Source organism: Python bivittatus, unplaced genomic scaffold (assembly GCF_059951505.1).
Source record: "Python bivittatus isolate LINGU-HERP-01145 unplaced genomic scaffold, Pbiv_v1 ctg000330_np1212, whole genome shotgun sequence".
Taxonomy (NCBI): Eukaryota; Metazoa; Chordata; class Lepidosauria; order Squamata; family Pythonidae; genus Python; species Python bivittatus.
The window spans coordinates 29,387,266-29,531,444 of record NW_028277058.1 but is presented as its reverse complement, the minus strand read 5'-3'; the positions used below and the strand labels follow the sequence as shown (position 1 = coordinate 29,531,444).

General features: G+C 37.7%; 2 protein-coding genes across 2 annotated transcripts; one reads left to right on the top strand and one right to left on the bottom strand.

The window, feature by feature from the left end:
- Positions 1-37,163: 37,163 nt before the first annotated feature.
- Positions 37,164-108,794, top strand: EEA1 (early endosome antigen 1). Its single transcript, XM_088141883.1, has 29 exons — positions 37,164-37,574; positions 41,965-42,057; positions 51,968-52,095; positions 52,748-52,802; positions 52,942-53,007; positions 53,900-53,939; positions 55,330-55,443; positions 55,531-55,652; positions 57,158-57,313; positions 62,901-63,017; positions 63,885-64,223; positions 67,087-67,236; positions 67,891-68,010; positions 69,209-69,412; positions 81,921-82,121; positions 83,775-83,888; positions 85,339-85,494; positions 88,595-88,734; positions 89,107-89,437; positions 89,870-89,971; positions 90,299-90,493; positions 91,115-91,297; positions 94,888-95,073; positions 96,223-96,354; positions 99,976-100,161; positions 100,974-101,212; positions 102,440-102,560; positions 102,849-102,947; positions 104,590-108,794. The coding sequence occupies exons 1-29, from the start codon at positions 37,551-37,553 to the stop codon at positions 104,710-104,712; spliced, it is 4,236 nt and encodes a 1,411-aa protein (XP_087998009.1). The 5' UTR covers positions 37,164-37,550; the 3' UTR covers positions 104,713-108,794.
- Positions 108,795-110,470: 1,676 nt separating this feature from the next.
- PLEKHG7 (pleckstrin homology and RhoGEF domain containing G7) lies at positions 110,471-135,512 on the bottom strand. The gene is made up of 16 exons (XM_025171673.2): positions 134,853-135,512; positions 133,355-133,380; positions 130,994-131,121; positions 127,529-127,572; positions 125,837-125,938; positions 125,428-125,577; positions 122,429-122,524; positions 121,265-121,360; positions 120,250-120,363; positions 119,312-119,483; positions 118,269-118,384; positions 117,445-117,538; positions 116,458-116,537; positions 114,538-114,688; positions 112,732-112,829; positions 110,471-111,146 (listed from the first exon to the last, which is right to left on the bottom strand). Exons 1-16 carry the CDS (start codon positions 135,510-135,512, stop codon positions 111,039-111,041), a joined length of 2,235 nt encoding a protein of 744 aa, XP_025027441.2. The 3' UTR covers positions 110,471-111,038.
- Between the last annotated feature and the right edge of the window lie 8,667 nt (positions 135,513-144,179).

The window sequence follows — 144,179 nt, the reverse complement described above, 5'->3', positions numbered from 1 at the left end:
AAAATGCTTAAGAAGAGGCTGTTTATACACTGGAGTGGTTGTGAGATCAAACCAAAGTTTACTCAAGCTGATTTAAAAAGAAGCCAAAGAGCGATTTGACAATTGTATATTTTCTAGTAATGAATAATGGTGGGAGACTGCATGATAATACGCAGGTGTCAGTGAGGTTTGTAGAGTAGGTATCCTTTTGTCAAGCTCAGTGACAAGGCCTCATCAGAATTTCCTGGAAATCTTGGCTTGGTTTGATTAGGTTTGATTAGCTCCTGGGCTTAGGCTTGGTTTAAGGTTCTTAGATACACAACATGGCATGGATAGATAATGATTTAATAGACTTTTTGCTATGTCCTTCTCGGTCTTTAAGCTAGGTGACACTTGGTTATTGGCATAACTACCATTCTGCATGGAGAAATTCTGGTTCTAAACTTATTTCCCACACTTTTTGTATATAGTATTATAGCATCTCTTCTAAAGAATTATCAGTTTTTGTTTGGGCACCTAACATCAAGAATGGAAGATAAAATTGTCCTCGCTATAATAGTGCTTTCCTTTTTAGACAAAAGTCAGTGGCATCCCATATGATCTTAATAAAGTCTCCTAAATGCAATAATGACCCCCCAGTAATTGTATTACATTGGCATATTTCCTGTATGTTCAGCTGTCCTAGATCATGTTTCAGTATGGTGGAATGTTGGGAATTGGTTCTCCATATCTAGATGATCATTTGCCTGGTCACAAAAGATTACAGTAGGTAGGTAACAACATTCTTCACATCATGACATCTGTCTTGGAGAGGTCACTATTGCATTCACTGTTCAGTTAAGGAATTTGGTGAACATGAACCCAGATTTTCCAGAACTGAGTCTCTCTTCATGTGGAACAGGATTTTCCTTCATTAATATTGATACGTGCTGGTTCTTTGAGGCATAGTGCTGACTAGCAGTGTTACTGAAGCCACTGTAATTATTAATAGACTGTTATTGTATATGACAAGCACAGGCATTTGTCATGAAATAAAAAAAGCCGCATAGCTTTCCCTATAAGAACACTATCAGCATTAGAAGCTGTCAGTGACGACAGCAGATGCCAGGGTAAAAGGGACCAGAATGCTAACATCTGCACATGTCTAAAAGTTAGCATGATCAGTTTATACCATCACTTTAGTAAGATAAAGCATGGTGGCCATTGAACATCATGTAAAAAAAAAAATCTCTCTTTTATTGTGATCCTTCTTGGTAACTGCTTCCTGAGCAAGAATAAGATGTAAATGGAACTGCCATATCATGTTAAGTTTGTACCTCCATTGAGTGGCTTAATACACTAATCTCAAAAGAGTGAAATAGGGGTGGTGACCACTAGCATTTTATCTTGCTCATGATTGACCACACTTCCCTTCCCTTTAATTGTCCATATCTTCTCTAGTATCAAGAGGAGAGAGATTGGGAAGTTGTGAAATGACAGGTCCCTGAATGTAAATGTACCAATTTCAAATGGCTGACTACAGCCTGCAGCTGAATTAGCTGTGCTGTAAATTCTATAAATACCTTTGGACATAAACCCAGTGGAATCTTTTGTGAGGTTAAAGATCTGTAAATGATCAACTTACTCTTTCAAGATTATCTGGAGGTTAAGTTCTTTAACATCCCCTTGGCTGAGATGCAGACAAAACTGTTAGGACTGTAACAGGATTTTGCTGGAATATACTAGTATGGGGCAGTTCTTGCAGAGGAAGGAAGCCTTTAACTGATGCAAGTTAGGAGTTAAAAATTTACTGGGAAGTATCCGTAGCTTTGCACCATTCAAAATATAGCTCTTGTGTTGTACTAACTATCTGAAGAACTTCATACAAGATAAGAACATTATCCTCCATGGAACCTTATCATGGTTTAAACACAGTCACTGCTTTCAGATGTATGTCTCTTGGCTCGGCCAATTCAGTGGTGCTCTGCATCTGTTCTGTTCAAGTCAGGTTCAATTTCTAACATGTCCAGGAAGGGCTGAAATAATCCTGCTTGAAAACCTGGACAATTGCTGCCAGCCAGTACTGTTAGCCTTGGTTTTAGATTGGTCTGACATGTTCATACCCATTATTGCACCAAACCATTATGTAGCTGGTTTGGTTTGTCTGAGTATCTGTTGTAATGTATAAACCATGATTTATGGTTTAGCATTATGTGTGAGTCATGACTATGTCTCACTCAAGAAATCAAGATTAAAACAAACCATGGCTTAGTACAATGAATGATATTTGTATAAGGCAGCATAGGGTGTGTTTGTAACCATCCTATGAGATATAGGAGAAAAACTGTTAAACAGTAATTTCATCATTTAATCTAAATTCAGACTTATTCTCAAGTTATAATGATTTAAAAGACTGAGTTAGTAGAGCCTACCAGAGAGTTTGCCATATACGAATAGGTAAATACAACATATACTAACAATACCTTGCGAGAAAGAGAAGATGCAGTAAAATCTAATTGGGAGGGGGAGCAGATATTAACTTTGGGGGCATGCATATTTAATTTCTAAGTGCCTCCATAGATTTGTACTTAAAAGAGACATTGGGCTTAATTCTCTGGGCCAAAGTAGGGCCCCTTTATGGGTTATGAATCACCTATTTCCTGAATGCTTTGAAGAAGCTCTTGCTGGAACCTAATAGCACTTCTGTGTCTGACGAGATGCAGTTTGTAGGTCTGGAGACTCTCACTTAGTGATCTATGAATGTACTTGCTGCAGACCTGTGCTATTGTCACATTATTTTCCCACTCATCCCCATGGCTGTTACAGCTATTATTGCCTTTAAAAAATCTTTATTAGGCCAACTGAAAGTTTACAAAATAGTTGCATGTTTTTTTATTTGTTTTAAAATCAGGCAAGATGCTTATAAGCCTGAAAAGACAAGTTGGAGAAAAATATGGTTGATCTTCCAGACATGTCAGTGCCCAGTTATAGTCTTACATGCAAACTGAGTCTTACTAAGTACAGTGCGGAGTAATGTTAGATTGCACTAATGCATCTTCCAAAGCTTTCTGTGAAGGGGAATGGGTACCCAGTTTTAGAAATAGAAATTTCCGTATTAAAATCAAATGTGTTTTCACCCTGTGAGAGATGCACAGATGCCTTTGTTTTAGTCTGTTTTTATTAGTGAAGCTCAATGAAAAATCAGCTTTCTCACTGCGTGTGTATGTGTCCATCCCTATTATTAATGGTTAAAAAGATGCTTTAAAATAAATGGAATGTTAGAAAGATATGGTTACATCAGATCGTGAAAAATTTTGTTTTTTGCTGAATCTCAGCTCCAAACTTAGGAAAAAGAAAATGGGTAAGCTTTAGAACAGAGGATGCAAGGAATTCTGAGACTTGAGTTTCCCAGCTTTATTTATTTTTCTATTTCAAGATCTTTTGTTTTGTAGATTTTGGACAGGTTCCAGAATGGAAATACTAGAATACCAATGCGTCATTATTTTGCATCGACTGTGTATTTGGCCAGCTACACAACAGGAAACAGAAGGCAGTGTGAACAGCATTTTGCACATTTCCCCAGGAATTCATTCAGAACCCTGACCAGGTTTGCCTATTAAATACACAACTTTCAGATCAAATAGTGTAAGAAAAATGAATGCTCAAAGATGTAGTGCAGTCCTGTACATATTTATACTCAGAAGCAAGTCTTGTTAATTCAGTAGGGCTTATTCCTGCATAAATAAAAAGTATATTTCAGTTGTTTTGGATTATAACTCCCATAATCCATTAACATGGATCATTCATGCTGAAACTGATATCCAAAATGATTGTAGAATACCTGGTGGCTATTCCTGCTATATCCTCTTACTTGGGAGTAAGATCCACAAACTCAATGGGATTTTCTCTTAAGTAGATATAAACTGTGCTGTAAAATGTAAATTTTGTTAAAGTCACTGGGAAACTCCCCTTCATTTAAAATATTCTCAATGATACTCTTGAGGAGAAAATATCACCTTGAATGACTGTTTTAGAAGGGAAATAATTACATATGAATAACTTTTTCTATAACTGTAGGCCTAAAAATAACTTCTAGCTAAGGGTGATCCACAAGGGATGTGCAAAAAAATCAAGATGGCAGCTGCAACCACATAACCCAAGCTTTGTTCCTTTTTTATCTATGTTACACATACAGTGCATGTGAAAAAGGCTTGGGGCCTTGACTGTGTGACTGTAGCCACCATCTTGAATTCCCTCCCCCCAAGAAAGCCCCTGGTTCTGGTACAGATCTTGAGGCACCTGATGCAAACTGAGGTTCAATAAAAGATGTCTAACACCTGTACACAACTGTGGGTGATAGTGTGTGTGCTGGAGGTAAGGAACATCCTGACTGACTTCCTGCTGAGACTGGGAGCCCCCTTAAGAGCATGACTTGCAATCTTAATGCTTTTCATCAGGGAAATTATCTGATACACACAAATATATACGTTCTTTCTCCACTCATTTTTCCTCTTACCTGTTCTTATTTATGGAGGAGAGAAAACCATTCAGAATAACTTTGCCAGTGAACATTTTGCCATATGTATTCCTCCACAAGGATCAACACTGGAAAACAGATATAATTTTCTGGATTTATATCTTACATCGATCTAGTGAGAAAATAATCCTTCATGACTTTAAATTGAATAAATGAGAACAGATGAGAGGAAAACATGGGGAGAAAGAAAATAAATCAGCTATCTATGCCAGGTAGTATATTTCTTAAATTTTTCATGGTAAGGAATTTATAATTGCCATGTCTTGTTGTTATATCCTGTAATCCAGACATGATTGTTGAAATTATAGTATTCTTGCAGTTTTGTACACTTCAGTAGGAAACAGCTAGCATTATCTTCTTGGAAACCTCAAACAATATAATTTTAGGAACTAGCAACTTTGCTGCAATGCCAGCTACTTTAAAACCACAAGGTCATCGAGGTCAAAATTAAAATTTATTTATGTAGTGTTTTTGAATATCCAACCCCATGTTTATCTCTTAAAACACTAGATAGATGTATCACTAGAATGATCATATAAATAATCTATGTCATCCCACCCTTGCTATCAAAAAAATCTGTATGTTCAAGCTCAAATCTGATGTGTATACACTATTCTGAACTGTATCTGCCACCTTGAGTTGCAAAAATAAAGGTGGAATATACATCTAATAGATAAATAAAAATATAATTTAATAAAACATTATTAAAATTAGGAATGCAGAATGATTTTCCTGTGAAATAAAAAATTAGAACCAACTTATTTAGAATGAATGAGATAAATATTCATACTTTTGCGGATAATTCAGATGCAAACAAGAATTTACCCTGATTTTAACTGGCTGAATTCATTAATTCATTCATTTTTTATTGCCTGAAAGAAATGTTTTGTTTTCTGTACGGTACACATTTGCCATGCATTATGTAGTCTTTTCCAGTGTGGTGCTCCAGTAAGTCCTGAGATACAATTCTCAGGTTTCCCAGCATTTGGTCGGTCGGTCGGTCGGTCGGTCTGTCTGTCTGTCTGTCTGTCTGTCTGTCTGTCTGTCTGTCTATCTATCTATCTATCTATCTATCTATCTATCTATCTATCTATCTATCTATCTATCTATCAATCACAACACTTCTGTTCCACTGTAACTTTTTATGATTCAAGGCAGTTGACATAATCACAAAATACCATAAACATTGTAACAACAACCCAGAGCCACCATAAAAGCACATCAGGTTACCATTGTGTTTATGGCTTTCATGGCTTTGTGAAGCACAAGTAAGGTGCCGGTTCCCCTTATTTTTAGGGGCAATATGTTTCATAAAATGCAGCATCAAGTGCTATTTCTAGCCTCTTCAGAAAGAGTCCATTATCTCTACCATGCTAGACTATGCCTTCTGCTCTCTCAAAGAAGGCATGAGTTCAACTTACAGGAGGCAGAGTTTATGCCACAGAACACCCTATCCTCAACATTTACAACTCAAAAGGAATCCCAGTGGATTTTGCAAGACTGCCTGAGTCAACCTGAGATCTTGTGAGTGATTTTGTCACCAAAGAACTATGTACAAATGTCACAGTGATCTGTGGGTAGATTTTCTTCCACCTCTTACCTGTTCAGTATTCCATATTCAGCCAAGCTGGTGAAGAAGACAATGCATTGTAGCTTCATGAACTCATGGATTAAACAGATTATCTTGTTTCTTTTCAGTCTGGGTTTAAATCTGGATTTAGCACAAAGATAACCTTTGGCAGCCTGATGGATAGCTATTACCAGGAAGAGACAAGGGGCGTACAATTCCTGATCTCTTGGTAGCTTTTAATATTGTTGATTCTGGTATCTATTGAAGTGTTTTGGAAAAACGTGGTTCAGCCACCTATCTGCAGTGTGGTTTACTCCTATCTCTGTGGACATTGTTAGACCATATACTTAGTCTCCATGGAATTATCTTGGGGGGTCTGAAAAAGCTCCAGCTTATGTCCCAAATCATATATATACATACTGATTTGAAGCTGCTTAGAAGGGTTATTTTCAGGGTCGGAGCTAGTTTTCATCAATAAGCTGATGACAGTTATAATTCTCCTTTTCTACAAACTTAGATTGGGCTGCTCTAGGGGCTGTCAGTGTTTTGAGACTGTAAAGGACTACATGTGGTAGAACAAGCTAAACATAAACTTGAACAAGATGAGTTGTTACTGATTTTGCAGCCTAGATTCAGGATTTAGATAATATTCCTGCTTTGGGTAAGCTTGTACTCCAGTGTAAGGATTAGGTTTCTATCTTGAAGTCATTAGTAAATTGATTATTAATACTGGACATCATAAGTATGGTGGCAAGGAGGGCTTTGATTGATAAAGCAGATCTATCCCTACGTGGAGGACAGAGACCTAATTTGATGACTCAGTGTATTGGTAACACAGGATGGATGATTGAACTTTGCTGTTTGTGGAGTAACCCTTGAAGATGGGTTAGAAATTACAGCTGGCTCAGAATGTGACAGCATGAATGGTGACTGGTGCATTTCAAAAGGTTTCATGTAACTCCAGTGTTGAGAGGGCTTGACTGTTTGATGGCTGCTTTCTAAGCCTAATTCAAAGTTTTCATAGTGATATATAAAACCTTACATGGTTAGGCCGAAATTACTTAGGCCTAAACTACTCATGTATAGTCTGCCCCACTCTGATGCATTTGCTATCAGGGATTGATCAGGCTTTTTGCATGGCATAAATAACTGGAATAATTGTCATTGGAGTTTAAGCAAGCCACTTACTACTGTTTAGCTGGAGGCCAAAAATATATTTATTCATCCAATTATTTTTTTTTTTTACTATTTTAATGTGAAGCACTTATAGTTTAGTTCTTAGTGTTTTTTTTTATATTTCTTGTTTTCAGTTTTGCTTTTATGATTTTTAATTGCATTTGATGAGCCATCCAGAGCCATTAAAGAAGTGGGTTTTCTGAAATGAATATTCCATTTTTGAAATACAATAAAATACTTGCAACTGCAATATTTTGTTAAAAACATGCTTATGATTTATTGACAAGGGGATGTATTAGCAAGGATAAGAGTAGGAATGTCAACAACCAGTAAAAGGTACTTAGTTCAGTCCTGGTCAGCAAAAGTCCATTAAGGGTTACCAGAAATAACAATGTATCTATTTTAACCTTGATCAGATAAAATCATTTATATTCTTTCCTTTTACTTTTAATCATCTTGATCTTTAATCCCTTCAAATAATGTCTTAGAGCTTGTTTTCTTTTCATTTTTTCTTTGTCCCTTCTCACAAAATCCTTCAGAACTTTAACAGGTCTCTTTTGTAAATCCAATATAAGAAAGTTATCTAAGTCACTCTTTCTGGTTTTCCATTTGCATATCCCTTTTACTTATTAAGACATTAGCTAATTTCATTTGTGTATTCAGTGTAACATCTTTTTCCATATCATTCTTGTAGCTTGTCATTTTTAAATCCACTTTCAGATCAGTTTCAGTCTTGTCTGGTAAAACTTGTTCCTTTTCCTTAACATCTGAACACAGTCTATCTATAATGGCAGACACTTTTAAGATTAACTTCTGGATCCATTGCTCACGAAAATCCTCCAATATGTCCAATGTTAAAATATTTTGCTCCATTCCATGTTGGTAAGTCAAATTTGAGTGTTCTTTAATTGTAATCTGTAGTTATTTCTGGTTCCCTCTAGTGTTCAAATTCCCATCATATCATGTTTTCTTTTAAGAATTCAAAACGACAGCATTTTTCCACAGGAAGGATTCTTTATAATTAATTTTAAAATCTTATTTCAAATCCATCTGGATCCTTAGTCCATTTATAACTTTCCAAAATCAACATTCTAATCATCCTTTTGCTGTTTATTCCCAAAAAAGAATTTTTTGTCCTTAAACTTATCTTTAAAACTTCTTTCCCTAAGGATTAAAGGAAACTCACCCGGTGCATATTATAAAACGTGTTGATCAAAAGGCTACTAATAGTTGAAAAGCAGTTAAGAAGCATTTTCCAAAAGCGATTAAGCGTTTAGGCTCAGCAGAACTTTGTGTCCATAAGATTACATTGCGGTTGTAAGCTTGCTGCAATTCCCTCGACTCCCAGCTGCTCAATTCACGAGCCGATTGGAGAAACCTCAGTTCCTGCAGTTTACTCATGAGGAGCAGCTGTCTGGAGTGCCAGTGGGTGATCTCACGATCTCTCCTTTATCTGGAGAGGTTTGGCCGGCCAGAAAATGCCATCTGGTTGCTGATCTTGCCACAATGCTGTCTCTGCTCCTTCGGAGATGTCTAGTTCACCATGAATTCTCACTGGAAGTTTTGCTGACAAGGACTGAATGATGAGTTTTAAGAATCTGTTTATAGATAAGAGTTGAGTTATGGGACGAAGAGATTGTTTGTTGTATTTTAAGAGAAGGTGATAAGTTTTTAAAATTGTTTTTACTTGTGATGAAGGGGGAAGTCTCTTCTTTATATATTTCTTTTCTTTTTCTTTACTATATTCTTATTTTCTCTTTCTTTTCTGTTTTTCTCTATATATTATTCTGTTTTTTCTGCACTTATTTTTTTCTTTTTACTCTTTTATTTTTTGTAGTATGTATTAGTTTTTATCTGTTTAATTGTAATATTTAATAAAATTATTACTAAAAAAAGGTGTTTATTACAACCTTAAAGTGTGTTCCCATTGCTATGACTTGCCCATAGGATGCTGTGGGAGAAGACTGTTTTACGCATGTTACATAACTCTCAACTTCTGAGTAGAATTCCTTTGGGGGTCCAGATGTCAAAGCTGATACCTAACTATGTGGTCCCATCATGTAACCTGCACTAAGTTGTCATGAGACCAATTTGTAAAAAATAGATCACTGGTGTTAGTTTACACTTCTGGGTGCTGCTGTGCTGAGCTAGCATGTCATGCTCTGAAGTCACCTATTATTTTCAGAACTTAGCTCTAGTTTGGCCTCAGTGAACTTTTGAAAATAAGTACACAGTACTTCAATCCCTGCCATTCTTTCTGGGCGAGTGATTACAGGAGGTGAAGGCCCATACATCTGGAGTCGAGGAAAGCTGTGTTACCTAGTGTAGCATGCTGTAAAATTTGGGAGTGGAGCAACAGGGCACGTGCCTGCTGGCAGCATATCCTTTGGTTTCATTCAGGGGCTGTGTCTCCCAGCTCTTTAGACAGTCCTAAAAGGACAAATTCCATTTCTACTGTTTTGCGTTTTCACCCCTGATGTGAAGGGGTTTTTGGATATCTGTTACTTGACTGCAGCCTACCTGCTTCCCTCTCCTCATGCAGTGTAGGATAGCTTAGAAATAGAAAAAAGAAATGTAAAGTTGGGTAGGATGATTCTGAAGCTTACTCTCTCAGTCAACTTCCGTATTTTGTGGAAGGCCTTAGTAAAGAAAAAGTCTTTGCTCTGATTTACTCATTGCATGATGCTATATCTGACCTTTTGGACTGTAACTAAGTAAATGATAACATGTTCACTTCACTTAGATCCTTGCCTACAGTATGTCCTTTTTTGCTAGTATAGAGTGAGAAGTGCAAGCCTCCCCACTGATCCATTATAGTAACTTTGTCTGCAAGTTTTGAAAACATTTTGCACAAAGTTTCAGACAGAGACATCTAGTGGCCTCATTGCACAAGATACATAAAAGTAGACCCCTGCTGCCTGAAAATAAAGTGGCAGAACAGTAACTCTTTGAGTTTAGGTTTAAAAAGGTGAGACCTCACCCCCTCCCTCCCATGTCATGCATGGTAAATTTTAGTCAATCTTATGAATATATCCAAAGAATCCAAAAGAAAGACAAATAACTTTGCTTCCCAATGCGAGCTGCATTCAGGTTTATGCTAGTCAGCCCCAAACCAGGGTTCTTTTGACATAATATTTCAAAATATTTGGAAGCATTTGTCCTTCCCATTATGGTGGTATTTAGTGAATCCTGGATAGCATTGACACTTTCTTTGCTGGAGTGTGTTTACTGGAGCCAAGTTGCTTATTTCTACCAAAGCCAACCATAAATCCTTAGCATTGAAAGCAATCTTTCTCTTGCTTTGTGCCATGTAGAAGCAATGAACAGCATGATGCAAAAATAAAGGCGCATACTTTCGGTAGCCCCAAACCTCAGCAGCTACCTAGATCTGTGCATGGTAGCCTATATTTCTGACCAACGTAAAAAGCTTCTCCCTTAGCATTTGAAAAGGCAAGCATGAAATTATCATCAATGGCACACACAAGACTTTTTTTAACTCTGACTCCTGACACCCTTGTACTCAAGAAATGTTTAATCTTAATTTAAACTCTCTATTAACACTGCCTAGTTGCTAAAATTCTTGTCCTGTCATTAATCAATTGACAGGAGCAAAATTTGGCCAGTCAGAAATGCCCAGGATCTCTGTAAGTGGCCAAGACCTAGTGACATACTTTGGAAAGTTTCTGTTTTCCCTCACACCCTCCAAAGTTAGAGTTGGCACTTTTTCCTATGGCGTGGTAGCCTTGATGTCACTGCCTTTCTTGTGCTGTCCTTACAAAGTCATAATGGTCAGGCAACCCTTAACACACTTCTGTCTTAAGAAACTTCTGTGGTTGTCATGGTCAAAGTTAGATATGCTTACAGGAAATGCAGTATTCTTGGGAATGGGGTGATTTTTGCTCATCCAAAGCCTTGTGTAAAAGTCACTACATGATGTGGTATGTTTTAAAGGCAAGACAGCTAATGAAAGAAAAACTGCATTGGCTCTGATGCCTTAATGGGAACAGCTGAAATATTGAGTTATTGAGATGATATAAGACATGCATAGACAAACCTTTTGGTTGCCAGAGCTGCATACAACTCAAATAATGGTTCAGCGTGCTCCACCCACATATGCAGTAAACACAAAGGCATCTATACAGGTTTATTATTTATTTTTTGAATGCATATACTGCCAGAATGTGGACTGATTCCTGGTTTACAAGCAATAGATTGTGCAATGAAATCAAGAAAACCAATAAGACAATATTAGAGTATAATAAATCATGAAAACAATGATGCTAGCTCCATTCACTAATAATCTTTAGGCTCCCTGTGGGAGAGTTCCAGCTTCAAGGCCTTCCTGATGATGCCAGGGTAGATCCTCTTTGAACCCGCGGGCGAAGCTGTTCTACAAGGTGGGGTCACCGTGGAAAACATTGCTTTTGAAACTGTACCCTTTTTATCTTATGGGGGGGGAATCCTAATTGTCCCCATTGGGACTAGTGTTCTGGATGGGGTAAGTTTCACCTGGAAGAGGTCATCCTAAAGATATCTATGATATAGACAATGACACATGAAACTTCTTCCTGACAGGCTGGGAAGCCTCTCCCTGTCTTCTGAAGCCACCTTCTTCCCCAGGATGACTGTTACAGTTACAGTAATATAGGCCTAAGGGGAGAAATTGGGTACATGCATGTGTGTGTGGGAAATGGACATTGGTGGCACGCTCATGAAGCTCACAGAGACTGCATGTGGGCTGCGAGCTGCAGTTTCTCATCTGTAATACAAAAGAGTGTGGACAATAGTCATGAATGATAAAGGGGCAGTAATGAAGGTGTGGTGATGGAGGGGAGAAAGAAGCAAAGGCTACAATCAGGTAGATAATTATGCTTATAAATAGAAACAGAATCTCCCTTTATGGGTGGGAATGATTGTGCTGCTGCCAGTTCAGATTGCAATTGTGATTCTTTCTGTTTCTTGTTGAACAAAAGAAAAGTTGATGCAGAAGCAATGCAGAGTAAGAGTGACAATTCTGTTTCCCCCTCTCTACTTTTATGGGTCTTTAAAGTAAGCTCTACAAGTTTATAGCTTATATGCACTATTTAGATTTGCAGCTTAGTTATTCTACATGAGGAAAGCTGCTATCCACTCTAGCTGGCAAAGGCAAACTGGAAAACTGTTTTTTTTTCCAGAACACATGGCCATAAATACTTCTATTATTATTTCAGTAATGCTCTGTTGTGCCTCATTTTCTTTGCTCCAAGAAAATCGAGATCATATACTCAGCGCAGATCATATACTCACTGTAGCATTATAACATTCTAATTCTAACATCTCTTTTATAACAGGACAGCCTATGTATTTGGAACATTATAAATCCTGGGGGATATCCAGACTGCATTTTAACTGTTTTCCATAGTCTCTTTTTCCCAATTTGCCCCTTTCCCTGACCCTATTCCCTCCATTCCTATTTTTTAGTTGGCATTTGCAACCGTACTTGCTTCCTGTTTAGAACAGAAAATACAGGAAGATGGGGTTAGCTGTCAAATGCATATCAGCCTTGTGACATGGACATTACATTTCTAACTTCAAAGGGATAGGAATACTTTTGGGAGGTAGAGTTGGGATTTACTTGGCTAGCAATGAGCAGGATCTAAAAATTCACTAAGTTGTCTGAAACTATGTCATACTTAAGCCCCAACTCCTTTACAGTACTGCAAAAATAGGACTGATAATATCTGCCTATTTTGCAATACAGTTGTAAGGCTGGTTGGGATATTGTTTATGACAGCACAGTCCTATATACATCTACTCAGAATGAAGATTCATTGAGCATCCAGATGAATGTGCAGCTAATTGCAGAGTTATGTATCACTTTAGTCATTGTGTGCTTGTGTGTATATAATCTGCGTATATAATTCTTGGACTGAATTTAATCTTGTTTCTGTGGTATTTGAACTACTTCATCCATACAGGTGAGAAAAGAAGCAATTAAGTCTTGAATCAAGTTAAATTTAGCTTTGTGTCTCCTCTTTTTGTACAGTATTCTGATTCAATACTAAACTAACATGCTATTTCCTAATTATACAGTGGGACATTAACTGCTAACAGCACAATTACCCATTTAGCACATCAGCAGTCATGATCTCTGTAAGAATAAAAGTGCGTCCCAATTTTGCTCAGAGAATAACAGAAACATTCCAGAATCATCAGGTTTTGGTCTTAAATAACTGCTAATCTGCTTTGGCAATGAGTTTGAGACAATAGCAAAACACTGGTTCTGCAGGGTATATAATTTTTAAGAATGGAGGGGAAAATAGGGCAAGCACATGGCAAAGACTTATTATAGTACAGGACAGTAAGGACAGATGACATAAGAAAGATACAACCCTGGCTAGGTAAGGGGAAGAGTTAGTACTACTTCTGTTTGTAAGACTTGGCAGGGAAAGTGTGTGATCTCTGCCAGTAAGCTCTAATGAAAGAGTTCAACTGGCACTTTTCCCCTGGCAATGGGAAGTTTTCAATCAAGTCCTTAGGTCTGAAGCTCAGGAAATGGGTTTGTTTTTATAAAATACATTTTTAGCATTTATTTCTGAGACTCAGAAATGAGAATGGGTGGTGTCTGCCTGTCTGTCTCAACAAAGACACCAATAAGGATGCATGTAGTTCATTAGCTAATACATATGTCTTTTGCAGGATCTTTTGGGGTGAGGGAAGACAATCGTTTGAGGTCCCATATATGGAGAAGGAGCCATTCAAAGGATAGTTCAGCATTTGCAATAATCAGATGGACCATTTACTTTCATTCAAGGCAGCAAAACTAATTAGTTAAAATAATTATTGCAGTATTTTGGATTTCTTCATATACTCTAATTTACTGGGCCATTAAGTCTAATGACCAAAAAAAAAAAAAAAAGAAAAAATTGGCACAGAATGCAATGAGAAGAAAAGGTAGTGGGCTTCAAATGAACAGTCTGCCCAAGCTTCTCAGAGTCTGAAAAAGCCCCAGTGACGTGCTTGTATTTTACCCATTGAATGTTTCTATCCTAGATGAATTTAGCTGGCTCTGTTCTGGTAGAAATTGCTTCCTTTCTGGTTTGTCCTTCATTTTTCATTCTTTGCTTTTCAGCAGTACTGAACTTTGAGCTAGGAATGAGTGTGCCATGTTGTTTGTAATAAGTAGGCAAGGTGGAAAAATATTCTTAGGAAGCTGATTGCTGGTATTAAATGGAGATCAAGCACTAAGATAATTTCTGCACTAGCAATTTATAGCATCTTCTGAGTCATCCAATCATCATTGTGCCAAAATGACAGTAACAGCAATGTATCACTTCAACATTGGCTGCTAAGAGTGACTAGTGTGGAAAGAGTTTACAACCTAAAGTCCTCTGCCCCACAGCTTTGAACTATTTAGCAATATGAAATTATCCTTTCCTTCTGACTGGGGGATTCTAAACCTCTCTATGTTAGATAGTTTTTTTCTGTAAACAATGTTTTGGTGGGTCACAACAACTTATACATTTCTGCTTTTACCTGCTGGATGAACCTTTATACCTTCCTTGCCTTTCAACAGAACTACTTTTTTAGGACTTGTCTCTCATCTGTGCTACTTTTATACATTGTGTGTGAATCATTAAACCTACCATTGGCCTGTTTCTAGACTATTATCTAAACTTTCATTTGTACTGCAAGAAGGGTGGTATAAAATAAGCAGCACTGATTTTAGGTCAGAGTTTTCCAAATGTGCTTCATCTTGTAATAATATATATCCTTCAGATATTTTATTTTAGTGTGATTTTAACTTGAAGTAATTTCTCATAGTCCTTTCTTTCTGTAACAATTGTGATGTTTTGGCAGAAATGGTGTTGACAAAAGGTGATTGATGATTATGTGCCATCAAGTCAATGTTGGCTTTTAATGACTATATAAATAGAAGTTATCCAGGATGATCTGTCCCTAACCAGGACCTCCAGATCTTCCAGTGGTGCTTCCATCACAACTGTAATTGAATCCCTCCACCTTCCTGCTGGTCATCTTTTTCTTTCCATCTTTCCCAGCATTATAGACTTGTCAAGAGAGCTAAAAAATATGCCTACAAGTCAGTTTTAACTCCTAGCCACTGTCTGGATAAGTCTCTGCAGTTTTTTGGCAACATTTTCAGAAATGGCTTGCTAGTGCTTTCTTCCTACGGCTGAGAGAGTGTGACTGGCTCAAGGCCCCCTAGCTGATTTCGTGCCACGGCAGGAGTAGAACTCATGGTTTTCCCAGTTTCTAGCTTGATGCCTTTAACTACTGTTGCACGCTACTGGCTCTCTAGGATAGTTAGGTCTTCACAGAATATGTCCAGGAGAGCTAGGTCTTCACATAGTGTGTCCAAAGTATGATAATTTGAGCCTGGTCATTTGCGCTTCAAGTGACAACTCTGGGTGGATTTGTTCAATGACCTATTTATTTGTTTTCTTGGCTATCCATGATATTCTCAAGAGTTGTCTCAACCTCAGTTCAAAAGCGTAATTATTCTATCTTATTTTTTCAAAGTCCCCACAAAAGCTGAGTGGAGCTGGTTACATTAAATGTAAATGCCTCATGCAGATTTTAGTATCATTTGCCTCTTGGCATGGTACTGCAATTTCTAGAAAAGCATATTTGCAATAGTTATTGGGGGGAAAGCTGGTATTTTACACATGTGGGAATTGTATGCTTTGTCACTCTATTTAAATTGTTTTAATTGTGTAGCTACCTAGAGTACCCTGAGAAGTGCTATTGTTGAAAAGTGATAAGAACATGTATAAAATGAACAGAATGGTCTGTTCATTAACCAAAGGGAAGCAGAAGCCCCAAGTAGGATATCCCTGAGAGAAGGTGGTGAGATATTGAAGGACAAAGTGATTAGTTTTTCATAGCCTGTCCCACATTGCCTAAGTTACTGTGTTATCCTCAGCTGTAGTAGGAGACATTATACAGCTGTTGTGTTGAAATAAGATTAACCTATTTCATGTTTTTGCCTCAGCCAGCAAGGTGTCTTTGGACAGTCTAGTAAATCGGGGTGGGCAATCTTCTTCACTATGACTTTCTACTGTGCCTGATGGTGACAGGGGGCATTGTTGGATATCACTATAGTACTGGTCCTAAAGTTTTTGGACCCATTTTCTTGGCATGCGGGTAGGAGGAGGTGAGGTTGCAAAGCTTAGCTATCAGTTTTGCTCCTTACCTTCCTACATCCATATTGTAACTCAAAAAATTAGGATACAATTTGCTGTGTTGGTGTTCCAAGGTAGATGTCTGCATGACCTGTGAACAAGGCATGGTGAAAGACACTGCACAGTACTATTCTCTTATGCTTGTTACACAAGAAGTCACAGAGGATCATTCATGTGTGTGTGTGTGTGTGTATTTCCTCCCTCCCTCCCTCCCTCCCTCCCTCGGGTTAATGGAAAGACCTTTAATTAAAGGTCTTTAATTAAAGACTATATAGATAATGTAGAATTAAGATATATTGGAAAGACTTCTTCTAATTACATTTGTCTATGTAATTGTTTTACCACGTGATCAATTACTAGTAGACTGATTGTGGTAGAGGCTTTTGATCTAAGCCAGCCTTTCAGCTCAGTTGAAAGCTTGAAAGTTGAAAGCTTCACATTCTGTATGCCCAAATTACAGAAGTTAAAATGGACTCAGAAGCTTGGGAGGCAATAGGGCTTTGTTGTGCTGCAGGTAATAGCATGATAACGTCTTTTCTTGTGATATCAGGAGTGCCTTTTGCATTTCTCTTCCTCACACATAGGCAAAATATGGCAAGACTGCCAGCCTCACTGGATTGACACTAAACTCCTGGATATCTGGTCTAACTCTTTTTTGCTAACTTGAATTTACCTTGAAAGTTATACCTGTTCTTAGTTACTGAATTCTCGGCAAAGGATTTATTCATCTCTCTCTCTCTCCCTCTCCCTCTCCCTCTCTCCTGCCCCCCTTTCTGGCAAGCTGTGAGGCTACTTTTTTACATTATGACTTTTGCTTGGCCTTTGCCAGATAGGTGCAGTATCAAGTTTTTTTCCTTGACACTTTATGCTATGGCATAATAAATACAGCCCTGCAGCTGATTTATTATCCTCGGTATAGTTTAAACATTAACCTGCATTTTTTGTTGGAGCCTGTTTGCAGTCTCCTGTGTCTAGATAAACATGAAATCAGCAAAGAGAAATAGTCTGTAGACATGACTTGTTCATCATCTTGATTTTTCTGCAAAAGGTTATATCCCTGACTTAAATTGTATGACACTGCATTTGTTTAAAAATTCCTTTTGTAAATGTGGTCTCTGACTCCCTTTCTCTCTCTTTGCCGTTTGTATTTCTTGATTATTTTTTTGCTTCACCATTTAAATTTAGACTAAAATTGCATAGGTAAAGATTTCTCTGTTTATATTAGCTGCTATAGATGGCCGAACAGAGGCAGCCTTGACAGGTCTCAAAAACCTAAGCAGGGCTCGACGTCGGTAGTATTTGGACGGGAGGCCACCAGAGAATGCCAGGGCTCACCAAATAGAAATAATAAATACAGTAGCTAGATTGGGACGTGTAGAAAAGAAAGGACTGAAAGAAATCAAGAAGAAACCACTTTTGTATTGCTGTTTGGAAAACGACATAGACCAGGAACTGAAATTATAGTAACTTGAAGGAGACCCAGAATGAATCATTTCATTGGAGATAAATGGTAGCCTGCATGTTGAGGTATGTGGCATGAACAATAATCAAGACAAGGTCAAAAAATATTCCAGAAGTAGAATTTCAGCCAAGCATGCTGAAAGATATATGACCATATATCGATCTCAAGGCTTTTCTGCTATCTGAAAATAACTTAGGGTCTGTCCTAAAGAGGATAAAACAACATATGATCTGAGAATTGTCTCTTGCATTGAGTGTGGCCATTTCTACTGTAAAACCTCTGTGTATTGCAAAGAATTTGGGGATAGCCAAATTGACTGCATATGCTTCTGATCAGGAACTGAGACTCAAGATAAAGTGACTTGTTTAAATAATATGAAGCTAATATGTGTCCCTTAGGATGAGATTGGAAATGAGCCTTATAATAATGGTTATTAAACTGGAGATCTATTAACATGCACCTTCCATTCTCATGAATACTAGAATAAAATGTATTTTCCAGAAGCGTGCACTTCCAGATTTATGCATTTTGCTTCAATCAAGTGGGCAAAATAGCTATTTCTAATGTGATGACTAATTAGTTCAAGTACTATTCAAGTCCCAAATTATGAAACTTATTTGTAATATACACACATAGCCTGGCAGACTGCCAGTCTTGATGTGAGAGGAGTGGAATGTGATGTAATGATAGTGTACCTGCTCCAGTGCTTAATGTGTATGACTGTAAATAAATATATTGCAAAAAAGGCTTTCTGGCCTTCTTTAAAGGAAACTACATAAGGGAATTGAACCAAAATAAACTATGTATCTCTGGAAATTCTCCCCATTTTGATGATTCGGATATGCACTCTGCAGAGCAATCAAAAAGATTACTGTCAACTGGCTGACTTTATAATTTATTTATTTTTTAATGAAATGTATATGGTCGCCCATCTCACATAAAAGTGATTCTGGGCAGCATACAATAAAACAATAACTGATAGCTGCCTGTTTGTAAGGACTGACGATGGTAAGTCGGATACCGTGATTCTCAGGCATGATAGAACTATTATATAAACAGAATAAATGTGTCCAACTCTCAAGGCCAGGAAAAGAACGGCCAAAAGTCTGTTCTTGAAGAGGTGGGAGGAAAGGTCATAGAATTTAAACTATAGAGCTCATATATCTGTATGTTTTGATTCCTGTGTTTTGTAGTTCTTGTCTACTAGGAAGCAAGGTAGCACAGTTTAGCCACTTTGTATTGGTGTTATTGAATGCTGGAATAACTGAACACAGTGTTCAGTTTCTTGAGACTCAGTATTTGTTGTCATGAAGTCGAATGTGGTTGAAGAAATCAGAAATGAAATCCCCAAAGGGTGATGATGAGAAGTATCCTCAGGCTGGAAAAATGAGGTGCATATTGAATAAATAAATAAGGACATTATTTATTAAGGGTTACAGGATATCCTTTGAATGGCAGGCTTATTAGGCAGTTTACAGGGTATTCAAAAACAAAAGCTTCACAAGAGGTATAAATACAAATACCCAAGAAGATAAAGCTATATATTTTATATGCCTTCATAATAATTCCTAATGACAGGCAAGTATTATTGCTATTTTTTTGGTACTGCCACATTTTTCAAAATGTGATCCAGCAGAAAATCCTGCCCTGGGAAAATGCCCAGGCTGCCACACACGGAAATTAATTTCTTACTTGAAGGGCTTACTTGAAGGGTTTCTCCAAGAAACTATATGCTTTTCCTTTTTTCTTCCCTTGAAGAGGCTTCTGGGTATACTCATTTGATGCCTATTTTATCATGAAGAATTTGTCTTCCTCCAGTTGCTGTTGGAAGCATAATCTTTCTGCAGTCCATAAAAGCCAAAGATTATCAATCTGATAATGATAAAAAGAGTAAATTAACAATCAGAGCCAATTGCCTATCTGCACTTTAGAATTGACATTAGGGCTGTGCATTGATCTAGATCTGAAGGGTAAAAATGTGATTCCGAACACATGTGGCACCTGTTGGCACCTTCTTAAATCAAATGTCTCTTTTCTTGGAATGAGCTGCAGGAGCCCAGGAAATGACACTGCTCTATTAAGGAGTTGTCAACAGGTATGACATGCATGCCCAAGTACACTCTGAATCAGGATTGGTGCACAGGTTCACTAACTATTCCCCTTTGCACCCATGACATCAGAAGTTCATTATTTCCTTGATTAAGCAGCATATTAGAAAGAGTTGTGAGTGACCTGTATATCCTTAGTGCAATACTGATCCATGCAGCTTGGGGCACAAATTATCAATGTGCTTTTCCTAATAATATTCTCTTATGAGCTACAAGCCAAAATTCAGATTTATGGGAAGAAGATGACAGATTTTTTTTGTCTTTTTCCTGCTGCTGAAAAGTTGCCAATCACAGCTGTCTTTTTCTACTTGTGTTACTTCTATTTAAGAAGGCTACAATCCTTCTACTCTCTTACCTGGGCTATTTTAACCTCATTTTGTACCTTAATAAAGATCTACCAATCTATCTGTCCATCCATCCATCCATTTCCTCACCCACCCTGGGAGTAAGCCTCACTGAACTCAGTGGGATTAACCTCTAAATAGGCATGAATATGATCACAACATGCAAATAATACAGAATTGTCTACAGGATCCAATGAATATGTCAACATGGTATAAAAAGTGTGGCACTGTCATGAAGCAAACCCCACCCTCTTGTACATGCAATGTGGAGGAGCCTATGACATGGTAGCGCAAAACTGTTTTTATTATTTATTCTCCTCATCATTTGGCCCCACCCCTTGATCCCCCCAAATAACTATGTAGTGAGATTTACTTTTGCGTCAATGTAATAAAAGAACAGCCTTTTCAGATGATGCCCTCACTGTCTTCTGAGTAGGCATGCAGCAGAAAGTGCGTCCTTTCTTACTTTTCGGAGCTGAAGGAAAACAGCCATGTTAGTCTATGGCAGCAAAAAATCAGGAGTCTGGTGGCACCTTTTCCAGCTTGCAAGTTTTATTAAAAGACATAAGCTTTCGTGACCTACAGCTCACTTCATCTAGAGTGGGTAGACCAGTGTTTCTCAACCTTAGCAATTTTAAGATGAGTGGACTTCAACTCCTAGAATTCTGGGCTAGACTGATGCAGGATTTAAATCCGGTGTCTCTCTTTTTAATATTTCTATGTCCATGGCTTAAGTATTATGAATTAAATGTTTTTAAAAAAAGACGTGGATTTTTTGTTTTCTTGGATTTACATGAAGACTATACGTTCAAGACCTGGGAGGCAGAAATGAGGAGTGAAACATTTCTACCTTCTGCGTGTGAGAGACATCTAACAATCATCTCTCTATTTTTGATTCTGAAATTCTGGCAAGCATGGCTTTTTATCTTTTGTATCGTGTGCTCACTGTTTCCAGAGGTTGCAAGCCAGAAGCACATTTTTTGAACGTCAGTGGAACTAGTCCATTTTCATTTGTTAAGGAAAATTATAAATTGACAATTAGTTTGTGATATGCAATACTGCATGTTTTCTTAGAAGTGAGTCCTATAGAACAGGGTTCCTCAACCATGCTGGCTGGGGAATTCTGGGAGTTGAAGTCCATACATCTTCAAGTCGCCAAGGTTGAGGAACCCTGCTATAAAACTTAGTGGGAGCATGCTCCCAGTTTACCCAATGTCCATTCAATAATAATTGCTAGATTAATTAAAATGTGCCATAAGGTAGAAGGTGCATAAAGGAAGCCTCTTGGCACTTGTTGGTACATAGTTTCATATTTCTTAATACTGTATGGTAAAAAGCAGGGAAGGCTTACAAAATTTCTGGCAACACTTTGGCGTCTCTTCAGGAAATGGTAGTGTTCAGTATAATAACATCCATAGTTGGAATGCACTAAAACTTTTCCAATAAAGTCTACCACAAGTGGTACAGCTATAGGAAGTGAAGAGAGAGAGGTTTCCTTTAGTCAAACAATACAAAAGTAACCATCTGGCTTCACAAACTTGCTGCCCTGAATAGCAGGGGAACAAGTATGGGAGTGAGTGACTGGAAGCTGGATTCTCAGAGTAAAGTCATCAATCCAGTGACAGTTGCAAACTGTCTTAACTGAATACTTTGCAGAAATTATTCCCAGCAAACAATGACTGGATGTGATGGGAGTTGTAGTCAGAGACATCTTCAGGAGAGAGGCAAGGAGAAAAAACTGACAAAGCAAGCCTTGCTCCGTCCCTTTGGGGCATGCAAAATTAAATATTTGAATAACTTTTAGCTGGATTAGTATTGTGACAGTTTCAATGCTTTTCTTGCATTTGTACATTTACATACTTACCTTGTACATTTTCAGGGTAGGATGTAGGAACTGATAAACATATCATCAATCCATCAATTAATGATATTTTACTTCTTGAGACTACATAGACTTCTATAATTTACTTGTCTAGACAGCCTTACAATAGTCTGCTGTCTCCTAAGAAATGCTCAACGTCCAATTGTCTGTCGTTTCCCCAGGCTTGCATTTCTCATTGTTTTGTTCATTCCATATTTTCAACATTATTTTCAAATGGATTCATTTGTATTGCTATCTGGGCCTTATGCCTGTCTGTCTACAATGGATTGCATTTTTTAAATTTTTCCTAATTTAATCTTAAACTTCTATTGTTTCACATCTTACATCTGGATGGGAAATTGCAATAAATAAATGAAGGATCTGCTGATGCAAGAGACCTCCTTGCTGAAAACACTTTGTCCCTACTTGTACCTTGTTACTCAACCAGCAATCAGGATTCTGCTTACTGAATCCTGCTGAGTTTCCTTTTCTACTTTAGTCTTTATGTAGCTGAGAATAATTTTACTGTTTTGTAAGAAAGGGCATCTTTAATATTGCACATTCCTTGTATGTTGTTCTGAGCTAGGACTCTGTCCCTTCTTCAACAAGTCAAAACTTGTTTGAAATCATTCACTCTGCATACCCTTCTTGGATTTTGCTACTGCATCTGCTTCTTTCCTGATTTTAATATTTGGAAAAAAAAAGTTCTTACTGAAGTTGGTCTACTTCAAAGCGAAGCTATGGCCTAGCCATGTGAATTTTACTTCCCAGTGGCAGCAATGCCATGTGAAGGTTTTTTGGGGGAAAGGAAACTATATGGCTACAAGCTATATATGGCTACAACTCCAAGGGGAAAAAAAAATACTGGTAAATTGGTATGTGGAGAATGCAGGCAAATCTGGGAAATTCTAGTAGAGGAGCTTGGAAAGACTTACATGGCCACTCAATTTGCTGAGTGCCTCTGCGTGTTCTACAATCTGTACAAACATGAAAACAAGGAATTAAAAGAGAATACAATATAATAAACATTTGGAACAGAAAAAAAAAAAGAACAGATAATGGAATAACTGAAATACCAATAAGAACAGGATTCACCAAGGCCAACCCACCCATATTTCAGTCAGGGTCTTTCCTTCAACATAGGTTCATTCCATGTTTTGGGCCCAGTGCCTGGGGAAGAACCAGGTTTTTGAAGTTTTACAGATGGACAAAAGAGTTGGGCCATCCAAACCTCAAGGGCAATGTTGTTTCACAGGTTAGGTGCTGTGACAGAAGGCACCTTCCTGAGTTCCCCTAAGCTACATAGTTTTGTAGAAGGAACCCAAAGCATGCCCTTTGAGATGAGCAGAGATAATTGGAGACAGGTAGTTCTGCAAACTCCTTCATGGATCACTGCCTTGTCGTGGTGAAGGGGCTTGCGTAACTCAGTGAAGCCATGAGCTATACCGTGCAGGGCCACCCAAGACGGACAGGTCATGACAGAGAGTTCTGACAAAATGTGGTCCACTGGAGAAGGAAATGGCAACCCACTCCAGTATCCTTGCCAAGAAAACCCCATGGACAATGTTAGAAGGCTAAAAGATATGACACCGGAATATGAGCCCCTCAGGTCAGAAGGTGTCCAATATGCTACTGGGGAAGAGCGGAGGGCATTTTCAAGTAGCTCCAGAAAGAGTGAAGCGGCTGGGCCAAAGCCGAAAGGACGTTCAGCTGTGGATGTATCTGGAAGCGAAAAGAAGGTCCGATGCTGTAAAGAACAATATTGTATAGGTACCTGGAATGTAAGATCTATGAACCAAGGCAACCTGGATGTGGTCAAACATGAGATGACAAGATTGAACGTCGACATCTTGGGAATCAGCGAATTGAAATGGACAGGAATGGGTGAATTTAATTCAGGTAACCATTATATCTACTACTGTGGCCAAGAAACCCTTAGAAGAAATGGAGTTGCACTCATAGTCAATAAGAGAGTGGGAAAGGCAGTAATGGGGTACAACCTCAAAAATGACAGAATGATCTCAGTGCGTATCCAAGGCAAACCATTCAACATCACAGTAATCCAAGTCTATGCCCCAGCCACTGATGCCGAAGAAGCTGAAGTTGACCGGTTCTATGAAGACCTACAACACCTTCTAGAATTAGCACCAAAAAAAGATGTCCTTTTCATCATAGGGGATTGGAATGCTAAAGTAGGAAGTCAAGGAGTAATTGGAATAACAGGCACGTTTGGCCTTGGAGCACAAAATGAAGCAGGGCAAAGGCTAATAGAATTCTGTCAAGAGAACAAGCTAGTGATAGCAAACACTCTTTTCCAACAACACAAGAGATGACTCTACACATGGACATCACCAGATGGTCAATACCGAAACCAGATTGATTACATACTTTGCAGCCAAAGATGGAGAAGCTCTATACAGACAGCAAAAACAAGACCAGGAGCTGACTGTGGCTCAGATCATGAGCTTCTTACTGCAAAATTTAGGCTTAAATTGAAGAATGTAGGGAAAACCACTAGACCACTCAGGTATGACTTAGATCATATTCCTTGTGAGTACACAGTGAAGGTGATGAATAGATTTAGAGGGTTAGATTTGGTAGACAGAGTGCCTGAAGAACTATGGACAGAGGTCTGTAACATTGTACAGGAGGCAGCAACTAAAACCATCCCAAGGAAAAAGAAATGCAAGAAAGCAAAATGGCTGTCTGATGAGGCATTACAAATAGCTGTGGAAAGAAGGAATGCGAAAAGCAAGGGTGAAAGGGAAAGATATAAGCAACTGAATGCAGATTTCCAGAGAATAGCAAGGAGAGATAAGAAGGCCTTCTTAAATGAACAGTGCAAAGAAATTGAGGAAAACAATAGAATGGGGAAGACTAGAGATCTCTTCAAGAAAATTGGAGATATGAAAGGAACGTTTAGTGCAAAGATGGGCATGATAAAGGACAAAAAAGGCAGGGACCTAACAGAAGCAGAAGAGATTAAGAAGAGGTGGCAAGAATACACAGAAGAACTATATAAGAAAGATCTTAATGTCCCTGATGTCCATGCTGGTGTGGTCACGGACCTTGAGCCAGACATCCTAGAGAGTGAAGTCAAGTGGGCCTTAGGAAGCATTGTTAACAACAAAGCTAGTGGAGATGACAGTATTCCAGCTGAGTTATTTAAAATACTAAAAGATGATGCTGTTAAAGTGCTGCACTCAATATGCCAGCAAGTTTGGAAAACGCAACAGTGGCCATGGGATTGGAAAAGGTCAGTTTACATTCCAATTCCAAAGAAGGGCAATGCCAAAGAATGCTCAAACTATTGCACAATTGCACTCATTTCACATGCTAGCAAGGTTATGCTCAAAATCCTACAAGCTAGGCTTCAGCAGTACGTGAACCGAGAACTACCGGATGTACAAGCTGGGTTTCGAAGAGGCAGAGGAACTAGAGATCAAATTGCCAACATTCGCTGGATCATGGAGAAAGCACGAGAGTTCCAGAAAAACATCTACTTCTGCTTCATTGACTATGCAAAAGCCTTCGATTGTGTGGATCACAACAAACTGTGGCAAATTCTTAAAGAGATGGGGGTACCAGACCATCTTACCTGTCTCCTGAGAAATCTGTATGTGGGCCAAGAAGCAACAGTTAGAACCAGTCACGGAACAACCGATTGGTTCAAAATAGGGAAAGGAGTATGACAAGGCTTATACTGTCACCCTGCTTATTTAACCTATATGCAGAGTACATCATGAGAAATGCCAGGTTGGAAGAATCACAAGCCGGAATTAAGATTGCAGGGAGAATCATCAATAACCTCAGATATGCAGACGATACCACCCTAATGGCAGAAAGTGAAGAAGAACTAAAGGGCCTCTTGATGAGGGTGAAGGAGGAGAGTGCAAAAGCTGGCTTGAAACTCAACATTAAAAAAACTAAGATCATGGCATCTGGACCCATCAATTCCTGGCATATAGAAGGGGTAGAAATGGAAGCAGTAACAGACTTCATTTATTTGGGCTCCAAGATCACCGCAGACGGAGACTGCAGCCATGAAATTAAAAGACGCTTGCTCCTTGGGAGGAAAGCTATGGCAAACCTAGATAGCATATTAAAAAGCAGAGATGTCACCTTGCCGACAAAGATCTGCATAGTCAAAGCTATGGTTTTTCCAGTAGTAATGTATGGCTGTGAGAGCTGGACCATAAAGAAGGCTGAGCGCCGAAGAATTGATGCCTTTGAACTGTGGTGCTGGAGAAGACTCTTAAGAGTCCCCTGGACTGCTAGGAGGTCAAACCAGTCAATCTTAAAGGAAATCAACCCTGATTGCTCATTGGAAGGACTGATAATGAAGCTCAAGCTCAAATACTTTGGTCACCTAATGCGAAGAGAGATCTCTTTGGAGAAGACCCTGATGCTGGGAAAGATTGAAGGCAAAAGGAGAAGAGGACGGCAGAGGATGAGATGGTTAGATAGCATCACTGAAGCAATGAGCATGAAACTGAGCAAACTCAGGGAGGCAGTGAAGGACAGGAAGGCCTGGCGCAGTATGGTTCATGGGGTCACGAAGAGCCGGACACAACTTAATGACTGAACAACAACAAGAAGTTCTGCAAGTAACCTGGCCTGTGCCATGTGTTACAGGCGATAACCAGCACTTTGAATTGCCTATTGGGAGCCAGTGCAGCTCACAAAATAATGGTGTTACATGGGCATAGTGAGGTACACCCGTAACCATTTATGCCTCTACATTCTGGACCAATTACAGCTTCTGGATGGTTTTCAAGGGCAACCCCACGTAGAGTGCATTGTGTAGTCCAAAGAGGAGGTGATCGGGAGATAAGTGACCGTGAGTAGAGCCTCCTGGTCCAGGAAAGGAAGTACAGTAATACATGTACAAGGTGGATTAGCACAAAGGCCATCTTGGCAACCACCTGCTTTTCTAGCAGGAGCTAAGAGTCCAAGAGCTGCACCAATTCTATTTGGGGGAGTATAAGCCTATCCAGACAAAAACTGGAGAGTTCTTAGAGTCAGAGGACCCCAAAACCATACCATTCAGTTTTGCTAGGGTTAGGTTGAAGCCTTTTTTTCCCCATCCAGACTCCTAGAGCCTCCAGATACTGGGAAAAGGCCTTGATAGCATCCCTTAGTTGGCCTAGAGTGGAAGTGTATAAGCGGGAATCATCAGCATACTGATATTACTGACCCTGTACTGATGGAGGACTTTACCCAGTGGTATCATGAAGATGTTAATAAGAGTGGAGAGAGAGAGAAGGACCCTGAAATGTCTAGAGGCTGAGAGAGATGGTTGGAAAATATATGGGGTCTGGGGAAGCAGTGAGAATCTTGGGAAGAGTAGAGAAAATGCAGAGAAGGTGGCTTGCCTACTTTTTTCAAGAGGGAATTATTGTACCCACTGAAAGAGTCAAAGTGAAAATGGGGTGAGTTTATCAGTGTGGATGTAGGGAAGCAAGGATTATAGATGTTATAGATTATAGATAGCCTACCAGGCTATACCAGGAAGCCATTGAGATTCACAAACACCAGCACAGTTTCAATAAAAAAGAGGAGAGTCTAAAAATCAACAAAACCTGGCTACCAATCCTGAAAAATACAGCCTGCAAAAGGTCAACGAACTCAGCTCAACCACCAGGACGTGTGAACAGTTCACACAATGAACTTGCTAATCACCCCCAGCAGCCCCTTGTTAGCAATTCAATAGAAGAAAAAACCCTGCCTAATCCCCAGGAAGATACACACAGATTCTGACACCAAAACAAGCAGCCAGTCAGTAACCCAAGCCCCCCCCAAGTCCCCCCTTCCCCCCCCCTCAGATCTCTATAAATACCCACAAAAGGGCCACATCACCCTGGGCACAGAGAGAACTGCTCCTGTCTATGCTCCTGGACTCTGAAGATGCCGGTCACAGGTGCTGGCGAAACGTTAGGAAACAAACTTCCAGAACACGGCCACACAGCCCGGAAGACCCACACCAGCCATCGTATGCCGGCCGTGAAAGCCTTCGACAATACATTATAGATGTTGCTTTCTCTCAACAAACAAGCTGAAGGGTTGTTTTTTTTTTTTTGCTCCACACATATTTCAATCAGGATCTTTCTTTCTGCTATATTCTTTCTTTGGCAAAGAATATAGCAATTTTGAGCAGAACATTATGTCTCTGTGTATGCAAAAATATTTTAAAAAATATTGGTGTCATGTTTTTTAACCTCTGCCCACAGAAAGAGGGTAGCTTCCTTCATTTTTCTAAACAAAAGGCTTACAAGAAAGGATTAAGCTGCCTTGGTGAAGAAACTTTGCATTTACATTAGGACACAATATTAACTGATGGACATCTGCATGATACATGTTTTATGCAGGGGAGGTTTATTTCTGAAACAGGAAGATATTTTATAGGATTATGCAAATATTTCATTTTGAACTGTTTTAAGCATGCATCTTCACAAACCATCCTATTTTGAGTATGAAACTACTGCTTTGACAAACGAAATGGGCTGTTTCGAGTATTCTAGAAATGTTTCAATGTTGAAACAGAACTATTCTGAAACATTCTGTTTCAATCTTGAAACACTTCTCAAATGCTCAAAATAGCTGTTCTGCATTCAAAAGGAGACACTCAAAAATTCTTGCTCAGAATGGTTCAAAATTGTACTTTTGACTCTAAATATTAGAGCCTTCCCTAAGCTTCTAACCAGCTCAAAAAACCCCTCATCATTTGCAAAGCTCTCTTTTAGAGGCTAGGATGATCTTAACGTGATATATTATATTAAATTAAATTAATAAAAATGATATTGATGGGCTAGAACTTTGGTCCAAATCCAACAGGATGATATTCAATTGTGATATGTGAAATATCCTACATCTGGGTAGGAAAAATCAAACAGAAGATAACTGTTTTGGCTGCATGTTTGAGAAAGAGTAGTAATGGACCACCAACTGATCATGAGCGAAGAGTGTGATGCAGCAGCTAAAAGAGCTGATACAGTCTAAGGCTGCACTAACAAATAACTGCATTCAGATCAAGGGAAGTAGTTCTTCCATTGCATTTGAAACTAATTAAACTTAATTTGGAGTATTGTGTCCAGTCCTGGGCACTATACTTTAAAGGGGATATGGAAAAACTGGAGAAGTTTCAGAAAAGAATGGCCAAAATGATAAAGTTCTGGAAACCAAGCCAGATGAGAAATCATGGCTATCTTAATCTATCATTTAACAAACTAACCAATCATGATTTACAAAGCACAAAGTCTGGGTCTGCACAACATATTAAAAAACAAACCACATTATGATTTATATGAACCCAATCAGTGACTAGGAAGAGAATAGGTGTTACCTTCTTAGAGCAGGTTATTTAGAAGTAAATTGCTTTAGGTACAGATTTATTTAGTCATCTATATCCTACCTATTTCCCTCCAGTTAGCCTGTAAGAGAACACAGGATTCCCATCTGCCATCTAGAAACTGACCAATTCAGAATTGCTCAACTTTGGCAAGGTAGTTCCATCAAATGAGTAATCCATCTTGTCTGATTATAAAATGAACCTTAAATCCCTTAAGTTGTTTGGGAGCACTCATGATCAGCAGGCATTGTGGGTGCACTTCTCTGGCTGGGTAAAGTACAGGCACCATTTGACTCTCTACCCTTCCTTAACTTAAAAGCATGTCTTTCTTCTACAACTGAAGCATGGGGAAGTGTGTAGAAATGTGCACTGGGGAGGGAAATGTGCTTGCCTTTGAAGGCACTTTATGCACCTTAGAATGGAAGCTATTTGAGCACGGCTGGGCCCTCAAGTGGCTGAGGAGAGATCATGCATTGTCTCCAGCTCTAGGCTCAGGAAGATAGTGATCTCCATAATGGATAGAGATAACACTATGAAGTGGAGTTTGGGTTTCCTGAGTTTGTGACTGTTACAGATAGGAACTGAGAAAATATTTTAGAGTCTTGTTATCCTTTGTACACAAATCTTTCTTTTTAATGCCCTGCAGTAGGCTCTAATAAATCTGTTTTGAAGGTGGTTATAGCACAATTTGTACCTTGGGAAAGTGAAACTAGCTCCCTGAGATGTGATGCAACAACCAGCACATGATATATGATACAAACAACTTTGAAGAAATTGATTGTTCAAAACTGTATTTTGATTTAATTTAATTCAAAATGAATGTTTACTTACATTTTCCAGTGTACTATTTTACCTTATATCTACATCTATATATCTCTGTTTGTATCTGTCTTTCATTGCCTTCTCAGTGTGTATATATGATTAAACCGTTTAGCTTTCTCCAAAGATTTCCTCTCCTCCATCCTTTTTCATATACACATCCATCAGCAACATCACCAGTTGAGGGATCATAAAGCCTTCTCTTTGATTCTTCCATTTCCTTTGCTTTTAATATTCAGGTATTGTGTTGCTTTTCCCTCTAGAAAATGTGTGCCACAATCTCTCCCTTTCAACTTTTTATTTAAATTGTAAACTTCATGGAAGTAAGGAAATCTGTACTGCCAATGCTACTTTGAATCTCTCTATGTACATGAATAATTTATAACTATTTTTAAATGAGATCCTGTATTTTCTTATCTGGTAGCTATCATAGAACTGCAGTTTGAGACAATTTTTTTTTTCCAAATCTCCCTGACTTCAACAGTATAGATCTTTTATAGTGTCAGCATGCTGAATGAGGTATCCAATAAGAATTCAATACCACACTGGAATAAGTTCAGAGAAGAGGAACAAGGATGATCAAGAGACTAGAAACTAGGGCCTGGGAATGTCTAGCCTTGAGAAGACTGAAGGAAGGTATGATAATGCTCTTCAGCCACCTGGAGAGATGTTACATAAAAGAAGACCCAAATCAGTTCTATATCAATCCAGAGGGCTATTTTAAATTGAAGTTACAAGAATATAGATTCTGGCTGAACATTAAAGAACACTTTCTCAACAGTAGGAACAGTTTGACAGTGTACCCAAAGCTTCCCTTTTGCTAGAGGTCAAGCAGAGGCTGGACAGGCACCTGTTACCGATGCTTTATTCTGGATTCTTGCAAGAGCAAGAGGTTGAACTTGATGACCTGAATGGCCTTCTAACTTTCTAATCCTATGACACTAGGTTTGTACAAACTTAAGATTTCACTCTGCAGTAATAACCTAAATGAAAAATGCCACCAAGAATTTTTCATACAGTTATTGTATCATATGACAACATTAATTCAGACTAGGCAGAATTAATTGCTCTGAAATTATGAAGTAAACAAACCAGCTTTTATGCTTAAAATTTTTAATCATGTAAACATTTCCTACTGAGGTGACTAAAATTATAGTGATCTCACCTTGTCTCTGTCCTTCACCTGAAAGTGACATTAAAAAAAAAAATCTAGGGTTTTCTGTATTTTTTTGAAATGTTTACAGCTGAGCCTTCAACACAATTATGAAGGGATAAGCACCTCTGGAACAGAGGTGGAGTCAGTTGCAAGAAAATCTGGTTAGTATTTCACTGTAGACCATAATTCTGTCTGAAGTGTTGAAAATGATTTTATAAAATAAATTCATCATTTATTTATTGCAAACAAATTAGCTCTATAAAATTGTCCTAGTTCTCCTGCTTCTGTAAAATTTAGATCAGCAAATTCATTATAATGTTTGAAACTGCATTCTTGCTTTTCTCCTTTCAGTTTTGGAACAAATATAAATATACATGTGGATTATTCAATGCTGTCATCCGCACATGTAATGTTATATGCTGACATTAAGAGTATACAGTAATGCCATCCAATGGAGTTTAGACATTTGTCACTTCAGTTCTAATTATCAAATGCCAGTTTATGAAAATAACACGGTAAAATGTTTTTCACAGACTAGCCAAGTTAGCTTGGTGCCATATAGTGCCCCCTTGTGGAACAAAATAAATAAAGCTAGACAACTGGCAAATTTGCTGATATTTCTAGGAATTTCAAAATCTCTTTTCTGAGGCCATACCAATAAGAAGATTTGCTTGGCATTTCATTCAATTGTCCAACAGTATAAGGAAAGCTATTATTATGGTTTGCAAATATGAAATGTCTTTGAAACAAAGAAGAAAACTAACATAGCTGGACTACTCGAAGCATAGTTTTTCCTTCTACCTTTTGTAACATCCTGGAGAACTCAAAAACTTTTTCACATTTTTGTGTTATTTTGGTTTTGTGATAAAGGTATGAGTCAACTAGATGGCAGCTCTAGCCAACCTTGGCTGATTTTGAGAAGCTGAATAGGTTCAGACCTGGGCAAGTCTTGGATGGGAGACCACCAGGAAATCCCAGGAGTGTCAGTGAGATTGTGAAGTTAAAATATGTATCCTGGAGAAAGGCAATGGCAAAACACAAGAATGGATATGCCCATATAGTAATAAGGAGTTGAGTTGAATTTTAATAAAAGCATCACCTAGCTATGGATTTTGAACTTTTCCCCATAGATGACAATTGCTCTTAGATAGAATGTATAACGTCAGACTTCAAAAGATGTGGAAACTGATGAAAAAGGGATTATCTTTCAAACGTAATCCAATGGCAAGGGGGGAAAACGGAGAATGGCAAGAAGTGGAGAATAAAGGGCTGACTGGCATTAATCTATACTCAGTGATAGAATGGGTGAGATGACATCATGGCATAGATTATTTAGTAGTGAAGACAAATATACTGAACAAGCATGTGAAAACTTGGCTGATGCAGGTGTTAGTCGATGTAGTGGTTTGTGGATAAGGACACTGTGTCTATTATTAAATACAGAGGCACTGGATGTCTTCAAAAGGAAGCCAGAAATCTGCCATGTGTGTCAATCGCAGGAATTGCTGCCAAGTGGTCAGCACAGGATGTCCAAGAGGGATTACTATATGACACTGGAGTGCAAAGTTGGTGCAAACACAATCAGTTTTTCCTTCTCTGAATAGGTAGTTTTGCTTTTTCTAGCAGGGAGCTGTAATGGCAACTTCCCTGAAGCAGGGATTGCAGTGTGATTTAGGATTTTCACACATAATCCTAAAACCGCAAAGAGAGAGACATATAGAGTACATCGTGATATGGTCAAAAACGAGGTGGTTTCCTTCTTACTTTCCAGTTGTAATGCAGTTTCAGGTGTGTGTGTATATGCGTACATGTGCATATATGTATGTGTGTATGAGGAGAAGACTGATGTACTGGATAATGTGACAGTACAATATTTTTCCATGGGTACTACAGAGTGGTAAAGAAAAGCAAGAGAAATCAAACTAGCAGCAACCTTGTACAAAAAAAGAATGGACAATTTTTATCATTTATGTTGTATTGGGCTGAAACCCTCTGCCTGCCATTGGCAATTATGACTTCACCCTTCAGGGGCATCCAGCTGCTGAACAAATATTCCCATAAATCTCTCTATCACTTCTAGATTCACATCCTCAGAAAGAGCAGTGCACCAAATGGCCCAAGACATAATGGCGATCAATCTGTTGCAATCTCTTGAGAATATTAAGAAAACATGGGACTAAATGTTAAGAAAACTTATGATAACCTTTATTTGGCCTCTATAGAAGATTTTAATTAAACACATTCCTGAAAAAGAAGCAACATATGGAAAACCAAAGCCTATAGTGACTGAACTACCAAAAAAGATTATTGGTAGGTTTGGAATATTCATACACAAGATTCAGATGCCGAACTGAGATTTTTCTAATTTCTAATTATATAGACATCTACGAAATAAAGATGAGATGGTGATGATGATTATATTGCAAAGTTTAAAAATCCAGGAAGTATTCAGGCTAAGGTAATATTAGCTTGGGAAACTGCAGGATGGCTAGTTCTTCCCAAATCAATAGTAAGAAATTCCTTGAATTAACCAAGGAATAACAATTTTAATTTTCACCAACAGATTCCTTATTTATGAAAGCCACCATCTACTACACCCATTATCGTACATTGTAACAAAAATTAAAAAACAACATAGGACTATTATTTCACTTAGTTTCTGGATTTTCCAAGATGGCTCTCAAGATGCAGTACTTAATACTAAGTATTACACATTTTTATTACTGTTTAGTTCTGTCACACTTCTTTTAATTTTTCTGATTTTTTTCAAAACATTGCTGCTTTATTCTGTTTCTATTTTATTTTCAAATTGTATTTTATGTCTTTAATTTTTTTACTTTTAAGTCATCCAATGAACATTTGTTATTGTGTGGTACATGCAATTAATTAATAACTAAACTTTTAATAACATTTGCAGTTGCCTTAATACTTGTGTACAATACACAGAATTGGCCTGTGTAGCAGCTTTAAGGAAATAGAGATTTACCACTCAGTTTCCTACAATCTTCCAGTTAGAAATAAAATGAATTTAAATATTAAATCTTAAAAAGATTTGTATAAAGTTGTCTATTCTAATATCATTTATTGAATGTATCATCAACCAAATTAATTGTGAAGCACTTGTCTTCTCTCTCTTTTCATATTTGTATGAAGTAGAGTATAATTGTTCTGAATCATCTTTGAAATATTCCAAGATTTTGAACTTAATTACACTGCATGGTATCTAATTATTGCTTTTGCAAATTGCAGTATCAGCTATTTAACAAGAGCTGGAGCAAATGAATTATGACCCACTGTGTATTTTTCTCCAGTTCTTTCATATTAACCTTTCACCTTTCAGTGGTGTCACTCTAACCCTTCATATATATGTCACCATGTGATTAAAGAGAAGTAAGGCTGTGTTCCCAATGGCCTATTCTAAATGAAGCATGAGTTTTCCTTGCAGTGGTATGTTGATCTCTTTAGGTGGAAGTAGTTCAGCTGGCATCATGCAGACATCAATTTATTATCAATGTATAAGCAACCGAGGGGACATCACATATCCTTGTCTTATTCTGTTATTGAATCTTTTGCTATGCATTCCATGCATTCTCATGTATGCTTACTTTAATAATATATTGCTTTTATAGCATTCGGTAATCATCTTTCACCTCCACATTAATGGAAAACATTCCATAATTCCAGCCAATTCATTTCATCATATGATTTCTTTAAGTTTGCAAATGTACAATTAAACTTTCTCATATTCATGTATTTCTCAATGACCTATTGAAGAACAAAAGTCTATTTTGCAGACTCTCTGCCTAGAATAAAGTTGCACTGTAGTTCTTCCATGTTGCTCATTATCACTTCTCATAGTGTTTCAATACTGCCAAACACCTTCCCAGGCATACTTAACAAACGAATGCTCTATAGTTTTGAAGGTACTCTTACTTCGTTTCTCCTTATAAGTGAATAATTAGCAACACCCATAGGAATTCACTGCTTTCGTCAGAATGATAAAAGCAGCATTGCAATATAGCGCTGCAAATTCCACCCCTTTGGGTGTGTGCGTGCAAAGTTAGTCTGCTCTGGACATCAGTCTGACTCCTACTGCGCCCCACCTGCAGATACCATTGGGAACAATGATGGCATTCTTCCAGCTGTCAACCGTAACTGCAGTCTTCACACACACACTAAACAAGTCACTCTACTGTATAGGCAAATCATATTCATAATGTAATGGCAGGGCTGAGCCCATAGAGGGAAAACTGGGAGGACTCAACTTCTCTACCACAAGTCCTCTGGGTAGACACACCTTGGTTTCACCTCCTTGATCATGTGTAGTGGTGTGGTAGTTCTCAGTGCCACCCCCAATCTTTCAAGGGATGCAAGAGGTGTAAACAAAGCTCAGTGTTATTTCAAATTGCACTGTCCTACGCAAGCTAGAATGTCTAATCTAAAGATTACCCTGCAAGCTATTATACTATTGACTGCATCCCACCAATTAGGAATAGCAGTATTGTACTGAGATATTCAGGATACAAATGTATAGACAGACAGACAAACAGACAGATAGACAGGAACTGATGCAGCCTGCTGGGAAGGCACAAAGAGAGACATATTTGTCTTTATATTGCTTACTGTCTTATTGTAAATAGTTTGGTTTCTGTGGAAAAAAAGGCTGAACCATACAGGCTTTTGTTATGGTCTAACAGGATTAACTGTTCTGGTTAGAAAATGAACTAAAACTATAGAAAAATAGTTACGAGAAAGCCCTAGTATCTATAGTTTGATCCAATCAAAAGAGAAAACAGCAATGAATCCAATGAGCAAAATTTCCAATTCTTTTGTTAGTAAAGTGTTAATTATGTTCCTTTCTTCTTTCCCACCGAAAGCATTTCCACTTGGACAGTAAAAGTTAATCCTTCAATTTGTAGGCATATTATATTCAGTGTGCTGCCCTTTTGGTGAAGCAGAATAAGAACAGAGTAGAGCTGAAAATTACTTGGTAAGATTTATTTTTACTTGAATTGACTCCTTATCTATTGCTTTTTGTAACCTTGGCTAATCAAGTACAGTTATCTTATTATCTGCCATAGACGTACAGTAATGCTATGGTTGCAATTCTACATTTTCGGAGGCGTATATCCCAATGGCTGTGTTTGTACTGTACATGGATCCATGGTTAACTGTAGCATAGAGAGCTTAATTGGAACGTAAGCTTCTAAATGTTGAACTAATATTTAGTTCTCTGAGACAACGGCATTCAATTTTGCGTGTGATCCCTTGTATTTTTGGGTTAAGAATTAGGATCATTCTGAGATGGGTGGGAGACAGTGAAAAAAATGTTCGGGTTGATTTCTGCAGGCTTATTTCAGCATCAATATCAGCGTGTGAGCTTGGAAAATCACGCGGACAGCTGAGTGGTTTTCTTCAGAGCGCCGTATTTTTAGAATCCATTTTCAAAGGACCCAGAAGAGCTAAGCGTCAAGATGACATTGAGTACAGTATGTGTGGACTGGGCGGCAGTCACGCCGCGAAAGATGCATTGAGCACGAGGCTAGAGCCGCTCGGGAAACTCTGGGATTGAAAAGCGATGAGAAGCTGAGACGAGAAATCTCTCCTTGCAGAAGGGGGGGGAGGGAGGGAGACGAGAAGACCCTCGCCGCCAGCACTGACCCGGGAGGGCCGCCACCACCCGCTCTCCAGCCCGGCCGGCCGCCCGGCCGCCTTCTCCCTGCTGGCTCCTCCGTCCAGACTCAAACGCGCTCCGACAGCCGGCTCCGCCTCTCGGCCAGACAGCGCGAAGCCCCGCCCCCGGCAGCCCACAGGGGAGGGAAGGAGCGCCGGGAGCGCGCCTCCCCCTCGCGGCCCGCGCCCGCCCCACTCCTGGCGGCGCCTTCGCCTGCTGTCAAGGAGCGGCGGAACGAGTTGGGCCGGAGCTAGCGGGAGGGCGGGGGCAGCCCGTGATTTGGAGATGGCTCTGGACAGCCCGCGGTGAGCCTGGATCCATCGCCGCTCCCTGGAGGGACGTGACCTCTGCCGCGATGCTGAGGAGGATTTTACAGAGGGTAAGGGGCAACGGGGGGGGGGGGGCGGCGGCGCTTCGGTCGCCCTGCTGCAGCGCCAGGGCGGGCTGGCTGGCGGAGGCCCCGCGGCGGCGTGCGGCGGCGGCGGCACTTCCTGGAGCCGGCTCAGCGCCCGAGTGGGCGCCTTGACACCCAGCTGCCTGCCCGTCTTCCCCCCGGCCTCGGGGGCTGGCCGCTCCCTCTTTCTTCCCAGCGAGCGGCCGCGCGCGGTGGGTGCCTGCCCTGTTAGGCCTCTTTTTCTGGCTCTCCGTGGCAGAAGATGGGAGGGAAGCCTGGGAGCAAAGGGTCCCTCAGGGACGGGAAGGCTAGAGTGGTCCCGAAGAAGAGGCGTGGAGGTGTGTGGAGGAGGGCTGGCGACATTAGGCTCTCATGGGATCGTTCATAAGCTTGGACTAGGGAGGCGGGGGTGTGGGAGAAGTTGTGGGACTCCATCTTGGATAGGGGAAAAAGGGGAGAGTGAAATGAAGGTTGGAGTGGACTTTGAGGGGCCTCTGGGCTCGGTGCTGTGAATGTTGGTGTAAGGCCTGCGGAGTTAGCCACGGTTGGCTTCTCCTTTCTGTTGAGGGTGTTAGCCGTGCCTGCGTTATATTCAGCACAGCGGGAGATTAGATCTCTGTAAAGTTGTAGGAGCTGTTGCACATTTGGTTCATGTGGCTTCTGGTATTGCACACTTCTCTCTGGGGAAGGTCCTGTTCAGATATAATTGATGGCAAAACAGAGGTACCTGTATTTTTGACAATAGATGGATTCTATACAAGACCATTTTGCTGCTGTAAATGGACTATGAAGCAGGGGAGGCATAAGAGTAAAAAAAAAAAAAATGAAGATAGGGAATGTTGGCAAATATTCATACAGAACAGACGATAGAGTGGATGGAATGTCCATCACTGTGGCTTGTGAGATTGTATATGTAAGTAACATGTAGATTGTATTGTTATAGTTGAGCTGCTGGGAAGATAGGACCCCAGATGTGTGGATACCCATCACGCTCTCTGTCTTGTCCCTTAAAATTTTACACAGCTAAATACAGAAACACTTCCTTACTATATAATCAAAAATCAATTTTTGAAATTCTATACATATGCACTCTGTCACAGAGGGAATTTGAACATTGATAGGCATCCTCAGAAAGCCATAATGATGGAATGCGAGTTGTAACTTCACAAGACAAACCCTAATCTACTTGAGTCCCAACGTCTGATGCAAGTGCCTTAGTTGCAAGGTTTGCTTGTTATGTCATAATAGAAGTTTTGTCAGTTAGCCCCCCCCAACCCTCTCCCCTTATGGACCCCTATGGGAAGATTCTTCTAGAATCAGGTGAGAAAGAAGTTACTTCTGCTGTGTGACTATTTGTGCCCCTCTCTTTTTGAGGGCTGCCAATGCAGATGGCATGATTCACGTTCCTGTGTAGTCCCAGAATATGAAACTGTATTGGTTTCTTTAACTCACATTATGTGCACTTTGTGTCTTATTATCATTTGTCACCTGTCTTACCACCATTGATGAACACTGAGATGCTAGAAGAAACATCATAAAAGTGATTTTTCTACTATATAAATTATGTGAAAGATATTCTAATTTCACTTTTTGGTTTTCTGTAGTTTCATAAATCCAAGCAGAAGAATAAATATTGTATTCCAGTGTTGTCAAATATCTGCCTGGTGGATCAAGTTTGCACCTGTCTTGTAACTGTTCTTGCTGCTTATATTTATCTTATTTTTTTCATATCTTGATAACTGTTTCATTTAATATATATCCTATTCCATATATGGCATCTGGTGAGATTGCTCACTCTCTTAATAGGTCTGGCAAACTTACAAACTACTAGTAAAAACACTCATACAATACAGGTAGTCCTTGGTTAACGACCATTCGTTCAGCAACTATTGGAGATTACGACAGTGCTGAATGAGGAGAATAATGGCCGCTCCTTCAAGTTGTAGCCATCGCAGCATCCCTGCAGTCTCGTGATCATGATTCAGGTGCTTGGCAAGTGGCTCACGATTACAACTGTTGCAGTATCCCGCAGCCATGTGATCGCCATTTGCAACCTTTGCTGCCAGCTTCCGACAAGCGAAGTCAGTGGGGAAGCTGGCAGGAGATCGCAAATGGTGATCACGTGACGTTGCGCCTAATGACTATGTGGGATTTGCCGAATGACTGCAACTGGAACTGCCATCGTAAGTTGGGATGGTCATGTGATGTGCTTAGCAACAGAATTTGTTTGTTTGTTTGTTTATTTATTTGTATGTCAAATTTATATCACCGCCCAACTCTCCCACAAGGAGTTCCTGGTCCCAATTACCATCGTTACCCAAAAACTACCTGTAACAAAAACGTTTCTAGCACAAAAATTAACTTACATTAAAATATCTAGGTAAGTACGTATTAATTTTCCTTGTTGACTGTAATAAAGATCTGGTTTGCTTAAACTCCAGTGGTAATTTCTTTCACATTGGCATTTTCAGTTAAGGAATCTTTGATAGAAGAGCTAGGAAAGATCTAGGTCTGTACTAGTGACCTTGAAGAGTTAGAAAATAATACTTAGCTTCATAGACATTCTGGGACTCAGTATAAATTCCCTTTGTGTATTCATCTCTATTTAGGTATTGAATTTAAGTTTAAGAAAGGATTACGATTGCCCTTCTGATAGTGTAAAAACAGGGTAGGGCCAACAAAGGAACTACATTACTTTCTGTAATTCAGAAAGTATTTCTGTTATTGCTGCCTAAAATTGTATTTCCTGCTTTTGCAGCCACATTGTGACTAATATTCAGTTGGCAGTAAATATATAGTATTCCCACAAGGACTAATAAAGTGAACTGATTAAAAAATGGGATGAAGTTTTTCTGACAAGGCTTGTTTATTCATTTATTTATTTATCAAATTAATTTATAAAGCTATCCTACTCCATAGCAACTCTGGGTGGCATACAATATTTAAAAACAGATTAGAACAATAAAAAACAGAAAATAAAGTGAACATCAGAAGGCTCAAAACAACATATTATGTTAAACAAAATATTTCCCTGAGCTGGGTGGCATGGGGAGGGAGGGGTTTAAAGAGTTTGTTTGAATAAGGTCAGATTAGGGGCCATACAGATCTTTGGGGATGCTATTCCATAGGTCAGGTAGGGTGATAGAAAAGGCCTGCTTCCTGGGTCCAATCAGATGACATTGTTTAATCAATGGGACCCAGAGTATGCCAACTGTCTGATTGTACAGGATGGGCAGAATCTACAAGAGACCTTCATATAGCAGTCTGAACACAAATTGTTCTTGACAAATCTCTGCTGATTTTTTAGTAATTACTGCATTGTTTTCAAGGTGCTTACAAATTGGTGGTGTGATCTGTTCTAAATTTTCCAGGCTGTGTTTTGACAGGTCTGTGGTTTCCAGAATCCTCCCTTCCCACTTTTTGAAGTTAGGGGCAACCTTTTTCTTTATTTAGTCATCTGGCATATCAGCTGTTCTCCAGGATTTCTCAAAGTTCAATCCATCAACAAGTTCATTTGAACCTGGAGATGTAAACGTTTTGAAAGTAAATAAGTATTCCTTTACCATGTTTCTATGACTCTCAAGCTTCAATCCTGTCCTTTCATCCTTCTCTTCATAATTACCTGGTGATTGATCTATCTATCTATCTATCTATCTATCTATCTATCTATCTATCTATCTATCTATCTATCTATCTTCTTGTTGGAAAAGTTTTGGTTTTCATATTTTCACAGAGATTTTTATATAGCCACATTGGCTCTTTCTGCTGTCCTCTATTTTCTTATTAGACTTGTTTATAATTATACTTTTAGTTTCTCCTTTTAAAACCCACCCATTTAGGGTTTCTTTCCCATTATTTCTTCTGCTATAATTGTTTTTTATTTATGAAAATCCATTTTCTTGAAGACCAAGATACACATTTTACCATAGTCAGCTGTACTATTCTTTTAAGAGATTGCTAAAATGTAGAATAGCTGCCAACCTAGAAACTGGTATCTGACAATATATATTAAATATAGAGGACAGGTGGAAGATCTGAATGTTGAGTAAGCTTTTGAAAAAAGTTCAGTTTTCAGTAAATGTGTTTAAAAATGCCACTTGGTGTATTTAGATTAGCAAGTAGTCAAAGGGTGTTGTCTTAATATCATAGCTATGATTCACCCTGTATGGTGAATCTGTACATGCACATTACTGTTATATAGAATTTTCCTATAGGAAAATACATGTGAAGAGAAGCAGTTATTGGCAATGGATATTTTTGTTGAATGACTTCTTTACATGAAAATTTGCAATACTGAATCAAGAAAGTTTATTTTATTTGCCTTTCTGCAAGGCATTCTGACAGGGATAATACACTATATTTTCTCTTTTTTCAGACTCCAGGCAGAGTTGGATCTCAGAGCTCTGACTCTGATTCATCTGCAGTCCCTGGAAATGCAGTGGATATCAACAATGAGAGTACTTCAGAGGTACTGTATTGCAACAATATATGAATTATATTCAAACCCTAATCATTTCAGGATATAATTCCAGTGGTTTTGTAACATCTTACAATATTGAATAAGTATTGGTTTGCGTGGCACTTAATCCTGCATTTGACAAATTTACTTTGTAATTAGTTATTGGCAGATTAAGCCTGAGAACTGGTAGTAGAAGAGAACCAAAATGAAATATCTTTTTTATATAAGAGATGTCAGAAAACTTTGCATATTTTCAGCATCAAATGTTCTATATTCTGGTCTGAATTAATGTAAAATGTCTGGAAACTATGTAGATTTGCTAGAGTAAATAAAATTAAACAGAACATCTGAGTATGATTGCCGAGGTCAGTGGCATATATAGCATTGTGATACATGGGGTGATGTTCTAGGAGAAAATGATTGCTCTTTAAAATAAATAATCTGACCACTGGTAGCAGTGTTGCCAAACACGTATGTCTGCTTCCCCTGTCTGCCATGTATATATCAGTAGTGAAAAAAATAATAATATTGGTTATTTTTAAGTATTAAGCTGCTTCACAAAGGCACTCGCCTTTGTGTATTAATGTAGCCATGATCTTTGAAAGACTCACAGCTTCTTAAGAAACTACCTCTGATGGCATATTTTTGTTTGACTGCATAGCCATTTCACTGGGAGCCCACATTTTTATGTTACCCGTTTATTATACTTACTATTTACTCTGGGTTCCAGACTTCATTGCCCATAGAAAGGAACGGTCTTTCTATCGCCTAAGAATTTTGTTTCAGAAGAGAAATCCTGAAATTGGAAAGGGGTTTTCTACTATTTCTTAGTTTGTAATCCTGTTATTATTATTTTTCATTCTAATTTACAAATGGGGATCGCTCAGCTCTCCAGAATAGTGTTTCAAAGGAGTGTAAAGACTAATGGGGGAACAGACAAATATCTTTTTTCATTTCCACTGTACTGGCAAAACTGAAGTTTGGATCTAAGTCTAAGTTGGATTGTCAAGCTATGGTAGTTTTTTTGAAGTTGAATATATACTTTTAGATCTATATTTACAGCACATTTTGTTATAGATTTCTCAAATCTAAAAGTAGAAAATAGCTTAAGCTGAAGAGATATTTATTTATTGCTTTAGGATATGATTAGGTGCAAGTTTGTGCTGGAATGATTATTTGGTTATCTGCACCGAACTCATCTTTTAATGCAATTTATGAGTTCAGACTAATGTGTACCAATGAGAAGTTTGAAACTATGATTTGTGCAAGTTATGTTCCTTCTCCTAACTGAAAGTAAAATTGATCTAACAATAATTTCTTGGAATGTATAGCTTTATATTAAAAGGTGAATTTAGAAAATATGGGTTGCTATCAAAACATTTAACTGCCAGAAAGAGAGTAAAGGTGGAAAGTGAAGTTAGTTTTCCATTGCTTTTTATAGCTGCTTTCTATAATAATGGTTTTAGTGAACATTTCTCATAAAATCAGAAAAAGAACTCCTGAAAGGATTATATCGCTGGGGCATTTAACAGGGGTTTTGACCTGACACTGCTATTTTTTGATATTGGCACCATATCTTTTCACCATAAACTGTAGGCTTCTTTAAGATGAACTGGTCTGACTAGTATAATTTAATTTAGACTTGTCTACTTTAATCATAATTATTTTTGAATAAATTACAAGGAAAAAGACAGAATCCTTGGATATAATATTTGATTGTAAGTTCACTGTATTTCAGCCAAAATACCTGCCACATTCAGTATCTAATTATTTAAGGATAACAAAATTAGTAGAGTTGTGGAGTCCTTGGGGTTCTTTGAGCTTGGTTGTTTTCTTACAAATGTTTTGTTACCTGGCTAGGTAACATCTTCAGTGCTAGAAGGGAGTGGGGTTTATACTTCCTTCTAAAATTAGTAGCTTTACAAAAATTACTTTCAAGAACAATCCCAAATCATGTTAACAATCTCCAGATTAAATGAACAGAACAAATTAAAGTGAACAGAACAATATAGTAACAAATAATTAATGTCTAATTATCAAATTGTTCAGACACACATTTTTTTAATAATTTGATGCAGAATAATGGACATCTTCTGGAATAGAGAAAATAAATATGGTTTTGATACAAGGAATTCACTAGTTTTGCAAATTTTTTCTTGTTATTGTAACTTTCAAGGGCTGCATGTCTTATGGCTTCTATCTTAACAGATTAAGAAATTTTAAAAGTGTATTTGAAAAACATTAGGAAACATTAATAATATTATTTTAAATGGTGGTACTCATTATAATATATATCTAATATATTTAGTTTACTTGCAGTGTTAAACTAATACCTAATACAACAGTTTCACAAGGCTTCTCCTGTCCAGTGTATATACTGCTTCTCTCTCATTTTTATAAATATATAGGCTAGTAGAGATGCTATATCGATCATTCCTTATTTTACAATGGAGTGTTAAGTTTGATTCTGTTTAGAAGATCTTCATTCCCTATAAGAGTATGTAGGATTGCAGCCTTAGTTGTGATTTTCAGTTGTCAAAGAGTTTAGGGCTTCACTTCTGTGGAACAGCTTAACCTCCAAGGAGAGAATGGCTCCATTTTTATGGCATTCCACAAACTTGTAAAGATAAGGCTTTTTTGGAAGGCCTTTCACAATTTATTCCAGAGCCAGTGATGTGAGGCTGAGTTTTTTTATTTTATTGATGTATTATTATTATATTTTATTAAGCATACTGTAAACAGCCTAGAGTCCTATTGGATTGAGGCAGTGCATATATTTCATTAATAAATAAAATGTTGGTACTTCCTTGGCAAGCTAATATTTCATTTGTACATTAAAAGTCCCAGTGTGTATGTGAAGTAATTCTTTTTCTAAAAGTAAATGGAAAACTAACAGGGTTCACAGTGAGTCAGCTTGTTGGCCTGAAAGTGCTTTCTATACAGAAAAAAATTGATCTGTGGGAGGAAAAGTTATGAAATATGTGTAATTAATCACCTGTGATAGTTGCACATCTAAAGTCACCTTATAACAGTTCAGACAATTGGTACTTTTAACTGCAGATTAATATTGAAGATTATCTCTCTCTCACTTTCCAGAATTCTGCACAGGATGTAATCTCCAGAGCTGCCTGGGGGTATTGCATGAACATCCTTGTGTGTCAGTAGAGTCAAGGCTAATCATAGTAACAGAGCACATACTTTGCATGTAGAAAATCTCAGTTTTGATACCCAGGTAGGCTTTGGAAAGACCTGTTCAGAATTCTGGTACCATCGTTATGTGATTAGGCAATATTGATTAATATTGATTCCAAATTCTGTACACAAAATATACACATTTCAGATTTTTGACCCCTTCTCCTCCTATTATTTATCCACTTATTTCTGGTAAGGAAAATGAATAATTAAATTTTACCCACAACTCCAACAGCATCAGAACATCCAAAGCAACTCATAGAATCAAAACAACCAACAAAAATCACAGTTTAAAAAATCATGTACACATAATAAGGATGACAAACAGTCACATCCTAATGTCCTCAAGAAGAGTTCAACCTTCCCTACTTTCTGGAAGGCATTACTGAGGGGAGGAGTCTAATTTCTGGAGAGAACCTGTTCTAATCCATAGATACCATGACTGAAAAACAATACTTTCTACCCTTAGCAGCCCTCACCTCATTAAAATGGGGCAGCACCAGCAGCTTCTCTTAGAAAATCTTTTCAGAGAGGTTGGCACTGGTTGGAGTTGGGGTTCTGCCAAGCCATATAGGGCTTGATAAATTACAACCAACACTTTGAATTGCACTGGGAAACCCATTGATAATCAGTGCAGGGCACATAAGATAGGTGTAATGTGCTTATAGCAAGTAGTGTTAGTCAACAAGTCTGCTGCATTTTGCACCAACTGCAACTTCTGAATAGTCTTCAAAGGCATTTCCATGTACAGCCCATTTCAAAATTCTAACTATATATCGATAAGCTCATGAGTCACTGTGGCAGATCTTCCTACTCCAGAAAGGGTTGCAGCTAGCACACCAGTCAAGTTGAGCAAAGCCTTCTTAGCCACTGCCTCCACCCTGCCCATCTAGTAGGAACCATAACTCTTCAGGAGCTGAGACTTGTGGTGAAGAAATCATAGTTCCATCTTGACTGGGTTTCAATTTTATCTTGTTTCTTCCCACTCAGTCCCTGACAACCTCTAGGCACCAGGACAAGCCCATGACAGCATTTCCAGCTGTGCTCTAAGTGGCAATATAAAGCTGAGTATTTTCAGCATATTGATGATATCATAACCTGTACTATTCTCCCAGCAGCTCCATGTAGACTTTAAATCTCAAGGAGAAGAGAAGTCACCCCATGGCACTCCATATTGGAATGGCCACAAGGCCAAGCTCTCCATCGCCACTGTCACTTACTGGAATTACCCACTGGAGTATGAATAAAACTGCTGTAAAACATTGCCACCAATCCACATCCCCCACAAGTGGTTTAGAAGGATCCCATGATCAGTGGTATCAAAAGCCACTGAAAGATATAGGCTCAAGAATAATTTTATAGAAAAGAAACAGCGGGCAAAGAAAAATGGTTAAGATATAAAGATTTGTTAGTACAAGGAAAATGGAGAACAAGATGAAATCAAGAGAACAATTTACTGCAGAAGGGTTTACTTTTCAGTGGTTTTCATATGCACAGTTACAGTAGGGGAGAGGTTTAATATGGATAGAAAGTCACCACGTATAGAATAATATGTAACAGAATTTGAAAGATAATTATGTACAAATGATGATCATGTAATTGCATGGTGGACTTGTGAAAATTAAAATGACATTTTACCATGCATGGTGGACTTGTGAAAAAGCAAAAAAATATTGAACACAAATATATATGATGATGCAGAGAGTTTCAAAACTTAACTTTCAGTTGAAGCAAGATTTTTTTTTTACTAGGACTTATGGATAGTCAGCTGGAAAAGACTCATGGACAATTGGTTTTATATGTGGTAACTGTGGCAAAGCTATTATATGCACAAAGATGGAACAATATAGAAATACCCACAATAGAGGAGTGGATTGTGAAGAGGGCAAAACTTGCTGAAATGGCCAAAGTGATTTGTTTGATTAGGGAAGGAACAACAAATACTTTTATAAAAGACTGGAAACCCTGTATGTACTTTTCGCTGAAAATGGACAAAAAGTTTGGATGATTTCGGGATTTACTGAGTAAAAAGGGATGCTTATGGGAAGAAGGGAACCATGATATATAATTTGGGAAATGGTAATAATTATGTTTATTACAAAATTACAAAAATCGGAAGTCACTTCTTTAGATATTTTTTCTTTCTTTTTTCTTCTCTTGTCTTTTACTGCTTTTCACTTTTTCTTTTATCTTGTCATATCTTTTTTCTAATTCTTCATGTATCTGTAGTTTTTAATCCTGTAACAATTTTTTTCTCAATAAAAATTATATTTAAAAAAGCTACTGAGAGATATATAACAAAGGGTGAAGTATCCCCATTAAGGTCCCGACAAAGGACTTCTGCTATCTGTCTCAGTTCCAGGCCTGAACCCTGACTGAAAACAGTGCAGATAATCTTTCTTCTAGGCTGCTCTGGAGCTGGATCTTTATCACATGCTCAAACCTTTCTCAGAAAAGGAAGAATGAAAACTTGGTGATAGTTATCAAACACCACTGGATCCAAGGATGGTCTCTTTAAGAAGGGGGTGCACCACAGTGCTCTTCAAAGTGTTATCCCCTCCTGTGGACAATTGTTAACCATCCTTTGATACAGCAAGTCATGCCCCCTCAACCCAATGCCAGAGAGACATGGGCCAAGCCTGCAAGTGCCAGTGTCATGCAGACAGTACTCTGTTCACTTCCTCAGAGTCTACAGGCCAAAAGGAGTCCCAGATGAAATGGTGACCAAAACATAGCAGCCAGATGGGCAGTCTTCCCATCTATCTGTCCCAAAGAGGGAATTCACTACCCTAAACAAGGCTACCATTTGACAGCCCATTGATGTAAAAGGGATGAAAAGTAACAATGCTTCACCTCCCTTATCATTATGGTGTTGACTTGAAACCTTGGTCTTCTGGTCATTCTCCGCCTGTGAAGGAATGTAGATCTGATTTTGATACAGAGGAAGGGATGAGTGAGCCATTAAGATGGTAATGCAGATCAGGTCCATCTGCTCATCCAGATTCAAGTCATAAGGATGAACTTCTATACATTATATTTCATATTCTTTTTTCATATAACTGCTTTTTATATGTAACAAGTACTGTATATGTAGCCCATTCAGTTCATTGAAACGTGCTACGCGGTTACACAGAGGAAGCTATGGCAGCTTAGGGTTGAAAAATAAACAACTAGTCTACCTGACATTGTTAATATTACCATACTGCACTAGATCTGCTTGAAAGTAATGTAGGTCCTGGGAATTTTATTTGTTTGTTTATTTATTTGATTTATATGGCTGCCCAGATACATGACTCTGGGTGGTGTACAATTTTAAACTAAGTAAAATATATACAATTACTAAAATAAACTTAAAAATAAAAGACAGGAAAATAAATCACATAGTAACCAAAGAATCATAAAAGGCCTTCAACATAGCCAGGAAACAGGCTCTGTCATATACCTGGAAACCCAGGCACAGAACTAGGTCTTCATGGTCTTCTGGAAGGCCAGCAGGATGGGGGCAAACTGAATCTCAGGAGGGATGATGTTCCAGAGGCAAGTATTGGCAAACCCAATATGAGTACATATAGATGTACTTGCATCCATGTTATGTATTCCCTTCTGGAATAAGCAAAGTTAGGGAGAGTGCATAAAAGGAGTAAGAAGTAGTAAGCCAAAGGAATTAGAGATGTGAAATAAGAAAACATAGGTAAAACTAATTTACACTAGCACCATTCACTATACCTTTCTATGCCTTTCTATCCTTGTAAATCATCCTTCCTTCTACCAAATTTATATACAGCTTTATATATTGCTCTTTTCCCCTTAAACTTCTCACCTTTATCTTTATGAGGATCTCATCAACTCCATCTAACCATGACTTGCTCACTTTTCCTCATAACCTGTTCACTCTTCCTTCATATATTTGTTTCACAGTTTGATCCTCATTTGCTGTCTCTACATAACCAAACCACTTCAGCATACTTCTTTCATATTTGTTACACATTCATTCAGCACTCATTCATTTGTGACTTTATTTCTTCTTGTTTTACTGCACATACCTCATTCCCACTGCATTCAGCTTACTTTTGTTTCTACTGTTATACCCAACTCTTTCTCACTAAGTGGGTAAAAGCACATATAACACATATAACCTGAAACAATTTTTGCTTTTCTCAACAAATATTTACTCCTTCCAACAGATAATGTACTGTTTATTAACATTTGCATGTCTTAAAATTTCTCCATCCATTTCTCCATCTTTAGTAAACAATTGTACAAATTCATCTACTTGCACTGGTTTTTTTTTATTATTTATGCTTAATTTGTATTTGTTCACTCAATTTTCCTTTTCAAACACAAATACTTTGGTCTCTAATATGTTAATTTTTAGATCCACATTCTTTGTTGTGTCATATAATCTTTCAAATATTTGCTGCAAATCGTTTGGGTTATCAGTCAAGAACATGGTATCATCTTCATTCAGAAATACATCCCCATTCAAATATTTGCTGCAAATCATTTGGGTTATCAGTCAAGAACATGGTATCATCTTCATTCAGAAATACATTCCCACCAGTCCCCTGTAATATGACAAGCATTCCTGATAGGCCTATCCATGCAGTGAACAGCAAAGGCAACTTCACATATCTTTGTCTTATTCCCTGTCCAATGTTGTACCATTAGCTAATCATTCCATTTATTCTCACATGTGCTTTACTTCCATCATATAATGCTATTACTGCATTCAGCAACTTTCACTTCTATATTCATGCAAAATATTCCATAATTTAAGCCTATTCACTGTATCATATGCTTCTCTAAATTAGCAGTAGTACAATACACTTTCTTTCTCACATTCATACATGTTTTAATGACTTGAGGAACAAAATCTGATATGTACATCCCCTACTTGGCTCAGAACCACACTGCACTTCTCAAATTTTGCTTGTTATTACTTGGTTATTACTACTATTATTATTACTTTCAGTCAGAATTCACCTTCTCAGGCACGCTTAATGAACTAGTCTCTCTGAACCCTTTGCATTTATTGTTGCTAATTTTCCCTTTGTACATGGGAATGGTAATGGCATTCAAGTCACCAAGCACAGAAACAGTCTTTACATACAATACGATACAAGTTGCACAGCCACATGATACGCAAATGTTAACATTTTTTCAATTACACACCTACATTTGCAGCCCTACAATTTTAAAACATTCTCACATTTTTTGACTTCCTTTTCATAAAAAATAAAAAATGGGGGGTCGCTAATTTTACAGCATTTGTTTCAATTTCACTCTTCAACATATCACTGTCATTCCCATACAGACCTCTAATATACTCCTTCAAGCATTGCTTCATTTCAACTTTGTCCCAGATAATTTCATAACTTTTAATTCCATTCATTCTGTTGAGGGCTCTTTGTGTAACATTTCCCACCAACTTCTGCAATGTATATATATATAATTTCCAAAAAATTGCTGGACATTTTTAACTTCAATCTTCCTTTGCTCTCTCGGACTACATTTTTGCAGCTATCTTCTCTCTATTGTATATATTTTGTACAATGCCTTTCTCTAATGTTTTTTTTTTACAGCTGTTGTTGGCATTTTTTTCCTCATTGATAGCATTTTTCATTTCATTGTTCACCAAGCATCTTTTTTCATCCCATTAGTGTAACACCAGACATATCATTTATTAATTAATGCCCTTTACCATTTATTCCTTTTACATGCTAAGTTGTAATCTTCTGCATGCCATAGTAATACCAAATAGTAATACCCTAGATATTGACATTTTCCATCCATTCATAGTTTTGGTCAAGGCTTTCATATAAGGCTTGTTAGCAAGATGGGGAATGTGTACACTAGGTTACTAGCCCTTGCTGTACCCGCTTTACCTGCAGAATCCTCTGGTAATAAGGACAGTATTGATCAGTTTTGACACATTTTGGCCAGTATGCAACAATAGCTCAGTTGTATCCCAAGTATGCTGACGTTATTCTATCCAAGTTAGGATCTCTAATCAACACATTATCTTGCAAGCTGATATACTGTTGCCTGCATACCACCAAATAACTATATATATTGTAGTGACACACACTACAGGACATAAATGTTCCAAAAATTGGAGTATTTGCCACTGAGTTGAATTGTAACAATTGAATGAGTTGATGTACATTGCCCACTCACTGTTGCTTGTCAGTAGCAATGACAAAGTATCCCAGGAGACTTTCATCTCTGGATTGTCTAATATTATGTCTGGTATAATAATACTTTATATACTTTTTCTCCAAACTAGAGTCATAAATGAAATCCAAAATCTAAATTCTAATTCTGGTTTAAGAGAGCAAAAGGCCAAGAATCCCAGTTGTATGTACTATTAACTAAATGATCAGGCCATGTATACTAGCAGGTTTGTCCATTTTGACGGAATTGGTTAGAATTCTTTTTTATTGTACATGTAGAATAAGTCATTTTGTTAGTAACTTTACTTAGTAGTTCAAACCCAATACTTGCATTTGTTCTTGCAATTAATTATATTAGAAACCTTAGCATTTAAGGTTTCTCTAAAGAAAACTTAGTCACAGTTCCTTCTATACAATTAGCATGGTAGTATTCATTTTCATGCCACTAAATTAGATAGTTATGTAGTTTTCTATTTACCTATTGATATATAAAAATGACAAGTAAATGTGAACATCATTATTATTTATTTTATTTTTTTTGCTTTATGTTTCAGGGATTTATTTGTCCTCTTTGCATGAAATCACATGGATCAGCTGAAGAACTTTTTAAACACTATGAAGCAGTTCATGATTCTGGTATTGATACAAGTCATGGAGGAGAATCTAACATGACCCCCAAAAGGTGCTTATATAGTGAATGATAATTTATTGTAACTGCATTTAAATCACAGGTTAATTTGAGTATTGGATGATACTCAATATGAAATATATTAATTTGTAGTAGAAAAATACATTCAACAAAAGGAAGGTTGCTAATACTAAAAGCTTTCATTTTTTTAACAATATGGTGGATTGGGTAGTATCTTGGTTTGGATTTGCCTTAGACTTTCCTTATGTTTATGAAGACAGATCCTTTTTGCTTTGCTTGGTCTCCGAATTATGCTTTAATTTATAAAAATGAAAATTATTGATTAAATGTTTTGATGCCACTGAAATATTATTTTCATTAGATTAATTAAATTGAAATTAAAAGAAGACAATATAAAAGGAAAGAATAAATCCATACATCTAAGGCCAAACCTTATTTAACTAGGAAGTAAGTTTCATTACTCTCATAGTGATTTACCTTTGAGGGAATGTGCTAAAGACTCTGCTACATATTAACCTAACACGTATGTCTTAATTGTTTTAATGCTGTTTTGTTTGTTTGGTGACTAATATGAGGATTTTTTTTTTAAATTATTCAAAACTATGTTTAAGTATATTATTTTACAGAAATAAACTGAATTTAATTAAATATATATTTCCTTCTCTTTAACATGGATTATACTCAGTGATGACATAACTTTACTGAGACAAGAAGTTCAAGACTTGCAAGCTTCACTTAAGGTTGGGAGAGTGCATTATTTATGTAAATAATTAGAATGCATTATTTATGTATTCGGTTTTTTTATTTCAATTTGAAAAGTACACCAGAATATTATTAAAGTCCCAGGTTCATATGATTCTTTTAACTCTGTTTCTTCAGGAAGAAAGATGGTACTCTGAAGAGCTGAAGAAAGAATTGGAAAAAGTTCAAGGGCAGAGGCAGCAAGTAATTATTTTAAAATATTTGAAGCAAGCTTTCCGCAAGCAATTTGTTATCAACCTTGAAATGAAGATTATTACCTGTTTTGTAAGGCACGTGGCCTGATTCAGTTAGTTCTAATTCTCCTATTCTACTATGGTGATATAATGTAAGAATATCACATGTGCATTGTATCCCCTATGGATGCCATTAAATATTTTGGTCAACAAAAATTCTTTAACTTACACAGTATTATATTTATCATAAGAATAAAGATTTCATGTTCTGAGTTTGCTGCTTCATGTTTGTCTATGTGCAAAGACTGAACTGTGGTCTGTGAGCCTTCTGCAAGCTTCCCTCATCCAGTTTTCTCTTTTCTTGTCATCTTTCCACTTCTATCATACATCTTTCTATTCCCCATTCCCCAGTTTCTTTTTCTGTGGCTTTTTCTTTGCAAATCTCCTTTGTATTCATCACTAATACAGTGAAAGAAGGATTTTTAAAAGTATTAATTCTAAAAATAAATTAGTTGACTTAAGCTCATTGGGTTGTCAAAATGAAAATTATTTAGTGGGAAAAATGGTTGTGGTTCATTCCTAGGTAAACCAGTTTGCAGTACATGAGTGCGGTTTACTGCACATCTTTTTATTCATTTTAGTGGATTCAGTCTGAAACAGCAGCATAGTGGATTATAGCCTCCAACACATGGTAGGTTCTTGTAGTAGTTCTACAAGATAGTTGGTAGTTAATAGAGGATCTATCGGTCTTAGTGATATGCTCAAGTGCAGGAATTCTCAGTCATAAAACTTGGTTTAAGATCTTTACATTTTTATTTTCTGCTGTGATTATGTAAATGGTTACAAACTTATAACAAAAAGTACAGACTCATAACTTTCTATTTCTTTTTTTTTTTTTACAGGAATCCAAACCTGATGGACTAGCAACTGCTGCCTCTACAGGTGACAAACATTTTAAAAATAGTCTCATTATTATGAGAGAAACAAAGTTAATGAAACATAGTTGTCCAGAAAAATGATTTCCTGATCCATATCTCTCATTAAGGAAGCATTTCTCCATAAAATAATTTATTGACTGATTGTAAATACTTCAATTTAAAATGTACTCTTTAAATAATTTAAGATTTTTAAGATTATTTTTGCTTATTTGTGTAGTAGTTCTGTGTTTTATAGAAGAAAGAATGACCTTTTTTGTTAAACAAATTTGTTCTTAAAGCTTATCTGCTGTAGAACTTGTTATTTCCATTTTAATTTCCATTATTGTTAAAAATGATGATAAATGATCTTTTTACTGAGAACTTGAACCAAAATTGCTCTTTTTGTCTGATCAAATAATTATAAAGCAGTTGAAGCATCATAATTAATAAATAGTTGTTTTTCTTAGTGTTTATCCCATTGGGTTGCAGGGCCTAGGTTTTTGGTGCTGTGCTTGCTTAGTTCATACAGCAAAGCTATCAATGCGTGATGTGACAGGGCTTTTCTTTCTCAGTTGGCTTGCTGCAGAGCCTGACACTGATTATGGCTGAGAAAGAGTGATTGACCTAAGGTCACCCAGCTCTGGTCATTCCCTTTAAAGCCCTACACAAAGATATATCAGCTTATACCTTGCCAGAATTCAATCAGCGTGGCTGGCCTAGAGAAGGCCTATTGAGAGTCCCCCATCCTCATGAGGGATATGAGGTGAGGATGAGATGATAGGCCTTCTCTGTATTCCCCATTTTGTGGAATAATCTCTCCTCAGAAGTATGTGCAATCTTCACTTTGCTGTCATTCTGGAAACCGGTTAAATCTGTTTTATTTCAGCAAGGCTTTGACCTCACTTGACTGATGAAAGGCATCTCTCTTTGATTTTTATTATTGTCATTTGCTTCTATTTTGTTAATTTGTTTTCTTTTCCTTACTATACACCTTCCATATTGGGGCAGGCTATTTTTTTTTTTTAATCTGCGCTCAGTCGTTACTGACTCTGCAGTGACTGCTTGGACGAGTCCTTGCAGTTTTCAAGGCAGTTGTTTTTCGGAAGTGGTTTGCCAGTGCCTCCTTCCTAGAGCAGAGCCCAGCTGGCGAGCGCAGGAGGCAGGGTTTCCGAGGCTTCGCGCCCTTTTCGGGTGAGTGCGGTTTTTCGCGCTTACCGGCAACTGCTCCCGACTCCTTTTGCAAGGCGCCGCCAGCATTTTTCCTCCCACGACAAATAGAGTAGGCAGGACAGAATTCAGGCATACTTTTACTAGCATGGCAGCATTCTTCTTGGTTAAAAAAGAAAAACTTTATCAATATGAGTTTCTATAAAATATTATCTTACGTTTCACCTAGTAATTATACTTTTTTTTAGAATTGGAATCTTTAGAACAGCAGTTAGAAGACAGTCAAGTAGAAAAATTTAATATTAAGCAAATGAAAGACTTATTTGAACAGAAAGCAGCACAACTGGCCACTGAGATTGTGGGTAAGTTGTCCATACTTATTACATAATAAAGTGTCATTCTTGTTTAAATTGAAGGAACAACTTTTTAAAAATCTTTCTCTACAACAGAACTTAAAGCCAAATATGATGAAGAAACAAGCCTTCGAGAACTTGCAGAACAGAAAGTGACTAATTTAACACAAGAGCTACAGGAGCAAAAAGGTGTATGTGAAGATTTAAACACAGAGCTGGTAATTCATGTGGTCATGTTTTATCATGCATTGTCTAATTGGAAGGGGATGATTCCAACAGCTTGATTATTTTCATTACAGATGTTTAAAAAACAAATTGATGTTTATATTTACAGTGATCTATTTATGGTGCAAAATAAAGAGTCTACTTCTATGGTAGAATAAAAAATCTGTTACTTTCCCATGCTCAAAATAATGTTTTAATTTGAAATACCTTTTATTTTCCATACATTGTCATATTTTTCCTATTTATCATGGCAGTAGTAGTTGGTTGTCACTAGACATTTATTCATTCATTCATTCATTTGTTCGTTCGTTCGTTCATTTATTCATTCTCCCCTCTCTATTTATTGCTGTTCTTAGAGTTAATTTGTAGTGTATTGTTGAAGGCAATTTGTAGTATTTTTATAAATTAGGCTATTTATGTATTTGTGCATGTTTTATAAATTACAAAGTGCATTACTACAGAGGAAACTACTTTTGAGTACAGAAATTAGATATCAGGTCTGTATAGAGATCCACATTCAAAGATTCTTGGCTGATTACAAATATGTATATCAAATACCCACAATAAAAGATAACATGTCCACAGTACGTAAAATATTCCTAGAGAAAATGTACTTATGTGGTTGCTAGGAGTCACCACCAACTAAATGGCACATAATCAGTCAAACATGGAATATATAGGAAAAAATCAATCAAAATCATAGCAACATAAAATCTAAAAATGGAGCAACCTGGGGAAGAAATCACAAGATAGCATTATCTTAATTAAGTTAAAAATGAAGTTTAAAAAGCCTCCAGAAGAGGTCTATCTTCAGTTGCTTCCACTGAAGGCAAACCTCAGTGTGGGGGCAAGTCAAACATACAGGAGAGGTCTATTCTATAACATAGATGCTATACAGTTATGGAAAAATATCTCCTCCTGGCTTCATTGCCCCTAACTTCACAAGAATAAGTGATTAAACATAACTTTTCCTGGGATGTATATTTTGGACAGGTTAATTCTAACTGCAGGAAATCCTAAGCCACATAGGAGTTTCTAGGTCAAAGCAGCACTTTAAACTGAACCTGGAAACTTGTTAGTAACCAGTTCAGGTCCTGCAGTGCAACTGTAAAGTGGACTGATACCTTTTTGCATCAACTGCAGCTTTTGAGTAGTCCTTAAAGGAAGGTCCATGTGAAGCAGATGTAAAGTAAAATAGGCATGAAAGCTGGCTGGGTGACTGGGCCAGTCATTCCCTTTCAGCCTGTAGATGTATTTTAGCTATATTTGAATATATTGTAACAGCTTTCATGAAACTTAGCAGCTCTAAGGCTGGACATTAGAATACGGAATGTATATACATATATGCGTACACACACACACACACACACACACACGCATACACACAGAGAGAGAGAGTCTGTTTTGCACAGACTCTTATAACTTTATAAACCATATTGAAAATATACTTTCATTCTGATTTTTGTAATACTGATTTTTATATTGCTGTTTTCTGAAGCTTCAAAGACCAGGGATAGAAGATGTCGCAGTTCTAAAGAAGGAATTAGTCCAAGTTCAAACCTTGATGGATAAGATGACTTTGGAGTGTGAGAAAAAATCTGAGAAATTGAAAGATGAGTGCAGTCATTTGAAAGCAGAATATACAAATGCAGAGGTAATGAATCTAGTTAAAACATTTGAATATGAACCATAATTTTATATAAAAATAATGTTAATCTGGTTGCTTTAGTAGAAAGCTATATGATAAAAATTTGATGGTCTTTTAATGGTGGTGCAATAAACTTTTTGCTGCAAGATAATAGTTTCCCCTTTGGAAATTTTCTAGTTATAACACTGATATACCATCATTATAAATTTGTATTATTTTGGATGTCTGCAAGGTAGTTCCAGTTCAGTTCTAGTTCACGTCTCTATTGGATGATGAAGCCTCTGCCAGTTAGAAGGTGGAATAATGTCATGCTTATAAACAAATCTGATATCTCTTGGAGCTGACTTATTATCTTGCTCAATTTATGTTTTGAAGTTCTGAAGCCATCCATGTTAATGCTTTGACAAGACCATCAACATGTCAGAATCAACTTGAGATAGCATTTTATGTATCAAAGTGACTGTATTTTTGTGTTGTATCAGACAGAACTGTAATGACAAAATAATTATAAGGTGATGTTTTACAGCTCTGCAATGTTTAATGCATATTTTTAATATTAAATTAAGTAAAATTAGATAATTTAAGATATTTTTAGCTGCTTCTGCCAAACATTCAAATGCTTTTTAAAAAAAAATTGCAGTTGTTACCTGGAAACATTGCATATAAGCTCTATATTACATTGCACTGTTACACCCTAATGCTAAATATAAGTTGATTTGATTAAGTAATAATATACCTGATTGTGTTGTTAGGCTATATAAAATCCTTAGATAAGTCAACTTTCAAGATTTTGAGTTCTGCATTCATTGTCTTATTATTTATTCAATATTTGTTACATGTTATTTTGTTTTTGATGGATGCTTCATTAGATTGTGCCTGATTGGTTGCTTCCTTCAATCTTGCTTAATTTTTTCTTGAGGTCCTTCCTAAATTCTGAACCTAAAATTCTGCTTAAACTGAAAGATTTTATTTTATAACTCCAAGTTCAGAAACCTATGTACTGGACTAAGAAAATATTATAAAATATTCTGTACATTTCTATAATGAAGGTGATAATATATTGTAAAATATATAAAGGTTACATAAAGATTACTAATATAATATTAATAGTATTATGCATGTTTATTTTGGTCCCCTAGTTCTTATTTCAGAGTACATATGTTTTGAATCTGCTTATAAGAACCTTTACATAGCTAGTCAAACTAGGCCTTTAGGGGTACAATGCGTCTTGCTCCCAGATTTAGCTGAAAGTGTACTTATCTAGACAAAATTGCAAAATAATGTTTATCAACAGATGCTGGAAAAAAATTAATTGGTGGAAAGAAGTTTAAACAAGTATCCATTCTTGTTTAATCAGGAAATACACATATTGTGCAAGCTGTCATTGATTAGGCAGTGGCTGTTTGACTGTACAAAACAGTTGTTTTTGCCAAATAAGCCACAGTAGTTGCATTCCCTTACTATGCAGTGTGTGAGCCCAGTCAGTGCAATATTAATATCTTGATTTGGGTTAGTGGTTCTTAACTGCTTCTCAACTGTATTTTAAGACACATTGAACACTTCCAAACACCTGAGAAAATAGAGACATAGAAGTGGCAAACTCTAGAAGTTCTTGATGAAAGAATTAAAGGATTGGAACAGTGATAGCCAATCCTCAGCTCCTAAGAAAGAACAAAGATTCACCAGAAGAAAGTAAGGGGGCACTACAGTAAAAACTGACAAAAGAAGCAACTCTCCAGAAGGAAGACCATCAAACAAAGGAACAAGTCCAATGGATGAGAATGTCTGCAGGAAGCAAGAGAAATCAGACATATTCTGCATCATTGGAACCATTAAGGATCAGTCTGAGTGCTCAGATTCAGAAACTGAAGAACTTGACCAGACTGAGCCTTAGCCTTCATCACATGAACAGAGTGCACCTGAGGAGAGACAGCTGCAGGCTGAGTCAGCTGACCTATAGAGTCTGTGTTAACCAATGTTCTGACCCCAGCCATACGAAGAGAAGATCAACAGAAGTCACGTGATTTATTTGACTGAAAGAAGTGTGCTTCTGCCAGTTAGTCAAGCTAATAATCAAGGACCTAGTCCAATGAATGAGAAACTAAGTTCTGTGAAGAGAGATGGGCATGTTTAGCTTTGAAAAGTCTGAAGGTGGGGAATGTAATAGTGGTCTTCACACAGAAGAATGCCAAGATCTATTCGCCATTATTGCAGAGTACAGTGCATGAAATAATGGATTCAAGTTGACAGGCAGGATAATTCTGATGTCAGAAAAAAACATATTGACAATAACAGCAGTTAGGCAATTGAACCAGTTACCTAGATAAGGTTGGGATCTCCTCTGTAGGAGATTTATTTTATTTTATTTAATTTAATTTATAAGATTTTTATCCCACCTTTATTATTTTTATAAATAATTCAAGGCAGCGAACATATCTAATACTCCTTCCTCCTCCTATTTTCCCCACAACAACAACCTTGTGAGGTGAGTTGGGCTGAGAGAAAGTGACTGGCCCAAAGTCTCCCAGCCGGCTTTTATGCCTAAGGTGTCATAAGAACTCACAGTCTCCTGGTTTCTAGCCTGGTGCCTTAACCACTAGACCAAATGCTATAATTTGAATTCCTGTGGTAAGCACAGAATTGGAGGGCCCCTTCTAGCTCTGATTTTAGGTTTAGTCACTCACAAAGACAAACATTTTCTGATTGAACATGCAAAGCAACACTTATATATTTGTCTGTTTTGATCATACAGTTTTCATATGGAATTGCTGAGAATATTCTTGTGATTTTGTCTAGATCAGCTTTGAAAATCACTGAAGTTGTCTGTCCTACTAATTAAATGTGCATGGGATTTCACCGTCAGGCTGCTGATTTAGGAGATCCATGAACATTCTGTCTAATGTTGCAATAACATTTATCATTGTTTTCTTTTCCATTCACCCATCATTTTTTTTGCTGCTTTCTGTGGAGGTCTTTAAATTCGAGGTAATACCCTAACCTTTACACCTCTTTCCAAAGGTAATTACAAACTAATATTAAACCAGATAGGAACTAATTTGTGTACATATTTGCAAGCCACCCCCCCCCTTTTTTTTGCTGTTATTTTACAAACTATTCTCACAATTAAGGTAGCCAGATTTCCAGTGATTTTATGTGATTGGTATAAGCATCTGCATTTTGTCTCTTTTTAATGAATTTGAAATAAAACATACTGTTCTATCCTTTTTGGATTTAATTCTTTTATTATTTGTTTGGCGTTTTCATGAATCACATTGAGGCTCTTTCTAGGGCTGAAAGGAACAGAAGCACCTTAAGTAAATTCTACAAAATTTCTGGATAAATATAGTTCCAGAAAATCAAGGAAAAAAAAGACTGATCCAAAAGCGTATATCAGTTTTCTCCAACATGGTGCCTTCAGGGCATTAGATTATATTTCCCAACTAGCATTATAGAACTTGCAGATGAACATGCCCGAAGGACAGTTGTTTGGGGAAAGTAGCTGCTGAGAGCAGTTGTAGCAGTCTAGCACTTACATGTCCATTTAGATTCATTCTCCCTTAATAAAAGAAGAAATTGCATTTTCTACATTAGTGTTGCAGCCCTACTTTTTGGTAAGCTCATTGCATATGAATTCAAGTTAAAAAGAACACGGATCACAAAGATGCTTTGTAGTCTCTTATATTTTATTGAATCTTTAATGTTTGAAGTTGGGTCAAACTCAGGAATGAATTTCTTGTAGAGTGGAGGAAATCACTTTGTGAGCATGCTGTAATATGGACTTTGTCAGAATCAGAGAAAACTCTTTTATCTGTGTTTTGTTACTGGTTTTTTGTTACTAGTGGTAACTCCCCACTACAGCAATTCATGGGAGAACTGTCAGGTGAATTACATAAATCATGATCTACATGCTGATAAGGTTTATTTTTCCCCTCTTTTTCTTCCTCTACCATACATCATTCACCCTGAAATCTGTCCTGCATCCAAATTCCAAGTAGAACATTCACTTTTAAAGAAAGCTATGTTCATTATGTTCCAACATACTAGTTTTTAACTCCAATATATTTATTTTATTTAATATATTTAAAGTATTTCTATCCTGCTGTTCTTAAAAAGCACTCAGAACAGCTACATGTTGTTGACTGGTTACCATTAGATTTTTAAAGGGTTTAGTTGTTTTTTTCTGTTTTCAATCACATCTTAAAACTGTATTTTTAATAAATGCTATATAAGTGCATACACATTGCACTGTGCACACCGTGCAGCTTTAAGTGCACCTACTTGCCACCTTGTTTCTCCAATCCTCATTTTCAGAACTCATGATTAGTAACTAGAAATCCTTATTCCACTGACTATTACCGTTATAGAACATTTATATTATATGCTTGTCAATGCACATTGGACTGCCTGAAAAAAGCAATTATAAGACCCTCAGTTTGGCTATGTTTTCATGAATAAGGTAAATGGGAATTTATTTCTGGTGCATTCTCCTTCTGCCCAAGCGCCCCCCCCCCGCCAAAGCAGAAGGGTGGAGATTTTTAAAAAATGGACTGAAACACTCTTAGAAAGCAAAGTTTTCAAGACAGACTTGGTATGCTGATTCCTGCCAGTAGGTGTAGCATCATCTTCATTTGCAGATGGGGGATGCTGATATTGCATAGATTTGGTAAAAAATCTGTAAGGAACATTTAAAGATAAGGGTGGATGGAAAGGAACAGTAGAGGGATACAGGTCGTAGTGCTAGTGTACTAGTGAATTTACTTTGGTATTCACTTGACAGCGAAGACCTAGAGTAACTAGATGTACAAAATAGCAGGAATAGCTTATACCTATATACAAGGAAAGCCCCTATTATCATTAAGAGGTACAATATAATAGTTTTTCATGTGTTTGAAAACACAAATATGTATACACATCTCTGTTTATGTGTTTATATAAACATAGTGCTTATATACCTAAACATCTCTGTTTATGTGTTTATTGTAACATTTCACTCTTCTTTTTGTTGAACAAAACTAGAATTTTAGCTTTCAAATTTAAAACAGGAGACTTTTTTCTGTCTATTGGAGAACAGGAGGCTTGTTTTTTATAAAGAAAAAACTATATCAAGAGTCATGAAATGTTTTATACTCATAATTTTTCAGGATTATGACTTATCAGAATCAGGCAAGTTGCTGGTACATATTGTCTGATGGCATCCACTATATTTCTCCTGCCAATGTAAGTTGAAATAAAGAAAAGGGAATCCTTCACTTCAGATCTGGATTTGGCAAGAATACAACAATCAACTGATCCTTAGCTATAATGTTAAAATTACCTTATTTGTATAGTTTTTCTTGCTGATGGCAGAAACCAAGCAGGAATCACGCTTTCATGATCCAATTGTGGCATGGTTTCCTCTTTTTACTAGTGATGTTTGAACAACTAATGTAAAGCAATATTTCTGTATACAATTGTTATAGTATATATTTAAATTTTTAAGTTTTTTTGAAAGCACATTAACTTTTATTATGGATTTTCATAATTTCATTATAGAATATACTTCTGCTGAATTAAAGGTATAAATTGAATTTTCTCATCCCCCTCTCCCCCCCAGGCTACCATTAATCAGTTAAGAGCTGAACTTGCCAAAGGACCACAGGAAGTTGCTATATATGTACAAGACATCCAAAAACTTCAAACTTCAATTAATGAACTGGCACAGAAAAATCAGGTAAGAATTATTGTTATTTAACTCTGTTTTGAAAGCTATACCTTGATATTCTTGTTCAACCCTAAAGGTAAATTTGAATTAAATACACAATGATTTGAGTTAAATACACAGTGGTTTGAGTTCATTACACAATACTACTTATACAGTATTATACGATAATACTATTCTGGCTTACTTACAAATTTGACTTAAGGACAAACTTTGGGAACAAAACTCATTCTTAAACTGGGGACTACTTGAACTCACATATTCTTGCAAACATGTTATCTTTGTAATCAAGCTCACATGATTGGTTTAGATGTGGCTGCAACTGAGCTTAGGAGCAAAAGGGAAGTGGGACTGTATCTTCTCAGATTAGGGTCCTTCTTGATATTATAGTGAAGTAATAAAAATCCAGACTGAGAAGGTTGTCTTCTTATAAGAAAAATGTGATGGAAGACATGAGCGGGGAAGATTCTGCAATGGAGCTTCAAGGTTGCCGGGAAGGGGAAGAGAGGTTCAAGGGAAAGCACCTCGTCAGCTCCCAGTCAGAGAGTGGGAAAGTCAAGAGAAGGAGACTGGCCCCTCCCTAAGGGCATCATGGTTATAGCTGCTGTTGTTGGGGATTAGAATGAGTCTGGCAAGATTCTGTCTATTAGCTGTAAGCTAATAAAGGAGCTGAACCGATTCTGGACTGTCTTGCTGTTGTTCTTGGGCTGAACCTGACAAAAAATAACTGAAAACTACATTTTGGGGCCCTCAGTGGTACATGCTACTATCGGTCATGCATGCTTTTATATTAAAATATTAATTTTGCACTTGTAATCCAGCTGCCTATTATTTTATATAAAATTAATTAAATACAATCTCAATCCATTGTTATTTTAGAGTCTAGTGGAAAAATTAAAAAAGAAAGAATTGGATTATACTCAGTTAGAAGAAAGAAAACATGAAGAATCACTAGGTAAAAAGAATCTGCAAGCGACTCTTAATCAAAAGGACTTGGACTGTCAACAGCTTCAGGCAAGATTATCTGCATCTGAGGACTCATTACAGAGATTGCAGAAAGAATTGTGTGAAAGGGGAGAAACAAGTCAAAAACTTAAGGAAGAATTGTCAGAAACTGAAGCCAAATACCAACATCTTAAGGCAGAATACAAGCAGCTACAACAACAAAGGGAAGAAAAAGAACAACGGAGCCTGCTGCTTCAAAATGAACTCAATCAGGTAAAGTTAAGTTTATATGTTTTTAAGCAAAGAAATTATAAAGACTGATTTCACTGTTGGGCAAGAATTCCTATATTGTTTCTCGTAGTTTAAACAGAAGCAAAGCTTTTTTAAAAAACAAATAAACAGCTGTACATGCTAATCAGGTCATAAATGCAAAAGCATTGTTTCTAAATGGTAATGATCTTTTTTCATTGTTATCTGAACAATAGCATATAAAACTTCTTTTTAAGGACTACACTGTATGTACATATTAGGGAAATGAACCTATCATTTCCGTAATAAAGCATGTACCTATAACGTTTTCACATAGAAATGATACCCATGTCTCCCTCAGAATTGCCTTGTTTCCTTAGTTGAAAAACAATTATTTCTATTGGGGTCTCATATTAGTGCATATGGAGATAACAATAAACAGCAGTGCGGTTTAAAACTCACCCAATAAATACCAACAACCGCAGAGGATCCAAACCATTATTTTATTTTCCAAGACTAGCAAGTTACCATGATTCATGGTATCTTGCACCTGGATGAGCTAAGAGCAAGAGCCCCAAAGTTACATAGCTCTTATATAGGATGCTGATCAAGAAAATTGGGCAAGCATATGCACTAATATGAGACCCCAATAGAAATAATTGTTTTTCAACTGATAAGGAAACAAGGCAATTCTGAGGGAGACATGGGTATCATTTCTATGTGAAAACGTTATAGGTACATGCTTTAGGATGCAGCATAGCAGTTTTCTATCCTAGAAGTGTCAAGGTTTTCATTGTTGTTCTAACAAGCTGGCCCTGTATTTTACTGCAGAAGGAGAGAGAGATAAGGAAGCACATCTTGTTCACCCGTGAACCTACTGCCTCTGCTCAAAATGTAAATTCTGTAGGCATTTAATCATCAAAAGGCAACAAATGGGCATAGTAACAAGAATGTCATACTTAGCTAAAAATATAACTAAAATGATTATTAAATAGTATAATTAATTCAAGCTAAATTATTATTCCAAATCACCCAAAACAAAACAAAACACCTGTAAAGACTCTTGATGTGTGCTCGACTCATAGTAACTATGTGGGCATGTCTGTGTAGTTTTCATGGGAACAATACAGTAGTGGTTTGCCATTACCTTTGTCTGAAATACTTTGACTTACAGGTCTAGCCTTTAATCTTAAGCTTTCCTGGTGGTTTTCCTTCCAAGATAAAGCTTACATATAGTCTATCTGTTCAGACCAGGCAAATGATAAATTTCTACTCTACTGCTGTGATAAGTTCTTCTAGTATACTTTTACAATGACAGTCTTCGGCCAAATGCCTAAGTAGGATTATGTTTGTACTGTTCTTGTTTTTAGTTTTCTACTTTGGTATATTAATGGAGATATTTTGGTCACATATGTGTCATAGGGGATTGGGTTCTCAGCATCCAACCAGACAAACTACAGCATGCAAATACCTTCTTTGAACCATTTTTTTCAAAAAATCATGACATAACTCAGATACAAAACTATTAGAATCTTAGTATCATGCAAGGCTAATCCTGGAAGTGGCATTTAGCTTAAGCAGATTAAGAAATAGTGTTCCTGCCTCCTGCCTCTGCATTTGATTTCAAAGAAGCTTTACCTGCAGTAAAATAGAACATTATTTTATAACTAAAATTATTCTGCTGATTAGCAATCAACTGTTTCCCTGCCTGCAAAGTAAGGCTTCTGCTGCTATGTTAGTTTGTGCCTAACTTAAGCTATATTTAAGTGTGTATAGCTATTACTAAATTCCCCTTAGAGTTAACTAAGAACATGAATCACTATTAGCTGGCAGTATCTTGTGGTTAGCAGAATGTTGATCATCTTGGGTCTTTCCTGGATCCGCTTCTCCCTTGGTAAGTTAGATAAGATCCCTTGAACCCTGGTCCTTTTTCATCTTTAATGATCTTCCCATCACTTCAGAACTCATGGTGGTCTTCACTCCATCTTGGAACCTGCAGCTCTTCAGCAGCCAAAACTATAAATCCAACAATTAGTTTGCCAGCCAGCTGCTTTTTGCTCTCTCCAAAACCCCAGATCTTTTCCTGCCAGTTTTTCAGACAATTTTCATCTCTTTTCCCTTTCACTCCCTATGAGAGCTTTGCATGAGAAAAACCCTTTATCTACTCCAGGTCACTGCTTTCCCAGCTGAATTGATCAGCCTCCACATACAGTTTCTGTGTTTGGGAGATCACATGATAGAATGACAGACTGTGTTTACTTGCTCCCTTCTGTTTCAGTGCAGTTCATATACATATATAACTTGCTTGTCTGAAAAAAAACAACTATAGATTATTCTGTGGTTTGAAGTCAGTTGAGACAATCTAGTTGTATAAATCTATTATCCTAAATATACATACTTATATTGGTTTATGCAAGTAACAGAGCCAATGTATAGTGGTTAAGGTACCGGACTATCCAGGTTTAAGTCCACCGTTGGGCATGAAAGCTAGCTGTGTGACTTTGGACCAGTCATTCTCTCTCACCCTAGACTGGGAAGTGGAAAAACCTGTATCTACCTATCTGGACTAGACCAGTGTGGTAGATAAAGGTCCATAACTATCAGAGAAGAGGCCTTCATCCTGCAGTGGATTGATTTGGGCTGATCATTATCTTCATGAAAACAAAATATGAGACTGCTCCCATTCTTCTAGCTGCAGCCTACTTGTTATTAGAAGGGAAGCTTGAACTGAGTTGTCCCACCTGCCAGACTTTTTGATTGGATTGTGTGTGGAAACTATCCACAACTTACTAGGACTGAATGTGTTGGTACCATTTGTATGCAAGTACAGTACATTTAAAAGAAAAGCATGGCATGTGATCAAAATGAGACCACTTTTCACTTCCAGTTGCACAATAAACTTTTGGAAACAGAACATCAACTTGGGGAAGCACATGGCCGACTAAAAGAGCAGAGACAGCTATCTAGTGAAAAGCTGATGGACAAGGAACAGCAAGTAGCTGACATTCAGTTAAAACTTTCACGTGCTGAAGAGCAGGTAAGAATATAATTCCTGGTTGAGTTGAATTTGTATTTTATAGTTAGCGACCAGAAAACCCCATCTTCTTGATCTGAGATTGGGAGGCTACCTTGCATTTTGCTAGTTTTAATTAAGGAAATGTATCTTCCTAAATTCCTTAATCCTTTAGTAAGCCTAATGGATCAGGGTATTTGATCCTTCATCATTAGGCTAGGAGCGTTTAATGTCTGCTTCTCAAGATTTTTTCCAGGGTTGGGTCCAACCTTTGCCTGGCTTTAACTAAATGTGTGCAAGAATTATAAAGATTATTGTCATAGCTGCCTAATTAATGATTGGCATCTAAACATTCTAGTTATCTCAAAATAGCTGATAATAAGACACAGCAGAACTTTTATTTTTCTATGCAAGTTTCCTAATGTAAAATAGGAAACAATAACCTATTGTTATAATGTTATTATAGTTTAACCTTTGATTTTTGTGGAAAAGTTCTTGATTTGATTGTAGATTTTTTTTAAAAAACCACTTCTAGGACGAATATAACACATGACTTCTAATTTAATACAAAAGGCATCTGATGTAAAATACTTCACTATTAGAGTAAATTATAAACTATTAAACTACTAAATTGTGCTTGTCAGTTTTCAGTCAACAGTCTGTGACTATTTTTCTAAGCTAAAGGAAAAAGCAGCAAATACAACTGAATTGCAACATCAGTTAGACAAAATGAAGCAGCAGCATCAGGAGCAACAGAATCTTCAGCAAAGTACTACAGCAAAACTTCGAGAAGCCCAGGTAAGAAAAGTTTTGCTGCTGGGAAAAAAACGCAACATATTCCTAGTGTGCTTCAAGAAGGAATATTTCTGTTGACACACTGGTTATAGTTACTACTTGGAGAAAGGAACTGGCTATAATCATTATATTTTGATGATTTCTAAATTAACTGTTGTGCTATATTTTTAATGGAACTGTCATTAGGCATGACATATGAAGTGGCCCAGAATTTGACAAACATATACAGTAATACCTCGATTCACGAACACTTGTTTGCGAACAATTCAGTTTGTGAACAGCAGCGTTCGCAAAATTTTGCTTCTGTTCGCGAACTCCGCATCGGGTGATGAACACGACCCGTTGCCATCTTCCCTGCTCTGACACGTGGTCGTGGCTTCCTCTAGGCAAGATCGTGGTTGCAGACAGACACTTGCTGTGAAGCTTTTTGGTGTCACCTCAAGCAAGGTTAGTGTTCTCTCTCTTCATACTGTACTGTACTGTACTTTGTTTCATATTTTTGTGGTTAAAAAATAATACATATGGCTCAGAACGGATTAACCTTATTTACATTGAACCTTATGTGAAAATTTGATTTGGTTGGCGACCAATTCGGTTGGTGACCACATTCATAGGGGCCAGAACGGATTAACCTTATTTACATTGAACCTTATGGGGAAATTTGATTCAATTCGCGACCAATTTGGCTCGCGACCAGAATCGTGGAACGAATTAAGTTCGTGAACCGAGGTACTGCTGTACTTGTTTTGAAGTGTTGTTATCGGCAACTTGGTTTCTGAAGCTCAGTTCACAGTAGGAATTGACCTTCAAATCTATATATTTCATAATATGTCCACTATCATTGATATTTGATAGTAAGAGCTTGTGGCAGATACTATTAATTCATTAGTATATGCTTTGGAGATTATCATGTCTTTTTCTATCTCTTTCTTCTCCCCATTTTTTTTCTGAAAAATGAATAAAAACTTGTCTTTATATTTTAAACAAACCCATCTTCTCTTTTTTATGTTCCTCATTGCAAACATTTAATTTTGATTGTACTTTTTAACTTTTAATGTTAGACTTTCTGTTTAATTATATGAAAAACTAGAATGGTTTTAAGTTGTTCTTATTAAAAAAGGTGTCAGGAGCTCTCTGTAAATATAGTATGCAGAAATTATGTTTCAAGATTAATTTAGCTATTGTATTCCCCATTTCCAAGAATGATTTAGAGCAAGTTCTACGCCAGATTGGTGATAAGGATCAAAAAATCCAAAACCTTGAAGCCCTGCTACAAAAGAGTAAGGAGAATATTTCTTTGCTAGAAAAAGAAAGGGAAGACTTGTATGCCAAAATTCAAGCTGGTGAAGGAGAAACAGCAGTTCTAAATCAGTTACAGGAGAAGAATCATGCTTTGCAGGAACAGGTAAGAAGTTCAAATTTATTAGAGGATAGTATTTTAAAAGTGACAGATCTTTTTACTTGCTGGTTCACTTCTTGTTTCCTTTTGTTGCCAGTAGTCCCTATTGTTGCAGTAGGGACTAACTACATTAGGGTTAGATGTGGGGGAATGGAGGATAGCAAGGCACAATATTAGGGTATTATTTGTTACGAGTAACAAATCTATAAGATGTTTTGGAAAGGAGCTAAATAAAAATGAAGCTCACTTTTGCCATTATTTTTCCTTGTATCATGGGATGTTGCCTTCTTCTGGAGCTAATAGACAGGTCCGATTTTGAATTACCGCTCTGGAGAAAGGATTCAGGGCTGCCCTGCGTAGTGAGCAGAGCTGTTAGGTCCAGCTGAAGTATCTAAGAGTCTAGCTTTGTTATTTAAAATAGAATCGCCCTTTCTTTTCCTTCATCCCTTCCTTCTTTAATCTGTCTTTCTTTACCACAGGGATAGGATAGAAGGTAGGGAAGAGGCCTCCGCCAGAGCTTCACAATTACAGGCTACACAACATGAAAACTGTGTCTCAACATTCTTTGCCATCTTGAAGGTATTGAATAACTGGTTGGCACAGTAGCAGTACCACGCTGGAAGAGTCATAGAGCCAGCTAATTAAAAAGCCATAATGAGGCCAGAAAGACTGTGTTTACTGAAACGGTGTATTTTAGATTCAGTGTCTCATATGGAATGGGTTAGGAATTATATTATTTATTTTATTAAACTTAGAGGTTGCCTGACTCCAGAAAACTCTGGATAGCTTACAATTTAAAAGTAAGAAGAGACCATAAACCCGAGGAAAAAGAATCATGCATGTATGGGAAGAACATATAGTATAACAAAAAACAACCAATGAGTTCAACATCTACCCTACCCTTAGGCCAATCTTCAAATATTTTGAATATCATCAGATGGGAGCCATATGGATCTCTGGGGAGATGGTGTTCCAAAGGGAAGGCACTGTGCAACAGAGAAGGAATGTTTCCTAAGTCTCGAAAGATAACACTGTTTAATCCAAAAGACCTGGAGCACATCTACTCTGCTTTGATTTCACTGGACGGGCAGAATTACTAAGATAGGCAGTCCCTCAGGTAGCCAGGCCCTATGCTATGAACGGCTTTATAGATGATGCCATGTTAAATTGCACCTGGAAGCAAACTGGCAACCACCGCAGCTCACAAAGCAATGGTGACACATGGGCATACTGTGGCATGACAATCACTGCCTGCACTACTCCGTCCTGGACCAGATGTAACTTTTGAATGATTTTCAAGGACAGCCCCATGTGGAGCAAATTGCAGTAGTCCATTTGTGAGGGGATCAGGGCTGACTGACTGACTGGAGAACCTCCCAATCTAGAAATGGGCACAGCTGGTGCACCAGATGGACCTGTGCAGAGGCCCTCCTGGCCACAGCTGCCACTTGCTCCTCAAGTCCAAGACAACCCCAGATCGCACACCAGTTTCAAATGGAGAAGTGTCACCCCTTCCACAACAAATGACGATAAGTCCCCAGATTTAAGGGGAATATCCACAGGCACTCAGTCTTTTCGGGATTGAGCCTGAGCCTGTTCCTCCCCATCCAGATCTGAATAGCCTCCAAACGCTGGGCTAGAACATTGGCAGCAGCATTTGGATGACCCAGGATCTGAACCAATGATTGACCTCACCCTGCATTTTCATGTAGATGCTGAAAAGAAGGGGGGGGAAGTGTTTAGCCTTGAGGCACCCTGCAAATAAGGAGCCACTGTTGTGACCTCAACACCAACTGGAACCAACCACAGAGAAGGAGGAGAACCATCATATACAGTGGGGCAAAAAAGTATTTAGTCAGCCACCAATTGTGCAAGTTCTCCCACTTAAAAAGATGAGAGAGGCCTGTAATTTTCATCATAGGTATACCTCAACTATAAGAGACAAAATGGGGGAAAAAATCCAGAAAATCACACTGTCTGATTTTTAAAGAATTTATTTGCAAATCATGGTGGAAAAGAAGTATTTGGTCAATATCAAAAGTTCATCTCAATACTTTGTTATATATCCTTTGTTGGCAATGACAGAGGTCAAACGTTTTCTGTAAGTCTTCACAAGGTTTTCACACACTGTTGCTGGTATTTTGGCCCATTCCTCCATGCAGATCTCCTCTAGAGCAGTGATGTTTTGGGGCTGTCGCTGGGCAACACGGACTTTCAACTCCCTCCAAAGGTTTTCCATGGGGTTGAGATCTGGAGACTGGCTAGGCCACTCCAGGACCTTGAAATGCTTCTTACGAAGCCACTCCTTCGTTGCCCAGGCAGTGTGTTTGGGATCATTGTCATGCTGAAAGACCCGGCCACGTTTCATCTTCAATGCCCTTGCTGATGGAAGGAGGTGTTCACTCAAAATCGCACAATACATGGCCCCATTCATTCTTTCCTTTACACGGATCAGTCATCCTGGTCCCTTTGCAGAAAAACAGCCCCAAAGCATGATGTTTCCACCCCCATGCTTCACAGTAGGTATGGTGTTCTTTGGATGCAACTCAGCATTCTCTCTCCTCCAAACACGACGAGTTGAGTTGAGACCAAAACGTTCTACTTTGGTTTCATCTGACCATATGACATTCTCCCAATCCTCTTCTGGATCATCCAAATGCTCTCTAGCAAACTTCAGACAGGCCCGGACATGTACTGGCTTAAGCAGGGGGACACGCCTGGCACAGCAGGATTTGAGTCCCAGGCGGCATAGTGTGTTACTGATGGTAGCCTTTGTTACTTTGGTCCCAGCTCTCTGCAGGTCATTCACTAGGTCCCCCCCATGTTGTTCTGGGATTTTTGCTCACCATTCTTGTGATCATTTTGACCCCACAGGGTGAGATCTTGCATGGAGCCCCAGATCGAGGGAGATTATCAGTGGTCTTGTATGTCTTCCATTTTCTAATTATTGCTCCCACAGTTGATTTCTTCACACCAAGCTGCTTGCCTATCGCAGATTCAGTCTTCCCAGCCTGGTGCAGGTCTACAATTTTGTTTCTGGTGTCCTTTGACAGCTCTTTGGTCTTGGCCATAGTGGAATTTGGAGTGTGACTGTTTGAGGTTGTGGACAGGTGTCTTTTATACTGATAACAAGGTCAAACAGGTGCCATTTCTACAGGTAACAAGTGGAGGACAGAGGAGCCTCTTAAAGAAGTAGTTACAGGTCTGTGAGAGCCAGACATCTTGCTTGTTTGTAGGTGACCAAATACTTATTTTCCACCATGATTTGCAAATAAATTCTTTAAAAATCAGACAATGTGATTTTCTGGATTTTTTTTCTCATTTTGTCTCTCATAGTTGAGGTATACCTATGATGAAAATTACAGGCCTCTCTCATCTTTTTAAGTGGGAGAACTTGCACAATTGGTGGCTGACTAAAAACTTTTTTGCCCCACTGTAGTGCCTCCTGTCCAAATCCCACAGCCAGGCCAGAAAGATACCATGTTCAATAGTATTGAAAGATGCTGAGAGATCAAAGAGCATGAGGATGGACACACCATTCCCATCCTAACTCCACCAAAGGTCCTCAGCAGAGATGGTGGTACAACAACCACATTCCCCTAACTGTTCCCTAAGGTCCAACATCAACCAGAGAGTTTCACATCTTGTTTTCTGTGGAGTAGTCTTGCAGATGACAGTAGCCACACCATCTTTCTTCTCTGGGTTCTCAGCTGGTCCAAACCTGAAACCTGGGTGGGTACATTTATGAGAAGGGGACAACCCTCTCTGGGCCCAACTAGGTCTTGGTAAGACATACCAGGCCATTGCTCTCATCCACACATTCACAGTGTGAATGAGGGCAGATTTATTACAAATCAACATGGCATTCAGAAGCAGCAGCCAGAGCCAATGCCCACAGAACACCTGATAACCTAGTATAGAAGGTGAATACTTAAAGCTAGACATTTGGGCCACTCTCAGGTGGTGTCACCAATGTCTCTGAGAGTGGCCTACCACCAGATTCATGCCATATCTACCTTGCCTGTCATGACGTTGCTATTTCTTTCTGCAATCTTGGTTCCCCCCACGTCCCTCCCTCACCTCCCACCCCCTCTCAGGCCAAGGCTTCCTTCCTTTTAGCCTTCTAGGAAGCCATAAAGGGTTAGCTTTCCCCCCAGGCACTGGGACAGGGTGAGTTTGGAGCATGAGAATTGTATGGTTTGATGGACTGGAGATTGTGGGTAGGGAACCTTCCCCCCCCCCCTTTGGTTTAATTATTCTGAGCTACCCAGAATTGAATTTTACAAGATGGGTGGCCATATAAGTCAGATAGATAGATAGAAAAGGACAAAGAAACCTACAACCCCATAAACACCAACCCAATACAGAAATTGAACAACCAAATCAAGAAAACCCTCAATGGCCTAACCAAAAAAGTACAAATCATGAAAAAGAACAGTAACAAATGAAAACAAACACCTGCTTCTCCCATGCTTCTATGGATGCCCTAAAATACACAAATTCACTTGTCTCACTGCCAGGGATGCCAACATTCAATCTGACTAAAGAACTCACCAAAAAAATCTGGAAACCAATAGATGGGAGTGAGCACTCAATAAATTTATCACTATAGTGCCTCCATAATATCAAAGCCTAACAATTGATATGATGAAATTATGGTTTCATTTGATGTTACAAGGCTCTTCACCATAGATCCAGAACTAGCAGAATAATCTATTGCAACACTTCTACCCAATACACCAAACCTAACAGAATATACAAGAATTGAAGTACTCAGTCTTGTGGAACTTATTGACTCTTGCCTTACCATTTACTTCCAGTTCAGTGGACAAATATATAGATAAATCAGCGGATTCATCTCAGGATTCAAAATTGAGACTATGATGCAATACCTAGAAGCAATAGCCCTCCCACACAAACAACCCACAATATGGACCCTTATGTAGATGATACCTCATCATAATAAAACAGGAACAGCTAGAGACAACACATGACACAATCAACAATTTATTTTAATGAATAAAATTTACAAGAGAAGAAAGTAACAAACTACTCTTACTAGATATTCTCATCAACAGAGGAAACAATGGTACACTACATTTATTTATTTATTTATCATATTTATATAGCCGTCCATCTCACACAAGGTGACTCTGGGTGGCGTACAACAATTAAAATATAAATACATAAAAACAATTACACATAAAAACTGTAAAAACACACAAAACAGGAGGGGATAAATTTAATAAGGGAGCCATCGTAAAATTTCCCTGATCCCCTGGGAACCCCAGGCCTGATCACATAACTAGGTCTTGAGGGACTTACGGAATGTTAAGAGGGATGGAGCTAATCTAACTTCCGGGAGAAGAAGATTCCACAAGGTGAGCACCACAGCAGAGAAGGCCCGCTTCCCGGGAACTGCCAAATGTAATTCTCTAGATGACGGGATCCGTAGCATGCCTTCTCTGCCAGATCTGATGGGACTGGCAGATGTAATTGGGGAGAGGCGGTCCCTCAGGTAACTTGGCCCCATGCCATGAAGGGCTTTAAAGGTCAAAACCAGCACCTTAAATTGGACCCGGAAGCAAACTCGCAACCAGCGCAGCTTGCAAAGCAGAGGTGTAATGTGTTTAGGTGTAACCCTAGGAGCACACACAACTGCCTGCGCCACTGCATTTTGCACCAGTTGAAGCTTCTGAATACTCTTCAAGGGCAGCCCCATGTAAACCACATTACAGAAATCCAAATGGGAGGTGACCAGGGCATGAGTGACAGTGATTAGGTCCCTCTGATCTAGGAATGGGCGCAACTGGCACACAACATGAAGCTGTGCAAAGGCCCTCCTAGCCACAACTGCCATCTGCTCTTCGAGCAGGAGTCATGAGTCCAGGAGGACCCCCAGATTGCGCACAGGGTCTGTCTGGGGCAGTGCAACCTTATTCAGTACCAAAGATGGTATAACTCTAGCACCAGAAGGCCCCAGATCCCACAGCCACTCAGTCTTGCCAGGGTTCAGTTGAAGCCTGTTGTTCCCCATCCAGACCCTCACAGCCTCCAGGCACTGGGATAAGACATTCACAGCAGCGCTTAATTTGCCAGGGCAGAGAGATGTATAACTGGGTATCATCAGCATACTGATGATACCTCACCCCATGGCGACGGATGAGCTCACCCAGCAGCCTCATGTAGATGTTAAATAGGAGGGGGGAGAGCATCGAACCCTGTGGTACCCCACATAACGGGCCGAGGGCAGGATCTCTCCTCCCCAACCACCACCGACTAAAATTGGCCCTGGAGGAAGGAGGTGAACCAGCACAACATAGTGCTGCCCACCCCCAATCCTCTGAGCTGATCCAGAAGGATACCATGGTCGATGGTATTGAAAGCTGCTGAGAGGTCAAGTAGGGCAACGATGAATGCACAACCCCCATCCTGCCCTTGCCAGAGATCATCCAAAAGCATGACCAGTGCTGTTTCCATCCCATACCCAGGCCTGAATCCCGACTGAAAAGGATCCAGATAATCCGCTTCATCCAAGGTCCTCTGAAGCTGTTGTGCAACCACCTTCTCAACCACCTTCCCCAAAAAGGGGGAGGTTAGATACTGGCCGAAAATTGTCCAGTATAGTGGGGTCTAGCAATGGCCTCTTGAGGGGGCGAACCAAGCCCTCCTTAAGAGGTGAGGGAACAACCCCCTCACTCAAAGATGTATTAACCATCACTAGAATCCACTTGCACAACAGCCCCTGGGCTGCTTTCACAAGCCAGGAGGGGTATGGATCTAAAGAGCAGGTGGCTGAGCTCATAGCCCCAAGGACCCTGTCCACTTCCTCAGGTCCAACAAGTTCAAACCGTTCCCAGATAACGGTGAGACTCCTCCCTAGGCACTTCCACTGGGCCTGCAGTAAAGCCAGCGTCCAACTGAGAACGAATCCAACTGATTTTATCCGACAGATGCCGAAAAAATTCCCCTGTGCATCCCTACAGAAGGTTCTCCACTACATAGCCGTTTATTAAATAACACACTATTTCAGTAGCAAAGCAACAACCTAACTGCCCACAAGAGGAGCTGCATAAGAATATTATTCAGAGAGTGAAAGCAGATTATAGTAACCCAGAACTTTTTGGAGGAGGAAACAGACTGCCTATACATCTTCCAATACAATGGATACTCATGCAACTTTATTGAAAAGTATCTAGCTACAAAATGCATTGCAGCATATGAAACGGTAACTCTGCCATAGATCAAAGACATTCCTGAGAAACCAATGGACTACTACAACCTTTTGGCATAACCATAGCACATAAACCAACAAAATTCCTCCAAAACATCTTATGTGAACCCAAAGATCCAGTAGCCAAAGAAAACAAGCAGGAATGACTACAACATACAATATAAGGACTGTAATAGTCATATGTAGGACAGACAGAAGACTGGCAGAATGCATCCATGAACATCAACTGGTGGTCAGAAGACTTGATGAAAATTCCTTAATCTCTCAGTAATTAGACAAATTCATCCACAATTTAAGCTGGGAAACTCTCGATATTTTAGAACAAAGCCAAAAATGCTGGGGAATTCTTGGAATTGGCCATCAATAGACATATGAGCCTTATCTATATACAATTTAAAAGATGCAGCCCAAAGTCAAAGAATTAAACAGCCCAGAATATACCCTCCCTAGCACCAAACTGAAATAAGCAGGAAACAGCACCAGATAAACTATCAAGGAAGAAACAATACCGTAATCAAGAAATCATCAAGGAAGAATCCACATTCTAGCCAAGACTGGCATGGCAAGCTACTATATATAAATAACCAGCAAATTGCACACTCCAATACATTTACATTTACATTTCGGTTTTATCTCCGCCCATCTCTCCCAATGGGGAACTCTGGGCGGCTCACAAAGTACACCTTAACCATAACAATTACAATTACACCTATTCTAATACAACTACAGTGCAACCCTATTCTGTTGTGGCCAGCAGCGGTCGCAAGGGAGTCAGCTCATCTGGGCTTTCTTCCACCGATGATCTTTCGCCCGTCGCATTAGTCGCGTCCAGCAACTAATACACTAATAATATTACCTAGCCTGGCAATGAAATGTCTGTAGCAAAGCAACTGACCTCAGACAACACTACAAATTCAAAAGCTAAAATAATATTAATCTTTTGGAACTCCAGGCAACTTTTTGGCGGTAAAAAATTTCCAGACCATGTTTAAGAGGATGCACATTCTAATGAAATTTCTGCCAGAAAGTACCTGAACAAATAGAAGTTCTTTAGGTCTCTCAACATAAAGGCAAGCAAGTTATTTCTGAAAGCAAACGCAGTTACTCTCAGTAAAGATGTAATATCTAGCAGGAGTCTAATGTTGCAGCCAAATGGTTATCAGAGCTTCTATCAAGGAATCAGAATGGTGTCTCAATTCATTGGTTTTCCATTTGATAATACTTCAGTTTGGCCATTAGGTTGTAGGCTTTTTAACAATCTGGAACAATGTCCAGATTCAGGCTTCTCAAGAATTCCACATTGAGAGACAAATGGAATAGAGGCTATAGTGGCACAATGGCTACTTTTCTTATTCTCCAACCTGTCATAAAACAGATCAGAACTATGGGGTGCAGGTGATTTTGATAGCTCAATATTTCCCTTGGCAAAGCTGGCTTCTCTCCCTGCTGGATTTAGTGGAGCCACATTATTGCAGAATTCTTTTGCAAGGTCTCATCATGCATCTTCAGCCAAATCTCAAGAAGAAATCAGTGTTATTTGGGAGTTTCCAGCATGGTTTAAACAAGATGTTAGTACCAATATTAAGTGCCAGGCTGCAGCTCTCAGTAGTGTGTTGTCCTACTGGGGGGGTGGAGGGGGCGTAATCCTTCTCTTTTTGCTTCTGCCTTAAAAGGTTATGAAAAAAAATGGGTTTGACTAACTCTCATGGTGCGGGGGACGCGGTGGCGCAGCGGCTTAATGACGCTGAAAGTTGCCGGCCAGAAATGGTCGACACTTCAGCGGTTCGAGTCCAGCCTTAGCGTTAAACAGGGTGAGCTCCTGTTTCCTCCCCAGTTCCTGTCAACCCAACAGGTCGAAAACTCACGTGAGTAGATAAATGGGGACTCTCACTCCGCTGGGAGGAAAAATGCTGGCGGTGCCTTGCAAAAAGGAGTTGGGAGCAGTTGCCAGTAAGCGCGAAAAACCGTGCGCGCCCAAAAAGGGCGCAAAGCAACGGAAACCCCGCCTCCTGTGCTTGCCAGCTGGGCTCTGCTCTAGGAAGGAGGCTCTGGCAAAACCACTTCCGAAAAACAATTGCCTTGAAAACTGCAAGGACTCGTCCAAGTAGTCACTGCAGGGTCAGCAATGACTGAGCGCAGACAAAAAAAAAAAAACTCTCGTGAATAATTTTTGTTTGACCTAGAATCGTGATTTGAGGTTTGGTGTCTTTCATTGACCCATTACTTGAAGAGCTTATTGTTTTCTTAGCTGCTCATACATTAACCAAAAGGGTATTAAAACTGTGAGTGCTTTCTTTGGATCTCAAGTTAGACATTTTCCATTCCATTTTCCATGCTGCACTCTGATCTGCCTTCATTCTGAAGGTTAATTCTGTTTTCTACATAGTATAGGGGATCTGTTTGTGTTTGCTGTTACTAAATCTCACCAGTAGGAGTAGGAAAAGAATGGATATAAGCTAGATGTTATGTAGGTCCTTTGAATTTAGGAAATCCAAATATTTGTTTCTTTTAGAAAAATCTAAAGGAGAAAGTGTGACTAAGGCTTCAGTTTCACACTGGGTAAAATAATATATTATTGAGGCCTATCCAGGTTTGAGAGAGGCTTCACAGCATTTTTCTTAAGAGAGGTAACAATCTATGTGGTTTTCCAGGGACATTCCCCAATAGAAGAAATTTGTAAATTCATCACATAGGTGCTAATGCTCATGTTTATTAACTAATAAAAGTTAAATATATTTTTGTGTTAATGGCTTTTGATAGATATGTTTTCCAGAAAAGTAATGCTAATGTAGTCTGCCAGTTCTGGGAACTTACACTATCCCGATATTGCTTTGGGAATGCACTCCAGGAGACTTGAGAAAATAAACATTTTAATATGATTTTCTAGGAGGGCGTTCAGCCTGTCCCACTCTTTTCCCTAGAATTGTCCCATCAGTATTTTCCATAATAGAAAAACAGACAAAACCTTTGTTTTACATTAAACAAAGTAAAGCCAAAGTAATAGTACAGATATCTTATGGCTTTCAAATATATGCCTTTCAAACATAGAGCAGTTAGATGCTATTCAGTTTGGATTTCTAGGGGACATATTTCTTGTTCTGCAGTGCAGCCTAAACTTAGTTCTTTGGGCTGAAGCTGGAATTAAATCAATTAAAACTTGAATGCAGATAGATTATATTAGCTATTGGCTTAAATTAATTTTCAATCTAAGGAGTCTGGCTGGTCTGATTCATCAAGATAAATTCCAATCATCTTGGTTGAAATCACTTAGTTGCATCCCATGGTATTGTGGACTTTGACCTAATGCACTGATGTCAATGAATTTTGAATAGGCAAAATCATTCTTTAAGCAACATGCCAGAGTTATGGATCTCCAGAATGATTTCAGCCAGTCTCCACTTTATTTTCTCTCAGCAGGACCAGAAAAAAAGCATTGTATTTGCCCATTAGTTGTTTAATATTAATCCAAAAATACCTGAAGAGCTTTTACATTGGTCCATTTTAATTTTCTTCTATCTGTTCTTTTAGTGGACAGGTTATGTAGTATTCCTAAAGAACAGCATCTCTGCTGTAACATTTTTTAATGCATAATTGTATGTTGATTTGTTGTATACTGCAGGTAGTCCTTGCTTAATGACCATTTGTTCAGCAACTGTTCAGAGTTGTGGCAGCTCTGAACAAATGGTAGTTATGCCGGTCCCTGAAGTTACGGCCATTGCGATGCCCTTGCGGTCACATGATCAAAATTCAGGTGCTTGGCAGCCCATCCGCACTTATAACTGCAGGGGTACTTCAACTCCCCCCACCCTTCTGTCTCTCCCTCATCTCTGCTCTTTTGGGTGCACTCTGCCATCTCTACTGGCTCTGCTGCCCTGTGCTTGCTGGCCCTGTGCTTTGCTGCTCCTAGCTGACTTTTGCTATCTTTTTGCTCCCTCTGCTGATGAAGCACACCTGGCCTGGCCCTTCATGAGGCGGCTGCTGGCTGTGTGAGGACTTTTTCCTCATGAGACCTCAGGAAGTAACCCTCATGTGGCCAGCAGCTGCCTTGTGAAGGGCCAGGTTGGGTGCACCTCATCACCAGAGGAGCAAAAAGACAGGAAAGGTGGCAGAGCCCAGGGCAGCAAGGGTGGCTGCAGCTGAGACTTCACATTGCATTGCTGGGCTGGGCTCGGTTGGGGCTTTGTACTGCATTGCTGGGTGGTGGCGGCTGTGGCTTTGTGCCACACTGCTGGGAAGGGCTCCTGGACAACTGGTCTGCTGCTTTGTTGTGTTGGAAGCTGCTGGCCCTTTCCGAGGTTTTACAGGAGGAAGGAGGCAGCAAGCTGCGTCTGATGTGTGGAGTCCCGGCAGACAGACTGGGCATGCATGTGGGAATGTGCGGCAGGCTGAGACTGCTGAAGTGGGGCAGGCCCGCCAGGAGCCTGGCGGCCAAGGAAGAGGAAGAAGATGGCGAAGGTCAGCTGTGGGCAGCAGGGATAGCCAGCAGAATGCAGGGCGACCAAAAGGGCAGAGATGGGGGAGAGAGAGACGGGTGGGGGAATTGAAGCGGAGGTGAACACACTAGGGCAGGAGAAGCATGAGGTCCTTGCCTAATAACAGCATGGTCATGCCCTAACAACCGCAACTGGGACTACTGGAACTGCCATAGCTAAGTGATGCAGTTGTGATGTTTCACCTAATGACTGCTTTGCTTAATAGTGGAAATTCTGGTCCCAATTAGGAGCATTAAGCGAGGACTACCTGTACATAGCACTTACACTCTATTATTTTATTTATTTATTATTTACTGGACCTATATTCCACTCCAGTCTAGCTGAGCAGTATACTTACCCAATACAGTAGTCTGATAACAAACGAAGTACATAAGAAATATATAAAATATATGTCAAAATACTCCCGGTATGGTGAAAATCTAATCTCAAACACTCCTCCTGCAGGAAATGATCAAAAAATACCTCAGGCTCCAAAGGCGTTTTGGAACAGCTAGGTCTAGATTGCTTTTCAAAAACTCAGTGGTGGAGGAGCCACACTGATCTCTTAGGATTCTGTTGGGGTGGGGGCAGTGACAGAAAGCCTGACTCTATGATCCCTGCAGATAATATTCCTTTGGTATGGACCCAGAGGGAATCTTCTGTACCAGATCTTAACAGACATGCAGAAAGCACTGGAAGTTGGCGTTGCCAAGGATACCCAGATCCTGAGCCATGAAAGATCAGGACTGGTCCACAGCCAGTTTTAATTTCTGTGTTTTATAATTGTTTTCCTTTATTTTGCATGTAGGTAACTCAGCTGACAGAAAAACTGAAGAATCAGTCAGAAAGCCATAAACAGGCCCTGGAAAATTTGCATGAGCAGGTGCAGGAGCAGAAGGCCCACTTAAGAGCCTCTCAAGACAGTGTTCTCTCCTTGGAAGCAACTATCAGTGAGCTAAGTAATCAGCTAAGTGAAAGTAAAGAAAAAGTAATGCAACTTGATTTGCAGGTGATCTAACTTTATATTTTTATTTATGTAAAGTATAAGGGGTAGGAGTATTAGTAGCACCTATCTATTAAGTTAAGTAAAGTTTTTAATCTGTAAGCGTTATATACACTGGCTACATTCAGATGTTATATCACTGATTTATTGTGATGAAACTGCTCTGAGTGAACCTTGGGCTTGCATGTTTTCCCCTTGCCTCTTTGGTGCAGTTGTGAGAAGATGATTGAAACCTTTGCTTCCATAGATTTAGACCTAATAGTTCATTGTGATGGGGAATAACCTATAGTAAGTCTTGGTCTTCATTCTGAATGTTCAGTTTTTCCTCTCAACGAGGATATTGAGAAGATAGTATATTAAAGATGTTACTTTGTTTTATAGTCTTTAAAAGACACAGAGATACTAGGTTAGAAAGAAATCAGATGGTATTCCAGTGGTCTTGTGGAAGGCCACCAGACAAATACATGAAAAGCCACCCTGGCTTAGGCTCTGGACAGCTGTTCCATGGGGTGTTGTAGGAGGAGTACCTGTGCAGGCAACACCCCTGCAGGAAAGTGGACCTTAAGTGTGGGGGATCAGGCTATTTTATTACTGGGATAACCGGTACCAAAAACATATACTTCTGCTCCTTCATTGCCCATACTGCTTCTGCCATCCATGGGGGAGAGAAGCAGGGAACAGTGGTTCCTCTCGTACTGGTTCTTTGATCCACAAAGATTGCAGAACTAACAGTACAAGACCCACTTTTTCCCATTTTCCTTTCTGTGAAGTGGGTGTTTTTGGCTCTGGGAGAATTGGCACCCCAAAGACCTGCTTTCCCTCCTTCTCTCCTTGCTTTTATTGACAGGGGTTAGCAAGAGAAGTGGTAGAGATGGTTGTGCACCCAGGAGACTTTTTGACTCTCCTGCTGCCAAAAGGCAAATAGCCCTTAAAATCAGTGGCCAAGGACCTGGGAAAGGAAGGGATGTGCAGTAGTTTCAGGTGGCCAGGTCACCCCATTAAACTGTCAGAATGATCTATGCAAGCAGAAGTGGACAAACACCACTTTCAGACACAAGGATCAAAGGAAGACAGACAGTGGGCCAGGATAGGTTGAAGACTACATTGTCCTTATCCTCAATAAATAGTTAATAGGTCTTCTTCATGCCAGGGCAAGCAGGATATAGAGATGTCCTGTTCAAAAAATTTCCATAGCTTGGGTAAAGTATTGGATTATATAATCTCTTGTTTCCTTAAAAGTTTCTACTGTCATTTTAGTTATTCACTTAGACTTTGGTGCCTTATAAATACATCTTTGTAGATGTCATTTTAACTCTGAGGTGCATTTAGAATCAAGAATCTGGATGAAATTTTAAAGCAATTTAATGTAACATGACTAAACAGTAAAGTCAATTTAGAGCGATCATTTGTTAAAAATATTCATAATTAGTTACACATTTTGGAATAGAAATGAATTGCAATTTTTTAGTAACTTGATAGATGGTTTAATTTTTCTGGTTGATTTTGGTTCAGTCATATCATTTATATAAATAAAAGCATTGATAATGCTGTGGTGCACTTACTAAATAGTTCACCCTAAGAAAACCTGAGGTTTTACAAAATAACAACTGTGTAGCATTTATAATCAACATTATAGAACATATTTTAATTCTCTGTCAGGTAAAAGCAAAGACTGAATTGCTTCTGTCAGCAGAAGCAGCAAAAGCTGCTCAGAGAGCGGACCTTCAGAATCATTTGGATACTGCCCAGAATGCGTTGCAAGATAAGCAGCAGGTGAGAGAAACAATAAGGCCCTATAGTATGGCATCATGATTAAGAAAGATAATCTGATTTATTTAAAACAAGGTGAATTTTATGTATTATCATCTAGAATACGTAACTCTGTGATGGTATTTTTGTATTTAGCTCAAATAGCCCAAACTGTACATTTAAAATATATAATTTTTAAATAAATATAAAATGATGGGGGGGAAAGTGTCATGCTCTTGGGGACTCTCATTTGATTGTTGAAAGATGATGTGTAAATCTTTTTTTTTTAAGGTAACCAAATGGTTCCTTTTGAGAATCAGTGTGGCATAGGTATTAAGATGCTGGACTGAGAGACTGACATTCTAGTCCTCTCCTAGGTACAGAAGCCAGCTGGGTGACTTGAGCAAGTCACTCCCTCTCAGCCCAAATCAGCATCAGGATCTGTGACAAGGTGGCTGGTAAATAAACCCCCTCATTGATAGCTTCACTGTAAAGAACTAGACTAGTTCAGTGCAAAAACAAGTGGACCCTGCAAACATGTGGGACAAACACTAAGAAAAACAACACCACCAGATTTTTTAATACTGAGAATTAATTTTCCTGTGTTCATGTTGGCAAGAAACAGACATTTATTATTTATTGCCTTTCTTTTTATTGTATAATTGGTTTTGATCTGAATTGTACAGGTAACTAGAATATGTACAAGGATCTCTTACATTAAAAGGGGGATCTGAACATCTTTGTGTGATCTTTCGGTAATTATTCTGTAATACATAATTCCATTTAGCCTTATCCAATATGTGTCCTCTCCAGATATGTGAATTTCAACCCCAGAATTCTCAGCTATGTATGTTCTTACCGTCTGAGAATTCTATGACTATATGTTTAGAAGACAGGTTAGTGCAGACTTTTAGTGTATATAGTGACACAGCACTTGTCTAAATTATATCTATCACATTTTTTTTCCCCAGTGCAATGGCATTCATAAAAAATGATCTTGCCTTTATCAGGGATGTTGTTATCTGCATTGATGGAGATTATTACTTCTTAAATTTATATAGCCACCCATTTCATGTATGTGACTGGGTGGTATGCAATAAATCAGTCAAGTAAACAATTATAAAACAATATAATTCAACAATTAAAAATATAAAACAATTTAAAATAGTTTAAAGCATAGATATGCATATGATCACATAGGCTATTATAGTCTATATTGAATTATTAATCATAAATTTTGTTTGTAATATTAAGTGAGAATATGGGAAATGCACAGTTTTGCAGCATGAACTTCCAGTATGCCAACTCTACATTTTCTTTCTAGTAGTAGTAGTAGTAGTAGTAGTAGTAATAATAATAATAATATTTTACTTTATATACTGGATGTTTTCAGATATAAAAAGTGTTTCATTTTTAAACAAATATCACTGTACTAGGTTCTCTGAAAATGATTTTTTTCAATTATTGCTAATAGGAACTAACAAAGGTCAGTATGCAGTTGGATCAAGTTGCTTCTAAGCTGCACGACAAAGAAGAATATTGTATACAGCTAGAATCCAGTCTTAAAGAGTACAAAGAAAAGCAACTTCATTTAGAACAAAAAACTGAAGAACTAGAAGGTCAGCATAAGGTTTGTATTTAGTTTCTTCTTTTAATTCATATTACCAATTGTGGCCATATGGAGTGGTGATGAAGAAGGCAGAACAGCTGATGTGAAGCATAATCATTATTAAATATGAAATGAAAGGCTTAAACAGAAACTGATTTCACGTAGAAGCAAAAAGGAAAGTCATAATGTATCTGATCAGTCAAAAAAGGTCAAGTTGCATTTAACTGTGGAAAGTGTCAAAGAGAAGGTTAAGATTTGTGTTTTTCTTATCCCTGCTGTAACATAAAAGCACCAATTACATTTTCTGATCACAGCAGCAGTCTTGGGCTCATGGAAGTTACACAGAATTCTTGCTACCCTTTGCTGGTTTCTGTTTATACACATTTTATTCATTTTGCTAACTAACACAAAGTTTTGGAATTATAAAGATGTTCTATGTTTCTCTGCCTAACTCTCTCCATAGAAACAATTCTGATCACTTAATTCCTCACAGATTGACTAGATGTGAACTTTGCACAACTTTGAAAGATTTTCACCTCTCTATTTCAGCCACATTGCAGAAACAACAGAATGACAAGACTGCCTTTAGAAATAGAAGTTAGCAGGAAATGGCAAACCTGAGACTGTATGGGAGAAGAAAGATGACAAGTATTGGGAGGATAAAGAGTTTAGAAAAGAGACAATAATTATACTGATTTATTGCCCAATTGGGAGGATCAGGCTCATCAAATTACAAGCTACTAGAGAAAATAGTTTCCCCAAGTTATTCTTTTCTTTTCTTACTTATGCTAATTCTGCCTAGAGTATTGTTTCCTTCTAATGAATGTTGCAGTGCTGAATTTATTCTTCATTTATTTTCTTCAGGCCTGTAACAAACTTAACAAGGTATGGTACTTGTGTACTATCTGAGCTCTACAGGCAGTCAGTTCAGAAAGGACAAAAGTTAAGAGCTAAGGCATATTATGTTCTGGCAGTTCATGGAGCCTGGGGTAAATGGCGTATTTCTGCCTGTTCTTCTCTATTTTCTGTTTTCTTTGCTTCCTTCTATACTCAGGTTGGTTTGTTCATCAGGGCAAGTCTGTCAACAAGATTGGTGGAGGGCATATTCTAACAGTCCGCTGACCAACAAAAGACTATATTTGATTTTCTCTGCCTGAATAATCAAAATCAAAACAGCAGGAACAAAAAGGGGAATACTTGCTTCTGATCCCTTTACCAAAGCAGTTTAAATAGTTCTTTAATAGTTCAAAGTTTTAAAAATTCCTGGTGCTGATGATAGGGAAAATACATGTAATTTGCAACAACAACAACAACAACAACAATAATAGCAGCCTTATGTGTAATCCCAAAACATCTGGAGTACCACTTGAACACCATTGGCATTGACAAAATCACCATCTGTCAATTGCAAAAGGCAGCTTTACTTGGAACAGCTTATATCTGTGACAATACCTCTAACATCATCAAACAACATCTGTCTATCCCAGGTCCTTGGGAAGGACTCGATAGGTGGATAAAATGCCAAATCCAGTCTAAACATCTGGCTGATTGTGCGACCAACAACAACAATAACAATAATAACAACAATCACTACTACTATTACTGTTACTGCTACTGAAAACTAGAAAACAAATTTCCATACTGAATCAGCCATTGATCAACAACCATACTGGATCAGTCAGTCAACATGAGATTCTTCTAAAGTTATGGCTCCTAGGCATAGATGACAAATGGGATATAGGTCTTGCTTCCCTCTTATAGGCAGTCAGTGCAAGAAACTACAAAACTACTGGAAGGAAATTACCAAAAAATAAATAAATAAATAAACAATCAGTGAAAATCAAGACAGAAAATGTTATTATGAGTCAAATCCATTGGCTCATGGTTTCCAGAGATAAGTGTATGAAATTTGCAAAATTTCCAGAATCAAATATCCCCGGACAGTGACTTATGGATCAGAGATGCTTCATACTCAGGAGCAGGATCTTTACAGACATTGAACTTAATAAATTGGAACAACAATAAAAAATAATGAGATTTGAAATTGCAAAAGAATAACAGCAACAACTTTGACAAAAAGGTTTGGAATGCAAGAAAGAAATTGTAAGACAAAGATTATTTCATTTGAAATCTATACAAACATTTAAATGATTTTGTGTGGTGCAAACATGATTGCCCAATTAATAATGACAAAAACAATAAAAAAGACTAATGAATTCATGTACAAACTTGCAAAAAGAATAGCAATAGAACTAGGTTATAAATTGAAAGCAAGTTGCCAAATTAAATCTAAAGATTAAATTTAGGCTGAAAATTAGCCTCTGGAAGTATCTACTGCAAATGAAATCAGTCTCAGAAAGATGGTTAATGTGATGGAATGTGATGTTAGCACATTCAGTTTTGAAGTTCTCCAGCAGGTTACTGAAGATAACCATATAATTAATTGTGCTCAGCCTTGACCTGACCAGTAAGGAAATTCTCCTGGACGTTCTCCATTTGGATTATGTTTAAAATTCAGAGATCAAACTTGCAGAGGGTTAATGCCTAGCAAAATATGTTGTACTATATTAAACAAATAAGTAGGCTGGATCAGCAGTCAAAGCTATGTTTCTGTAATTACAGTTAGCTGCAGAAATTAGTTGGTGAAATGACTGATTTTTTTTTTTTTTACTTCTTACTGATTGTTATATAAATGTGGTTTCCTTTGGAGTACTGTGTGGCTGCAATCTGACCATTTGGTCATGTTCTTCATTCATTGCCAACTGGATATTCCTCCTTTGACACACACTATTTTAAATGGAAGGTTCTGTAGAAAGTGTGCTAGACCCAAACTGAAGGTTACCCAGAAGAGATTGATGGATATACTGGATATAAGGATTCCTCTCTAAAAACCTGGAGGAGGATAGGGTAGGAAAGATTGGAATATTGTAAATTCCTATTTTTTTTAGACTCCAGGTGTACAGAGGGCAGTTGACCCATGCAGAACTAAATGTTTTAACAGTCCATGCTCATATTTGTTGAGAGAAGATAAATAAAGCCATGGAGGGTTAAGGTAATCTCCTTTCCATTATAGGAATTTATTTTGTTATAATTATTGTCTTTCTAAAAACTATCATTACAGAAACTTGAAGCTGATCTTTTTGAAGTTTCGGGACATAAAGAAAAGGCTCTTCAAGAACTACAGCAGCAAAAAAAACACTGCACAGACTTGAGCCTCAAAGCTGCAGATCTGAGCAAACAATTAGATGCAGAAAGAGAAATGTATGTTAAATTACTTGAATATGCTACTTTTCTATTAGCTGTATCCACATTTTAAAAGTTCTTAGAGACACTGTTTTTATAGCGTCTTTTTTCTTTTGCACCCTATCTCCTGGTTAGAGTTCAAATTATCAGCTGTTATTTTGAATTATACATTTTATTTAAATCTGCATTGAATTAGAACTTTTTTTTTTGCTTTGTTAGTATATGATCAGGAAAAGACTAATGCTGCTAAGATAAGGCATTCGTTTTTACAGAGAAAAGTACAGGAAGTACTGTATATTGAATACTTGAAATGTGTTATATAAAAGTTAATGCTCAATCATGTAATTTTGTACTGAAATATATTCATTTTTATATTTTGTGTCTGTATAGGATATCTAGAGCCAAATTAGACTTACAGAAAAAAAATGATACACTAGAAGAAGTAAGCCAACAGAGATTAAAGCAAGAAGAAGAAAGTGCAAAACTGAAGTTAGAAATTGAGAAATTAAATCAAGATAAATTCAAGTATCACAAGGAATTAGATGGAAAGCTACAAATGTTAACAGATGATTTGAAGAAAATGAAGTTGGAAAAGGATACTCTATTAAAGGAACTTGAAATCATCAAAGGCAAACTGTCAAACAGCAGTGAATCTTTGGAAGAAGCAAAGGATGCATTAGAAAAAGAGAAACAGAGAGGAAAGGCAGCAGTGGCAGAAATTGTGAGTCTTGAATTTTAAACAAAAGTATTTTCTGTGTAACCACTATGAACCAGTTTGCATGCTACCCATGAAAATTCAGAGCAATATGTTAGTGGTCATGGCTTTGACTATGGAAAATACTGAAAAATACTTAATTGACCATTTCACTAATTAAATGTGTATCTTGGCCCCTAAATGCATGGCCTATTTTGAAAAGAAAAATGTTGTTATTGCTTAATAGCTTGGTAAAACATTATGTTCTTTGCATAACCAATTTTGCTCAACTCTTATTCTTTAGTTTTGCTTTAAAAACATAGTGATTAGATTTGGTATTTATTAGACCCATTTGCTTTGAACTGTATTGTGTGTCCTTGAAATTAATTTAAAAGGATGTATTTGTAATGTATTTTAGTAATTTAACAAAAGTTCTCATTAAATATTCCTTTTATACAGGAAAAATCTTGTCAAGAAGCTAGGCATCAGCTTCAGTTACAATCTGAATCTATAGCTAAAGAACAGAATGAACTGAAAAACCTGCTGGAAAAACAAGAAGGGGTAATGTTAATTGTTGACCACAAGCATGAATCCTGTGGAATGGTTGTTTTCTCAGATTGTGTTGCTAGACTCAGAACTCTGTGGGAAGGAAGAATTAATTTTCTCTTGACTCTACACAGAAAACAGATTTTGCTCAAATGAATTAGTGCTGTGAGATTAAATTATTTAGTATGCATATATGAAATGTGTGGTGTTTTATTACATATTGGATTTTTAAAAAGTGTTTAGTATTAAAAAAAGATGAAGTAGTAACATGAGATGAGATTTTCTATCAAAGCATAATAGAAAAGCAGTGGTGTTGAAGTAATACTACATTTCAATATTTAGATATCCAAGCAGCTAGTAACAGAGCTTGATTCAGCGCGTGACCAAGTCCTGCAGCTTCAGGGTATTCTCAAAGACAAAGAAAAAAATGAACAGCAGCTCCAACTGAAGGTAAAAGAACTGAAGGAATCTTTTGACCAGAAAAAAAAACAAAATGAGATACAGCAAGCTGAATTAAAAACAGCCTTGTTAGAAAAGGTAAGTTCATATATATCCCTTAAGAATGTTATGTTATATGCTATGCTATGTTAATGTTATGACTGATGCAAGACATTCTGTTGCTTTATAATAATAAATAATTTTTTGCTGATAACTGTGGCATCACTGTAACAGTGTAATCTGTGGAGGCATCTTTCCCTCCATGTATCATTTCTGGAGTGTGGAATAATTCTTCAGGGCAAGATGGCCTAAGGGAGACCTGTTAAAATTTTTACTGTGTTGTTGTTAAACTTGAAAAATACTTTGCTGCTCAGGGGCAAATACGAGTGAAATTATGGAAACTTAAGCATTCTCCAAGCCAGCTTTTTACTATTATCCTACACTGGAATGATAACAGAATAGATTTTGACTTTCCTCTACAATAACTCTATATAAATAGTAAGTATCCATTCTAATTTGCAGACAAATATCATGTTTAGCTTCGTACCATGTAGGGTTTGTGTCTGCTTTTGTTCACCTAGAGATTAATTGGAATATACAATTTGGTCAGGGCTTCCCAAACCATTAGATGCAATGGTATTTATATGTTGACTTATTATCCCTTTTCTCGATTATTTTCCTGTGTATAAGAGAAATATATCTTGTGCATGTATGTATTAGGCAGAACTGGAAAATAAATTGCAGCAGCAAATAACATTGTCAGAACAAGACCTTGCTACCCAGAGAATAAAAATAACAGAGCTGCAGAAATCCCATAAAAAAATTCAAGAAAACACAGAAAAACTTCAACTGGATATTTATGGTAAAGAATCTGAAATCTTGGCTACACGGCAAGACCTTAAGGTATGTGACAGTGTTTTGAGATTGTATGTGTTTCTCTCAGTGTATGCAGTATGTAAGTTAAAAGATTCTTTCTTTTGGTTAGGACTTACAGTAAACAGCTGAAACTAACAGTGACATATTTCAATGAAGAATTCTTTAGTTCATTTTTTTCAAGTCAGCCATAGCTATTACTCCATGTAGTCTATTTTATTTCTCCTCCTCCCAAGTTTTCTATTTTTTTTTTCTCTAATCAAAACGTTCAGTCCTAATTAAGATATTTTGGATTCTGCCCGTCCCCATCCCATTAAATCTTGTAAAATGCTTTATAAGGCTTAAAGTTACTAAAGCTTGTTGATACCTCACTTTTATGCATAGTTGGTGCTCTTTGGCTATACGTAAATTTACATTGGAGAGCCCATTTGGTGTAGTAGTTTAGGGCAACAGGCTAGAAACTGAGAGACCATGAAATCTAGTTCCACCCTAGGGATGAAGCCAGCTGGGTAACCTTGGGCCAGTCACTCTCTCAACCCTAAGAAGGCAATGTCAAACCATTTCCTAAATCTTGTTTAAAAAAATTGCCCAGATTTGTCCAGGCAGTTGCTGGACAAGACAGAGTCAAAGACAGACAGACATAAATCAAAAGAGAACAAAACTATATTAACCTCTGAAATTTAGAAACAGGAAAGGTTTTATTTAATACACTTACTTTCCATTCTCACATCTTTTCTCAACATTTTTTTTGTAAGCTGGCTTATAAAACTATTATATAAAAACACCCTAGTTAACAGCATTACTTTGTGCCTTTTAGTCAGTACTGACTCCTGGCAACTGACTGAACTAGTCCTTACAGGTTTTTTGGCAACATTTTTGGAAGTGGTTAGTTTCTCAACTATTAAAATTAGTTTTTCAACAATTTTCAATGATTGCTTAAAGGTCTGTGATAAAGGAGTCTTTATTGGATTTATCAAATCCAAATACAGGTAGTCCTCAGGTTATGACCACTCGTTCAGTGACTGTTCAAAGTTATGACGGCACTGAACAAGGGGGACTTAACAACCGGTCCTTGGAGTTCCAGCCATCGCATTGTGCTAGTAGTCACATGATTGCAATCCAAGAACTTGGGTGTTTGGCTTGTGATCACATCACAGTAAGCCACGGTCACATGATCACCATTTGTGACCTTCTCTGCCAGCTTTCCACAAGCAAAGTCAATGGGGAAGCTGGCAGAGAAGGTTGCAAGTTGCTCCTATAAGTCGCTCCCACTGCTTTTCCTCCCAAGGAACCCTGCTACAGAGTATGAGATCTCGTACTCCTTAATACCCCACTGCCCGCCCATGCTCTGTATCAGCCCCTACTGGCCTGACCACGCTCTGTGGGACCTGACCATGGCCCATGGCCCCCACCAGTCAGCTCACGCTCAGTAGCACCCACCTGAGGCATTCACCCACCTGCCCACAGCTCTTGCCTGCCCACCTGCTTGCCTAGGATTCTGGTCATGTGAGGTCCTCTTTTAACACCTGTGCGGTTTCTGGGTTAAAATGGCAATCGGGACTGCTGGGATTGCCCTCTCTAAGCGATGTGGTCATGTGACATTGAACTTTACGAATGCATTGCTTAGCAATGGAAATTCTGGTCCCAATTCTCGTCGTAACTTGAGGACTGCCTGTAGTTACTGCATTGAGTGTTCAGACATTCCATTTTATTCTAGTCTTTCCAGCCAGTTCCCATTAGATTGTTTTGCCCTCTGAGATTCCTATACCCCTTTCTGACTGGGATAATTCTTTGAACTGTGAAATTTATATAAAAATGCAGTTATGGTCATGCTTATCTAGAAAAAACAGTACATGGGGGAATATAACTTTAAAATAAACAGTTAAAATGAAATATATCTTGGAGGGTGGCAATGATTGACTATATGAAGTTGTTTGAAGATATTTTTGAAAAAGAATGCTAGTGATGAGGCTTTAATTGATCCAAGACATGGACATAGTGAAGTGCTTTTTGGTAAACACACACACATATGTGTACCCACCCACAGTCAAGAAATATTATGATCAAGTATCTGTTGACTTGAAGTAATGATGTAAGGATAACAAGTGATAAGATCAACAATATTGGTTAAGTTAATGGCACCATCTGCTGGAAGATTAGGTGCAAATAATAATTTTGATGTGTGTTTTTGCATTTCTTTCCTAGTAAAACTATAATAGCCATATAGTTAAGAAGATTATTGAAGATAGCTTTGAATTTGGAGTATAAGGCAATATACATTTCATCTTTAAAGGAACTAATTAAGAAGTCCAGCAAGTAGCAATAGGGTATCATTCATTTATAGCTCCTTTCTTCTGAATAGTATGTATAAAGTGTTTGGAATAGTAGTTAAATGTAATTTAAAACCTTTATTAAAATGTTATATAAAATAAGGACCTGATAGGAGTTGAATTGTTGGGACAAAGAGTATAATGTATTCTGGTCCTCACATCTCTTGGCATTTTTTTCCTTATCTCACTTATTGTGATCTTTCTCATCCTGCACCAATTTACCCATCGCTCTTTTACTATGTAGGAGAAAAGTATGTTGGGAAAATATACTTGCTGTTTGCTGTGCATGATAGATAAATACAAGAATAAATAATTTATTGTGCAACCCACAGCTCAGTTTCATTGATCAGAATGAGAGAATTGATATTCTTTGATACAATATCACAGGGAATCGATTTGGTGTCATGAAATAGAAAGATCCAGCCAGTAGGCAAGGTTAAGAAATTCTTTAATTGTTCCATTTTGTTATATTTTATGACAACATTATAAAAAATAAAAATAGAAAAGGTATGATGAATGAAATACCAAAAACAACTAATAAACAAGAAAAAAATAAAAGCCCCCCCCCTCCATTTACAGTGGTACCTCGGGTTACGAACTTAATCTGTTCCGTGACTCTGGTCGCAACCCGAATTGGTCGCAACCCGAAGCAAATTATTCTTGCCAAGCCTGCTCTGCATTTTCTTTGGAGCCATGCTGACAAGCACACCAAAAACCTTCCAAAACGCCACAAAACACACCACAAGCCTCACCGAACGTCTCCTTGCTACCGCGATCTCGCCCACAGGAAGCTGCGACCGCGTGGCAGCAGGGAAAATGGCTGCGGATCTGGTTCGTAACCCGAGGCGGAATTTGCAAACCGAGGTAAATTTTTGCGGCCGGAGCTGGTCGTAACCCGAAAAGTTTGTTAACAGAGGCGTTCGTAACCCGAGGTACCACTGTATATCCTATTTACTGACCTGTCAGAATTGCTTCATTTTCAAGAACTTCATTGTCTTTTATTATTGTTGGCAGATGCTCTAGGGACCTGTGTCTATAGGGAGGGCTTTCAAAAGTCTCAAATGATTAAATGAGAAAGAATAACATCATTGCAGTTTTTTTTTCTTTCATTACCTGTTTTGTGTGTTCATGGATAAATTTTGTCAGCTGAACTGACATATTCTTGTGATGTTCTGCTAACAGCTTTGCTGTAAGTCATATAGATGATTCATTCATCTTTCACCTAAAAGAGTATTGTCAATTGTGACTCATGAACTAGCTCTGGAGCATTATTCTTTGCTTTCAATTTAGGTTGCAGAAGAGAAGCTGGCTTTGGCTCAAGAAGAATTGATTTCAAATAGAAATCAAATTAGTAATCATAACCAGTTGATCAAAGAACTTAAGACTATAAGATCTACACTGGAACAGGATGTGTCCAAAAAAGAACAGCAGCTGAAAGAGCAAGAGAAGTTGTTACAGGAAATACAGAAAGACAAAGTAATGTGTTTTTTAATCGTTTGAATTAGGTTTCTGGTTGCAATTGCTTCTTTTGTTGATTTTTTTTTAAAAAAAGGCATGCTACTTTACATTTTTGCTCCCTTATACATAAGATAGTCCTTGCTTAATGACCATTCATTTAACAACTGTTCATTTAACAACAGTTCAAAGTTACGATGGCCTTGGAAAAAGTGCTTTATGACCTGTCCTCGCATTTATGACTGTTGCAAACTGTTGCAACACCCCCTGAGGTTACATGATCGTGATTAGTGACTTTTTTTATAATGGTCATAAAGCTAATCACCATGGTTGTTAAGCGAATCACATGGTTGTTAAGTGAATCACGTATCATTAAGCAAATTCTGGCAAAAAAACATCCAGTGGGGAAGCTGGATTTGCTTAACAACCTTGTGATTTGCTCAACGACCACATTATTTGCTTTACAACCATTGTAAAAATGGTCATAAAATCAGATCCAGTCATATGACTCGCTTAAAAGACTGCCCCGCTTAATGACCAATTTTCTGGTCCCTAGTATTGTTAAACGAGGACTACCCATACAAATATGATGTGAACAATACAGTATATGTATATCTGTAAGAAGAAAATTTATCTTTTCTTTGTTGAAGTTGGAAAGAGTGGTCATATTACAACACTAACTGTATTACTATTCATCTAATATAGAGTGCTTAGGTATTAATTGTATCTTGAAAGATGATTGTCTTGGCTGTTAAGAAAACTGAAGCATCAATTCAGCAAGTCCTTCTATAGCCCCCCAGCCCCAATTGTATCAATTGCATAATTATCTTTCTTTGAGTCAAGAGATTCAGCTCTCTAGTCTCAAAGCAACAAATAGTAACATAGTATCTAGAAAATTCAATTCAGTAAATTATACAACATAAATAGCTAGGTTTATCCATGGTACATGAAATGATCATATTGACCTCCTGGAAGAGGAAGTATAGTCTGCATTAAAGGAATAAATTAAGAGATAGCATTGGGATTGGTGGAAAATATAGGCTCAGTTTTCCATTGGCTTTATTTTAATGAATACTGTTAATTGAAGTAGTAGCTTCTTTCTGAGTAAATATGCATATTTATTTAGGAAGGGGTATTTTAAATAGAATTGTTGACTTTTTTTGTCTAAAGGATTTAAAAGAAAAAGATTTGGTTAATGAAAAATCGAAAACTTCAGAGCTGTATAACATAAATTGCAAACAAGAAAAAGAAAATGTCAAACTAAGAGATGAAATTAGACTCTGCAAACAAGAGTTTGAGAAGGTATGTAGAGTCATAAACATTCCAAGTTGATATTGTTTAAGGCTTTGGAAAATGTGCATTAACATTACTCCAGAATTGTGCTGTAAGGTAGGTGAAATGCACTGAGGTGGAATCCTAGCTTTGAGATCTGCCTTTTTATCAGCTAGCTTTGATACCTACTTTTTCAACTCCATTGTATATTTTCTTCCCAAGCTTACAAGTTCCTTAGTTGTTTGTTCAATTGTTTATTTATTTAACGCATTTATATGGCTGTCTAACTCAAACAATGTGACTCTGGACAGCGTACAATAAACCAGTAAACAAAGATAACAAAAACAAAATAATACCAACTAAAAGTAAATATGAACAATTAATTGGCATTTGGGAATGATGTTCATTGCACTTTTCCAAACAGGAGCTCTAACCATCCTAATCCAAAAACCTAAGGAAAGAGCCAGGTTGTCACTCCCTCTCTAAAGGTCTGCAGGGTTGGGGCCAATTGTATGCTATGGGAAAGAGAGGGGAGATCATTCCAGAAAGTAGGCACCATCACAGAAAAAGCACACCCCTGGGTCTTATAAAATAACATTGTTTTTAGAGAGGGGACGAACAGCATGCCCACCCTTGCAAAAGGTGTTTCTGCCAATAACTCAGTCCTGTGCCATGTAGGACTTTATAGGTGATAACCAGCTCCTTGTACCTGAAGACTACTATAAGAAGCCAGTGTAGCTCACAATGTAGTGGTGACTACTCTGTACCATCTGAACCAGTTGTAGCTTCCAGTTGGTTTTTAATTGATCTTCAAAGGCAGTCCTGTATATTGTATTCGCAACTGGGAAATGACTAAGATATTAATAACTCTGAGCAGGGCCTCACAATTTAGGAATAGCTACAATTGGTGCAAAGATGAAATTCTGCAAATGTTGCCACTTGCTCTTTGAGGAGAAACTGTAAATCCATGCAGATCTCCAAATTGCATATCAAGTTTGACGGGTAGCGCAACCCCATCCAGAGCCATGGATGGACACTCTCCAATTCCTGGAACCAGGCGACCCAAAACCCATAGCCACTTGGTCCTGGTAGGGTTGAGTCAAAGCCTCTTCTTTTCCATATATAAGTCTACAGTCTCCAGATACTCAGACAGAATCTTGGCAGCCTCACTTGGTTAGCCAGGAGTAGAGATTTACAATTGAGTATCATCAGCATTTTAATGATACTGCACCACATGCTGCACCCCAGTAGCTTCTTGTAGATGTGAAAATGAAATGGGGAGAGGGTAGAGCCCTACAGCTTCCTGCACAGTGGGGGTCTAAGGCTAGATCACTCAACCCTCAGCACTGACTGGAACTGGTGCCAAAGGAAGGAGAAGAACCCCAGTAGCACTCTGCCTCCCACTCCCAACCCCCTGAGCTGGTCCAGAAGGATATCATAGCTAATGATATAAAGGCCACAAGTGGTCTGGGAAAGCCTGGATGGATGCACTACCCCCATCCTGAAAACTGAGCAACAAGCATGACCAAAGTTGTCTCAGTTCTATATCTTGATCTGAAACCCATCTGGAAGGGGTCCAAATAATCAGGATTTCTTCAGAACCTTGTGGAGCTGAAGGCTGACCACCTTCTTAACAATCTCTCCTATAAAGGGAACGTTAAAGACTGGAAAAAGTAGTTTAGATGAGCTACTGTCTCATTTTCAGGATATTTCATAGAATCTTGCCTTATTTGTAGTTAGTTAGTTAGTTAGTTAGTTAGTTATACTTTCAATTTCTGAGATTGCCCACTTGCCATTGATTCAATTTTTAATCCCAGGAAGAAGATAAAATATTGTGTGGGCCATACAAGGTTTATAAATTGATTGCACTTGAAAATAAACTTAGCTGTGCCATAAGGCCTTTTTTCCTCCACTTTTCTCTGGAGCAGCTTCAAGGAGATTTTAAAGCTTGGTTTCTGTTTTAAATTAAGCATAATGTAGTGTTAGGTTTGATCCCAAAACTGTTTAATTTTAATCATAGCTGACTAAAAGAAGATGGTTTCAGAAATAGAAAAACTCTGGAACTTCTTTGTATCAATGAATCACAATTAAGACTAAAAAAGATAAACTTTAACATGCAGGCCTAATCTAATATTATTTCAAAATTTTAATTTTTTATATAGCTTTTAAATCTCTATTTTTGTCTATTTTCCTATTTTTTTCCTCATTTTCTCTTAGGAGTGTTTTAAAATATCCAAATAAATAAATAAAATTAACTGTACTTTATTTAAAAGTGTAATATGTAGTTCTAAGGGATTGGGACCAGGAAGATGCAGATTCAAATCCCCAGTTTATGGAAATTTGAGATGATCTGGGGACAGTAACTCTCTTAGTTCAACCTAATGCACAAGTTTGCTGTTTGAGAAATAAAATGATGGTAGACTCCCATATAACATACCTTGGATTCCCAGAAGAAAGAAGGATATAGATTAAATCAATCAGTCAATCAATCAATAACCCACCCACCCACTCTAGTTAATTAAAAAAAAATTTTTCCTTTGAATTTCATTATTCTAACAATAAAAATATTTTAAAAGAAGCAAACAAAAACTCTGTGGCTGCCAAAGTCTGTTTAACCTAATCGTGATTGGAATATCTGAACCTTCACCAGGCAACAATCTCATTTTTTTGTGTGTGGTAAACATTGAAGTCATGGTTTTAAGTCAGTTTACAGAACATGATACTCTTTAACTCTTTAATAATCTTTCATAATATCTGATTCTTGCTTTCTGTGGAAGTTGTTGGCAAATCTACAGAAGAGATAAACAAGAACACCTACAACAGGAAGGTTTAATTGTTTTTTTCGAGTTTTTCCCCAAAGCTATTTTTCTTTGCAATTGTTGCCCAAATTTGCCCAACCCTCCTACATCTTTCTTCCAGTACAGGAAGTTAAGGAAAAGTGTAGAATTTACACCATATTTTCTCTACAGTTTGGCATAATTAAAAGAAGGGAGAGAGAGACCGCCCATGTGGGATGTCCAGGTTGAAGTGTAGCTTGAGTCATGGAAGCACACTGGGAGACTTTGGGCCAGACACTTTCTCTCTGTTATTGTTACTGTTTGGGGAAAAACTGGAAAATGAAGTGCTATGTGTGCTACCTTGAGGTCCTCAGGAAAAGGTAACAAAATAAAATTGTCCTATGCTTTTATTTTCTTCAAAGTAAGAATTTTCAGATTTAAACATACTACTCAAGAATGATACAATTGGTAGTTTAGACATCTGTCTTGCTGACTTTTCTCCTTCCTTCAGTTTCCATGCCCTGGTACTTTGCTTTCCTTATTTAACTTGGTTTAATTTTCATTTTCTGTTCCTCCTGCCTGTGTAACTTTTTTTCTCCAGGTCTTTTTAGGCTTTTCTCAATTTTGATATATTCTTCTTTATTTTGGAGTTGACTATGTACTAGTAAACATCAAAGCATTGAGAAATGCAAGAGGCCAGAACAGCATTAACAACAAAACAAGATATAAACCTTTTAAAATAAAGTATTTAGTTCTACCTCTCTTACTTGAAAATATAAGGGAAAGCCCTTATATTTTCAAATATTGTTTATTAATATAGTATAACTCTTGTTCATATATTAGTTTAACTGAATAATTTTTATTTTTTTAACAGGAGATATCAAATCTAAAAGATGCCAAACAGCTGTTGATTAAACAGAAACTAGAATTACAGGAGAAGGTTGATAATTTTAGTACAGCTCTTGAACAAGAGAAAAAAACCCAGGAAGTCATCAAAGATCAGTGGAAAAAGAGAGAAGGAGAATTGAAGAAGAAATATGCTGAGATAGAAGCAAAACTGGTTAGTATGTTTGAGCAACAGATCCAGAGGTGTATATGATAATGAGTAAAGTAATTCATTGAATATTTGCACAGCCATAATGCTTAAGCCTTAATTATAAATGAAGGGATTCACATATTCCTTTTTCTTCCTACCTTTTATATTACAGCCAATGAATACAAGTAAAATTGCTTATGGAACACACTATTATGTTTTATTCACAACTGCATTTCAAATCAAGCAGTTTACAATCAGTATTATATGTATTTATAGATAGACAAAATTTAATTTAAGTATTTGAAACTCTTGATGTGTTGTGGATTCAGAAATAAATTCTGGTAGGTTCTTCTAAGAAGCATTTGGTTTTACTGAAAACAGTACTTCTGCTTTCACATTTGAATTAATTGTGCATGAATTGAAGCATAATGCATTCCAAGAAATAACTAAGGTTCTCCTGTAATTTCCCTGATTGCTTATTCTTACCACAGTGCCCTGTGATTTAAAAAAAAATCTGCTTTCCAGAATTGGGAAACCCTCTGAAACATTGTGGGAAGTGTTAGTTAGGGGTGTAGAGGAAAATGAATAAAAACAAGCTCTTTATCTTCAGCTAATGAGAAATTTTGTTGGATGAAATCCCTTCTGCTTGGCAACTGAGGTTTCAAGCCAGTATTTCCCCATTTACTAATTCATTTTTTTCCAGAAAGGAACATGCATTTTTGAAGCTTGTTTTATTTTTCTTCAAAAATGTCACTTTCCTCCTGGAATAATACCTGAACAGACATACGAGGTGTTAGAAAGAGGATTGTTATGTTGAAATGTTTCTTTTATTTTAGCAAGCTTTGGGCAAGGAAAAAGATGAACAGTGTAAAAGTCATGAAGAGGCTGAGTGTAAGCTCAATATGCAGATAACAGCACTGAATGAAAATCTGGGGACAGTGAAGAAAGAGTGGCAGAGTAGCCAAAGAAGGGTTAGTGAACTGGAAAAACAAATAGATGATCTGCGTGGAGAAATTGCAGTTCTCGAAGCCACTGTACAAAACAATCAGGATGAGAGAAGAGTATTGCTAGAAAGGTAAGTTATTAAATATGTTTTTAAGTGGTTTATGTTAAACTAGGGAAGACATTCTTTCCAATCTTTGTTATAAGTTGAACTTTGTGTAATTTGGACTAAAAATCAGCTTTTTTGCCACAGAATTTTTTTTTAAAAACCCTGTGGATTCGCAATAAGCTACGCAAAACGGTAACAGCTAAAATTCATAATCTTAGGGTGAGCTTGATGATTATGTGAAATTCCAAACTTTCTATACTGCATATGGTGATTTTTCTTTATTGGTATAACTAGGTTTGTTGTGAAATTCTACTTGACTTTAAATAACAAAATACCAGCGTACTCTCTGAAAATCTTAATGGCCTCTCTTGTTAACCAGAAATGTGCATTGTTATTTTTGTGTCATGGTTGGAGCCAAGTTGAAACAGCTTTCCACAGAATAGTGATAATAAAAGGATATTATGAATATCAAGATTGATAGTACAGAAATGTTTACAAACTGGGTGATTTACATTGACAGGATGCTATTATATACAGCTTCATCTTACAAAATCTTTAGAGTACAGGTAGTCCTTGCTTAACAACCATTTGTTTATCGACCATTCAAAGTTACAACAGTGCTAAAAAGTGACTTATGACCGGTGCCTGAAGTTACAACCATCACAGCTCCCCTGCAGTCAGGTGATTGCGATCCAGGCACTTGGCAACCAACTTGCACTTACAACAGTTGCAGCATCTTGGGATCATGTGATCACCATTTGTGACCTTCCCAGCTGGCTTCCAGCAAGCAAAATAAATGGGGAACCATGTGATTCACTTAACGACTGTGGTGATTTGCTTAATGACCACTGCAAAAAAGGTCATAAAATCAGGTCTGGCCACAGTTGTGGTTGTTAAGCAAGGACTACCTGTAAATATTTCTTACTAATAGAAAAGAAATCAAATGATTTGTTTTCTTTACTGCCTCCACCTCCACATCTGTTTCATTATAAAGAGATAAATTAGATACCCCTGAGACTGCTGAAATATTTCTTCTCTATGTAAATTTTATGCATTCTTTGCTGCAGTTAGCCATTTTTGTATAATAACGTAATTGACAAAAGGGATAGTGGTCTTAGAACAGGTTAATACTGTTCATTTATTCAAGTGATAATTATCAGGAGGACCTTTTTTTCCCCTAGTTACAGTATATTAATTTTTTTTCTTTTAGTATTTAAAATATTATTTACTTATTTACTGTCTTCCCTGTAGGTGCCTTAAAAGTGAAGGAGAAATTGAAAAGCTTCAAAGCAAACTCATGGATGCACGAAGAAAACTGGATGATACTACTGCAGCCATGCAGGAGCTAGGGAGAGAGAACCAGTCACTGCAGGTATTTCATTTTTATGCTAAAAGACAGTCATTGGCAATTTAATATTAGCACTGTTGTTCATATGGCATAGATAAATGAGTAAGTAGAATAGGTGAACAAGATATGGGAATCCAGCTTATACTGGTCAAACAGTGACTGGTCTTTGGGTTTGGAGTACTCTGTATACATAGGGTTGCAGTGGGAGAGAGGGAATAATTTTCAAGTACTAACAGTCTTACTGAATTTTGGTTATAATTTGAAGTTTTGATTTAATATTTACATGATATCTGTTTCTTATATTTTATATAGATCAAGCATACACAAGCATTAAATAGGAAATGGGCTGAAGACAACGAAGTTCAGAATTGCATGGCTTGTGGGAAAAGTTTTTCTGTAACAATAAGAAGGGTATGTATGTCTGGGAATTTATTATGAGATTTATTTTCATAAAGTGAAGTAATATGTATGAATAAAGTTAATTTAAGGAATAATCTCATAAATCCTATTTCTTTGAAGTATGGGGCAAATTGATTCAAAATATATTTTTTCTTTTGGACACAGTGAAGCAAGAAGCTTGTTGCTAATGCCAAGTTCTCACTTGCTTTCATTTAAACTTGATGACAGAACCTGCTTAGCCTGGATAGTGATATATTTCTCTCTTGATAATCTCATACATATATTCTGATTGGAAATAGTTGATTGTGACCTTGGAAATGTGAACATTTCAAGAAAATGCAAACATTTTACATGCATTTTATACCGTATTCTAGCAAAATTAGCATTAGATTTTTTTCAGTAACCTGTTCTAGTTCCAGAGCTATATAGGAAAGAGAAATTGTTTCTTATCATTGTCTGGTTAAACTTTCAATATAGGCTTCTTGCTTGGTTATTTTTGAACTATACCTGTTCACTGAAGTAGGCACTGATATGCATGTATATAAATGCACACTCTCACACAGTCCAGTCTCAGCTAAGAAATATATTTTTGGCAGAAAACTCAGAATATAGTGACTATTATGTTTTAATCTCATCTCATGCAATGCAGCCACTCCTCGTTTAGTGACTACCTAGGTTAGTGACCATTCACAAATATGACTGTCATGAACGGTAATAAAAAATTAATTTTTTGACCAGTGCTCACATTTATGACCAAATTTTGTGTGCCTGCCAACAAAAGCCTTTGGTGTGAAACTGATTAAGGTCTGGTCAGTTTCAGGCAATAGTGGGGCTGGTGGGAGGGTTCTTATGAACTAATTAAGATCACATAGCTCAACTTTTTAGGGCTGTGCTGCACTGCTGAAAAAAGCAGCTCAGGAAGAGAGAGTTTGTTGAAGCAATCTCTCCGTCCTGGAAGGAGGAAAAAAAAAAAGGGGGGGGGAGGTCTGAATAAGACAGCAGCAACCAGTCGTCTCTCTCTCTCTCTCTGTCACATGTTCACTTAGTGACTGTATTGTTTAATGACCAAGTTGTTGGAATGGAATGTGGTCGCTAAACGAGGAGCGGGTGTACTTCTAAAAATTATGTATATACTTGTTCTTTTTTTAATTTAGTCCACTGGTAATTCACTGTTTTAAAATATCATAGATTGGGTTGTGCAGTATAAAACCATGGTGAGCACATTTAGACTTGTGTGCTCACCTTTACTTCCTCCGCAAGCTGTATTTATCACAAGCCGTAGCTATCTACTGCATCAGAAATATCCATCTGTGATTTTATGTTTGATGTTTAGTCCAGATTTGAAAAGCAAGCATAAAATAGTCTAGGATTACACATCACACTAAAGCCTTATTGTGATGTGATTTAACTAATTTTGGCTTAATGTATTGTTTGAATATAGTCATTGAGGTTTAACAAAGCATGGTTCATATCTAGTTTGGAACTAGGCTACCACGGCTTGTTCAATAACCAAATATTACCCTATAGTTTAGCAGTGATGTATAAGCTGAGTCTAAGCAGTTAATCAGTTGAAAAGGGAGTAATATTTATGTAATTCCAAGAGTTTGAGGTTATATCCGCCATGTGTTCATAACTTTTCTTTTTCGTTTTATAGCACCACTGCAGACAGTGTGGAAATATCTTCTGTGCTGAGTGTTCCTCAAAGAATGCCTTAACTCCTTCTTCTAAGAAACCTGTTCGTGTCTGTGATACTTGTTTCAATGATCTACAAGGATAATTACTCACAATTCTTACATGTTATGCTAGAGTAACGTTTCTGTTATGCACTTCGTACAATACAATACTACTATTTTGGGTGGGCACCAATTGTAACAGTTGGCAAAATTATAGTATGTGTTTAACTGATAAAGTCAAACAATTGTACTTCTTGTGAGGCTGAAGTTATCTGTGGCTTATTTGGTTTTGGTCCAAGAGAGCTTCTGTGTCAAGTTTATAAGTCTCCAGTGACTTGTAAATAAAATTTAAATAGAGGTTACAATGTATTTTTTTTAATTCTAATTTGTTTGTTCAGAAATAACCCCCTTTAAAAATTATTGCAGGGATTTTGTGTTTCAAATATTGCTGCGTAAATATAACTTAATGATTGCTTGGAAATGTGTAAGATATTAGTAGCTCAAACAAGCAGCTTTCTGTGCCTGTTTTTTCTTTCTTTTCCCTCTCACTTTCACTGTGAGTTCCTTTTTATGATTGTGTCTAGTTAGTGGAAAACTGCCTTGAACTCTTAAGATTGTCAAGCTGTTTTACTGTAGTATCATTGTACAGTATACGTCACAGAAAATGAAAAGCAATCTCGATACTATAGCATAGATCTGATATTTCTTCTCTAAGAATATGCTGCATCCTATTGAAAATAGGTGGGCTACATAGTCTTTGATATGCAAATTCCTGTTTGTAAACTTTTGAGTTAGAGATGTATTTTTGCCTCTTGCCCTCTTAAAAGCTTGTATGCTCCTTTACATTTCTTTGTACTATTCAAATATGTTTGCACTGTTCTATCTTTTTTATTCACAGGAAATATTGCCTGGAAGATCCAGGCATAGAAAATTCTGGTACTTAAAGATAATGTAGTTATGATAATTATTAATTATTTTACAGTTCCACTATTTTCAGTGTGCATTTTCCCCTTTTTAATTGTAATTAGAACTCTATGGGTTTGTCCTCCTTAAAATTTGGAGTGAAACTCAGCACTGCTAAAGATTGAAGGGAAACTTAAACTCTCAGTAGTTTGTCTTGGTTTGTCTTGGTTAATTCATTTTATGAGAATCCTCTAATCGAGGAGTTCATTAAAAAGTGATGCCATATTTTGTCCATCTGAAAGTTAGCTAAAATTACTGTTTTTAAGCTAGTAGGCAGAATATGATATTTTCCCTTTCAACTGAGATTGGGATAATACACACACACACACACACACACACACACGTCTATGCACACTGTGGTAATACAAAATAATGCATTGGTAAAATCTAGATTTACTAAAATGTAAGGTGATATTTAAAATCAACTTTTTTTTATTTGTAACCTGTTTGCATGGAAGATGAGTGCAACTGTAGACATAGAAATGAATGTGGAACTAGAAAGAAAAGGAATACAAATAGTTTAACCAAGATAGATTGACAGAGGGGGCTTTCCATGTAGAAGATTCTAATCCTAGTATTTATGCCTCCAAATAAAGAGTTCACAGGTCCTAGGCTTACACACCATTTTTTTTCCTTATCTGAAATCCTGGAGAATCATTAGTTGTGGATTATACAATTTTGAATCAATAGATTAAAAGTCTTACAGGTTATGAATCAGCTTTATGCGGTAAAAATGTCCAAATGGTCAGATATAAATATAATGTATGTAGGTCAAATCTCTTAAGTCAGCTATTCATAGAGTGTACAACAGATGTACAATTCAGCTGTTATCCAGCTGTTTTATTCACTGTTGTCTCTTTGGAATATAATGGAAAAAGGTAATGTACGAAGTATTCATGATAAGAACTAAAATTTATTGGAGCTGTCTTCTGATTTATCTTAGTTGATTAATTAAGGGTACATAAATTAGCATTTAAAGAAACTGGTTCAGAAGAGGAAAGTAATTTTTTTAAGGTGATGTTTGTGTGTGTTGTAGTAGGCATCATTTTGGAAATTGTATATAAGATAAGGGGGAATTATTTTCCAAGGTTGTATCTGCCGCCTGCATTTTTTCTAAGTAATTTTTAAAAAGGATATTAAAAGCAAGCAAATTATCTGCTCCTCATTTAAGTGGGGATTTGATTTCATTGCAGTCCCTAGAAATTTTACTGACACACACACGCACACACACAACAGATAGAGAAAAGTTCACCTTGTCCAGAGAAAGAAAATGAGGTTGATCTGATAGTTTAAAAATTTGGATTATTTGATTGAAAACTCAGGAAGAGTAAGGTATAAGCATTGTCACTTGCACTGTGCACTTTTTAGTGTAACCAACACTATATGCAAGAAAAGAACTGTTTGCAAGAAATGATGTAGTAATTGGTCCACAAAGTTGTACATTCTTAATTCAGTGCTAATTCGCTTCCCTAGTAATTTTATATGGTGTTTAGGAATATTATGTCCATAATTCTTATGTACTCCAGAGGGTACATGTATACTAAAGAGGTTGCATGTTCTTTAGAAGCACTGCTTGATTTTAAGAATAGAAAAAGTGGACTTGGCAATTTTGCACATTTCATGTTCAGAATGGTTTTCATTGTTCATGTATAAGCATTTGTTTTCTTATTAAATTACACAAAAATTTATTTAGGTGGTCTGTTTTCCAGATCATAGCAATAAACAGAAAAGGAAATTCCCTACTTAAGAGCAGAAATGTTAATATTTGTATCATTTCTTTAAAACTTAGAAGTGATATATATTTTAAAAAATACTTAATAGTTTCCATTTAAGAGTGTAAAAATGAGTAAAGCTATCCATATTTAACATTGACTGTTTTGCCTCAGTATGTAATTGATTGATAGCAGGCACGGAAGAAAAGAGTCGTGAGAAAACTACTACTTTGTTTTGTGCCAGCAAAAGGGGCAACATATTTAGCAGAGGTTTGTTTTTCAGTTGTGATCTTCTCCTTACAGCCCATATGAATAAGGTTTACTATTGGCTTTCTGAATTACAAATTTCAAATACAGTGTACATTGTTGATTAGTGTGGCAGATTTGAATAGCTTTCATGCCACCTACATTGTACTATGTGGTTAAATTCAAACTCTTTGCACCAAAGAGAAAGAAAAAACATTGTTACATCAGGTTAATAAACAAACATTTTGTAATAGAAATCTGTCCAAAATGCTGCTTGTATAGGATTTATCACTTTTGTAATAAAATTATTTTAAAAACACACACAAAAAGCCCAATCTGAGAATGCCACTATGTAAGATTTCATTTAACTACCTCTTGATATGAAACTCAACTTGAGCCCATTTTAAAATGGTTTCCTCACTATGATGTTAGGTTTGATTTGTGATGACTGCCAAATTTTAAAGTATTTTGAAATTACCAAAAATGTAATATTTCAGTATGTGTGCTTATATAGCTTATAGTTATTATAGATCTATGCTCTTTTGTTTCCTTTAGTTTAGTTCTACAAACCTATAGGTGTTGGAGAAAAATTAAATTACACAAGTGTTCCTAATTATAATCTTTGATCTATATCAGCTATATGTGTCACATTGGCTGCTGTTAATATTTACATGTCATTAAGTTAGCCTCTGTTTCCAGTGCTCATGACAAGAAGTTGACAAATGCTATTATGCTATAATGGAGGTGTGCCACAAATTGTATTGTCCTATTGGCCTCTTTTTAACTATTGGTTTATTATAGCTGCAGATGTGAATATTGTGCATAATGTTTATTGGGGTGGGGTGGGGTCTGTACAATTGTATAAATTAGACTTGGAAAGTTTCTGTGCTTATCTTATATTTACAGATGTATTAAGGTAGCTTTACCTACATAAGATTGCACTTCTTTTCCAACTGGATCCTTACATTCACATTATCTTTAGATAGTCTTGCATGGCAATTTTTATCAGGTGGATTCTCTTAAGTCCTTTCAGTGGTGTGTTTATGACTTGTAGTCATGTAGTCGTGCCTTACAGTGTGAAAGAGTTTAGTTCAGTATGCACTGTAAATCCTAAACTCTGCATCTGGAAAGTAATGGAAGCTGAAGAGTGAGAAAAATGACACCATGCAACCACTAATTCTGTATGAAACCCATGGGTGGATACTTGTGGAAATGTTACTTTTGTATTCTATTATTGGGCTGAAAATAAAATTAGAAATTTCTAATATACCATTTGCAATGACTGTTTTGGTTCACCTTTGCTGGTATGGAAAGCGATCTGCTGTATATGTCAAACATATTCATCTCCAATTCACATATTAGCAGAATGCTTCAGCTGTTTCATATCTTGACTGTGGCAAGATTGAATTTATTCCATATAATGAAATTGGCTGTTTTAAGTGATTATCATTAAATAGTTTCACTAAACAATTCTTTGGGTTTAATAATTTCTACTAAAATTTTCTTCAATATTGCTATAAAAGTCTGTAGAGCCAATTTTCCTTGCGTGTGGTGCCAAGTACCCATGGCAGAGTAGAAAGGCTTCTAGAGATACAACATCATGGGATGTTTTTTATGAAATAGGGAGCCTATATGGGAAGCTGTGATTAGGTCAGAGTCATGGAGTCCTAGTCATATGAAAGTATTTTTAGTGGCAGTTTCACCAAAACATTTCAATCAACTTTTCTACTGCAGCATCCCATAGCATCCCTTATTAATTGCCAAGGGAGATGAATGGGCATAATGAGTGATCCATCCTATTTTTAAAAAAACAAAAAGACCTTTTATAATGGAAGATTTATAATGAGCTTTTGTATGTATAAGTCATAGTACTTGTGCTGTATTGCAAATCAGCCTGAGGGCAAAGCCAAGCTCATCTCCTGGCAACTTCTTGGACATGTCTGTGTAGCTTTTCCTGCTGCCCCAAATGCTTCAAGATGGGTGTGTTACAAACAGTGTTGAATAAATAAACAATACAGAAGTGATTTGCCATTGTCTTCAGCCAAGATTTTTTCCTCCAACTTTTCAGTCTCCCTTAAATCTTGGTATTTCCCAGTGTTCTTCCATCCAAAACATCAGCTAGGTTGGATCTTGCTTAGCTTTTCAAAATCAGCCAAAGTTACCTAGGTGCCACCAAGTACATAACTTATTCATAAATAATATTTTGTGGACTCCTTAATAAAAACATTTTTAATTTATAAATCAAAAACCATATTGTCTAATAACTTGGCACAACATATAAGGTTATTGCTAGCTGTGGCTTTGGAGTAGTTTTCAGCTCCAGAAATTCCAGTTAACCTGGTTGTCAAATGTCAGGTTCTCAACATTTTCTCACTGATGGCAGTGAATTTGTTACTAAACTCATAAATCATATTCTGTGGCATCCTGTTCCATTTTCCATTAGCATAGTTGCAAACATTGTGGTTATAAAGCCATGCTGCTGTTAATTCTTTACAACGTAACAGTTATGTTTTACAGTCATCAATGTGGCAAATGAATTCTAGCAATTGAGCTTTTTTTCCAATATCTAATGACTTAACCAAGGTTCAAACATTTCAAAGCCTGTGGACTTACATGAATCCATCTGCTAATGGTGCTGTCCAAAAAAGGAACCATGTAAAAAACCCTTCTGTTTCTCCTTCACTCCTAAGAATCTCTTTAGCTCAAAAAGGAAGAATCAGTGCCTCTAGAACTCTGTGAGGTTTCATAGTTTTAGGTCTCAGTTCTGCTATTAAATAGCTTCCTTCTTGAGTTTTACTTGACACTCTGCTGTAGCTAATTTCAAACTTGTTTTTCTGAATTTAAAAGTCTCTCAAAGTAGAACCAAGGTTTTTCAGCTAGATGAGTGTTCTGTTGAGAAATCTCTCTTCAGTTTGCTGGTACCATTGCTTCATTAGCCAGTTTACTGTAACAAATGACAAATTCTGATTAAATTCATCACTACACGATGTGAATTCCAGTGATTTTCTTTGTTTTTGTAGTCACATTAGTCTTGCATATTGCAGGATTTTCTCCTTTCTCACTGTTCCTTCATCTCTGCTTTGTCCTCACCACCAACATCTTCATATTTTCTCTTCCTACTGACATTGATTTTTAGGCAGGTCATAGTATGCACTTGAGGATGACTTCTCTTTTCTGGCTTCTGTTATTTTTTTGACCAGCATTATGATGCTGTCCTAGCTCGATACAGAATTAAGCATGAAGATAAGTTAAAAAATATTAGTTTAATGGCACTTAGTATTCTGAATTTTTTTCCTTTTATATTTATTAGGAAATGCAAATGAACTAAAGGTCATAGTAGCACTGCTGTTTGCATATGTTCATACAAGTTATCCTCTGAACTCTCTTCTAGCTAAAGTATGCTCCCAAATTTTCACCTTTTCTGAATTTCAGAAAAGTTTGCAAATATTTTAATAGCTTTCTTTAAAAAGTAAAAGTATTTTAAAAAGTAAAAGTATTACAAGTCACAGCTAAATTTCAGATGATTCAGCAAGTGTATTGAAAAATGAAGTTTTTGAAGGATTATTTCTTCTTGCATAGTTGGTGATTGTTGTTTCCATCTGGGACATCCATGTTTTCTGGGAAAAAAGCAACTGTTTTTAATTAATTAACTAATTGTTTAAATTTACTTACTAAATTTGTATCCCACCTGACTCCCAATGACTCTGGGTAGCTCACAAATAAAAACATTAAAAACAAGAAAAAAAATAAAATAAGAGAACAAAATAATAAAAGGTGGCAAGAGTGACAGAAACCAGACAGGAATGAAAGAGAGACACAATCCAAAGGGGGCTTCACTCTCCCTTGCTAAAGGTTGGGGCAAAGAGCCAGGTCTTTAAGACTCTTTGAAACATAAGCAGAGTGGAGGCCATCTGGATCTTAGGGGGCAAACTCATTCCATAGGGCAGGTGCTGCTACAGAAAAGGCAGATCCCAATAGATAGCATTATTTAATCGAAGGCACTTGTAGTGCGCCAACTCTGCCAGATTGAATTGGCTGGGCAGATACTATAAGAGATCAGCAGTCCCTCAAGTAATTAGACCCTATGCCATAAAGGGCTTTATAGGTAATACTGGCACCTTGAATCTCACCAGGAAGCAAACAGGCAACCGCCACAGCTCATAAAGCAGAGGTGTTACATGAGCATACTGAGGCATGCTCATCACTGCCTGCGCCACTGCTTTCTGGATCAGTTGAAGCTTCTGGATGGTCTTCAAGGCCAACCCCATGTAAAGCACAATGCAGTAATCAAGCCATGAGCTGATCAGGGTGTGACTGACCGATGGACCTCCCAATCTAGGAGAGGGCACAACTGGTGCACCAGATGAAGCTGTGCAAAGATCTTCTTGGCCACAGCTGCCACCTGCTCATTGAGACCCCCATGGGGAAGTATAACCACATCCAAGGTAAAAAAGGGAATCCAGATCTGGGTGGCCCAAACCTTCACAACAAGCCAGTCTTGGTAGGACTGAATTGGAGATGATTCTTTCCCATCCAAACCCTCACAGACTCCAGGCACCAGGACAGAACCTTGACAGCTTTACTTGGCTGGCCTGGGGTCAAAAGATGCAATTAAGTATTATCAGTATATATATGATACTGAACCTAGGAGTTTCATGTGGATGTTGAAAAGGAGGGGAGAACTCTATGGTACCCCACAAAAGGAAGGGCCTAGAGGGCAATCTTTCTCCCTCAACCAAACACTGATTGGAACTGGCCCTGGCGAAAGGAAGAAAATCACCATAAAGCAGTGCCCCCAATCCCCAGCCCACGGAGGCAGCTCAGAAGAATACCATGGTCAATAGTATCAAAAGCTACTGAAAGATCAAAAAGCACATGGATGGATGCACCACCTCCATCCCAATTTCACCACAGGTCATCTACAAGGACGACCAAAGCTGCCTCAATACTAAATCATGGCTGAAACCTGACTGAAATGGGTCTAGATAATCCATTTCCTCTACAGTTCTCATCAACTGCAGACTGACCATCTTCTCAACAACCTTCCTTAGAAAGGGAAGGTTGGAGACTGGATGATAGTTATTGAAAACTGTTGGGTCCAAGGATGGTCTGTCTCTTGTGGAAGGGCGCACCTCCACCACTTTCAAGGCAGGATGTACTACCTTCTCCATCAAAGAGGCCAATAACAGCATGTATACCTACCTTGTCTACCTCTGTCTGTGCTTGAAGTAAGTAGGCTCCTATGCACTGTTGATATCTATTTTCATGCTGTATTAGAAAAGCATTTCGTAGTCCCAAAGCTAAGAAAATATAGACACATTATAAAAAAAAACCCCACAGCTTTCACTCCAGATCTCTATAAACAATGAATAACTGCCTTTCAGTTTGTAATTTAATTGATAACTGCCCATGTACACACAAATGATGACTCAGTAAACCAACAGCTTCAATGGAATGTACAGCTAGCTTTCTTTTATAGAAGTAGGTAACAATGACCTCTGGGCTAATTTCATGGAGTCCTTGGTATACTTTCAGAATTATATTTATTAAACCAGTTGAGATCTCTGTCAACCACTTTCTTTTTCCTACAGTCTGCTACCTGGGGGAAAGTGATGAGGATGCCAGGAAGCAATACATCCATAAAAAAATGGGTGTCATCAAAGAGAATGGGGTGTTTCCACTCTCTGTTTAATGTTGGTTTCTCCCACTGCTTGTTTTGGCTTTGTCTCATTCCCTATCATGTGAGTTCCTAAACAAAGATGACTCAGGTTTAGAAGTAAATACAGTCTAAAAAATGGTCTCAAGTGGTAAGAAAACAACCTTTCCAAAAATATCTGTAAAATACATATAGATGTTAACTACTAAGTGTAATGATCTCCAAGGAAATTAAAGTGCAGTATCACACACACTTTGGATGTCCCATTTTCTTGTCTCCTCCAGATGTCTTGTCACTTCTGTTGCTGCTACTACCTTTGTTTCATCATCAGGCAATTGAATGCCTTTCAGTTGCTATGAAGAGGATGGTAAAAGAATGGGCTAGCATTTTCATCAATACTAAGAAAAGAGTTCTTAGTAAGTGATGATATTTAATCTTGGAGCTGTCTGAGTTACTGCTTCAAAATATAATACACTGTATTTATAGAATAGATTGTATTAAAACTAAATTTCAGTGTGAAAACCAGCTTTTCCATTTCCATTTTACTTTTAATTATCTGCATACCTATATATTTTTTCTTGAATTGCTATTCTAAGGAAAGGGCATAATGGTGCCTCCTCATTTTTTCTCTGCCAGTCATATATTTTGTCTCTGTCTATACACACCAGGCAGAAATAAACTACAGTTTTAAGAGTTGAAGCTAGTTTTATAGATATATGATTTCTTGTGATGTAAGTATCATTGTCATCTCCATAGTAGTATTTAATCAGTCAAATATTGAAGAGGTATAGTAATCCTATCACAGTCATGTCACAGTATATAACCAGGTGCATCAAACCTCCATCAGCTGTGAACAATATCTTCATACAAATACACTGGGGACAAAGAAAATGGAGAACCCAACTATCACAGTAGATTTATTTGAAAGTGGATAAAATAAGAATTATTTTGCAAAAAGTTCATTTTTACATGTACAGGAAGAATGGGTAGTTTAGATTTAATGATGAATACCAATGTCAGTGCTAAATTGTGGGTCTGTCTCATCAGTTTGGCTTCTTTCCCCAGCACCCTTTTTAAAAGAAATCCATAATAAATGCCATCTGCAATTCAGTATTGTATGATTTCTATTTGTTACTTACAAGCTGCTGCATGCATACAATGGCTGTTTAGAGGCTTTGAAATGAAAGTAGGCATTTTTGGAAATGCTTCACTCCCCTGTGCCTTCTTTAAGTTTTCTAAATATTTTAAGGAGGGCTGACTTCGATGATCATGCACTAAAAAAAACCATTGTATATATGACATGTACAATTTTTAAAAACTCTGACTAAGTAGTTGTAAAGCATTTAACGTACCTGCTATATGGAATGAATCAATATTTTTTACCATCATTCTATCTAATGGAATAGGCTGGTCAAGTACTGTGCAGTTACCACCTTCTTCAAGCAAAGATTGCAACTCCAGAGTGAAGAAAGAACAGACAGGTGTTAAACTCAGGTCAGATTTCTGAAATGAAACCAAAAAACATATTTGCAACCCGTGGTTGCAGGAAAGGCTGGAAAGATTCAAATTAAATCAACTAGCTAAATTGCAGGATGCAGGAATAGGAAATAGGATCCTCTGAGATGAATAAATAGGAATAGAGCAGCAGTATGGGGGTGGGGTGGGGTGTCAAAATTGGCAAGTTGGCAGATACAGTGTTATGATGCAAGACCTGGCCTTTCTGTAATGCAGTGATAGTGCACACACATTCAAAAGGGGCAGGGCTTGCATAGTGACACTCCTGCCAATTTTGACACCCCAACCCATAGTCGTTACTGAAATAGAGATTTTTGGAAGAGTTAGCAAGTTCACCTCAAATCTTCTGGTTTATGTTATAGTTTAACTAACCCATACAGGTCAAGTAGTGGGAGGGAGATGTAATGGAGGAAAAGGAAACTAGTTGTGGGAAGGAGACAGTAAACTAGCTCAGAACCCCAACTGTGGGTGTATTCAAAGAGAAGAGGGAGGGAAGAAAGGAGAAAGATGGTTTGAAACCAGCAGGGTGAAGTTGATGCATATATCAAGCTACTTATATGAATAATTAGGGCCATTTCCTGCTTATATCAAAGGCTCTGCATAGAGTGGCTAGCTTCGCATAACATGCTAAACCATAATGTGATTTCTTTATTTTCAGCTTAATAACATATGTGAATCATCATGCTCAGTAAACCATGTTTGCATTATGTTTGAACAGGCCAATACACCTTGTTCAATAAACCATTTACAGCTAACCCTACCTTAGTGGTTGTGAAGCTAGTCACTCTTTACACAGCTTTTGACATAAGTCAGAAACATTCTCTAGTTATTAATATTAACTTTATTTACTACCTATTGTGAAGAGAGTCAAGGGGAGTCCCCACCCAATATCCTTCAGCCAAACTGTAATAACTACCATGCACAATAAAATAGAAGATATTGAAAGATATGGAACCAAATCTTTAAAACAAACAACGTTGTTGATATAAGCAGGTATTACAGGTCCTCCAAAGACTTGGCTTGTATCACAGCAACCCTTAAAGCCTCTTTGTTCTGGGAGACTAACTCACTCCAAAGAATAAACCAATGGCTTTAGTGTGTGCTTTACAAGAGTGTTTTTTATATCTTTAAAGATGATCTTCAGAGATAATCTTTCTCCCTCCCTATATATTTAGTAAGCGCAGCTAATCTTAGCCCTTGCATTTCAATAGGTCTGTTATTTCCCCCCTGATTTCTAGGGATTTCTTTATACCAAGACATGTTTAGACTGTTGCAAAATCCTTATTTCTGTCTGCCATGTGCTCTTTGATCTATGTTATTTTTCCATCTTCTTAAGTTTGGTTACCACTGATTCGAAAGCTGTTGATCAGGATAGCACTGAAGCTGAACAACAGAAGTTGGAGGTAATTCCAAAAAATGATTTCTCCATATAAGCAAATGATGGGCTTGTTTGGTAAGGTATGTCTTTGTAAATGTTAGCAACATGTGCTCTCTATCAGAAACTGCCTCAGCAAGCAAAACAAAGGGAGACAATTCCAAGTGCTGAATGAAACAGTTCTGAAGATGAGTCACGTAGCTTTCTGCAAGAGGACATAGTTTAATTGCATAGCCCTCTTCTGAATTCTTTGATAATTAAATAGTTGCTATGGCAGTAATCCACAACTCTTCCTGCTCCCAGCAGGTCAAAATGTATATAAATACAACACCAGCTGATTATTATTTTTCTCTTTCTTTCTTTCCTTCCTTCATTTTGTTACCTTTTTATATCGGTTAGGTTTTGTAATCAATAGCAAATCATCAAACAGGAACAGATAGACGTCAGTAAATCTCATAGATTCTGGGGAGCAAATAAAAGATGAACTGTCATGCAGATATTTTAAAAACAAAACTAACATTTTATTTTCTGAGCGGCTCACTGCATCTTGATTTTGGCTGATCTGATAGAAAGAATTTGGAAGATGTCCAAAAGTATGTTACCTTTTCCCACCAACAGATCTTTGATTTTACAATATCCTTTTGTCCATGAGGAAATTGGGAGAAAACAGTTCCCCCCTATTAACACCTGCATCTTCTTTGTAGTATAGTATGGACTACAATGTATAGGTAGACCCTCATGTAAATATACTTACAATTGTATCTACAAGGCTGAGTTAAGTAAATGAAAAGCACTGGTGGTAGCAGGAGTAGCATTAGGACAGAGTATAGATTTGTCCCACAGTACCTCCCCCCATTCATTAGAAAAAAGCCCAATCCCATGATGGAAGAGAACTGACTAAGAGAAAGCTGCATAAGAGGCTGAACAAAATAATTCCTCAAGAGTTAATACGGCAGTAGACCTCTGAACCAACCCTGGGAATATGCAGGCAAAGAAAACACCCCTTGGAGATCCACTTGGTCATGACTAATTATAAACTTGGCACTTGGCAAACCATGGCGAGGGGTGCTGACTTGACTTTGTGAAGTGTCTCTTTGGATACTTAACACAGTCCTCCTGCATTTACGGAGGCCCTCGTTTTCTATGACTTGATGCTCTGATTTGGAACTGTGGTCACTTTTACTTATTCAACAGTGTGTCAGTTAAACATCCAGAACTGGACACAAAAATGAGCTAGAAGCTCTGTCTGGATAAGATTAATTCTGTGGCTCATTTTGCCAGGATTTTGTTTCTGTTCTTTCATGAGGTTTAGAAACTATTTCATTCTGTGTATTGTCTGATATGCCTGCCAAATGTTACAAATGTTTACCTGCAAGTATTAATCGCCCTTCAAGAAGAAGTGATCTCTTTGTAGGAGACAAGATGTTTTCACATGGGTTATTTCTTAGCATGTACTTGAGACACTTAAGATGGGGAAAAAGGGATCCAGAAAAGGTCATTTAATAGATGAGAAGTGAATTTTTATTTGAAAGTATACAGAAGATTAATAGCAAGCTACATGTCTAGAGAAAACAGTTACACCATCACACTGTTAAAGGCTACAGTGATCAAATCTCATTTATACAAACTTCACAATACAAAGTTATTAAGCACCAATCTATAACCTCTGCTTTGTTAGCATGGAGCAGACCAAAAGGATCAGGGCCTCTGATTTCAGCATTACACGCATATATTTCTTTGCTTTTTTAAAAAAGAATCAGCATGGGACTGGTCATGCCTTCTTCTTTTAGAGGCCAGCCAAAGAAATGAAAATGCTGGGCATAACTATGGTACACCACATTCAAACATTTTAAAAAATGTTATGAAGGAGCAACTGGGGGTGGGGGAGAGACTGAAAGGGTGAAAATACAAGATTTTTATTTTAGGGGCTCCAAGGCCACCTTGCCTGAGGACCCCTCAAGCTTTATAGTTCTTACTGTGATCAATCCTTTCAAACAAACAAACAATAGATAATAACCATTTCCATTCAATATTGTGATTGAATATTGTGATCTACCTGCCATGAAGGTAGAATATTTCACAAAATGTGATAATGGTTAGAATCATTTACTCCATTTGTGTGGTAACTCTTAGGTGAGAAAGATTTAAAGACTATAGTATAACATTTTCTATACTATTCAAGAAATTGCATACCTCAGGAACAAAAAATCTTTTGTCTTGATCCCAAAGTGAAGGCCAAATTATAATTTCCTGAAGCTGTTTAAATTTCTGAAAATTGTCCAGCCATTTCACTTTACCTTCCAAATCCCCTGAAAAATATGCCACAGAAAGTCAAGAATGGATGACTGATTATGATATCTCTATAAACATTTTGGATTGCAAATTATGATGAGTATTAGCAGTCTTCACACAAAGAAGTGAATGTCCACATTGGTAAATTCTAGTGCAAGTGGATAATCAATGGATATCATAATATTAAAAAATCAGTTTTGTGTATATATCAAAACTGAGTGGTGAGATTTTTAGTTTCTTGTGCTTTGTTCTAGTTCGAATTGGTTGATTTTTCAGTTAGTTTGTATGATAGTACTACTGATACTGGTACTAAATAGTTTGTACATTAATTTTTAGAACAAAAAGCGGCTTACAATATGTATCAGAAATATTTAAAAACCAATATCTAATGTTAAGAACAGTAAACATAAAATATATAAGAACTGTAGCATAAAATAAAAAATATCCAGATAGAATGATAGAATACTTAAAATAACCACTAGACAGTAGGAACAAAACAATAGAAACCAAATTGATTAAGAGACTACATGGCAAAAACCACAGGGAATGAAAAGGGAAAGGGCCAAAAGGAACAAGAAAACTTTCCAAAACCAAAATAGTAAAATAAGGGCGGGGGCCTAGAGCATATTCCAATGTTGTGGGATGAACATGGAGAAGGCCTGGCCACATCTCAGCCTGCAAATTCCCCTGGCCCTTCAGAGGTGATCCAAAGCTTGGGTAGAGAAGAAACATTCACAAAGATACCATAGTCCAAAACTGAAAGGCATTATAGCCTTCAAAATGAGGCAGCTGAGATATAATAATGAAGTAATATCAACCTTACATTGCTAGTTATTTGCCCTAGTTACAGTCACAGAAGAACAATTTTTGCAAATTTCTTTGAGAAACTCAGAACAGAACAAATCCCAAAGCAGGGTTATAATGTTTTGACTTTCTTTACTCACGTATTGATGTTTCCACCTTTTCCTTAAGTGAACCAATGATAACTTTCTCTGCTGCCTCTGTATTTTTCCAGATGTTCTTTAACAGGAGGGGATAACGGGTCAATTTGTGTAAAGGTGCAACTAACATTTCAGATAAACGGAGTCGCTTACACTCTTTCTTCCGCTCACACCACTATTGAATTTGATGGAAAAATCATGTTAGGAAACATAACTTCAATGGGCTTTCTTCACAGAATGAGTATTGGTCATACCATAAATCATTTATTTCTTAAATGTAAGTTGAATATGACATTATTTATCACATAACCTATACCTTTGCAAATTATTCTATTTTTTTTCCCAGAGGTACGTTACAATGCAGAAAGCACCAAAAATAGAACTATACAAAATAATGAACTAAAACACCTTTAGTTACAATACAGAAATAGAAAAAAATCAGCAACATTTTAAAGTATAGCTTACAAAACATAGTCGTGTTAAATCTCTTTTGAGTTAAGTCTGACTCTGGCCTTTTTTTTTCATGAACACATGTATGTTGTTTGCTTGGCAGCAATTTGGAGATGGCTTCCCACTTCTGCCTTCTGTAAATTTTTCTTTTTCTTTCCAGTCTAGCTTGCCTCCCTAGTATTTCATCTCTCATTCAAGTACCAACTAAATCTGGCCCTGCTTAGCTTTTGAGGTCAGCTAGGCTGTGCTGACTCTGACTAAGTACTCTGGTAGTACTTAGCAAACTGATCAGCACCAATATTCTGCCATTATTCAATTAAAGGTGGATTGAAACAGCTTATATATTTTTTTAATTAAAAAAAAACCCTATTAAATATATCTTATAAATATATAAAATTATCTTTTTTCAGATAATAGTGATTTGTTCTGGACATAGTGAAATCAGTTTAAAACACTATAAAAGTGATCAAAGACAAGATTAATAGCTTTACTTTCAAATAGGTCCCAAAGTCCTCTCTTTTCTTCAGTTTTTCCAAGTAAAAAATGGCAGAAGAGTAAGTCAGACAGTATATCTGGTGGCTCCGACACAGGTTGCCTTGGAAATACTGGAAGATAAAAAATACTAGACACTTACTATTAGAGTACAAAGCATACTGATCCATACTCTTTTTAAAAATTTTCTCTTGCAATTTTTTACCTCACCATGATTCTGAATCTCGTATAAATTAATATTAGTTCTTTGTGATTGCTACAAAAACAAAACAAAAGTACCGTGGGCATGATCCGGCCTTAGTGCAAGGCTTAAAACAGTAAGTACATTAATTTAGGATGTTGCATTGATTTCAGTGTAATTTATTCCTCAGCAAGTATGCATTGGGTCATGTAACCCACTGGCTTGTCTTTGGCTGACAAAAGGAAATGATCACTGAAACCTCATTTTATCAGACTTAATGCAAGAGAAGTTGCATATAAAAGACCAAATTTCTGCTGTGATTTATGTATTTTCTGTAATTGGAGAATTACTCAACTGCCATGATTTGTATGATGTACATGGTAACATAGTCATACAAATGATGTAAAACCCTGTCATGCCCTACTCTCCAATTCAGTGGACTATTCTGAATAACAGACACTCTTCCCTCCAATTAGTCTGTTAAAGCAAGGTTTCACTGGTGGTTTTGCACTGTGTTCAGTTGTCCAGATAGGTCTGTCCAAATGTCAGATTTTCATTTTCACCATCATAGCCACAATGAACAAAGCCTTGGAGGACTGGAGGATTATGGGCACTGAAATCCAACATACCTAGTAGATTGGGAAAAACAACTTATCATAACTGTAGGAAAGGTTATTTTGAACTTTTGTAGCAAAAGCACCCTTTTTTGTGGCACCCTAGTGATTTGAGACTAAAATGACAGAATTGTGGGTTTCTTCAGGAGAATGAAAATGTTCTGCTTTCTAACATTTCTTACCAGCTTTCATAACTGAATGTATTTAGTTATTTTTTACCTTTGTGAGTACACTGATGAAATCAAGGGGGGGTGTTCGCTTGAGAAGATGATCCTCTATGGTGTTAAATAAACTAGTTACAAAACTTAGAGTCACCTAGGCAAAGAATATCATTATTTGAAATGAATTCTGGATAAAACACTAGACTTCAAGATATACAAGGTATGAACCACATTCCTTTCCATTGAAGCTTCTGGAGCCTCTAGGCCAGAAGTGGGCAGCCTCTGCAAATAAAAATGGACAGGGTAAAAACTGAAGACGGCTTTTTGTGCAGCAGGTAAAGACCACCCCATCTGGTGCAACTGGGCTTGAAATCGCTTTGTGATATCACTGCGTAATCGGCAGGAAGGCACCACAACCACGCAGGAAAAAGCTTATTTTTCCTGTTATTCTTCCCAAAAGTCACTTGCTGCACTTCTCTTGCACGTCAGTTCTCAAGTCTAGTTGTTTCACCCCAATAGAGTTTGTCCTGTTTTTTTTAGTGCACATAATCCTTTCCCCAAATCACTCCTCCAAGCAGCCAAGTTAGGCTTGGCAAAAACTTTTCACGGTTTTCAATGGAAAGTTTTCTTAAACCTAATTACTGAGGCTGAGCACTTCTAGACAGGCCCAGGTTAGGAGACATTGCCCTGTTATAATTGTGTAGCCCAGCCCATGAATGTTCTTTTGAAATTAAATTAAAATATATTTCTAGAACTTATGTCTCATTGTAAGATAGAGAGTGAAAGGCATTCTTCTGTAATGCTGGTGTTAAGATCTCAGGATCTTTTTTCCCGGCTCCAGCATAAAATAAGGACAAATCTATTGAAATATTAACAGATATTAAAATGAGTTCTGGATCATCATTAAAAAAGTATGTCAGATTTGGTGAGCACACACAGTTTTCACCACTCAGACCAGGAGTCCAAATGCTGTTTAATGTAGGGCTATAAAACATACTTTATAATTGAATCACAACTTTGGGAAAAATGCATTGGAAAACTTAATATCTTGTATTTTCTATTCCAATTTTTCCAGAGATTTATATATTTTCAAAATAAGCAGGATCTGGATTGTTTTGTATCTAGTATTTTACTTTAATTATTACCAATCCTATTAATTCACCAGCATGAATAATTCTGGTATAAGTCCATTTTTTTTATCACTAAAGTTCCTTGTTATCACCTGATTTAATTCTTCCAAGTTTGCGAACAGTAGTCGAGGGTCCACATCTGGGAGCAGTTCCTTGCTCTGCAGGTACTTTAATGTATCCATAAAGATCTTTGGAAAAAACAAACAGTAATTTCTGGGTAATAATTTATTTTCCAAATCCCTGAATCCTACCATTGCTACTGGTTCTTTCTTTTGAGGAAGCTAATCCTTCTCCAGTTGCATTATAGCTCTAAAACAGAGTTCAGATTTCACTGAAAGACTAGAATGTCAGAATCCACCAATTTATTTACACACACACACACTTACTTAGAATGAAAGAATTGTAAAGTCAAGAATTAGTTCTATCAGAACTGAACTGAACTGAACTCATCCCTGTCCTAAGCTTTCTTCACTTCAATGTTACAATTTAGGACAGTGGGGTCATTTTGTTGTTGCCGTTATTAAAGAACTGGGAATATGTTATCACTGCCAAATCTATTTCAGATCATTTGGAGAACTATTAGTAAATAACGATCTGTGTTCTGTCCATCCCCCAAATAAGCAAAAAAGCTAAGAATAGCATTACTTTTCAAGGACCTGCAACATATGTTTGTATATTAGTGAATGTATCTCCCCTCCCCCCTTATTGCTCCCCCCCAATCCCCTGTAATAGTTTCCTAAAAACACAACACAGATGTGCTCATAATTGCTTAGAAATCTGTACATACTGCATTGCTGCCAAGTTGAAATGACAATTACCCGACAATTCAGCTAAAGGATTAAACTCTCCAAATGGCTTAATTTGAAGTAGGCATGCATAAAATTGGGCCATATGTTTTCCCCATGTTCTTGTTTTATACAAGTCTTTTCAGGAAGCACAAAGCTGTTCTCTCAAAATATTTTCTTTGAAAAATCAAGTATTGGTATAATGAAACTAGCTTCGTTGGTTCTGATTATTATATATAGTATGTAATTATGGTTATCTACCTCACATCTTCTTTATAGGAGATGCAGTGAGCACCCAGCCTTGTATAGAAAGTACTGGATGAGAGAGCACCAGGAAATATAAGGCTGTAGCCTCTGTTAGGAAGTGGAAAAGCCATTCCAGAAGAAGGCAATGACAAACCATTTCTGTACCGTGCCAAGGAAACTACCTGGCCATGTCCATGAAGTCATCAGGAAGTGAGTTTGGTTGGAGGGAGATTTCCATTTGGAAAGACTCATTACTAGAACTTATTACTATGCTGGCTGGGGAATTCTGGGAGTTGAAGTCCACACATCTGAAAGTTGCCAAGGTTGAGAAACACTGTACTGGAAGAATATCTTCCTCTTACTTTTGAGGAAGCTATTTCAAGTGAGCATAATTCCCCATTTAAGTAAGTGTGAGCAGTCTTTTCTTCACAAATTTATTTGTACAACTGAGTTTCAGATCTCACGTAGTAAGGCAACTGGTAAATGTAGAAGTGAAAAACAAAAGCAGTCTACTGTTGAAGAAACCAGGAAGTTCCGTAGAAAGTAGCTCTTGTTTTATGGTCTTATTTGCACATAATACTGAACAAGATTTTTTAAATCATGGATTGTTGAACAACTCCTTGTAGTCTGGTTCACACTTAACTTTAAGCTGTACAGAATGGATAGCACTTGCCTAAGCCAAAAATAAGCAAATCACATTATTGATATTATATGTAAACCTGATTATTGTTAAATTGAGTTTCACTGTTCTTAACATAGCATTACACTAACTTTCCCCAATCAGGTGTGCTGAGTTATACTTTCCATACATCCAACATATCTGTTTCTTAAGCCAGTTTCAGAAATTCTGTTCTGGATTGCAGTAGGTTGGCAATGGGACTGGGCTGGTGCTCAACTGGACTATGGTCATTGCAAGATCTGCTTGGTTATTCTCCTGCTTCCCACTTTTCCTATCCATGCACAGAAAGCAACCCTCATTAGCCAGCTCCTATGTGGACCAGTCTACCAATGTCTTTCTTTTCTTTCATGGATTGTTTCCTTCTCACTAGTTTCTATCTCTTTCCTTGTTTTCCCAAATGTTTGCACACATGGATCCTTTGCCACTCCTACCCTTTCCCACATGAGCTGCTTTGACACTAACAGAGATCCTCCCTCCCTTCCTGTTTCATGATTGCTCTTATACTACAATAATCAAAGCAACAAGGAACAGGTGTTTTTTTTACTCCTACTTCCTCTATAGAGCCATGAAAACTTTCTAGCAAGAAAGGATTGATAGTTCAGCTTTATAGAACCAAGTAGCCATGTCTCTCCATTGCAACTTAAAGCTTTTCGTTTTTGTTTTTTGAGGAAGGGAAGCTTTGCAGAACTGTGCAGCTCATTCAGCCAACCTGAACAGAAACCAAAAGGGTACCCAATGGGAGATGTAAGGGTTGAACGGAGCCTAAGCTTCTAGGGTTGAAGATGGTTCATTGACTTAACGGACCTTCAACCTTAATATCAAGATTATTTAAAAAATAGCAACTACCCACCAGCAGAGAACATAGCAGCCTGGAAGGGAAGTAACCAGCTGTGGGAGGGTGGGGGCATGCAAGGCCCAGCAGCTAATTGGACGTGGGCTGCTACTAGAATGGAATGAAGCACTGAGACCATCTGTGCTGAAGGGCTTTAGATAGCTCCCCTCACAAAAGAGCAGTTTTGAACTGACACTGGAAAACACAGATCTGGGATGTGTTTGCAATGGGCTGAGAATGGGAGGAGGACAGTGTTATCCATTCCTGCACTCAGGACACAGAGAGTGGCCCATAGTTGCTGATGGGCCAAGCAGAAAGTCTGGATGTGCTCTTAGATTATTTCTAAAAAGAGATGCCATTTTCCAATGCACTTTTTCCAACTGAGATTGGTTTGTAAAAACTGCCAGAGTCTTGTTGAGCAATAGCTGCTACAGCTGGCATCTCAGCCTACAGAACGCCACCTTCAATGGAGCAAATGGTTGCATAAGCTTACTGTCAGGTGAATGGGCAAGCTGCAAGCAGTAAAACTGCTGAAAAACTTAAACGTACCATTTTGAGAACCAATAGATGGTCAAGAAAGTAGCTGCATTCTGTTGTGAATAGCTCCCACACAGCTTCTTTCTTCTTTGTGTCTAACTGATCACTATCAGTTTGTGGTTCAAGTTGATGCATCTTCAACATTTCATGCCATGTTTTATCCTGTAATTGTGAATACAAATATATACCTTTTTATGCATATTCATTCTGAAAGGGGTCTTTGCTATTTAAACACCAGAGTGATTGTTGATATGCAGCTTTCTTGTGTTGAATATTTATTATAGGGTTAAAGCTCATATAAAATAACATTAATAATATTTTATGTATTGCACTGAGAGAAATAATCAGTTAAGAGAAATCAAAATACAAAGTTAAAACAAATATTTGTTCACTGAAAATTATATGATAAGAAGTATTGTACCTTAACATTGTGTAATCTGAAGCCACCACACTCTGACATTTTAATGGTTAGAGTTGAAAGACAGTATTCCAGCTCAGCCATTTGTTTTTGTTTGTCTTTATTCTATTTAAAGATAAAATTTACATGTCAATTTGCAAAATCTGAAGTCATATATTTAAACTGGAGGGAAGAGGAAAGGTTATAGATTATTTTCCAATGACGACCCCCTTTAGAAAAATCAATATCAAACTTTGAAAGGCAGTTCATCATGAAGATATATGAATTTTATTGTAACATGATTGCCAACTGTTATGAATATAGACAAAAAATAAAGTAGACTGATCTACTAGATTAGTCAGTATTGGCATAGGAAGTAAACAGGGAAATATTGTGCTTGTTTTTATTGCAAATGAATCTTTTCAGAAGGTATTGAATGGAGAAGAATTAAGTAACTGTCTGTTCATCCATCTTAAGTTGTGAGGGTATCCCTTTCTCTCTACCACCAGAATGAAAGAAAACCTCTGGCTTTCTGTGGCATAGGTGGTGTTTCTATATGGCTTACAGAAATGTGAGTTGAATGTCAGTGCAAAATACAGTGCTGCTATGGTGATAAGTAGCTACCCTTCTCTGCTATTTTATAATCTCTTATAGATGTTTTTCCATCTGTTGACCCAGCTCTTGAAATTAATCTAAATATCCAAGCTGTATTAACGAAGACTGGATGTGTGCCTGTTTGAATGTAGCCCTTTATCCCCCCATCTCAGTTTATTTAAAGCAAAGGTTTTCCAGCATATAAAGCTGCTTTTCTCTCTCTCTGATCACCGGGGGGCGGGGGGAGGGGGGCAAACATACCTGACACATTAATGTAATTTCACTCAGGAGCATATATCCCACTTAATTCAGGGCCTGGGAAAAAGACCAGGTCTTCAAGGCCCATTTAAAAGACAGTGGGGTCAGGAAAACGTGAATCTCTGGGAGAATACTATGCCAGAGGGCAGGCACTGTGACAGAGAAGGCACCCCTCCAGGTTTCATCAGATGACACAGTATCTGGAGAATTGTTGGATCTTACTAGATGGGCAGAGACAATAAGAGACAGGTGGCCTTTAGAGAGCCAGGCCCTATGCCATGCAGGGCTTCATAGGCAATACCCAGCACCTTGATTTGCCCCTGGAAACTTACTGCTAGCCAGTTATATGGTTGTACTGAACTCCTCCAAGCTCAATACCACAGGAAGGCAAGTTAAAATCTCCAAGAACTAAAAGTCTCAGCTCAGCAACAGAATTGGGCAGCTCTGGCAAGGATGTCACTATGCAACAGGTAGGTCAACACAGCAGCAACAAACTGAACTGATCTGTACAGCCCAGCTTTAAACACAGGGTCTCACATCCAGTTATCTGTCCTGCAGTGCTGAAAGCTGTTAAGGTTTCCCAGATGATAACAGTTACCCACTGCAGCTTCCTCCCCTCCCAGATTTCCAGCTGCTGCCACACTCAAAAAATGCATATGAAAAGGAAACATTCTGCATGGGTAGCTGGTGAGAACTAGTTGGATGCGCTCAAGGTATGTTGGACTTTGACTCTCAGGATTTGTAGCCGTGGTTCAACTCATCTAGAGGGCCTCAAAGTAAAGAAAGCTGTCATGGATTTTTCAGTCTGTAGAAACAACAACTGATAGTGAGGGGGAAAATCTGCAAAATTTGCAAAATACTCACAATTCCTTTTTTAGTAAATGGCCACCATGGCCTTTTGGATTGTACTGCATGAAAGAAAAAGAAGAGCATTGTTAAAGAAATAAAAATATCTATTGTAGAAAATGTGATTGTACGGCCCTATTTACACAACACAGTTAACACAGTCAATCCAGGGCCTGGGAAGAAGAACCATGTCTTCAAGGTCCATTTAAAGGACAGCAGAGTCAGGGAACCTTGAACCTCGGGGGGGGGGGGACAATTACAAAGGGATAACCCAGTCAAATCATGTTTTGATGGTTCTGGCAGCACACAGTCATGCTACCTTGGTCAAAAGTTGCCATTTTGAGAATACTGAGTCACTTCCCACACCTCCACTTCTCCAGGAAGCATGTCTGGTATCCTAAGAGATCTCATACCAGGAAAATCCTGGGGGTGGGGGTTGGGTGGGGATGGGGGTCTTTATATCACCGGGCTCTTCTCCACTAGTCAGTCACAGTGCCCAGGAAAAGAAGGAAAAAGGACAAGAAAAGGGAGGAAAACTGGCGATGCTCCAAGTCTAAAAACTTACAAATCTCACAGCTGTCTCTGCTGGTACCCTCCCTTCTATCAAACATCTTCCCCTCAACTCCTGCCTCACAATATTCACTTTATAGTTCCCTGTCCATTAGAGCCTCCCTTAACACTGAAATATCAAATGCAAACCTGTCTATTAGACACTACCTACAAGAGGCACCAGCCAGTATATTACTACTACTACTACTACTACTACTACTACTACTACTACTACTAATATTATTATTAAAATGTATATGCCACCCAACTCCCAGTGACTCTGATTGGTTTACAAATGATTTAAACATGAAAAACAGGACAATAAAAACAAAAAACAAAAGAAAGGTAGAGATGGCACAATAACAAACCAGGTGAAAACAGAAGAAAACAACTCAATTTAAAAGGAGGCTTCAGTCATCCTCTCCAAAGGCCTGGGTGAAAAGCCAGGCTTTCAGGCCCCTTTGAAACACCAGCAGGATGGGGGCTGTTCGGATCTCAGGGGAACCTCATTCCAGAGGGCAGGAGCTGTGACAGAGAAGGCGTGATTCTGGGGTACCAATAGATGGCATTGCTCAATTGAAGGAAACCAGACTACCCCAAGCCTACCAGATTGGTTTGGCTGGGCATATACTATGGGAGACAGGCAGTCCCTCAAGTAATTAAGCCCTATGCCATGAAGGTCCATCATTGCTCACCCTGCTGCATTATGGACCAGTTGAAGCTTCTAGGCGGTCTTCAAGGGCAGCCTCATGTAGAGCACATTGCAGTAGTCAAACCATGAGATGATCAGGGTGTGACTGTCTGTCTGATGGGCCTCCCAATCTAGGAAAGGGCACAACTTGCACACCAGAGGAAGCTGTGCAAAGGCCTTCCTGGCCACAGCTGTCACCTGCTTATCAAGCAGGAGCTGTGAGTCCAGGAAGACCTCCAAATTGCACACTACGCTTGAATGAAGAAGTGTCACCCCACCCAAGGTCAAAGTTGGAATATCTCCAGATCTGGTGGTCCAAACACCCACAGCCACTTGGTCTTGGTAGGATTGAGTCAGAGGTGGTTCCTTCCCATCCAAAGCCACACAGTGTCCAGTCACAGAACTTGACAGCCTCTCTTGGCTGGCCTGGAGTCAAAAGATATAATTGGATATCATTGGGTACTGTACTGATGACAGTGTACTGATGATACCAAGCCACAAATTGTTGGATGACCTCACCCAGCAGTTTCATGTAGATGTTGAAAAGGAGGGGAGAGAGAGTAGAACCCTGTGCCACCCCACATAGGAGTGGCCTAAGGAGCGATCTTTCTCCCTCAACCAACACTGACTGGAACTGGCCCCAGAGAAAGAAGAGAACCACCATAAAATGGTGCCCCCAATCCCCAATTCACGGAGCCAGCTTCAGAAGGATACTGTGGTTTACTACATGCTGAATAATCAAGGAGCACAATGATGGATGCATCACCTCCATCCTGGCTCCAACACAGGTCACCTAGAAGCATAACTGGAGCTGTCTCAGTACTAAATTTCAGCCTGAAACCTGACTGAAATAGGTCTAGATAATCTGTTTCGTCCAGGGTTCTCATCAGCTGCAGACTAACCATCTTCTCAACAACCTTCCTCCAAAAGGAAAGGTTGGAGACTGAACGACAGTTATCAAAAAACTGTTGGGTCCAAAGATGGCCTCTTGAGAAGGGGGCACACTACCACCTCTTTCAAGGCTCGGGACACCACATCTTTCATCAAAGAGGCTGACACTTCAGTATGGATCCAACTGCGGGCCACCTCTCTGGTTACTTTCACGACCCAGGAAGGACTCAGATCCAGGAAACAGGTGGCTGAGCTGACAGCACAGACAGCTCTGTCCACTTCCTCAGGAGTCACCAGCTCAAACTCATTCCAGATCAGACCACCAGACCCCAGGCACCTTGGCCTGCCCTGCCATTCAGAGTCCAAGGCTTCCATATAGCATTGTTTGGAATACTATAGTTTGTTTTCATGTGGGAGTAAGTGTGTATGATTTCAGACCTTAAGCATGAGAGTCTCCACTGAGGATTTTTCACATCTGGGATTATTTCTGATTGTAAATACTAACAGAGAAGCAGTATGGGTGTGTGTGGGGTGGGAAAGGAGGGCTTGCTTTTTCCCCGCTGTCATTCACCATCAGGGAGATGTATTTAATGGTTGCCAGGACTCTAGCTGGGAGCACTATAATAAAGAACACAGACACTCTATAGCTTCAACTCTTTTTCTTGGAAGACTAAGCAGGTGAGGGTGACAATTGTCTCACTTTTGACTGGTTATAGTATTCACATAATAAATCTGACTGGAAAAGGGCACTTTAACCCAAACACACCTGGAACTGGTTTTTGCCTTCTTAACTGCATAGCTGACTGGATTTAGGTGTTGCATGATAACCTAACTCCTTTCATACGTTAATTTGTTGTGAGAACCAAGCTTGATTTGTCCAACATATTAAACAAAGAGGTTTGTTTGTGATTCAACATCTTTTTGGAAACAAAGCCATTGCCCCAGCATGCAGAAAAAACCAGGCCTTTAATTTAAACTATAATATTGTTTATTTGCCTGGACATAATAGGTATATATGAAATTATGGTTTGTTATCCACATTTGGGGTTTAACATGTTCTTTTCCACCAAGGTCTAGAGCAGTGTTGTCCAAACTTGGCTATTTTAAGATGAGTGGACTTCAACTCCCAGAATTCCCCAGCCAGCATGGCTGGCTGGGGAATTCTGGGAGTTGAAGTCCACTCATCTTAAAGTGGCCAAGTTTGGACAACACTGCTCTAGAGCATTCTGATTGGGACGGGTGTTGTTTTCATAGCCGGTTGTGCAAAATTGCTGTTGTGATGCTATATTTAACAGTGTACAAACCACAGAAATTATTCTTAGTTACTCAGTTCACCGCTCTCCCTCCCTGACCTGAGTTTTGCAGTGATGCTGACTGGTACAGGAATCGGGCTGCACTGTCTGATATCAACAGATCTCCTGGGAACATCTCAAGTCCAGGCAAACTCACCACCACTGAGCTATGCCTGCGGACAGCTGACCTGCATAGTTTATAAGGAAAACACACACACAGTGTTTAATTACTTCCAAGAAAGTTGTTATTAAAGAAATGAGAAAATGCAATCCTTGACTTTATTTTTTACCCAAAGGTCCCAACATTCATAGTCTGAAACAAACAACCTTGTACAATAGTGTATAGAATATGACCCAATCAGCTTGGCAAGGTGGCTGACCCAAATGAGTCTTTACAGGGAAAATAATGTTTGTCAAGCAATTTCAGCTTAGCCATCATGTAGCAGCCATGTCATCTCAGTTTTGAGAGTTAAAGCCCTAATACATCTAGGAGGTTGACCTATATAGATTTTTGCCTCATATTTTACCAAAACAGAGATTAACTTTTTTTTTTTACAGGTACCATTAATACAGATGCATTATACATGCATTTTGCAAGTTTAAATGGTAGCTCATCCATAACGGTTTTGTTCCTACTGTTGTGCAGTCTTCTGGCATGCTAAGAAACAATGGCTTATGACAATGAACTGTGCCAATGCAGTTTTTATTTTCTGGTTATCTTGAGATATACCTAAAAGAACCATCTAGCTAATTAATGAATCAACTTGGATACAATATTGACACCTTCCTTATGTACTTGAATGCAAAGATTTGCTTACATGTATCCTACCACTTTTAGGCTTTTGTGCTGTGTCTAAAAATTTGACTTATTTTACTATTGCAAGAACGAACACATGAATAATGACCTAAGGAGCTACTTCATGAAAAGAATTTTAGAACTCAGTTAATTGGCCGATTGCCAGTACTGTTCAGGAAAAACAAGTATGTGTTATACTTAACTTTAGCCATGTGAAATCTCACAATCCGGGGTTTTAATGGTGTTTTAAACTTATAAACAGGTTATGATATACTCAAAATGGAGAGCCTGTGTAACATGTTTTATTATAGTTTTCCCTCCTAGGTTTTACCAGCAATCACTGGATGAATCAAAAGGTTTGATAAATCTATCACAAAAGGATTAATGTGGTCATTTTGGTTTGCATATTTTAATTTATTCCTGCACAGAATCTGAAACTTTTCTCCTGCCCATTGATTACATGGGTATGATTCTGCCTAATTCTGTCCTGCAGGGTTAGGGCAAGGAATTAGCCCCCCAAATCAGAATAGCCAATTAATGCTTCTTTCCTGCTCAAATTCAAGGCTGGTTTCACTCAAAGAAGCCAAGCTATGCCTACCGTTGAGGAAAAAAGATCCCACAAATATTTATCTCCCTCCTTGAAAGTAACAATAAACAATAATAAACAAACAAACAAACCCTAAACAGTTTGCTGCCTTGTCATAACATACAGAATCTGCTGCTTGTGACAGGAGCCTCACTTCCTAATGGGATGAGCCTGGTTGTAACATATTTTTTTATCCAAAAAAGCTATAAAATTGAACAACATTGTCTACATGTAACAAAAGAGGGAAGGGAGGGGGGATTATGATGTTCTATTGCTAAAAGCAAGGAATAGCTCTTAGCAATGTAAGCTGAATTGGTAATCTTATTTTTCAAGACAGTACACTTGCAAGCATCAAATAACTGAACAACTGTTGATCTACTTTGAAATATCTATTTGTTCTTCTACCATTAACAGATAGAATAAAGGGGATATGGACCATTACTCTAATCAGTGATGGCTTAATATTCATTAAAATCATCTTACACTTTAGGAATCATCCTATGTTTGATGCATATGTAACAACGTGGACTTTGTTTAATGCCTTTAATAGCTATAGCATTCTTCCTCAATATAGACCATATGCCTGGGGATTAAGGGATCTGAAATCCAACACATCCAAAAGGCAATAGGTTGGAAAAAGGTGGTCTGAACTGTACATGTATTTTCAATTTGGTAATTCAAGCATTTAAAAAAAAAAACTTGGATAAAGATATATCACATTAGTCTTCGCTGCACTGGGATGTTTCAACTCTGTTAGCAATTTCAAGCAGTTGTGCAGCTGCTTCTAACAATAAAAAATGGAGAGAAAGACAAATAGGGCTGGGCATGTCTGAACTGATATGCAAACCGTGAAGTACCTGTTGTTAACAAGGGCAAGTTCAAACAACTCAGTAGTGGAACATTTAAAAATGTCACCACCTATATTTAAACAGAACTGATTTTGCTAGACACAGTGAATATGTCACTCTGACTTCTTAACACAAAATAATATGGAAATACTATGTTGATTCTAAAAGAGTAAGATTAAGTATATACGCACCTACTAGATGTATGTAAATCCAAGGCCTGAGGAAACAAGGCATTGCATGTTAGTCCTTATAAACAATGGCTGCACTTCACATGAAAAATGGAACTTCAGAAATAAAATGGAATGTTGATTGTATTCACCTAAGGCAGGGTTGTCCAAACTTGGCCACTTTAAGATGAGTGGACTTCAACTCCCAGAATTCCCCAGCCAACACTGACCTAAGGCCTAAGAATCAGGCCAGAAACATATCCAGTCCAGCATTCTGTGTCAGACAGTAGCCAACTAGCTGGATTCAAGAAGCTCACAAGCATGCTGGATCACAGCCTTTTTCTGCTGTTGTGCTCAAGCAACACTATACTCTAATGAAGGGAAAAACCTGCAAGGTGGCATTTGGCCAGTTGAGGGGCTTTAGAAAATAGAGTAAATGCTTCTCTGCCAATGTGATGGTACATCCACAACTAGAGAAAAATTCTATCCATTCATATATGTATGGAAAGTGTGGTGGGCATTAACCTTCCCACCGTCAGCAAGGATAATGAGTTTTTTAAGGGAATATAAGGGCCACAGCTTGTATCTCAGAATATATCAGCACTGTGGATAGCATAATAATTTCTCTTTCATTGGAATCAATGGGAGAAGATAATTCCAGGCAACTTTGACAGAGAAGTAGCATAGCTGAGGAAACAGATAATGCTATCACAAAATCCTGTTCTTGCCATAATCATAGGACTGTTCAGCTCATGAGTGTTTCGTGATGGAATCAAAACTTACCTATAACTTTTTTCCCCTGAGTTTTAGATGGCATTTGAAACCTTTGGGATTCTGGCTGTTTAATAAACCATAAGACAGATGTTTGATTGAATTTATAAATCCTTCCTGCTTCTGAACAACTATGTCAGAACACATATATGACATTCTAAATTCCTAGATTCTTGGAAATGTTTATTTTGACAATCCACTTAAGTAAATTTTTTTGGATTTAAAAACAAATTAATTTTGGTCAATTCTAATGGTCCTCTACTGCTTAACACCTGAATGGAGCCCATGACCATTTAGACTCTACTGCCAACTCCCAGCATTCCTTGACATTGGCCATGATGGTTGAGGCTGTTAGGGATCAGTACCATCTTAACTGTTTCAATCATATAATGTAAATTATTTGATTCAAATAATAGCCTTTCAGCCAAAATTAATGATTCCAGGCTTAATCATTAATTTAAGCTGTGCAAACTTAATTGGAAAATGACTAGATAAGGATGTCCCATTTGGTGCCCTTCAGCTGTAATAATCATGCTAAGTGGAGGAGACGGAGGATGTATTTCAACATATTTGTGGGACATCAGGTTGAGAAAGCCTGGAATAGGTTGTCAAACAGTGTTAAATCCCTTAAATTCCTTTTAAATCTAAGAGTAAAATGACATGATTTATTATACGAGACTCTCAGCTGAACAATTCTAATGTATGCCAAACCAAAAAAGAAAAAAAAAAGTTTGTTTCTTATATTACTTACCTGGATATCCTTTCCTTCATATATTAGAGAAGGGCTGTTCTCTCTACTGTTCTGTGCTGTTTGAGTATCACTGAAATCATCTTTATGATCCAGAAGATTCACTGTGGGGTTAACTGCTATAGAGTGTTCTATTTGTGTCACTGAATTTGAGTAAATGCCAGAGGATGATGGGGGAGAACAGGGCTGAGGGTATGAAGGACGTTTTGGATGAATAGAAAGAAAAATATCTACTTGTGGCACCTGGTTGCCTGTTCTTGTGTTCTCAGTACCATCCTGGAGTGGAGATATTTGAGAAACTGATGATGTATTCTTTCTTAGTCTCCTCAATGTTGGAGAAGTAGAAATCCTTCCTGGAGCATGCCTATCGAACAGATATGGGGGGTTGTCAGCACCATTGTGCTCCACTGTTGGAACATTCAGTAGATGTAACCTACCAATCAAGCCCCGCCTCCTGGTGAGGCTATCAGGGCCCAATGTTAAGCCTGTGTTGGTTGGGGCTGACATTTCACAAGAAGAGGACACAGTATTTCCCAAGTCACTCTTTTCTATTAAATCCACATTTTCTTTCCAAAGTTCAGTCTCCTTAAGTATATGGCACTGTTCATTCGTATTAGTTATTTCATCCATGTCCAGAGAAGATCCACTGTCCATGTTTTGCATTCTGTATCATAGAGCATAAATCTATAGTCATAGGATAGAAATAAGAGTAATGCTTTCAACCGCACAATTGACGTAAGGTATTTTAAAACTGTACATTTTCATCTATTTTCAAAATGTTGGATGCTGCGTAATAATTTTTCATGAAGAACTCTTAACAATGGTTGTTATCTTTAGTTCTGGATGAGATAATGCATGATTCCCTCTGTGGCAAACTCGTTCATAACTTAGGGTTCCTGCTTTGTGATTATTATATACATAAAAATGGAAAGACTCTGAAATACCCACAATGGTGGAATGGCTGGTGAAGATGACAGAATGAGCAGAGAGAATTGACTTGTCTGATTAGAGCAGTGATTCTCAACCTTACCCACTTTAACATGCATGGACTTCAACTCCCAGAATTCCATGGCTGGCTGGGGAATTCTGGAGGTGAAGTCCACACTTCTTAAAGCTGCCAAGGTTGAGAAACACCGGATTAGAGAAAGGACAATAGCCACATTTATTAGTGACTGGAAATCCTTTATGGATTTTTTGCTGAACAAAGAAAAAAAAATGAACTTGAGATTTATGGGTTTGATGATTAGAAAGGGTAGACTATGGAAAGAAGGAAATTATGTGGTGACTTTAGAGAGAGGGAGTAAAATATAAATGTACTTGTAACTGCTGTTAAGAAGATCAGAAGCCACTTCTTCCTAACTTTTTTCTTTTCTTCCCTTTCTTCTCTATTTCTTTCTTTGCACTTTTTTTCATTTACTTATTACTTTTCTTTACTTTCTTTACTTTTTTCTTTCAAAATTTGCATTGTTTTTATTCTCTTAAAAATGTCTTTAATAAAATTATAGGTAAACAAAAATAACTTGGAGTTCCTAACTGAATCTTGGCTGACAGCTGTAGCAAAGACACCCTTGTAAAATTTCATCTGCAGGAACAGTTGTGACCTTTCCTGGAGTGGGAGACCCTCCCATCCCTGCCTCATGCTTTGGTTACCTCTTGTTTGGACTATTGCAATGCACTCTACAGAGTTGCACTTGAAAACCTCTCTGAAGCTACAACTGGTCCAGAACGCAGCAGCTAGAATAGCAATGGGTGTTTCATGATCACCCATGTAACGCCACTACTTCAAGAGCTGCACTGGTAACCAGCTGCTTTTGGTGCTGGTTGTCACTTCTAAAGCTATTCATGGCTCAGTTTTTCCTTTTAAAGACTTACAAAATCAGGTGAACTTGGGATATAGTTGTAATTACAGATTCTTTGTTTTTTTTCTTTATGTGTTTACTAAGGTATTTTCCCCCCTTTATCTTTGGTGATTGTTCATTTTATGTACGTCTGTTTGAAAATGCATTAATAAAAACTATTCAAATTTTATAAAAAATGGCTCAGGACCTGAGTATCTTCAGGACCACCTTCCCCCAACTGTTTCTGCCTGTCCAGATCAGGTAGGCCTTTTCAATCAAAGTGCCCCTTCTTTGGAACAGCATTCTCTCCCCACCCCTCTAAATCTGTTGGACTCCTACCCTGCTGGATTTTAGAAAGGCTAATAAAACTGGCTTTTTCTGCAGACCCTAGGGGTATAGAGATGTGGTGAACTGTGACTTCTTGTAATTGGAGGTAGTTTGAAATGGATTTATTTTACTGATATCTGGCATGAAAATGTGAGGTATAGTAGAATGTTGTATAATTATTGATATTTGTATAATTTTTAATCTTATTTTCAAAAATAGAGTATATAAACCACTCAGAGATGGTATCTATTGGAGTAGAATATAAACCCAGCAAATAAATAAGCAAATAAACAAATTAATAAAGCAATTATTTTTATTGTCTACTGCGAAGTTACTCTCCAGAAATCAATGTAGAGCAGCATTTTATGAAAATTAATATTACAAGTTATTTTAAAAAAAATTCACACACCTGTTCATGTTTCTTGGGGAGTTGTTGTTAATAGACTACCCCAAAGCAATATCTTCCTAAGCTCCTCATTCACAAATATTTTTAATGGAATATTTCTAAATATCTACCAGTGGGGAGGCAATCTTTGACCATAGGACCCTGTTAAATATGTCTTGAGGAGTATGGGCTTCCATCAGTGATGGAAAGTGGGTGGGGCAAAGGAACACATACATAAAGTTGTGATTTTTCAATTTTATAATGCCTTTGGGGAAGGAAGTAGGCTTTTATTTTTATTTATTTTTAACTGTGTTAACTATGTCCTGCATTAAAATGGTGCGAAAGCATGCAGCTATTTTTGATCACCATTTTTGTGAAATTTGTCAGTATGATTCCTGCCACTGAAAAGAAGCTTTGGGATTTCCAGCCCAGCCCTTGACTTCTGGACTGCTGCTGTGTTACTCCAGTAACATTTTATAGATTATTTATATAGATTATCCACCCTGCGTGAATGATGCAGCTTGGATTGTTTCAATTTACTGAATGCAAACCACAGCTCACAGTCCCATAAATAGTAATTTCTACTCCTTAAAACAAAACACTGGAGGGTTTTTTTCCCCTCTTCTACAAGTTTCTTGCACTTCCGCAAACCTATGAGTATGGGAACCTTGTTTGATACATAACATGTAATACAGTTTTGGCTGTGTTATGGCTGGCCCTTGGAAAACATATCATTTGTATATGTTTTATACAAGCACCAGAGAATACTATGTTCTTAGAATCACACTGCACATTACCTTAAGGTATTTTGATTTCACTGTCTTTCAAAAGCTACTTTAAAACTAAACATGAAGGAAACATGCACCCTTAATTAACTTTTTTCTGTAAGTAATAGCACAAGGTAAAATTTCTATAAAGGATAATCTGACGATTCTTTAGCTCATTACTTACCGTTTAAAACAGCAGATGCACAGCTATTTCAAACAGTTGGCTTCTCCTGCAGAAAAAAAATATATTACAAGAAATTTTCTTCAAAGACTGCCTGAATCCTCCAGTAGTTTCACTACCTTTTAGTTCAGTTGAATTTAATGTAGTTACCTGAGATGTAACTGTAGTGTTTTGTTGTTTGGCTTCTCTAGCCTTCTTTCTGAAAGCAAGAATAAAAAACTTGTTCGTCCTCTTTGTTTCCAAGGGATTTTTTTTTATCACAACAGTGAAAAGGGAAGTGGTAACAAGCTAGTTTGCAGAAGGTAACATGATCTACTTCAGTACATAACTCATTATCTTTGCCCTATAGACATGCTCGTTTAATTCCTCTGCTTCCCAGTTTCTTATTTTTCCCATCTGTTTTGAGATGTCTGCCTAGAGAATAAGTAGACGAAAAAAGATCAAGAAACATTGCTAGGGTAGATTTGATAGACAGTGTGCTGTTCCTCTGTGAATAAATGTACAGTTTGAACAGTTTGATCTGTCTTCTACCATGTTTTCTTGCTGCCTTATAGCACCAAGATACTCATACATCCCTTTTCACTACCCTCTTGGTCAGAGCAATCCTACCTGATCAGAAAACTTTGATATCACAGCCTTTGGAAATGCAATGCCCATTTAAGTGGGATCTGACCAATGTAGAATATACAGGAAAGATGACTTCTTAAGAGACATCTTGACACTAAACTTCTGTTGTTGCAGCCAAGGATGGCATTTGCTTGTTTTGCAGTTGCCTCACATCATTAGCTCAAGTTCAATTTATCAACCACCAAGACAATCAATCCTTTTTGCATGTGCTGCTGCCCAATATGTACTCCTCCATCCAATTCTCATGTTTTTGTTTCCCAAACCAGGATTTTGAATGTGTCTTTGTTGAACTTCATCTTGTTAATTTCTTTCTATTATTCTAGCTTGCTAAGCTCCTCCTCATATGGTCATACTGTTCTCTAAGGCAGGGTTCCTCAACCTCAGCAACTTTAAGATGGCTGGACTTCAACTCCCAGAATTCCCCAGCCAGCCATACTGGGAGTTGAAGTCCAGCCATCTTAAAGTAGCTAAGGTTGAGGAACCCTGCTCTAAGGTGTTTTCTATCTCCACTCTCTTAGTGTCATCTGCAAATTTGATGCTCATACTTTGTAACCCTTTATCCAAGTCATTGATGAATATGTTGAAAAGTCCATGGCTAGAATGGAGCCCTGTAGAATGTCACTTGGCACTTTTTTCCAGTTGATGCAGAGCCACTGATATATACTCATTGAGTATAATGCTTCAAGTAGCTCACATTTTGCCATCTTCTGTACTAGGATCCCACTGGAAGCTTTGTAAAATGTCCAGTACATTTCTGTGGTCAACTAAATACTTCCTAAAAAACTAAATGCCTATATGTTGGAGGCTTGAATGAATAATAAAAATTGTTCCACCCACCTCCTTTGGCTTCCAATGTTAGTTTGTTATATGAAAGATGGTGGAATATATTGAAATTGGGTATGAATAGGAAGCCCATATTCAGTACAGTTTTAATGTTTGGAAGCATTTTATTTTATTTTTCCTAATGATGGAATTGCTATGATAGAGGTTATTACTATCAATAATCCATTTTTATTGATGAATTTAATTAATTCATCAGTACATTATGGACATTGCAATTGTTCAGATACACTACATTAATTTTCGCTCATTTAATATACCTGAGCGGCTGCAGTATGCAAATGGCAGGGAGATTCTGCAATCAGGGACTTTAGCATTCATTCACACATATACAAAGTTAGAAGGTAAGGTCCAGATGCCACTCCGTAACTCAACTTTAGATATCTCTGGGAGGGAGCTGAACCTTGAAAAATGCTAGCAACTATCACATTTTAAATAAAATATAAAAAAGCAGCCTGACTACACAAGGATAGTGAATTTCTGAGAGAAGTATAAAAATAGGATAAGGGCTCATAAATGGCCTTGTGATAATGCGTGCCTTTAGCCTGCTCGTGGCACAGCCATGCAAGCTTCTTTGCTTAAGGCCTCTTATAAATACAAACTAACTTTATGCCTCTTTCATATTAGCTTTAAAATGTCTGGGCTGTTCCTGAAAACCATCTGAAGAAGCAAGCCCATAGCATTTTGAGCTGAACAACAAATAGCATTTGTTGACTACTGCCTAAACTTTCAATCAACGAATGAGGGACAGAGTTGATCTGTTCTGCATCTTAATCCTATCTGTGAATTATGCATTGCTAAATATCTGGATGTTGCTTTTTATTGGTAAAGATAATGGGCTCCTAATTGTTCAAAAGAGTTTTTGAAATGTGGTAAGCTTTTTCATCCTCTTTATACTGTAGAGTTGAAATAATCCTTTTTTTAAAAAAAAATTTGAAAAGGAAAAGTAGAGCATGTGATAAGCCTAATGATTCATTAGCCCTAATAGCTGACCCTGGGGAGCCATACTGATCAGCTGGATCCTATGGTCATAAGGGTGTTTTAGAAAGAAAGTGAGGGTGTCTTGTTCTGTGTTTATTTGCATCTTTGGAAGACTTCATTATTATTCTTTAAAAAAATATTTTCTGCCTCAAAACAGCAGAAACTGTGTTGCTGTTTTCAGCAGTTCTGCTGAAATTGACTTGGGGGAGGGCTCTGCAGTCACACAACATTAGGGCCCATGTCAGACTTTGGGGACTGCATATTTCCACTCCTAGAAATGGGAAGGTATAAAAACTATTTTTTTAAAAAAAATAAAAATACTACCTTAGCTGCCAGATACAATATAATTTACTACAGTTGATTCAATACAGTGATATAACAGCAGAATTAATGAGCTTTTATTATTTTAAGAATTGGCTTCTCTTGCCTTGTGTTTAGATGTTCATCACTGTATATTTAAAAAACCAATTTGCCATCCCTTCAAACCAGTTATGAAAAGCCAAAGAAAAACAAAAATATGGCAACTGCAAATTTAGAGTAACTAAGAAAATTAAAAGAGGATGGTGTGCATTTATTATTGTTATGTTTATATATGCTTAGAAAAATAACTGAAGATAGGAGATTTTTCAGGTATATTTTCACGGGAACAAGGAAGAGATGGTGATAGGGAAGTGACACTTTGTAGCAATGTAAATATCCCCTCTTTTTTAATGTAGCACCAAATAAACAATTCTCTAAAACACAGAGGTAAGTATAATAAATCTGCCATTTATGCCATATTTCCAAGCATATTTGACTTACTTTTAATAAGTTAACATTATTTAAAACTGAATAACTTGCCATGACTCTTTACAGAATGAATGCTTAGGAATTCTCACTGAGCTCAATGAAATCAGGATTTCCCTTAGAATTAAGGAATCTTTATCCAGTAGGCAATCAATGAAATGGGTATTCCCCCCTTTTTAGTATTGCATAGCAGTCCATTAGTGGAAGAATATTTTTAATATTGTATAAAACATACAGGTAGTCCCCAGTTTAAGAACGAGTTCCATTCCCAAGGTCTGTCCTTAAGTTGAATTTATATGTAAGCCAGAACAGTATTATTGTACAATATTGTATAAGTAGTATTGTGTAATTAACTGGAACCATTGTGTATTTAACTTGAATCATTGTGTATTTAACTTGATTTTGGCTGCAATAGGCTCCATTCTTAACTATGGGTGGCCCTTAAACTGGGCATTCTTAAGTATTTATAAGTTGCATCTGCACATTTTCTCTTACTACTGTCTCAGCAGAATAATGCATTAAAATTCTTTTGTTCTGAGTGTAATTTTATCAGAATGTTTGTTTATTATTCTTCAGCAAATATAACAAAGGCACTATTGAAAAAAACATAGCTGTTGTTTTAAACATTAGGACCGATTCTCTCAATTGTTTAAATTATACCCCAGTGTCATATGGTTGTACAAATGTGTGTGATTTAAAACAGAAGCTGGTTAGACTTTATGAGACTTGGATGGGAGACCCTCAGGAAATCCAGACAGAGAAGGAAAAATAAGAAAAAATATCCTGGATGAATGCCATGGCAAATCATGCAGGAACCCAAAGTCAGCAGACCTGATTTCTCAGCAGTGGATTATGGCCTATGAGCAGCTTGTGAGTCCTTGAAAGAATGATTAAAGCAAGAAGAATTTTGGTAGATGCCTGAGGCTCAGCAAGCCTTTGAGAAGCTCCACAAGACTTCACAATCAGCTCCAGTGTTAGTATTGGCAGATTACAATCTATCCACCTTATCCTGCCAGGAGCAAGGGAAGAGAGCAAAGGGAGTGTTCACCCCAAAGCATAGCTTTGTCATGAGACCTGTAGGATACTCCTCTTTCAAGCTGGCTACTATCAGTCCTACAAGGTAAACAGGAGCACAAAATCAACTCTAGAGGACGTCTACAACTACTTCTGTTGAAACTGGCGTGCAAGCCTGATTATACTGTACCTCCTCCTCCTCCTTATAGTTCATTGAATTAGGGAGGTGTCTGTCTAAGCTGGATATTCTGGACCTAAAAATGCTTTAGCCCCTGTTGCCTAGGCATTGGAACCTGCATATCCCCATTAAGGTCATCTTCCTTATTCTCTAGCTACTCACCTTGTTTAGGTGTCATGCTAGTAGCTGCTTCACTGTGGACAAGACAGCTGACTTAGTTGTGGGAGCCCCTCTGATGGTGGCTTTGCCCCATGCGGTGATGGCCCTCCTGTCCATTCACCTGCTGCCCATCTCTGTCCATTCACCTTTCCCCCCTCCCAAATCACACCACTTAAATAAGTGATTTACCACCAAATTTTGGCAGCATGAACTTGGGAGGCTTGAGGGACTAGAAAAATTGGGTTGGGGGCTATAAATGATTCATACTGCAAGGATTGATTGATTGATTGATTAATTAATTAATGTGATTGACACTGTGCATAACCCAGTCTTGTAGTAATAAAAACTCTGCTAGGCCCAAAGGCTTCTTGTGATGGCACCATAATAGCTAGAAAAATGAGGAGACTAGAGGAACATGAGCCAAGGGATAGGGAAACCAAACCAATACTTGGAAGTATCACAATGAAGTCTGGGAGATGTGATTCCAAGTCACATGAGGAGAAAACTTGGAGGGAGAAGTCCTTGGAAGTCAGGTTTGAGACTATTATGAAAAAAACAGAAAGGCAGGGAAACTAGGTCAACACCTGGGGGAAGGTTGTATTATCTGAGCCAGAAGTAAAAATCATTTCATGTTTGTGTTTCTTTTGGTTTGCTGATCCTGCTCATTGTATATCAGGCACCTCTGTTCTGCACAGATAGTGCACCTAATTTCTAGGCAGGCAGGGAAGGAAATGATTGTGTTTGATTTTGGATCCCCCCCTCCCCCCCAAAATTGGGGCAGTATATTCCTCAAATCTGGAAGCATTTTTTTTTTAAAGCAGGCCCCCACCCATAGAGGATAATGTTTTGGTATTCTTTATACAGTACATGAATAATCAGGAAGATATTCAACCACCTCCCCCAGATGATGCTTTTGAATAGACTTGGACATGTGCATTATTTAAAACCATAGGCAATGCCAAATATTTAGCACAAGACAGCCCAGTATAACAGTATAGTCCCATTGGCTTGAATCCAACTTCCTGCTGGGAGAGCAGATGGCAGACTACCAACAAAGGTGGTAACAGTTCTTTTGTTATGGCACTATAAAGAATACAGGTTAACAGCAGTAATTCTGTCTTTCATCCCCAGACATGCAGTGTATAATATGGTGCATTTACATAACGGTGACAATTATTTTATTCTCTCCAAAACAGCAGATGGCATAGTCTGATTACTTTGGAGCGTAAATGCTCTTCTCTGGGAGT

Bases quoted from the DNA above. Each gene is read 5' to 3' on its own strand.
- EEA1 (XM_088141883.1), top strand. From the start codon at position 37,551: ATGCTGAGGAGGATTTTACAGAGG. The intron at 57,314-62,900 runs GTAATGAATCTA...TCTCCCCCCCAG, and splicing joins CAGAATATACAAATGCAGAG to GCTACCATTAATCAGTTAAG. The intron at 64,224-67,086 runs GTAAAGTTAAGT...TTTCACTTCCAG, and splicing joins TTCAAAATGAACTCAATCAG to TTGCACAATAAACTTTTGGA.
- PLEKHG7 (XM_025171673.2), bottom strand. From the start codon at position 135,512: ATGCAAAACATGGACAGTGGATCTTCTCTGGACATGGATGAAATAACT. The intron at 118,385-119,311 runs GTGAGTAAAGAA...CATATTTTTCAG, and splicing joins AAAGGTGGAAACATCAATAC to GGGATTTGGAAGGTAAAGTG. The intron at 117,539-118,268 runs GTATGCAATTTC...CCCCATCTTAAG, and splicing joins AAAGATTTTTTGTTCCTGAG to TGTCTCAAGTACATGCTAAG.